Here is a 144,179-nt window from a genome sequence, read left to right as displayed (position 1 = left end):
TTGAAACTGTGATTAAAAATCTTCCAACAAACAAAAGTCCAGGACCAGATGGCTTCACAGGTGAATTCTATCAAACATTTAGAGAAGAGCTAACACCCATCCTTCTCAAACTCTTCCAAAAAATTGCAGAGGAAGGAACACTCCCAAACTCATTCTATGAGGCCACCATCACCCTGATACCAAAACCAGACAAAGACACTACAAAAAAAGAAAATTACAGACCAATATCACTGATGAATATAGATGCAAAAATCCTCAACAAAATACTAGCAAACAGAATCCAACAACACATTAAAAGGATCATACACCACGATCAAGTGGGATTTATCCCAGGGATGCAAGGATTCTTCAATATACGCAAATCAATCAATGTGATACACCATATTAACAAATTGAAGAATAAAAACCATATGATCATCTCAATAGATGCAGAAAAAGCTTTTGACAAAATTCAACACCCATTTCTGATAAAAACTCTCCAGAAAGTGGGCATAGAGGGAACCTACCTCAACATAATAAAGGCCATATATGACAAACCCACAGCAAACATCATTCTCAATGGTGAAAAACTGAAAGCATTTTCTCTAAGATCAGGAACGAGACAAGGATGTCCACTCTCACCACTATTATTCAACATAGTTTTGGAAGTCCTAGCCACGGCAATCAGAGAAGAAAAAGAAATAAAAGGAATACAAATTGGAAAAGAAGAAGTAAAACTGTCACTGTTTGCGGATGACATGATACTATACATAGAGAATCCTAAAACTGCCACCAGAAAACTGCTAGAGCTAATTAATGAATATGGTAAAGTTGCAGGATACAAAATTAATGCACAGAAATCTCTTGCATTCTTATACACTAATGATGAAAAATCTGAAAGAGAAATTATGGAAACACTCCCATTTACCATTGCAACAAAAAGAATAAAATACCTAGGAATAAACCTACCTAGGGAGACAAAAGACCTGTATGCAGAAAACTATAAGACACTGATGAAAGAAATTAAAGATGATACCAACAGATGGAGAGATATACCATGTTCTTGGATTGGAAGAATCAACATTGTGAAAATGAGTATACTACCCAAAGCAATCTACAGATTCAATGCAATCCCTATCAAATTACCAATGGCATTTTTTACGGAGCTAGAACAAATCATCTTAAAATTTGTATGGAGACACAAAAGACCCCGAATAGGCAAAGCAGTCTTGAGGCAAAAAAATGGAGCTGGAGGAATCAGACTCCCTGACTTCAGACTATACTACAAAGCTACAGTAATCAAGACAATATGGTACTGGCACAAAAACAGAAACATAGATCAATGGAACAAGATAGAAAGCCCAGAGATTAACCCACGCACCTATGGTCAACTAATCTATGACAAAGGAGGCAAAGATATACAATGGAGAAAAGACAGTCTCTTCAATAAGTGGTGCTGGGAAAACTGGACAGCTACATGTAAAAGAATGAAATTAGAATACTCCCTAACACCATACACAAAAATAAACTCAAAATGGATTAGAGACCTAAATATAAGACTGGACACTATAAAACTCTTAGAGGAAAACATAGGAAGAACACTCTTTGACATAAATCACAGCAAGATCTTTTTTGATCCACCTCCTAGAGTAATGGAAATAAAAACAAAAATAAACAAATGGGACCTAATGAAACTTCAAAGCTTTTGCACAGCAAAGGAAACCATAAACAAGACGAAAAGACAACCCTCAGAATGGGAGAAAATATTTGCAAATGAATCAACGGACAAAGGATTAATCTCCAAAATATATAAACAGCTCATTCAGCTCAATATCAAAGAAACAAACACCCCAATCCAAAAATGGGCAGAAGACCTAAATAGACATTTCTCCAAAGAAGACATACAGATGGCCACGAAGCACATGAAAAGATGCTCAACATCACTAATTATTAGAGAAATGCAAATCAAAACTGCAATGAGGTATCACCTCACTCCTGTTAGAATGGGCATCATCAGAAAATCTACAAACAACAAATGCTGGAGAGGGTGTGGTGAAAAGGGAACCCTCTTGCACTGTTGGTGGGAATGTAAATTGATACAGCCACTATGGAGAACAATATGGAGGTTCCTTAAAAAACTAAAAATAGAATTACCATATGACCCAGCAATCCCACTACTGGGCATATACCCAGAGAAAACCGTAATTCAAAAAGACACATGCACCCGAATGTTCATTGCAGCACTATTTACAATAGCCAGGTCATGGAAGCAACCTAAATGCCCATCAACAGACGAATGGATAAAGAAGTTGTGGTACATATATACAATGGAATATTACTCAGCCATAAAAAGGAACGAAATTGAGTCATTTGTTGAGACGTGGATGGATCTAGAGACTGTCATACAGAGTGAAGTAAGTCAGAAAGAGAAAAACAAATATCGTATATTAATGCATGTATGCGGAACCTAGAAAAATGGTACAGATGAGCCAGTTTGCAGGGCAGAAGTTGAGACACAGATGTAGAGAATGGACATATGGACACCAAGGGGGGAAAACTGCGGTGGGGTGGGGATGGTGGTGTGCTGAATTGGGCGATTGGGATTGACATGTATACACTGATGTGTATAAAACTGATGCCTAATAAGAACCTGCAGTATAAAAAAACAAACAAAACAACTAATACTAAACTTTCATTGGGTTATTTGTATGGAAACATGTTAATATAAATGTTTCAGACATTACATGAAATTTCTAAAAATCTTATATTTGTATTTGTATGGAAATATGTATGGAAATATGTTGATATAAATGTTTCAGACATTACATGAAATTTCTAAAAATCATATTTGTATTTGTATGGAAATATGTATGGAAATATGTTAATATAAATGTTTCAGACATTACATGAAATTTCTAAAAATCTTATATTTGTACTTGTATGGAAATATGTATGGAAATATGTTAATATAAATGTTTCAGACATTACATGAAAAAAAATAAATAAATAAATAAATGTGAAAGGCAAAAAAAAAAAAAAAAAAAAAAAAAAAAAGATAGAAAGCCCAGAGATAAACCCACGCACCTATGGTCAACTAATCTATGACAAAGGAGGCAAAGATATACAATGGAGAAAAGACAGTCTCTTCAATAAGTGGTGCTGGGAAAACTGGACAGCTACATGTAAAAGAATGAAATTAGAATACTCCCTAACACCATACACAAAAATAAACTCAAAATGGATTCGAGACCTAAATGTAAGACTGGACACTATAAAACTCTTAGAGGAAAACATAGGAAAAACACTCTTTGACATAAATCACAGCAAGATCTTTTTTGATCCACCTCCTAGAGTAATGGAAATAAAAACAAAAATAAACAAATGGGACCTAATGAAACTTCAAAGCTTTTGCACAGCAAAGGAAACCATAAACAAGACGAAAAGACAACCCTCAGAATGGGAGAAAATATTTGCAAACGAATCAACGGACAAAGGATTAATCTCCAAAATATGTAAACAGCTCCTGCAGCTCAATATTAAAAAAACAAACAACCCAATCCAAAAATGGGCAGAAGACCTAAATTGACATTTCTCCGAAGAAGACATACAGATGGTGAAGAAGCACATGAAAAGCTGCTCAACATCACTAATTTTTAGAGAAATGCAAATAAAACTACAATAAGGTATCACCTCACACTGGTTAGAATGGGCATCATCAGAAAATCTACAAACAACAAATGCTGGAGAGGGTGTGGAGAAAAGGGAACCCTCTTGCACTGTTGGTGGGAATGTAAATGGATACAGCCACTATGGAGAACAGTATGGAGGTTCCTTAAAGAACTAAAAATAGAATTACTATATGACCCAGCAATCCCCCTACTGGGCATATACCCAGAGAAAGCCATAATTCAAAAAGACACATGCACCCGAATGTTCATTGCAGCACTATTTACAATAGCCAGGTCATGGAAGCAACCTAAATGCCCATCAACAGACGAATGGATAAAGAAGTTGTGGTACATATATACAATGGAATATTACTCAGCCATAAAAAGGAACGAAATTGAGTCATTTGTTGAGACGTGGATGGATCTAGAGACTGTCATACAGAGTGAAGTAAGTCAGAAAGAGAAAAACAAATATCGTATATTAACGCATGTATGTGGAACCTAGAAAAATGGTACAGATGAGCCGGTTTGCAGGGCAGAAGTTGAGACACAGATGTAGAGAACGGACATATGGACACCAAGGGGGGAAAACTGCGGTGGGGTGGGGATGGTGGTGTCCTGAATTGGGCGATTGGGATTGACATGTAGACACTGATGTGTATAAAATTGATGCCTAATAAGAACCTGCAATATAAAAAAACAAACAAACGAAACAACTAATACTAAACTTTCATTGGGTTATTTGTATGGAAATATGTTAGTATAAATGTTTCAGACATTACATGAAATTTCTAAAAATCTTTTATGTTCTGGTATAATGTTATAAGTCATAATCCTAGTTATTACCTTAAAATGTATATCTCAGATATAACTAATTTTCTTGTCAACTGCATTATTATGAACTTTCATCAAATTTTTAACTGTGGTCATTTTTAAGTCTTTTGTCATTTACAGTCAGTTCTGCTTGTACTCTGATGCTTTTGCAAATATGTTCCTATAAAAGAGTTTCATCTTTAAGAAATTCATGGAAAAGACTCTAACAAGTACAGGTTTCTGGTAACTGACTGTACTGCTGAACTGAATGAATAAGCATTTTCAGAACTCTAATGAAAAACTGATGAACTCATAAAAGTGCTAACAAAAGATCAAGATGAAAAAAAAGTTAATTACATGGGACTGAGTGAACTGATGAGGATGAGTATAATTTTTGTGACTTTCTGTCTGAATTAAAAAAATAAATCCAACAAGGACTCAGAGGCAAAGAATATACAAATCAATTTTCAGTGCAAAGTAAAGGAGCTGTTACAGTGGAGGATTACTGGACTGAATGTCAATATTATGACATAGTATGAGTGTGTTTCATGTTTGGTAATTGCAATCATTGTTGGTTTTGTTGTGGTCATCCATGTACAATGCTTGGTGTCAGTCTATTTATCTCTTGTAAAAATAAAATACAGTGTGTGTGTGTGAAAAAAAATTATGTTACAGTTACAGTTATTTTTAACACTTTGGTCTTCTAACCTTCATACTAGAGTTATATGTGATTGACCTAACAGCATTACATTAGAATATTTTTAATTTAATTATATATTTAACTTTACCAGTGAGTATTTTACCTTCATATGTTTTCCTGTTACTAATTAGCATCCTTTTGTTTCAGCTTGAAGAACTCCTTTAATATTTCTTTTAAGGCAGATCTGGTGATGATTAAACCCTTCAGCTTTTATGTGTCTGGAAAACTTTTAATCTCTCAGTTCTGAAGGACAACTTTGTTGAGTAGAGTATTTTTGGTTGGCAGGATTTTTTTTTCTTTCAACACTTTGACTATATCATCTCACTCTCTTCTGGCCTGCAAGCATTCTTCTGAAAAATTGTCTGATAGTCTTATGTTGGTTCCCTTCTGGGTAACAAGTTCTTTTTCTCTCGCTGCTTTTAAGATCCTCTACTTGTTTTTAACTTTTGACAATTAATATGTGGATTATTCTTATTTTAAGCTCTTTGGACTTCCTGAATCTTCATGTCTGTATCTTTCCCCAGGTTATGGAAGTTTTCAGCAATTATTTCTTTGAATTAGTTTCTCTGTATCTCATCCTTCTGGGAGTCCTATAATGTGTATATTTGTCCATTTGATGATGTTCCATAAGTCTCTTAACATATATTAACTCTTTCATTCTTTTTTTTCTCCTCTGATTGGATGAATTCCATTGCCCTGTCTTCAGGGTCACTGATCTCTGTTCCACTTGATTTAGTCTGCTGTCAAACCCCTCAACTGAATTTTTCAGTTCAGATGTTGTATTGTATACTCTGTGATTACTGATTGGTACTTTTTAATATTTCCTCTTTGTTGAAATTCTCATTCTTTCATACATTGCTCTCCTAACCTCAGTGAGATCTTTATGACTGTTATTTTGAAATCTCTATCAGGTAAATTATTTATTTCTGTTTCATTAAGATCTGTTCTGGACATTTATCTTGTTCTTTGGTTTGGACATTTTCCTCTGTTTCTTCATTTTCCTGGACTCCCTTGGTTTCTGCTCACTAGACAAAATAGCCACCTCTCCCAGTTTTGTCAGAATAGTCTCATGTTGGAAATGAAATGCATCAATCAGCCCAGACCAAGCTCCTAGTTGTCCCTCAAACTTTTGTGAATTAATTCTTTGTTTACTATGCTCTTGTATATTAACAAGTCTTGTGGACACAAGCCCCACCAGCTTTCAAAGCTAGGTGTTTTAGAAGCCTACCTCATTAGTGAATGTCTTAAAAGTTAGGCTATTAGATGTAGGGTCAAAACCCTTTGATCCTAAGTGACAAGCTAGGAGTTTGGGGTTCCCTCCTGAGTGTATGGCACTGTTCCAAGGGTGAAGTTTACGGCAAGACTATGTCTCAGCCTTTCTTTCCCATTTCAGCATGAGTATATTCTCATATGTCCAATGTGTAAGAAGCAGCTAGTTTCTGGATCTCCATCAGAGGAAATTATTCCATCTGTAGCTATATGTTTAGTGCATCCATGGGAGGAGGGGAGCTCAGGACTCTCCTATGTTGCCATCTTGGTCATCACTTGATTGCCAGTTTATTATAAAAGAATATAACTCAAGAATAGCCAGATGGGGGACTTCCCTGGTGGTCCAGTGGTTAAGACTCCACACTTGCACTGTAGGGGGTGAGGGTTCAATACCTGTTCCAGGAACTAAGATCCCACAGGCTATGCAGGTGGAAAAAAAAGAAAAGAATAGCCAGATGGAAGAAATACATAGGCAAGTTATGGGGAAAAGGGTGTGGAACTTCCATGCATTCTCCCCCAAAAGTAGTTTTAAGAGGAAATTTGATAGCAAAAAGACACCTACATTAAGAAAAAAGAAAGATCTCAAATAAACAACCTAACTTGACACCTCAGGAACTAGTAGAAGAAGAAAAAACTAAGCATAAAGTTAGCAGAAGGAAAGAAAAAACAAAGATCATTTCAGAAATAAATGAAATATGGTAAAAATAAAATAGAAAAGATCAATGAAACTAAGAGCTGGTTTTTCAAAACATAAACAAAATTAACAATCCTTTAGCTAAACTAAGAAAAAAAGAGAGAAGACTCAAATACAATTGGAAATGAAAGAGGAGACATTACAGCTGACATTATAGAAGTACAAAGGATCATAAGAGACAGCTATGAACAGTGTAGTCCAACAAATTTGATAACCTAGAAGAAATGGATAAATTCCTAGAAACATAAAACCTACCAAGACTAAATGATGAAGAAATAGAAAATCTGAACAGACCAATAATGAGTAAGGAGGCTGAAACAGTAATCAAAACCTCCCAACAACAGCAAAGAAAAACCCAGGACCACTGGTTTCACTGGTGAATTCCATCAAATATTTCAAGAAAAATTAATGCAACTCCTTCTCAAATTCTTCCCCAAAAATTGAAGAGGAGGGGACATTTCCAAAATCATTTACAAGGCCAGAATTACCCAGATACCAAAGCCAGATAAGAATACTACAACTACAAGCCAATATCCCCGATGAATATAGATGCGATAATTCTCAACAAAATACAAGCAAACCAAGTTCAACAGCTCATAGAAAGGATTATACATCAAAACCAAGTGGAGGGACTTCCCTGGTGGTGCAGTGGTTAAGAATCCGCCTGCCAATTCAGGGGACATGGGTTCGATCCCTGGTCCAGGAAGATCCTACATGCCACAGAGCAACTCAGCCCGTGTGCCACAAATACTGAACCTGCGCTCTAGAGCCCACGAGCCACAACTACTGAGCACATGTGCCACAACTACTGAAGCCCATGTGCCCTAGAGCCCACACACCACAACTACTGAGCCCATGCACCACAACTACTGAAGCCTGTGCACTCTAGGGCCTGTGTGCCACAACTACTGAGTCTGGTTGCTGAAGCTACTGAAGCCTGCATGCCTAGAGCTTGTGCTCCACAACAAGAGAAGCCACCGCAATGAGAAGCCCACGCACCACAATGAAGAGTAGCCCCCACTCACCGCAACTAGAGAAAGCCCGCGCACAGCAACAAAGACCCAATGCAGCCAAAAGTAATAATAATACTACTACTAATAATAAAAAGACCAAGTGGGATTTATCCCTGGGATGCAAGGATCATTCAACATACACAAATCCATAAATGTGATACAGCACATAAATATAATGAAAGATAAACTTTATATGATCATCTCAGTAGATGTAGAAAAAGCATTTGAAAAAATTCAACATCCTTTGATGAGAAAAGCCTTCAATAAATTGTGTATAGAGGAATGTACCTCAACATAATAAAGGCAAAATAAGACAAACCCACAGCTAACATCATACTCAATGGTGAAAGATTGAAACTTTATCTTCCAAGATCAGGACAAAACCAAGGGTGCCCATTCTCTGCACTCCTGTTCAGCATGGTACTGGAAGTTCTAGCCAGAGCAAATAGACAAGAAAAATAAAAAGCATCCAAATCAGAAAAGAAAAAGTAAAATTGTCTCTGTTTGCAGATGATATACTATCAATAAAAAAATCCTAAAAACTACACCAAAAATAAATGATTTCAGTAATGTGAAGGATACGAATCAACATACAAAAATCAGTTGTGTTTCTATACACCAACAACAAACTATTTGAAAAATAAATAAGGAAAAAAATCCCATTTACAATAGCATCAAAAACAATAAAATACTTGGGAATAAATTTAACCAAGGAAGTGAAAGATCAGTATACTGAAAATTATGATATTAACAAAAGAAATTAAAGGACAAACACCAAAAAAAAGGAAAGATATCCCATGTTTGTGGATTGGAAAGATTAATATTGTTAAAATGTCCATACCACCCAAAGCCATCTCTACATTCAAGGCAATTCCTATCAAAATTCTAACGGCATTTTTCACAGAAATAGAAAAACAAACCTAAAATTTGTATGGAACCACAAAAGACCCCAAATAGAGTAAACAAATTTGAAAAAGAAGAACAAAGATGGAGACATCACACATCCTGATTTCAGACAAAGCTAACATAATCAAAACACTATGTTGTGGCATAAGATAAAATAGATAGCTAGTGGGAAGCAGCTGCATAGCACAGGGAGATCAGCTCAGTGCTTTGTGTCCACCTAGAGGGGTGGGATAAGGAGGGTGGGAGGGAGTCGCAAGAGGGAGGAGATATGGGGATATATGTATATGTATAGCTGATTCACTTTGTTATACAGCAGAAACTAACACACCATTGTAAAGCAATTTTACTCCAATAAAGATATTTTTTAAAAAAAGAACACACACATAGCCAATGGAACAGAATGGACAGCCCAGAAGTAAAGCAACACATATACAGTCAACTAATATTTGACAGTTCAACCAAAAATACTCAATGGGGAAAAGATAGTATCTTAAACAAATGAGGAAGGAGAAGCTGGATATTCACAGGGAACAAAAGAAATTAAATCTCTATCTTACACCGCTTACAAAAATTAATTTGAAATGGATTAAAGACTTAAATGTAAGACCTGAAACTATAAAACTCCTAGAAGAAAACATAGGAGTTAAGCTTTTTGACATTGGTCTTATCAATGATTTTTTAAATTAATTTTTACTGGAGTATAGTTGCTTTACAATGTTGTGTTAGTTTCTGCTGTACAGCAAAGTGAATCAGCTATGCATATACATATATCCCTGCTTTTATAGATTTCCTTCCCATTTAGTTCACCACAGAGCATGGAGTAGAGTTCCCTGTGCTATACAGTAAGTTCTAATTAGTTATCTATTTTATACATAGTAGTGTATATATGTCAATCTCAGTCACCCAATTCATCCCACCCCCCCTTTCCCCTTGGTATCCATACATTTGTTCTCTACATCTGAGTCTCTATTTCTGCTTTGCAAATAAGTTCGTCTGTACTATTTTTCTAGATTCCACATATAAGTGATATTATATGATATTTGTTTTTCTCTTTCTAACTTACTTCACTCTGTACGACAATCTCTAGGTCCATCCATGTGTCTCCAGATGGCACAATTTCATTCCTCTTTATGGCTGAGTAGTATTCCATTGTATATATGTACCACGACTTCTTTATCCATTCCTCTGTTTATGGACGTTTAGGTTGCTTCCATATCCTGACTCTTGTAAATAGTGCTGAAGTGAACATTGGGGTGCATGTATATTTTTGAAATATGGTTTTCTCAGAGTACATGCCCAGTAGTGGGATTGATGGGTCATATGGTAGTTCTATTTTTAGTTGTTTAAGGAACCTCCATACTGTTCTCCATAGTGGCTGTATCAATTTACATTCCCACCAACAGTGCAAGAGGGTTCCCTTTTCTCCACACCCTCTCCAGCATTTATTGTTTGTAGATTTTTTGATGATGGCCATTCTGACTGATGTGAGGTGACACCTCATTGTAGTTCTTTTTTTTTAAACATCTTTATTGGAGTATAATTGCTTTACAATGGTGTGTTAGTTTCTGCTGTATAACAAAGTTAATCAGCTAAACATACATGCATCCCCATATCTCCTCCCTCTTGTGTCTAAGACCTGGCACTGCCAAAATAAATATCTTTTAAAAATAAAAATAAAAGCAAAACTAACAAAAACAGAAAACAAAAATCAAAACAGGGACTTCCCTGGTGGCAGAGTGGTTAAGTTCTGCCTGCCAGTGCAGGGCACATGGGTTCGAGCCCTGGTCCGGGAGGATCCCACATGCCGCAGAGCAGCTAGACCCATGCACCACAACTACTGAGCCTGCGCTCTAGAGCCTGCAAATCACAGCTACTGAGCCCACGTGCTTAGAGCCCATGCTCCGCAATGAGGGAAGCCACCACAATGAGAAACCCTTGCACTGCAATGAAGAGTAGCCCTTGCTCACCGCAACTAGAGAAAGCCCTTGCACAGCAACAAAGACCCAACACAGCCAAAATAAATAAATAAATAGATAGATAGATAGATAGATAGATAAATAAATTTTTTTAAAATCAAAACAAAAACAGAAAGCAAACTAAAAAAAAGCAAAGAATACATAAAACAAACACAAAAAAACAGTGGAAAAAAGATAAAAACAAAACAAAAGAAAACAAAAAACAAAGAGAAAAACAAAAAAATGAAACAACAAAAACGTAAAATAAAAATAGAAAGATAAAAAATATATTACACAAATTTTTTTAAATAAATAAATAAATAAAAGAATAACAGCAGAGCAAAACAAAAAAATTTTCCTGGGGTCTCAGCTGTCAGTGCTCTTGCCCCCACAGTGAGGCACCACCAACCCCCACCTCCCCAGGAGTCCCTCCAATACCTCTAGGTAGGTCTCTGGACCCACTGTGGGCACTGTGAGGGCAGTTCAGCCTCTGACCTGCCCCAACTCCTGCATGTACTTGCCCCCAAAGTCCATGGCTGCTAAAGCTAGACTGGTCTCAGTTGTGGGAGCACTCATTGTCTATTCAGATATTCCACAGATGCAGGGTTTACCAAGCTGATCATGGGGATTTAACCCACAGCTTGTGCAGCTGTACAGAGAGATTTCTGTTCCTCTCCCTTGTGCAGCTGTACAGCCCCTGGGGCTCAGCTTTGGTTTTGGTCCCACCTCTATGTGTGGGCCAACCTCAGGCATCTGTTCCAGGTGAGAGGGGGTGAAAGCAACAGCTGACTGGGGCACACTTGCTTGCTCAAGCCAGGGAGGGATAAGGTGGCCACAACTGGGGCACTCGCACTCACTCTGATGGGATCCCCCTCTAGTGCATGCAGCTGCAGAGACCAGCAGGAAGTTGCAACAGTCCGAGGCACTCTGGTGGGCAGTTCCCACAGAAGCAGGGGCTGGTGTGTGGGGAGAGAGTCCACGATGGCAGCCCAGCCCCTTGCGCAGCACTCAACAATGGCACATCGTTTCCAAGGCAGACCACGCTTCCTCCAGGAGGATTCCCAACCACAGAACCCCTCACTCCTGTCCCCTCAGGTTGTCTCCACACACCTGAGCTCCTCATTCCCATCCCTTCAGGCCATCTCCATGCAGCCAACAGCAGTCTTCTCCCTGGGTCCACTCTCCTAACCCCACACTTTAGCACTCAGCCCCCACCAGCACTGGCAGATTCTCGTCTCAGGCTGGGGCACCCAGGGCTGATTCCCTAGGAGACTTTGGTTGGGGCAGCGCTCAGGACCCCGGACCCTGCGTGGGCAGAGGAGGCCTAGGCTTGAGGTGCAGGCCAGCCTGCTCAGATGGGTGCCCCTCCACTGCATGCAGAGTCAGGGGCGGGAGGGTAGGGAACGGCATTGCAATGGTGGCGCCGCCCCTTGTGCACCACTCAACAGTGGTGCCTTGTTTCTATGGTGGCCTGGGCTTCTTCCACAAACATTCCTGGTTGTGGATCTCCTTACTCCCATCCCTTCAGGCTGTCTCTTCACAGCCAACAGCTGTCCCCTCCCTGGGTCCACTCTCCAAACCCCGCTTTCCAGCACCCAGCCCCCCTCCACACCAAGAGACACACAACTCAAGCTGGGGTGCACAGGGCTGTGGCATGGACCGTGTGCAAAGATCTTACCCTGTCCTGCCTTCCACAGACCTGTTGCTGCGTTCCCCTCTGATCTCCCAATCCCCCAAAGGTCCCTCTCTGTCCCAGCTGATTTCTCCACCATAAGGGGGCTTCTCTGAGTGCAGGAAGTTCTCCTCACCTTCATCTCCCTGCCAGCGATGCTGGTCCCTTCCCGTTTCCTCTTTTATTTTTTTTTCCTTCTTTCATCCTACCCAGTTGCTGGGGGGGTTTCTTGTACTTTTAGATGTCCAAGGTCTTCTGCTAGTATTCAGCAGGTGGCCTGTGAGAATTGTTCCATTTGTAGATGTATTCTTGAGGTACTTGTGAGGAGAAGCGAATTCCACGTCCTCCTATTTCACCATCTTGACTCCTAGAGTCAGCAATGATTTTTTAAATATGACACCCAAAGTATAAGCAACAAGAGCAAAATGAAGCAAGTGGGTTACATCAAACTAAAAACCTTCTTCACGCCAAAAAAAAAAAACAAAATGTAAAGGCAACCTATGGAATGGGAAAGAATGTTTGCAAATTATATATCTGATAAGGGTTTAATATCCAAAAATATATAAAGAACACATACAACTCAATAGCAACAAAAACCAACAACCCAATTTAAAAACAGGCAGAGAAAATGAATAGACATTTTTCCAAAAATGATATACATATGACCAAAAGGTACATGAAAGGGTGCTCAACATCACTAATCATCAGTGAAATGCAAATGAAAACCACAACGAGAGGGACTTCCCTGGTGGCACAGTGGTTAAGAATCCACCTGCCAATGCAGGGGACATGGGTTCGAGCCTTGGTTCGGGAAGATCCCACATGCCGCAGAGCAACTAAGCCTGTGCGCCACAACTACTGAGCCTGCACTCTAGAGCCCATGGGCCACAACCACTGAGCCCACATGCCACAACTACTGAAGCCCATGCACCTATAGCCCGTGCTCCACAACAAGAGAAACCACTGCAATGAGAAGCCCATGCACCACAATGAAGAGTAACCCCCACTCACCACAACTAGGGAAAGCCCACGCATAGTAACAAAAACCCTATGCAGCCAAAAATAAATAAATAAAAATAAATAAATTTATTTTAAAAAACACAATGAAATATCACCTCATACCTATTAGAACTGCTATTGTTAAAAAGACAAACGATAACAAGTGTTGGCAAAAATGTGTAGAAAACCAAACCTTTGTGCACTATTGATGGAAATGTAAATTGGTATAATCACTACATATAATAGAATGAAGTTTTCTCAAAAAATTAAAAATAGAACTATCATATGATCCAGCAATCCCACTTTTAGGTCTATGTCCAAAGAAATGACATCACCATCTCAAGAAGATATCTGCATCCCCATGTTCATTGCAGAATTATTCACAATAACCAAGACTGAAACAACCTAAGTGTCCACTGATGTATGAATGGATTTTTTAAATGTGAATTTATATACATATGTGTGTATGTATATATATATAACACTCACAAATAATGGAATATTATTCAGCCATGAAAAAGAAGGAAATCTTACCATTTGCAACAATACGGATGGACCTTGGGGGCATTTATGCTAAGTGAAATAAGTCAGACAGAAAAACACAAATACTTATGATCTCACTTATATGTAGAATCTAAAACAGCCAATGTCGTAGAAACGTAGTAGAATAATGGTTGCCAAGGAATGGAGAGTGGGGGAAATGGAGACATGTTGGACAAAGGATACAAACTTCCAGTTAAGATGATTGAGTTTGGGGGATCTAATGTAGAGCAAGGTGAATATAGTTAATAATACTGTATTGAATACTTGAAAGTTGTGAAGAGAGTAAATATGAAATGTTCTCACCACAACAAAAGGCAATTATGTAACATAATGGAGGTGTTAACTAACCTTATTTGGTAACCATTTTGCAATATATACATGTATCAAATCATCATGTTGTACACCTGAAACTTAGACAATGTTATATGTCAATTATATCTCAAGATAGCTCAGGAAAAAATCAATTGTATTTCTGTGCACTACCAAAGTTCAACTGGAAAATGGAATTTTTAAAATTACCACTTATAGTAGCTCCACAAAAATGAAATATGTAAAAACCTAAAAACATGTACAGGATATGCAGGCTGAAAACTAAAAAATACTGATGAAAAATCAAATAACACCTAAATTAACTGAGAACCATACCATGTTCATGGATTAAAAGACTTGGGTAGGTGCAGGAAATTTTTCAGCTCTCTCCAAATTGACCTAAGGATTAAACATAATTCCAATCAAAACTCCAGTGGATTAGTTGTAGATACAGACAAGCTGATTTTAAACTTTATATGGAAAGGCAAAAGAACTAGAAGAAAAGAATATTAAAAAGAAGAAATTTGGAATAATCACACTAACTTCAAGACTTACTATGAAGCTATAGTAATTACGACAACATGGAATTTGCATTGATAAAGACATAAATCAACATAAGAGTCCAGAAATAGACCCACGTGAATATAGTCACTTGATTTTTTTTTTACAAAGACACAAAGGCATCTTGATGGTGGGAGAATAGTAATTCTTTTAATGGTTTTGAGAAAATTGGGTATCCATATTTTTTAAATGAACCTCAACTTAAACTTCACACCTTATATAAATATTAAGTCAAAATGGATCATAGATCCAAATGTAAAATTACAAAACATTCAGAAGAATACAAAGGAGAAAATCTTCATGGCATTGGCATAGGCAAATAGTAGACATGAAACTAGAGATACAATCCATTAAGATATAATTGATAAATTAGAATTCATTAGAATTTAAAATATTTGCTCTGATATAGTCACTGTTAAAAGAGGAAAACATAAACCACTGAGTGGGAAATAATATTTGCAAATTACATATCCAATGACGACTTGTAGCCAGAACTCACAAAATTCAATGCTAAGAAAATAAGTGACACAATTCCTATGTGGGTGAAAGACATGAGCATACACTTCACAAAAGAGGATTATAGGATGACAGATAAGCAGATGAAAAGATGTTCACCATCATTAGCCATTAGAAAACTAAAAGCTAAAACTATGAGTAACACTACACACCTATTACAATATCTAAAGTAAACAATTATAACAACACCAAGTGCTGGTGAAGATGGAGCAGAACTATAGTTAGCAGAACTATAACTCTCATATCTGCATAGTGGGTGGGCAAAATTATAGAGCCACTCTGAAACACAGTTTGGCAGTTTTGTACAAATATAATTCGTATCACAAAAAAAAAGGATGAAAGGAAACTTTTAGAGGTGATGGGTAAGTTTATTACCTGATCGTAGTGATCATGGGTGTGTGAATATGTCCAAACTCATCAAATTGTATACATTAAATGTGTGCCTTTTTAATATCAATTATAGCTCAATAAACCTGTAAAAAGTTAAACATAAATGTACCATAAGGACCAGCAATCCTAAACCAAGTATTTGCTCCACAAAAATAACAATTTTGTACCAGCAAAAATTTGTACACAAGTGTTTGTAAAAGCTCCATTCACAATCCCCATATATTGGAAACAACCCAAATAGCCTTCAATGAGGGAATGTATAAACAAACTGTGGTATATCCATACAATGGAGTACCACTCCAGAATTAAAAGGAATAAAACACTGATACATAGACCAAAATTAACTAATCTCAAAGCTGAGTGAAAATAAAAGCTGTTCTCAAAAGTCCTATATTCTGTTCTGTGATTCCATTTATATACTGACAGAAAACAGACCAGTGGTTGTAAGGATTTAGGAATAGAGGGGAAATATGAAAACAAAGGGATAACACAGGCAGTTTAAGGGGTAATAGAACTGTTCTGTATTCTGATTGTGCATGTTTTTAACCAATCTATACATTTGAAAATTAATAAAGGAAACCTCAACTAAAATTAAAGTTGGAAATGGCCTGTAGAGGGAACTCTCATGCGTGCATTATCACTGGCCATCCTTTGCATGCACTGACCTTGATTTGCATGCCTAACAGGAAGAAGCATAAGTTGCACTCTCAGACAGAAAGTGCAACTAATTTAGTATCCTGAAGGAAGAATTTTCCTTGCTCAGCAACAGCCCAACCAATAAGGAATGGGTAGGATTAACCAAGATGGAGGAGTAGGAGGACGTGCTCTCACTCCCTCTTGCAAGAGCACCAGAATCACAACTGGCTGCTGGACAATCATTGACAGGAAGACCCTGGACTTCACCAAGGAGGATACCCCACGTCCAAGGACAGAGGAGAAGCCACAGTGAGACGGTAGGAGGGGCGCAATCACAGTAAAATCAAATCCCATAACTGCTGGGTGGGTGACTCACAGACTGGCGAACACTTATACCACAGAAGCCCACCCACTGGAGTGAAGGTTCTGAGCCCCACGTCAGGCTTCCCAACCTGGGGGTCTGGCTATGGGAGGAGGAATGCCTAGAGAATCAGACTTTGAAGCCTAGCGGGAATTGATTGCAGGACTTTGACAGGACTGAGGGAAACAGAGACCCCACTCTTGGAGGGCACACACAAAGTAATGTGCGCATCGGGACCCAGGGGAAGGAGCAGTGACCCTGGGGGAGACTGAACCAGACCTACCTGCTGGTGTTGGGGGGTCTCCTGCAGAGGTGGGTGGTGGCTCTGTTTCACCGTGGGGATAAGGACACTGTCAGTGGAGGTTCTGGGAAGTGCTCCTTGGCGTGAGCCCTCCCAGAGTCTGCCATTAACCCCACCAAAGAGCACGGGTAGGCTCCAGTGCTGGGTTGCCTCAGGCAAAACAACCAACAGGAAGGGAACCCAGCCCCACCCATCAACAGCCAAGTGGATTAAGGTTTTACTGAGCTCTGACCGCCACAGCAACAGTCAGCTCTACCCACCACCAGAGCCTCCCATCAAGCCTCTTAGATAGCCTCAACCACCAGAGGGCAGAGAGCAGAAGCAAGAAAAACTACAATCCTGCACCCTGTGGACCAAAAACCACAGTTACAGAGAGATAGAGAAGATGAAAAGGCAGAGGGCTATGTACCAGATGAAGGAACAAGAAAAAACCCCAGAAAAACAACTAAATGAAGTGGAGATAGGCAACCTTCCAGAAAAAGAATTCAGAATAATAATAGTGAAGATGATCCAGGACCTCGGAATAAGAATGGAGGCAAAGATCGAGAAGATGCAAGAAATGATTAACAAAGACCTAGAAGAATTAAAGAACAAACAAACAGAGATGACCAATACAATAACTGAAATGAAAACTACACTAGAAGGAATCAATAGCAGAATAACTGAGGCAGAAGAACGGATAAGTGACCTGGAAGACAGAATGGTGGAATTCACTGTTGCGGAACAGAATAAAGAAAAAAGAATGAAAAGAAATGAAGACAGCCTAAGAGACCTCTGGGACAACATTAAACGCAACAACATTCGCATTATAGGGGTCCCAGAAGGAGAAGAGAGAGAGAAAGGACCAGAGAAAATATTTGAAGAGATTAGAGTTGAAAACTTCCCTAACATGGGAAAGGAAATAGCCACCCAAGTCCAGGAAGCACAGAGAGTCCCATACAGAATAAACCCAAGGAGAAACACGCCGAGACACATAGTAATCAAAGTGGCAAAAATTAAAGACAAAGAAAAATTATTGAAAGCAGCAAGGGAAAAACGACAAATAACATACAAGGGAACTCCCATAAGATTAACAGCTGATTTCTCAGCAGAAACTCTACAAGCCAGAAGGGAGTGGCATGATATACTTAAAGTGATGAAAGGGAAGAACCTACAACCAAGATTACTCTACCCAGCAAGGATCTCATTTAGATTTGATGGAGAAATCAAAAGCTTTACAGACAAGCAAAAGCTAAGAGAATTCAGCACCACCAAACCAGCTCTACAACAAATGCTAAAGGAACTTCTCTAAGTGGGAAACACAAGAGAAGAAAAGGACCTACAAACACAAACCCAAAACAATTAAGAAAATGGTCATAGGAACATACATATCGATAATTACCTTAAACGTGAATGGATTAAATGTCCCAACCAAAAGACATAGACTGGCTGAATGGATACAAAAACAAGACCCATATATATGCTGTCTACAAGAGACCCACTTTAGACCTAGGGACACATACAGACTGAAAGTGAGGGGATGGAAAAAGATATTCCATGCAAATGGCAATCAAAAGAAAGCTGGAGTAGCTATACTCATATCAGACAAAATAGACTTTAAAATAAAGAATGTTACAAGAGACAAGGAAGGACACTACATAATGATCCAGGGATCAATCCAAGAAGAAGATATAACAATTATAAATATATATGCACCCAACATAGGAGCACCTCAATATATAAGGCAACTGCTAACAGCTATAAAAGAGGAAATCGACAGTAACACAGTAGTAGTGGGGGACTTTAACACCTCACTTACACCAATGGACAGATCATCCAAAATGAAAATAAATAAGGAAACAGAAGCTTTAAATGACACAATAGACCAGATAGATTTAATTGATATATATCGGACATTCCATCCAAAAACAGCAGATTACACGTTCTTCTCAAGTGCTCACGGAACATTCTCCAGGAGAGATCACATCTTGGGTCACAAATCAAGCCTCAGTAAATTTAAGAAAATTGAAATCATATCAAGCATCTTTTCTGACCACAACGCTATGAGATTAGAAATGAATTACAGGGAAAAAACGTAAAAAAGACAAACACATGGAGGCTAAACAATACTTTACTAAATAACCAAGAGATCACTGAAGAAATCAAAGAGGAAATCAAAAAATACCTAGAGACAAATGACAATGAAAACACGACGACCCAAAACCTATGGGATGCAGCAAAAGCAGTTCTAAGAGGGAAGTTTATAGCTATACAAGCCTACCTAAAGAAACAAGAAAAATCTCAAGTAAACAATCTAACCTTACACCTAAAGAAACTAGAGAAAGAAGAACAAACAAAACCCAAAGTTAGCAGAAGGAAAGAAATCATAAAGATCAGAGCAGAAATAAATGAAATAGAAACAAAGAAAACAGTAGCAAAGATCAATAAAACTAAAAGTTGGTTCTTTGAGAAGATAAACAAAATTGATAAGCCATTAGCCAGACTCATCAAGAAAAAGAGGGAGAGGACTCAAATCACTAAAATCAGAAATGAAAAAGGAGAAGTTACAACAGACACCGCAGAAATACAAAGCATCCTAAGAGACTACTACAAGCAACTTTATGCCAATAAAATGGACAACCTGGAAGAAATGGACAAATTCTCAGAAAGGTATAACCTTCCAAGACTGAACCAGGAAGAAACAGAAAATATGAACAGACCAATCACAAGTAATGAAATTGAAACTGTGATTAAAAATCTTCCAACAAACAAAAGTCCAGGACCAGATGGCTTCACAGGTGAATTCTATCAAACATTTAGAGAAGAGCTAACACCTATCCATCTCAAACTCTTCCAAAAAATTGCAGAGGAAGGAACACTCCCAAACTCATTCTATGAGGCCACCATCACCCTGATACCAAAACCAGACAAAGACACTACAAAAAAAGAAAATTACAGACCAATATCACTGATGAATATAGATGTAAAAATCCTCAACAAAATACTAGCAAACAGAATCCAACAACACATTAAAAGGATCATACACCACGATCAAGTGGGATTTATCCCAGGGATGCAAGGATTCTTCAATATACACAAATCAATCAATGTGATACACCATATTAACAAATTGAAGAAGAAAAACCATATGATCATCTCAATAGATGCAGAGAAAGCTTTTGACAAAATTCAACACCCATTTCTGATAAAAACTCTCCAGAAAGCGGGCATAGAGGGAACCTACCTCAACATAATAAAGGCCATATATGACAAACCCACAGCCAACATCATTCTCAATGGTGAAAAACTGAAAGCATTTCCTCTAAGATCAGGAACGAGACAAGGATGTCCACTCTCACCACTATTATTCAACATAGTTCTGGAAGTCCTAGCCACGGCAATCAGAGAAGAAAAAGAAATAAAAGGAATACAAATTGGAAAAGAAGAATTAAAACTGTCTCTGTTTGCGGATGACATGATATTATACATAGAGAATCCTAAAACTGCCACCAGAAAACTGCTAGAGCTAATTAATGAATATGGTAAAGTTGCAGGATACAAAATTAATGCCCAGAAATCTCTTGCATTCCTATACACTAATGATGAAGAATCTGAAAGAGAAATTAAGGAAACACTCCCATTTACCATTGCAACAAAAAGAATACAATACCTAGGAATAAACCTACCTAGGGAGACAAAAGACCTGTATGCAGAAAACTATAAGACACTGATGAAAGAAATTAAAGATGATACCAACAGATGGAGAGATATACCATGTTCTTGGATTGGAAGAATCAACATTGTGAAAATGAGTATACTACCCAAAGCAATAAACAGATTCAATGCAATCCCTATCAAATTACCAATGGCATTTTTTACGGAGCTAGAACAAATCATCTTAAAATTTGTATGGAGACAAAAAAGACCCCGAATAGCCAAAGCAGTCTTGAGGCAAAAAAATGGAGCTGGAGGAATCAGACTCCCTGACTTCAGACTATACTACAAAGCTACAGTCATCAAGACAATATGGTACTGGCACAAAAACAGAAACATAGATCAATGGAACAAGATAGAAAGCCCAGAGATAAACCCACGCACCTATGGTCAACTAATCTATGACAAAGGAGGCAAAGATATACAATGGAGAAAAGACAGTCTCTTCAATAAGTGGTGCTGGGAAAACTGGACAGCTACATGTAAAAGAATGAAATTAGAATACTCCCTAACACCATACACAAAAATAAACTCAAAATGGATTCGAGACCTAAATATAAGACTGGACACTATAAAACTCTTAGAGGAAAACATAGGAAGAACACTCTTTGACATAAATCACAGCAAGATCTTTTTTGATCCACCTCCTAGAGTAATGGAAATAAAAACAAAAATAAACAAGTGGGACCTAATGAGACTTCAAAGCTTTTGCACAGCAAAGGAAACCATAAACAAGACGAAAAGACAACCCTCAGAATGGGAGAAAGTATTTGCAAACGAGTCAACGGACAAAGGATTAATCTCCAAAATATATAAACAGCTCATTCAGCTCAATATTAAAGAAACAAACACCCCAATCCAAAAATGGGCAGAAGACCTAAATAGACATTTCTACAAAGAAGACATACAGACGGCCACGAAGCACATGAAAAGATGCTCAACATCACTAATTATTAGAGAAATGCAAATCAAAACTACAATGAGGTATCACCTCACTCCTGTTAGAATGGGCATCATCAGAAAATCTACAAACAACAAATGCTGGAGAGGGTGTGGAGAAAAGGGAACCCTCTTGCACTGTTGGTAGGAATGTAAATGGATACAGCCACTATGGAGAACAATATGGAGGTTCCTTAAGAAACTAAATATAGAATTACCATATGACCCAGCAATCCCACTACTGGGCATATACCCAGAGAAAACCGTAATTCAAAAAGACACATGCACCCGAATGTTCATTGCAGCACTATTTACAATAGCCAGGTCATGGAAGCAACCTAAATGCCCATCAACAGACGAATGGATAAAGAAGTTGTGGTACATATATACAATGGAATATTACTCAGCCATAAAAAGGAACGAAATTGAGTCATTTGTTGAGACGTGGATGGATCTAGAGACTGTCATACAGAGTGAAGTAAGTCAGAAAGAGAAAAACAAATATCGTATATTAATGCTTGTATGTGGAACCTAGAAAAATGGTACAGATGAGCCAGTTTGCAGGGCAGAAGTTGAGACACAGATGTAGAGAATGGACATATGGACACCAAGGGGGGAAAACTGCGGTGGGGTGGGGATGGTGGTGTGGTGAATTGGGCGATTGGGATTGACATGTAGACACTGATGTGTATAAAATTGATGCCTAATAAGAACCTGCAGTATAAAAAAACAAACAAAACAACTAATACTAAACTTTCGTTGGGTTATTTGTATGGAAATATGTTAATATAAATGTTGCAGACATTAAAAAAAAAAATAAGGAATGGGTGCAGCTCAGCCAATGAGAAACCATCACCACCATGAACTCCTACTTTTCTCCAATGAACTTTTATTTAGAGCTGTCCCTCTCAACTACACCTGCTTCCCTATAAAAGCAGCCTCTTTTCCTTTGTTCTCTGGACATGTCTGTGGTTCGACATAGATTGCATGTCTCAAAGTGCAATTAATTGCTGTTTCCCAAATAAAACCCATTTTGCTGGTAAAATAACTTCTGTTTTATTAGTTTTCCGTTAATACATGTTAAAATTCATATGACAGACAAATCTGAAATCCATGAGGCAGTATGCAAAAAATATATTTTAAGATAAGGTAAGTCTTTAAATATTGTACTTTATTATTTTAGAGCAGTTTTAGGTTCACAGCAAAATTGAGAGGAAGGTACAAAGATTTCACATTCACCTCCTGTCCCCACACATGCATAGCTTCCCCCACTTTCAACATCACTCACCCGAATTGTACATTTGCTATAATTGATGAATCTACATTGACACATTATAATCACCCAAAGTCCAAAGTTTACCTTTGGGTTCACTCTTGGTGTCGTACAATCTATGGGTTTGGGCAAAATTATAATGCCATGTATCTATTATTATAATATCATACAAAGTATTTTTACTTTCCTAAAACTTCTCTTTGTTCCACCTCTTCATTCCTCCCTCCACCCCAACCCCTGGCATACACTGATCTTTTTACTGTCTTCACAGTAAAAATGGAGACAAATGTTGTCTTTTCCAGAATGTCATAAAATTGGAATCATACAATATGTAGCCTTTTCAGATTGGCTTCTTTCACTTAGCAATATGCATTTGTTTCCTCCATGTCCTTTTATGATTTGATAGCTCATTTCTTTTTATCATTGAATAATTTCCCATTGCCTCAATGTACCACAGTTTATTTATCCATTCACTTACGAAAGGACATCTTGGTTGCTTCCAAGTTTGGGTAATTATGAATAAAGCTGTTATAAACATCCATGTCCAGGTTTTTGTGTGGACAAAATTTTCAACTCCTTTTGGGTAAAAACCAAGGAATGTGATTGCTGGATTATATGGTAAGAGTATGTTTAGTTTTGTAAGAAACTGCCAATCTGTCTTCCAAAGTGGCTGTATAGTTTTGCATTTCCACTAGCAATGAATGAGAGTTCCTGTTCCACATCCTCGCCAGGATTTGCTGTTATCAGTGTTCCAGATTTTGGTCATCCTAATAGGTGTGAAGTGGTATCTCACCGTTGTTTTAATTTGCATTTTCCTGATGACATAGAATGTAAAGCATCATTTCACATGCTTATTCACTATCTGTATATCTTCTTTGGTAAAGTATCTGTTAAGGTTTTGGGCCCATTTTTAATCAGGTTGTATGTTTTCTTATAGGCGAGTTTTAAGAATTATTGGTATATTTAGGATAACAGTCCTTTATCAGTGGTGTTTTTGTAAATATTTTCTCTGTTTGTGGCTTGCCTCCTGTTTCTCTTGGCATCTTTCACAGACCAGAAGATTTTAATTTTAATAAAGTCTTGTTTATTATTTCTTTCATAGATCATTCCTTTAGTGTTTTATCTAAAAAGTCATCACCATACCAAGGTCATCTAGGTTTTCTACTAGGTTATGTTCTAAGAGTTTTATGGGTTTACATTATACAATTAGGTCTATGATCCATATTGAGTTGATTTTTTGAACTGTGTAAGGTCTGTGTCTAGATTCATTTTTATGCATGTGGATATCCCGTTTTTCCAGCACCATTTATTGAAGAGACTCTCTTTGTTCTATTTTATTGCATTTTCTCCTTTGTCAAAGATCAGTTGACTATATTTATGCAGGTCTATTTATGGGCTCTCTATTCTGTTCCACTGATCTGTTTGTCAGTTCTTTCCCTAATATCTCACTCTTGATGACTGTAGCTTTATTGTAGTTCTTGAAGTCAGATGATGTCAATCCTATAATTTTGTTCTCTCCTTCAATATGTGTTGGCTATCCTGGGTCTTTTGCCTCTCCATATAAACTTTTTTTTTCTTTGGCCAGCGGCTTGCAGGATCTTAGTTCCCCGACCAGTATTTGAACCCCAAGTCCTAACCACTGGGCCACCAGGGAATTCCCTATAAACTTTTGAATCAGTTTGTCAATATCCATAAAAAAACTTGCTGGGATTTTGATTGGGATTGCATTGAATCTATAGATCAATTTCAGAAGCACTGACATCTTGACAATATTAAATATTCCTACCCATGAACATGGACTCTCTCATCATTTATTTAGTTCTATTTTGATTTCATTAATCAGCATTTTATAATTTTTCTCATATAGATCTTGTACATGTTTTGTTAGATTTATATCTAAATATTTAATTTTGGGGAAGCTAATGTAAATGATATTACGTTTCTAATTTCAAATTCAACTTATTTGTTGCTGTTATGTAGAAAAGAGATTGATTTTTGTACATTAAAATCTTATTCTGCAACCTTACTATAATCAATTATTCATTCCAAGAGTTTTTTGTTGATTCAATTATCTACAAAGACAATCATGTTATCTGAAAAACACAATTTTATTTCTTGCTTCCCAATCTGTATACCTTTTGTTTCCTTTTCTTGTCTTATTGCATTAGCAAGGACTTTCAGAAATGGAATGGTGAGAGAGGAAATCTTTGCCCTGTACCTGATCATAGTGGGAAAGCTTCAAGTTTCTCACCATTAAGTAGGATGTTAGCAATGGATTTTTTCATAGATAGTCCTTATCAAGTTGATAAAGTTCCCCTCTGTTCCTAATTTACTGAGAGTTTATCAGGAATGAGTGTTGGATTTTGTCAAATGTGTTTTCTGCATCTATTGATATGAACATGTGATTTTCTTTTTTAGTTTGTTGATGTGATGGATTTCATTTATCGATTTTCAAATGTTGAACCAGCCTTGCATACCTGGGATAATTTACACTTGGTTGCAGTGTATAATTCTTTTTATACATTGCTGGATTTGATTTGCTAATATTTTATTGAGAATTTTTGCATCTGATAAGCCAATCTTGAAAATAAAAGTTAAGATAATAGGGTTCAAAATGGCAGCATAAAAAGAGCCTGAACTTACCTCCTCCCAAGGATACAATAAATACACAGCTATATAAGGATCACTCCACCTGAAAAGAATGTGAGAATTGACTTGGGATGTGGGGGCGAGCAGTCACAGCACTATCCCACCACCTTGCTGAAGCTAGGGAATGTCTGTGGTTGCAGCACACACACACTCACACACACACACACACAGACACACACACACACACCATTCCCTGGCTGGGGCAGGCGAGTATGACAAGTTGCAGTATTATTCCTCTCCCAGCCTAAAGCCAACTCAACACTTCCCTGCCACCAGGCTGAGTCTTGCAAATATGAGCATTTGCAGCATTCTCCTACACTTGGCCTAAAGCTGACATGCACTCAGACAAGGCACTCTACTGCTGTGTTGCTGAAACCTGCAACTGTATGCAGTCGTTTTCCCACTGCCTTTCTGAAAAAAGGGAACAAGCCCTGCACCATACACTCTCCAGCTTCCTAGCTAAAGTTGTTGGGCATGTACAATTCACAAAAGGGACAGCACTTGATTGCCTGGCCCTGTTGACCAAGAGGGCTGGCATTCCAGAGCTCCATGGGACTGTAACAATCAGAAAGACAGTTCTCAGCAGGCCGCCAACACCAGGGCACTGCACAGACAGCAGACTGAAACACAATCTCAGTCTTCCTGTGAAAAAGGCCTATTTACTTAGCCTGGAACTTCACCCTGAAGTAGAGACTTCAGGTTTCCCACACATCTAGAGGTTAAGGAGGTGCTCCCAGGGTACATAAGCAGTGAGACACCATCCTTGCCCACCCTCTTGGTCTCACTAATGCTCAACAAGGCTCCCCAGAGTGCAGCTTATACACTAGTCAGGAGCCCCAGTTTCTGCAGCTGTTACCCAGAGGACACCTCCAGGTCTCCTGGTCTGGAAGCCAGCAGAGAATACAATTATGGCTCCACTGGACTGTATATATCTGCGTACTTTAAAAGTACTGCATGAGGGTCTGGCTTCCAATCAGACTGACACTTGTGTTAAATGAGATTCCTCCCCTTGGAACACTGAGAGGTCTCAGCACTTCTTCAACATCAGGGGCATATCAAGAATAAATCAGGTGGTATAGACAACTGCAAAGATTTGTGAGACAACCAAGAGCTAGGATGAGGTTGAATGAGAAGGATCATCACCTACACAAGGTCACTCCTTCAAGAATGAGAGAGGTAGCAATATTGCCTAATACATGGAAATAAACATAGAGACCAAAGCAAAGTGAGGAAACAGAAAAATATGTTCAAAATGAAAGAACAAGACAAAACCCTCAGAAATAGACCTTAATGATATAGGAATAAGTAATATAATTTATAAAGAATAAGAATGGGCTTCCCTGGTGGCACAGTGTTGAGAAGCCGCCTGCCAATGCAGAGGACATGGGTTTGAGCCCTGGTCTAGGAAGATCCCACATGCTGTGGAGCAACTAAGCCCATGAGCCACAACTACTGAAGCCTGCGCACCTAGAACCTATGCTCCACAACAAGAGAAGCCACCACAATGAGAAACCCACGCACCACAACGAAGAGTAACCCCTCCTCGTGGCAACTAGGGAAAGCCCGTGCACAGCAACGAAGACCCAACACAGCCAAAAATAAATAAATAATAATAATAATAATAATAAAAGAAGTGGTGGCCCCTTAAAAAAAAAGAATTCAAAGTGATGGTCATAAAGATTCTCATTGAACTTAGAGAAGAATGGATGAACACAGTGAGAACTTCAAAAAAAATTTATAAAATATAAAAAAGAACCAATAAGAGGTGAAAAACACATAACTGAAATGAAAAATACACTAGAGGGAATCAATGGAAGGTTAGATAATACAGAAGAACAGACCAATGATCTGGAAGACAGGGTAGTGGAAATCACCCAATCAGAACAGCAAAAAGAAAACAGAATTCTGTGGAATGAGGATAGTTTAAGGGAACTCTGGGCGACCTCAGGCATACTAACATTTGCATTACAGGGACCTCCAGAAGGAAAAGAAAGAAAGGGGCAGAAAACTTCTTTGAAGAAATGATGGCTGAAAACTTCCCTAACCTGGGGAAAGAAACAGACATCCAAGTATGTAGAGTCCTAAACAAAATGAACCCAAAGAGATCCACACCAAGACACATTATAATTAAAATGTCAAAAGTTAAAAATAAAGAGAATTTTTAAAGCAACAAGTGTAAAACAACTAGTTACATATAAGTGAACCCCCTTAAGATTATCAGTGAATTTTCCAGCAGAAACTTTGCAGGCCAGGAAGAAGTGGCATGATACATTCAAAGTGCTGAAAGGACAAAACTTACACCAAGACTACTCTATCAAGCAAGGTTATCATTCAGAATTGAAGGAGAAATAGTGTGCCAGACAAGCAAAAACTAAAAGAGTTCATCACCACTAAACCAGCCTTACAAGAAATGATAAAGGGACTTCTTTAAGCAGAATAGAAGAGTCCATAAATAGAAATAAGAAAATATGCAAAAGAAAAATCTTCTTGGTAAAAACAAATATATAACAAAACCACTTATGAAGCTAGCATGAAAGGTAAAAAACAAAAGTAGTAATATCAACTAAAAGTACAATAAGTAGTTGAGGGGTACACAAAATAAAAAGATGTAAAATAGGCTGTCAAAAATATTAAAAGGGGGAGTAAGTTAAAATATAGTGCTTTTAGAATGCATTTGAATTTAAGCAACTATCAACTTGAAATAATCTGCTTTATATACAGATTGTTATATATGAACCTCATGGTAATCAAAAACAAAAAACTTATAATAGATACACAAAAAATAAAGAGAAAGGAATCCAAATATAACACAAAAGAAAATCATCAAACCACAAGGGAAGAGAACAAGAGAAATAGAAAAGAACAGAGAAGAACTGCAAAAAAAACAACCAGAAAACAATGAACAAAACGGCAAAAAGTACATACCTCTCAAAAATTAACTTAAATGTAAATGGACTAAATTATCCAACCAAAAGACATGAAGTGACTAAATGGATTAAAAAACAAGACCCATATATATGCTGCCTACAAGAGACTTACTTCAGATGTAAGGACACACACAGATTGAAAGTTAAAGGATGTAAAAAGATCTTCCATGTAAATGGAAACCAAAAGAAAGCTGGAGTAGCTATACTTATATCAGAGAAAATAGACTTTAAAACAAAGACTGCAATAAGATACAAATTAGGTCATTAGATAATGATAAAGGAGTCAATCCAACAGGAGGATACACAGGCATACCTCATTTTATTGCCCTTTGTTTATCGTGCTTTACAGATATTGCATTTTTTACAAATCAAAGATTTGTGACAACCCTGCCTTGTCTGATGATGGTCAGCATTTTTTAGCAAATTTTTTAGCACTTTTTAAAAGATATAATGCTGTTGCACACAGTAGACTACAGTGTAGTGTAAACATGCCATTTATATGCACTGGAAAACCAAAAAATTCATGTGACTCACTTTATTGCAATATTCACTTTATTGAAGTGATCTTGAACCAAGCTCACAGTATTTCCAAGGTATGCCTATAATAATTTTAGATATTTATGCACCTAACATAGGAGCACCTATATACAAAGAAATATTAATAGACCTAAAGGGAGAATAAAAAGCAATACATAATTGTAGAGGGCTTTAATACCCCACTTTTATCAATGGATATATCATCCAGACAGAAAATCAACAAGGAAACATTGACCTTAAATGACAAGATGAATTTAACAAAATATACACAATGTTCCATCCGAAAGAAACAGAATACACATTCTTCTCAAGAGCACATGGAACATTCTCCAGGATACATCATATGTTAGGGCACAAAACAGGTCTTAATAAATTTAAGGGACTTCCCTGGTGGCACAGTGGTTAAGAATCCACCTGCCAATGCAGGGGCACGGGTTTGATCCCTGGTCCAGGAAGATCCCACATGCTGCGGAGAACCTAAGCCCGCATGCTGCAACTACTGAGCCCACACACCACAACTACTGAAGCCCATGCACCTAGAGCCCATGCTGTGCAACAAGAGAAGCCACTGCAATGAGAAGCCTGCACACCGCAACAAAGAGTAGCCCCCTCTCGCCACAACTAGAGAAAGCCCATATGCAGCAATGAAGACCCAACGTAGCCCAAAAAAATAGATAAATAAAAAATAAAATAAAATAAAATAACTTAAAAAATAAAAAAATAAATTTAAGAAAATTGAAATCATATCAAGCATCTTTTTGGACTATAGAAACTAGAAATCAATTAGAAGAAGAAAAGTGGAAAATTCACAAATAAGTGGAGATTAAATATGTTACTGAAAAACCAATAAGTCAAAGAAAAATCAATAGAGAAATAAAAAATGCCTTGAGTCAATGAAAATGGAAATACAACATACCAAAACATATGGGCTACAGCAAAAGGAGTTGCAAGAGGGAAATTCATAGAGATAAATGCCTACATCATAAAACAATAAAAAGCTCAAATAAACAACCTAACTTTATACCTCAAGGAACTAGAAAAAAGAAGAACAAATGAAGCCCAAAGTCAGTAGAAGGAAGGAAATAATAAAGACCAGAGTGGAAATAAATGAAATAGAGACTAAAAGGACAATCGAAAAAAATCAATAAAATTAAGAGCTCGTTCCTTGAAAAGATAAATAAAATTGACAAAACTTTAGCTGCACTCACCAAGATAAAAAGAGCAAGTCTCAAATAAATAAAATCAGAAATTATAGAGAAGATGTTAACAATTGATACCACAGAAATACAAAGGATAATAAGAGACTACTATGAAGAATTATATACCAACAAATTGGGCAACCTATAGGAAACTGATAAATTCCTAGAAACATACAACCTACCAAGACTGATTTAGGAAGAAACAGAAAATTAAATAGACCAACCACTCCCAAAAAATTAAAAGCCCTGGATAAGGTGGCTTCAATGGTGAATTCTACCAAACATTTAAAGAATAAATACCAGTACTTCTCAAACTCTTCTAAAATATAGAAAATGGAGGGAAGCAACACATCTAAATGCATTTTTTGAGACCAACATTACCTTAATCTCAAAATTAGACAAGGACACCAAGAAAAGAAAATTACAGTCCAACATTCCTGAGGGACATAGAATCAAAAATCCTCAACAAAATATTTGCAAACAAAATTCAGCAACACAATAAAAGAATTGTAACCATAATCAAGTGGAATTTTTCCAGAGATTCAATAATGGTTCAACATCCACAAATCAAACAGTATGCCATACCACAGTAAACAAAATGAGTGACAAAAATCATATGATCATCTCAAAAGACAGAAAAGACATTTGACAAATTTCAACATACATTTATGATAAAAACTCTCTCTCAACAAGGTGAGTATAGAGGGAACATATCACAACATAATAAAGGCCATAGAAGACAAGCCCATGGCTAACTTCATGCTCAGTGGGGAAAAACTGAAAGCATTTCCTCTAAGGTCAGAAACAAGACAAAGATGCCCACTCTCTTCACTTTTATTCAACATAATATTGGAAGTCCTAAGCACAGCAGTCAGACAAGGAAAAGAAATAAATGGAATCAATATTGAAAATGAATAAGTAGAATTGTCACTGTTTGCAGATGAAATGATACTACATATGGAAAATCCTAAAGACACCACCTAAAAGGGGTGGGATGAACTGGGAGATCGGGATTGACATATATACTCTAATATGTATAAAATATATAACTAATAAGAACCTGCTGTATAGCACAGGGAACTCTACTCAGTGCTCTGTGGTGACCTAAAGGAGAAAGAAATCCAAAAAAAAAGGAGATATATGTATACCTATAGCTGATTCACTTCACTGTACAGCAGAAACTAACACAACATTGTAAAGCGACTATACCCCAATTTTAAAAAAAAACACCTAAAGTTATTAGAACTAATAAATGAATTCAGTAACGTTGCAGGATACACAATTAATACACAGAAGTCAGTTGCCTTTCTATACAATAATAATGAATTATCAGAAAGAGAAATTAATAAAACAAGCCTATTTACAACTGAATCAAAAAGAATTAAATACCTAGGAATAAAACTAACTAAGAAAGTAAAAGACTCATACTTGGAAAACGAATAGGTATTGATGAAAGAAATTGAAGATGACACAAACAGATGGAAAGATATACCATGTTCATGGATTGGAAGAATTAATATTGTTAGGCAGAACACTCTATGACATAAATCACAGCAAGATCCTTTTTGACCCAGCTCCTAGAGAAATGGAAATAAAAACAAAAATAAACAAATGGGACCTAATGAAACTTAAAAGCTTTTGCACAGCAAAGGAAACCATAAACAAGACAAAAAGACAACCCTCAGAATGGGAGAAAATATTTGCAAATGAAGCAACTGACAAAGGATTAATCTCCAAAATTTACAAGCAGCTCATGCAGCTCAAGCAGCTCAATATCAAAAAAACATACAACCCAATCCAAAAATGGGCAAAAGACCTAAATAGAGATTTCTCCAAAGAAGATATACAGATTGCCGACAAACACATGAAAGAATGCTCAACATCATTAATCATTAGAGAAATGCAAATCAAAACTACAGTGAGATATCATCTCACACCGGTCAGAATGGCCATCATCAAAAAATCTAGAAACAATAAATGCTGGAGAGGGTGTGAAGTAAAGGGAACCCTCTTGCACTGTTGGTGGGAATGTAAATTGATATAGCCACTATGGAGAACAGTATGGAGGTTCCTTACAAAACTAAAAATAGAACTACCATATGACCCAGCAATCCCACTACTGGGCATATACCCTGAGAAAACCATAATTCAAAAAGAGTCATGTACCAAAATGTTCATTGCAGCTCTATTTACAATAGCCAGGACATGGAAGCAACCTAAGTGTCCATCAACAGATGAATGGATAAAGAAGATGTGGCACATATATACAATGGAATATTACTCAGCCATAAGGAGAAATGAAATGGAGGTATTTGTAGTGAGGTGGATGGAGTTAGAGTCTGTCATACAGAGTGAAGTAAGTCGGAAAGAGAAAAACAAATATAGTATGCTAACACATATATATGGAATCTAAGGGGGGGGGAAAAAAGGTCATGAAGAACCTAGTGGCAAGACGGGAATAAAGACACAGACCTACTAGAGGATGGACTTGAGGATATGGGGAGGGGGAGGGGTAAGATGTGACAGGGTGAGAGAGTGTCAAGGACATATATACACTACCAAATGTAAAATAGATAGCTAGTGGGAAGCAGCCGCATAGCACAGGGAGATCAGCTTGGTGCTTTGTGACCTCCTAGAGGGGTGGGATAGGGAGGTTGGGAGGGAGGGAGATGCAAGAGGGAAGAGATATGGGAACATATGTATATGTATAACTGATTCACTTTGTTATAAAGCAGAAACTAACACTCCATGGTAAAGCAATTATACTCCAATAAAGATGTTAAAAAAATAAAAAAAAATTTAAAAACTAGAGTCCTTATAAGTGGAAGGCAGGAGGATTTGAATGAGATAGAGAAGATACTACATTGCTGCTTTGAAGATGGGGGAAGGGGACATGACCTTAGTAATCTAAGCAGCCTTTAGAAGCTGGAAATAGCAAGGAAATGGATTTTCCCCTAGAATCTCTGGAGGGAGTGTGACCCTGCCAACACTTTTATTTTGGCCCAGTGAAAGTCATGGCCAACTGGGATTTATTCACATGATTGAAGGTTTGATTTGACATTAGAAAGCCAATCAATGTAATTCACCATAAAAACAAACTGAAAAAGAAAAACAGTGTGATTATATCAATCAATGTACAAAAACAATTGAGAAAATCCAAAATCCTTTCCTGAAAAAAACAAAAAAACTTTGTATCTCATACTGGTAAAGGGAAATAAAAAAAAATCTACAGCTAACATACTTAATGGTTAAAGACAGAATGCTTACCCCTATGATCAGGAAAAAGCTGGGGATCCCCAAACACACCATTCTTATTCAATGTAGTACTGGGAGTTCCAGCCACCACAATAAGGCAAGAAAAGAAAATAGAGGTATGCATATTAGAAATGAAGAAGTAGCACAGCAAAGGAAACCATAAACAAAATGAAAAGACAACCCACAGGAGAAAATATTTGCAAACTATGCTACTGACAAGTGATTAATTTCCAAAATATACAAACAGCTCATACAGCTTAATATCAAGAAAACAAACTATCCAGTCAAAAAATGGGCAGAAGATCTAAGTAGACAGTTCTCCAAAGAAGACATACAGATGAGCAAAAAGCACATAAAAAGATGCTCAACATCACTAATTATTAGAGAAATGCAAATCAAAACTACAGTGAGGTATCACCTCACACCAGTCAGAATGGCCATCATCAAAAAGTCTACAAACAATAAATGCTGGAGAGGGTGGAGAAAAAGGAACCCTCCTACACTCTTGGCGGGAACGTAAATTGGTACAGCTACTATGGAGAATAGTATGGAAGTTCCTTAAAAGATTAAAAATAGAGTTACCATATGATCCTGCAATCCCAGTCCTGGGCATATATCTGGCGAAAAATCTAACTCAAAAAGATACATGCACCCCTATGTTCATTGTAGCACTATTTACAATAACCAAGACGTGGAAGTAATGTAAATGTGCATCAACAGATGAATGGATAAAGAAGATGTTGTATATATATATATACAATGGAATATTACTCCACCATTAAAAGAATAAAATAGGGACTTCCCTGGTGGCGCAGTGGTTAAGAATCCACCTGCCAATGCAGGGGACACGGGTTCAATACCTGGTCCGGGCAGATCTCACATACCGCGGAGCAACTAAGCCTGTGCGCCACAGCTACTGAGCCTGCGCTCTAGAGCCCGCGTGCCACAACTACTGAAGCCCGTGGGCCTAGAGCCTATGCTCCGCAACAAGAGAAGCCACTGCAATGAGAAGCCCGCACACTGCAACAAAGAGTAGCCCCCGCTCACCAGAACTAGAGAAAGCCCGTGCGCAGCAACGAAGACCCAACGCAGCCAAAAAAATAAATAAATAAATAAATTTTTAAAAAAGAATAAAATAATGCCATTTGCAGCAACATGGATGGACCTAGAGATTACTATATTAAGTGAAGTAAGTCAGTCAGAGTAAGACAAATATCATGTGATATCACTTATCTGTGGAATCTAAAGAAATCATACAAACAAACTTATTTACAAAACAGAAATAGATGTAGAAAACAAACTTATGGTTACCAGAGGGGATAGTGGGGCAGGGGAGATAAATTAGGAGTTTGGGATTAACATATACACAGTACTATATAAAATAGGTAAACAACAAGGACCTACTGTATAGCATAGGGAACTATATTCAATACCTTGTAATAACCTATGATAGAAAAGAGTCTGAAAAAGAATATATATATATATATATATATATGTATGTATAACTGAATCACTTTGCTGTACACCTGAAACTAACACAATATTGTAAATTAACTGTATTTAAATTTTTAAAAAAGAAAACCTTAAAAAAAATCTTGAAGATAGGAACAAATTTAAAAAGAGAACAACAACAAAAAAGTAAAACAATCTTTATTCACAGAGAACATGATTATCTATATAGAAAGTATAATGAAATCTAGAAAAAAGCTACTAGAACTAAGTAGGTTTAGCAAAGTTTCAGGATATAATATCTATATACAGAAACCAATTGTATATGTATATACATTTTTGGCCGTGCCGTGAGGCATGTAGTATCTTAGTTCCCCAACCAGGGATTGAACCCGTGCCCTCTCTGCATTGGGAGCGCACAGTCTTAACCACTGGACTGCCAGGGAAGTCCCACAATTGTATCTTTATATACTAACAGTGAATGACTGGAAATTCACTGCTACAATTGTATTTTTATATACTAGCCGTGAATGACTGGGAATTGAAAATTTTAAAATACCATTTATAATAGCATCCAAAAATATGAAATAAGTGGGGATAAATCTGAAAAAATGTGATAGACCTGTACACTGAAAACTATAAAAAATATTGCTGAGAAAAATTAAAGGCCTAAATAAATGGAGGACTACATCTTGTTCATGAGCCAAAGACTCAATATTGTTAAGAGGTCAATTCTTCCCCCACATTAATCTATAGATTCAATGCAATCCCAACCAAATCCCAGCAGGCTCTTTTGTAGAAATAGACAAGCCGATTCTAAAATTCATGTGGAAATGCAAAAGACCCCCAAAGAGCCAAAACAATCCTGAAAAAGAACAAAATTGAAGGCCTAAGACTATCTGATCTCCCAAATTATTATACAGCTACAGTAATCAAAACAGTGTAATACTGGCATAAAGGTAGACAAATACATCAATGGAACAGAGGGTCCAGAAAAAAACCCACGCATATATAGACAATTGATTTTTGACAAAAGTACAAAAGCAATGCAATGGAGAAAGGATAGCCTTCTCAACACACACTGCTAGAACAATTGGGTAACTACATGCTAAAAAAAAAAAAAAATGAACGTGGTGCCATACCTTGTGCCATATACAAAAATTAACCCCAAATGGCTCACGGACCTAAATGTTAAGCCTAAAACTATAAAACTCATAAAAGGAAACATAGGAGAGAACCTTTGTAATCTTATGTTAGACGAAGATTCCTTAGCTATGACACCAAAAGCATCTTCCATAGAAGAATAAAATAATAAATTAAACTTCATCAAAGGGAAGGGGGGATGGGATGAATTGGGGGCTTGGGATTCACATATATACACTACTATGTATAAAATAGATAACTAATGAGAACCTACTGTATAGCACAGGGAACTCTATTCAATGCTCTGTGGTGACCTAAATGGGAAGGAAATCTTAAAAAGAGTGGATATATGTATACATATAACTGATTCACTTTGCTGTACCTCAGAAACTAACACAACATTTTAAAGCAACTATACGCCAATAAAAAAATTTTTTAAGCTCCAACAAAATTTAAAATGTCTTCTCTTCAAAAGACACTGTTTAGATAAAGAATAGAGTTGAGAAAACTGGATATCCACATGCAAAAGAATGAAGTTGGACCCTTTCCTTATACCATATATAAAAACTCAAAATAGATCAAAGATCTAAATGTAAGAGCTAAAACTACAAAACTCTTAGAAATAAACATAGGCAGAAAGCTTCACGACATTGGATTTGGCAATGATTTTTTGTGTATGACACCAAAAGTACAGCCAACAAAAGAAAAAACTGAACTATATCCAAATTTAAAACTATGCATTGAAGGACACAATCAACAGAATGAAAAGGCAATCCAGGAGGTGGGAGTAAATATTTGCAAATCATATCTGATAAGGAGTTAATATGCAGAATATATAAAGAACTTCTACAACTCAGCAATAAAAAGAAATTTTTTAATGGGTGAAGAAGATATACAGATGACCAATAAGCACAAGATGCTCAACATCACTAATCATTAGGGAAATGCAAATCAAAATCACCTATCACTTCACACCCTTTAGGATGATGAAAGAAAAAGAAGGAAGGGAGGGAAGGAGGGAGGAAAGGAAGGGAAAGAAAGAGAAAGGAAGAAAAGAAAAAGTGTTAGGATGAGGGGAAACTGGAATCCTAGAGCACTGTTGTTGGGAACATAAGATGGTGCAGTCTCTACAGAAAATAGTATGGCAGTTCCTCAAAAAATTAAAAATGAGTTACCATATGATCCAGCAATCCCATTCTTGGGTATATACCCTAAAGAATTAAAAGCAGGGGCTCAAATAGATATTTGTTTACCCATACTTAAAGCAGCATTATTCACAATAGCCAAAAGGTAAAAGCAACTTAAGTGTCCATCAATGGGTAAATGGATAAACAAAATATGGTGTACACTACAATGGAATATTATTTAGCCTTAAAAAGGAAATTCTGCCACATGCTACAACATGTATGAACCTTGAAGACATTATGCTAAGTGAAATAAGCTAGTCACAAAAGGACAAATACTGTATGATTCCACTTATATGAGGTACCAAGAGTAATCAAATTCAGAGGCAGAAAGTAGAATGGTGGTTGTCAGGGGCTGGGGGGAGGATGAATTAGTGTTTAGATGGTAGACTTTCAGTTATGCAAGATGAAAAGAGTTCTGAAGATGGATCGTGGTGATGGTTGCACAAATGTGAATGTATTTAATGCCACTCTATACTTAAAAATGGTTTAGATGGTAAATTTTATATGTATTTTACCACAATATTTTTTAAAATTTTAAATGTTTTAAAAGCTTTTTCAGGGGACTTCCCTAGTAGTCCAGTGGTTAAGACTCTGGGCTTCCACTGCAGGGGTCACGGGTTCAATCCCTGGTTGGGGAGCTAGGATCCCGCATGCTGTGTGGCCATAAATGAAAAGCTTTTTCAGAATGAAAAAAAGACACTTTTTAAAGAATGAAAAGACAAGCCACAGACTGAGGAAAAAATGTTACAAAACATACATATATCTGATAAAGAATTTTTATCCAATTATATGTAGAATTCTCAAAACTCAACAATAAAATGAGCAACCCAATACAAAATGTGCAAGAGAGTTGAACATTTTACCAAAGAAGATATTTGGATGGCACATGAAAATACTCTCAAATCATTAGTCAGTAGAAAAATGCAAATCAAAACTACAATGAGATACCACTATATCCTACTAGATTAGCTAATGTCAAAAAACTGACAATGCCAGCTGCTGGAAAAGGTGTGGAGAATTTTCACACACTGATGGGAATGCCAAATGGTAGAGCTACTTTGAGAAAGTTTAGCAGTTTCTGAGACTGTTAAACATATACTTACCATATATCCTAGCAAACCAACTCTAAGTATTTAAAGAAATGAAAACACAAAAATATCCATGCAAATGTTTACAGCAGGTTTATTTGTAATCACCCAAACCTGGAAACAACCCAATGTCCCTTCAACTGGGGAATGGATAAACTAATGGTGGTACATCCATACAATGGAGTGTAACTCAGATAAGGAACTATTGATAAACCCAATAATGTAGATGAATCTCAAATGTGCTTAGAGAAAGAAGCCAGTCTCCAAAGGCTACATATTGTATAATTCCATCTATATGACATTCTCCAAAAGATAAAACTATAGGGACAAAGAACAAATCAGGGTTGCCAGGAGTTAAGAGGTAGGGAGGTTTTTACTATAAAGTAGCAGGGATGAATTTGATGGAGGAGGGCAGAGGGTAATGGAACTGTTCTTTACCTTGTGTTGGTTACACAACTCTATGCATTTGTCAAAGCTTATAGAACTGTACACCAGAGGTTATCTTATTCTAAGTACACCAGAGGTTATTTTATTCTATGCCTATAGGCATAAAATAAGCCTACATGCTGTATGATTCTTTTTACATGACATTCACATGAAGGCAAAACTATAGGGACAGAAAAAAGATCGGGGGCTCCCGGAATCTGAGGGTGGGGGTAGGGGTTGACTACAAAGAGTTCCAAGAGTTTTGGGGGTGATGTAAACTATACCTTGATAGTGATGGCAGTTCACTACTGTATACATTTGTCCAAACTCACAGAACTTACACTATAAAGGGTGAACTTTATTGTATATAAATTATACTTTAAAAAAAAAAAAAGGCAAGAGGGAAAAGACTCGAAAAATAGCATTGTAAAAAACTTGTGATAGGGCTTCCCTGGTGGCGCAGTGGTTAAGAATCCGACTGCCAATGCAGGGGACACAGGTTCGAGCCCTGGTCCAGGAAGATCCCACGTGCCGCGGAGCAACTAAGCCTGTGCGCTGCAACTACTGAGCCTGCGCTCTAGAGCCCGCGGGCCACAACTACTGAGCTCGCATGCCACAACTACTGAAGCCCGCGCACCTGCAGCCCGTGCTCTGCAACGAGAAGCCACTGAAATGAGAAGCCCACACACCACAACGAAGAGTAGCCCCTGCTCACAGCAACTAGAGAAAGCCCACATGCAGCAACAGACCCAACTCAGCCATAGACAAATAAATAAATAAATTTTTTTTAAAAAAAACTTTATATGCTGTAGAAATCTGGAATCCCAAATTCTTATCCTGACATGACTACTTTAGTTCTTATGTTTGACTTGGGCCAAATTTTGTTCCCATGATGTTTCTTACTCAACGAGATACCTCTTATTCCTAGTAGTTACCAATACCTCTTAGGAGTACTAGAAAATATTTTTAAAGTTAAATTATGAATTGCCATATGGTTATAAAATGGCAGTAGCTGTCCTGGTATGCAATTTTTCATTGTAGCACTATTATCTATCAGGAGACTTTGATAGGATAGTGTGAAGTAAGTTGGACCCCATTAGAGTATTTGGAGTGGAATTTTATCAAGGCCCTATTTTTTAAAGCCAAAAAAAGAGAATGTATTTAAAAGACTTGATAACAGAGGCTGGCACACCGTAGGTGCTTAATGTTAAGGAGGCAGTACAATGCAGAGGAAAGGGCCTGCATAATGTTTTTATCACACCTGGGTTCCAATCCTGGCACCACCACTTAATATGTTGTCTTGGGTACTTCCTGACAACTTTGAGCCTACTTATCTTTCATATGGGGAGACTAACCTCTTACTGGCAAAGCTGTATTGAAGGCTAAAGGAGGTAACAGGTTTCCAGGGTCTGGTACAGTTTGTGCTCAAGCAGTAATTCTCTCCTCTGGCTGCCACAGAATGCAGAAGTGGTCTGCACTTCCCTGCCAACCATCCTGCAACCAAGGGCCTATCAGGCCATCACACGGTTCCAGTCTCAGGATTTGAATAGGGTGACAGCAAGAGAGGCAAGGCTAAGATGTGGCTGTGGATCCATAGACGATGTGGAAGTTTGGGGTGGGGGGCAAAGCCTGCAATCTAACACCCATTCCCTTCAAACATGTCCAGTCTCAGGTAGACTGCTTGGAACTGAGGTCCTATGCATAACCCAAACAACCCCTGGTAAAGTAAGGTACTGTGTTTCTGTTGCCATCATTTACCCTAGTCCCTTTCTGAGGGGCCCTGACACTGCCTGGGACTTTGTCTGATGGAGTATGCTCCCCGAGAAGAGGTGGCTAATATTTTTATGGGGTATAATGTCTTCTAGACAGCAGAAAAGGAGTTTGCTGGTATACCCCTGATATAGCAGCTCTTGAGGATGCAGGCTATGAATAAATGATACCAGAACTCTTTTGAATCATGGAATTCAAATGCTGGTGCTGGGTGAGACATGGTCACACAATGACGGGTCCCAGCCAGAGCGCTTCAGTTCAAGGGATTCCAACTCACAGTCTGCCCAGAAATGCCCCACAGCAGCAACCTACCAAGAGGTACCTTACTTTCCCTTTGTGTGAACAGGCAGTGCTTACCACACCTCAGCACCAGCCAGGTTTGTGTGTTGTCTTCTTTCCTCTATTCTATCCCTAGACCCTTCCAGAGACTCAGAAGGCTCATCACTGTTCCCCCTACTCCTGCTGCCACCCAAGCGAGGATCTGTGGGCTTGGGTGGGAGGAAGATGTGTGACCTGCAGCCCATTGCAGGGATGTCTTGCTGCTGAGCTCTGTTGTGGACTGGTAAAGAAATCATCATCCCCACCACCACCGAGGAAGCCCCAGATCCACAAGCAGCCTAGCCTCCAGTTGCATGTTTAGCTCTCCAAGAGGGTTTTGTGAGGGGTCAGCCCTCCAACCAGCCCAACCTATAAGGTGGGGATAAATTGTTAGCATAAGGGATCTGCTGATAATTTTTTTTTATTTCTCTTAAAAACAGAGTACGGATTAAATAAGGGTATTGGGTTTGTCAGTTTCAGACACTTGGGACTTTTTTTTTCCTGGAGAATGGAGGGAAGGGGGGTTGGGGGAAGGGGCTCTTTTAATATGTAGGTGCTTCAGGGAGAAGCAAACCATTTTATCTGTTATTTCCACTGGAACTGATGCTTGGAGTGGGGGAAGGAGATGAGATCAGTGGATCAGTCACCAGCACTGTCATCAGCGTTGCCAGAGAGGTCAAGGGCGGACATCATGGAATCAGACAGCTTGCTGGCGAGTTTATCTGCAGATGGAGAAAAACAGGCAGTCACTTGGTGGCTGGCTTGCCAACAGGAGGCCTGCAGGAGCTAGCCTACATTTACCTTGGTCTGCACCAAACTTCCAAACTGGCTCCCTAACCGCCCCCTCCCCATCCAACACTAAACAAAACAACTGGTGAGCTACTGGCAGCCACTGCTCAGCCTCACAGGAAGACCCATTTGTCTACCTATGAAATGATCACCCCAAAATAGCTTTTATCTCAGAGTGTCAGACTACTGAGCGTCAAGTATTTTTATCTCTTCCTAGTATCAAAACAGCTGTTTTCTTTTTGTGTGTTGAACTTATTAGCACTCTGCCATGACCCTCAAAGCTCTCACAGCAAAGGGGCAGGATGGCAGTAGGGGCTTTGGGCCTGCATGCTCACCTCCATCCTCCAGCCACACCCTATTGTTCCTCAGGATTCCCCTCAGACATCACCTCCTTCTGGAAGCCTTCTCTGATCACCCCTACCCCACCACGACCTCCAGGCTGGGTTAGGTTCCCTCACTGTGCTTTCTATGTCTTCACAGTGATCACTTTGTGTTTCCAATGTCTGTTTTCTTGTCTCCTCCCCACTCCCCAAAAAGACCAGCAGTTCAAGGGCAATTCATCTCTGTATTCCCAGGACTCAGCGTGGAACCAGGCCAAGAGCGAATGGTTATGAACACAGTCTAGTTCAAAGAACAGGGCTCATGGGATCAGTCAAATCTAGGTTTGGATTTTGGCCCCATCAAATACTTTGAGTGTGTCACTTAATGTCTCTGGGCCCCAGTTTCCTCACTTACCAACTGAGAATAAGACTTTTGCAATGAGTTAGTGAGAATTAGCATAGCATGAAGACCTAAATGGACCAGCCATACAACAGACCACCATTAAAATGAAGGGAGAAGTTCTTTTGTGAATTGATGGGGAAATATCTATAATATATATTGAGTGGAAAAATGATGTGGCAAAACTATATGTTCAGGAGACTAGCCTCTGTCTACAAAAACAGAACAAAGAATATATAGATATTTGCCTGTGTACCTATCTCAGGAATGAGATACAAGAAATTAATTGGTTGCCTCTGGAGGGACGCCTGGAAGACTGGGGGATTGGAAGGAGACATTTTATTGTATATTCTTTTGTAACCTTTGGATTTTGAGTATATCACCTATTGATAAAGTAAACATATATAGCCTGAAAGCTTCTTAACACATAGAAAGCAGGTGATAAATAAATGGTGGGTATTTGATACATGAAACTAGGCCAGTGGTTCTCCAAGTGTGGTCCCCAGAGGAGCAACATCACCACTAACTGGCAACCAGTTAGAAACACAAATTCTCAGCGCCCCGCCACCCACCCACCCAAGGTCCAACTACTTAATTAGAAACTCTGGGGGTGGGTCCCAGAAACCTGTGTTTTAATAAGCCCTCCAGGCAATTCTAATACAAGCTAAAGTTTGAGAACCACTGTGCTAGCAGGTAAGCCTCCTAACCCATCCCTGCCCCCTAACCCTGGCCTGGGGCTAGACACATGGAGATGCTCATTCAGGAGCCCCTAATTAAGGCCTCAGGTGGGTTCTTTTTGGAGTACAGGGGGGTGGTCAGGTGCCCCCACCTGTACGCTTCTGGAGCTTCTTCTTATTCTTCAGGGCAGATGCCAGAGCCTGGCCCTGCTGCAGGGGGTCTGTCTCCATGATCCTCTGTAGCATCGGGCGGCGGTCCACTGGGCAGACATCCACTGAGCTATTGTTCCTGGGGTGAAGGTCCACGTTGCGCTTAGCCCACCCCATCTGATGACGGTTTGGATTGGTGCAATACCCAGTGAGATCTCCAATCTGGGGAAAGAGAGGACAACAGTGAGGTCTGGGCCCCAGAGTACCTACAAAGACTTCTGCAGAGGAGGCAGGGACAGGCTTGCATTAAGAACAGGAACCTTGGAGCCACACAGAACTAATAAGCTTCAAGTCTGGCCCCACCACAGACTAGCAGGTGCTTAGTTATCCCTTCAGCCACAATTTGCTCATCTGTCAAATAAGGGTGGACAGTGGGTAGCTTGCATGGCTTTTACAAGAATAAAATGAAAAAGCAGAATTACTTGTCAATGACAATTGGTATTACAATGATTCTTTGTTCAAGTGACCCTTCAAGGTCTTACTCAATTTAACAAATATGTTCTGACACCTATTTTATGCCTAGCTCTGTATGGGGAAATGTTGGAGAAATGACTCAGATACAGTCCCACCTTCGGGAAGCAACCAGGCTAAAGAGGAAAAAACCCAACCACACCACAAGTTAGAATGTGGTAAGAGGGGGCTTCCCTGGTGGTGCAGTGGTTGAGAGTCTGCCTGCTAATGCAGGGCACACGGGTTCGAGCCCTGGTCTGGGAAGATCCCACATGCCGCGAAGCAACTAGGCCCGTGAGCCACAATTACTGAGTCTGCGTGTCTGGAGCTTGGGCTCCGCAGCAAGAGAGGCCGCGATAGTGAGAGGCCCATGCACTGCAATGAAGAGTGGCCCCCGCTCGCCGCAACTAGAGAAAGCCCTCGCACAGAAACGAAGACCCAACACAGCCATAAATAAATAAATAATAGCCAAAAAAAAAAAAAAAGAATGTGGTAAGTGCCCACCAAAGAAATGCAGCATAAGTGACAGAGGCTGAGGGGATGGTGGTGGTCAACATACTTCTGCTGATGGGAGGGTCATTCCTGACTGAACACTGGAAAAGCAGAGAGCATACCTGGGCACCCAAAAGGGTGTCTATTCGGCTGTAATAGAAGGTACATGTGGTCAGCAAAAGGTAATATTGACAGGAAGCTCACTATATGCCAGGTACCTTTCTAAGCATATACATATATGTGTGTGTTATACATATACATACATACGTATATGTATACATGTACTCACACACATCTGTGTATTAACTCATTTAATCCTTGCAACAATGTCTTTGACAAACAAGGCACGTAAGGTCACACAGTTAGTAAGCAGTAGAATAAATTAGAACCCAAGCAGTCAAGATTCTGTATGTATGACTACCTGCTACACTACAGTGGGTAAAAGGCAAGGCTACCACACTGTACAACTATGGGGTTGCGGGGGTGGGAGGGGGCACCATTTACAATATAGCACACCTAAATGGAGTTGTGCAATGGAGTGGCCCTACTCAGGGCCCTGAACCTGAGCCTGGAATTTGCAGTATGGAGTAGGGAACTACTGCTGGTCCTTGAGGAAAAATGGTATGTTCTGGGGCTTATGGGCTCAGTGAGAAATATCAGGGGATGGCCTTAAACTCACAACTTTAAACTGCTTTTCCTATAAGCACTGGGGGGACTTTCGAAACTATGTGAAGATGGGAATGGCGTGATTCCTACCACTGCCCTAATGCAGGCCTCATCATCTCTTACAGAGCTCAGGCAACAGTTTCCTTCCTGGACTTCTTACCTCCACTCTGGCTCCTTTCTTTCCAACTGGATTTTTACCCCAGCCACTGGAGTGATAGTTCTAATACATAAACTTAACCATGTTGCTTCCCTGCTTAAGAAACCCTTCCAGATATTATATAGCCATCAAAAATGAAGGACAGAGGATTTCCCTGGTGGTCCAGTGTTTGAGAATCCGCCTTCCAATGCAGGGGACGTGGGTTCGATCCCTGGTCAGGGAACTGAGATCTCACATGCCGCGGGGCAACTAAGCCCACGCGCCACAACTACTGAGCCCCCTCATGCCACAACTAGAGAGAAGCCCTTGCGCTGCAACGAAGAGCCCGCATACCGCAGTGAGGATCCCGTGTGCCACAACTAAGGCCCGATGCAGTCAAATAAATAATTTTCTTTTTTAAAAATGAAGGACTGTTCTTTAAGTAATCACGTGGAACAATCTACAAGATGAATTTGTAAGTGAAATAAGCAATGTGCAGAACAATAAAAACAGCATACGACTATTTGAATTGAAATAGATCTGTTGGGACTTCCCTCGTGGCTCAGTGGTTAACAATCCGCCTGCCAATGCAGGGGGCACGGGTTTGAGCCCTGGTCTGGGAAGATCCCACATGCCGCGGAGCAACTAAGCCTGTGTGCCACAACTACTGAGCCTGCGCTCTACAGCCCACAAGCCACAACTACTGAAGCCTGCACACTTAAGAGCCCGAGCTCCACAACAAGAGAAGCCACTACAATGAGAAGCCCATGTACCGCAACGAAGAGTAGCCCCCACTCACCACAACTAGAGAAAGCCCGCGCACAGCAACGAGGACCCAACACAGACATAAATAAATTAATTAATAAATAAAATTTTTTTAAAAAAGCATTGAAATAGATCTGTTATCTGCTTTTATGTATATGTGTGTATAAAGATGGAATAGCTCTGAAAGGACACTCAGGAGTGGGCAGGGTGGCTGGGAGAGAGAAGCAGGAGAGAGATTTACTTTTACTGTATAACCTTTACCTTTTCATATTTTTTTTTTTTTTGGCCACGCCGCACGGCTTGTGGGATCTTAGTTCCCTGACCAGAGATTGAACCCAGGCCCTCAGCAGTGAAAGCGTGGAGTCCTAACCACTGGACCGCCAGGGAATATCCTACCTTTTCAATTTTATACCATGTACCTAGTCAAAAAAATATCTTAAATAAACAAAATGGGAAAAAAATTTAAACCCTTTGCCTCCCCTCCCCCACAAAACATAACCAACTTTCAGTGTTTACCTATTACCCATGGTTTAAAGTCAAACTCAAGGCCTTCAATGATCTGACACCAGATTCATCTTTCCCCGCCTCTACCCTCACTCCAGCCACCTCAGACCACTAGTGATTTCTGCAAAATAACACGCTCTCACCCTTTTGGGTCTTGGCACACACACAGGCTGAGCCCCTGACCACAGGCTGCTGCCCCCCTTGCCCAGAGAATTCCTCAACCTTCAAGACATGGCACAAGCATCAAGGCCCCCTGGAATACTTCCCTGACCCACAAGTAGTATAGGTTAGGGCCCTTAGATCCGTGCTTTCCCAACCTCTGCCCCCAACCCCAGCCTGTGTGTCTTCCATCACAGTGTAGGTATCTGTGGTTGAAACCACTAAACTGTGACCTCTCGAAGGGCAGCGATGGGGGACTGGCAGATGTAGAGGCTGAAAAAGCCTCCAGAGATCATAGCACAGCATATCAACTTGATCCTGTAGGTGCTGGGGAGACATGAAAGGGCAGGTGACCTTTGGGACCTGCCATATGGAACAAATGTCCAGGTGGGAGACAACTGGAAGCTTAGGCTAGGGTTACAGGAATGGTAGGAATAGAAAGAGGCCAAGAGCATCTCTTAAGATTTAGGAGGGAGAAGCCAGACTTGGTGACTGACTGTATATAGGATCCAGGATACTAGTTAGAAGGAAGGAAAAATCAGGGTTGCCCAGGTTTGTAACTTGAACAAGCGGGTGGATAGATGGGGATCCTGTTCTCTAGGCTAGAGCTGGGCTGGGAAAGCTGCTTGAGAGAGCATGCCTCCTCCTTGGACCTGCCATTGGTTGGCAAAGGATGCACCCTGCCTAGCACCCAGGGAGCCCACAGGGTGTGAATGAACAACCCGCATCTCCCCAGTATTATAGGCGGACCTTGTGGGAGCCAGGTGGAAGGGACTGACCATTTCCCAGAGCCCGGGGTAGAGGAGAGTGTTGCCATGAAGAAAGAGAACAGGTACCTTATACACCGTGGTTTTATTTTCCATGGCATCTGCTATTTTCACCATCGGAGAATGGAGCCACTTGATCTCCATTTCGAGCGGGTCCATGTCACCCAACAGCTCATCAGATTCTCCAGTGGCCAAGCCTTTAACACAATAAATACCACAGTCAGGGCCCTGGCTCCTCCCTGCTACTAGCCTCCTGGTCAGGCCTCAGTGGAAAGGATATGTGGACGCTGCCCAGCAGAGTCAGGAGGGAAGGCTCTTTTATTCCTGCTGGGAGGCCACATGACAAAGGATTCAAGATGTGGGTTTTGCAGTAGGGTACTCGCCTGCTGGGAGCTGGTCTTGGAGCCTCAGCTTCCTCATCTGGAAAATGAGAATGCCACAAAGCCCTATAACAAAGGGCTGAATCACAGCAGAGGGTGCCTGAAATGCACTGGCCTGAGACACTGCTCTGTAAATGGCAGCTACTGGGGGCTTCCCTGGTGGTGCAGTGGTTGAGAATCCGCCTGCTAATACAGGGGACACGGGTTCGAGCCCTGGTCTGGGAAGATCCCACATGCCACGGAGCAATTAGGCCCGTGAGCCACAACTACTGAGCCTGCGCGTCTGGAGCCTGTGCTCCGCAACAAGAGAGGCCGCGATAGTGAGAGGCCCGCGCACCGCGATGAAGAGTGACCCCCGCTTTCCACAACTAGAGAGAGCCCTCGCACAGAAACAAAGACCCAACACAGCCATAAATTAATTAATTAATTAATTAATTAATTAATTAATTTTTTAAAAAATGGCAGCTACTGGGATTCCCTCCCCAGGACCGGGCCTCTCTCCCTCTCTCTCTGGTGCCTTGCCTAGAGCTGGCCTCCACTGCAAACCACAAATGTGTCCATTGTCCTGGGCCCACACTACCTTCCCACCTCTTCTAAACTTTGCCCCATCCCCTTCCCTGGGCCTCTAATCCCTAATCACTCTTCAAGATTCAACACTAGGGCAACTAGGAAATTCTCACTATTAACCACTCCCTCTTCTCAATTTCCGGGATCTCAATCTTTTGCCAAAGTACATTCTCACTGCCAGAGCCCCGCTTGCCCTCACACACAGCCACAGTCAAGCATCATCATAAAAATGTGAGCACTAATTCCTCCCAACTACCCACTTGATAGAAAAGCAAAGTTCAGAAAGAGGGCTGACTTGCCTAAAGCCACATGGGGGTAGGTAAGCCTCTTGTCCTCATTTGTAATCCAAGCACACTAAAAGGCCCAGAGAAGGAAAGCTATTGGCCCTCAAGAGAAACAGGGTAACTAGAAGCCAGGCCAGCCAAGGCTTTCTCCACTACCCCAGAGTGTCCACAGACAGGCCCAGAGAGCACCAGGCACCTTTCTTGGGTGGGGTAGAGAAGAAAGGAGCCATCAACCAGAGCTGCAGATGGTAGAGTATCTGAAGAGAACAAACTTCCTACAGGCGTTTCTGAAAGTCATACCTCTGTACCTCAACAAATAACCATCTTAATAACAGCTAATATTTACCAAGCATGTACTATATGCCAGGCACTGTGTTTTTACATAACAAATAAGTCTTCACAACTATCTTATCAGGTGGGTGCTATTGTCCCCATTTTACAGATGACATCATTGGACATGGAGAGCTTAAGAACTTGTACAGCACCACACAACTAACAAAACTCAGATTTTAATCCAGGCAGTCCATTCTTTTAACCACTTAGATACTGAGTTGGGAGAATCTTCAAAACAAGGCAAGAGAGCCAGTTTGAATGCCACGTCTGCCTGTCAATGACCATGCACCATTTAGCAAATATCACCTTTCTGTGTCTCAGATGCCTCACCTGCCAATGCGGATAAAAGTAAAAATCTAGAAATGGACATGCAATGGCTGTGACAAAACCTGGAGCAAAATGAGAGAAGGGGTTTTTGAGAGGAGTATCTCAGTCCACTCCAGGCCTCAAGAGATGGGGAAAGGAACCTCACGCTTTGTAAATACCTCACCATGTTCCAGGTACTTTGCTGATTTTTTTCCTATCTACCAAGAGCCCACAATCAGCTGCCTCCCTACCCCACCCCACCCCCATATTCCCGTGACCCAGATTACAATTCTCCACCTTGTGGGAAAAGACATTAAGGTTAAAGCTAGTTAAACAGATTTCCCCAAGCCAGAGTAGAGCCAGAGCAGGGGATGGTCAAATGTGGGACCTGTAGTCAGGTCTGTGTGGCTCCACTAGGGCAGGACCACGTGCCAGGCAGGCCAACCTACTCGCCCTTACTTACATTCCATGGTGTCCTCATTGGCCTGCTCGGTATCCTCAATGTCGAAGACCTCAGTCATCTCCTTAACAATCTCAGCACTGAGATGGGCAGGCAGAGTGTGGGTGGAGGGTGGGAGTGTATAGAAGCTGATCTTCCCGCTGAATTGGGAGGTGGGAAGAAATTGGTGATCTCATTAAGACAACAAATGACCAATCAAAGAGAGAATGAGTTCTCAGGTCAGAAACAGTGAGGGACAACTAGAAAACCCAGACAGTTGCTTCTGAACAAGAGGTTGAGCTGCTGGATAATCACTGGGCATAAGTTGCCAAGCAGGATGTGACCTGGTGCCTTGGACTTCCTTACCCAAGAAGTTAGGCTGCCCCGCCGCTGCAGTGAACACAGATGATCCCTTTTGTGGAGTCTGACTCCCAGCAGGCTTCACCCTTACGCCTAGCCCCCTCCTCACCTCACCCAGTCAGCCAGGACAGCTTTGGCTGCCTGCTCCTGACTGTATATGCCCCCCTTCTTCTTCTTCCCCAAGCGGTGGGCCACTGCAGTCAGAAAGTGCTCAGTGGTCTGGAACCCAGAGACACCGTAATAGCTGGAAATCTGGTGAAGAGAGGAAGAAGAGAAATCATGAGGAAGAACAAAGGGCCCTTGGAGCAGGGTAGGACATAAGCAAGAGGCCCGCGTACCTCCTCCAGGTTGCAGCGCTGCAGAATGGTCTCCACTGGGGTCACAGGATCCGCCAGCTTCTGCACACGAATGCAGTTGCACAGGATGGTGCCCACCTCCGAGTTGGGTCCTGGGACAATGCCCGGGGCATCCAGCAGCCTGATGAATTTGTCCAGGTAGACCTCCTGCATGAACCTGGGGCGGGAGAGGGGAGATAGGAGGACACAGGATGGTGATAAGCCCAGATGTGCCTGGCATCCTCTAGGCTCCAAGCACCCAGTTGAGAGAAGGGGTGGGACAGATGGCACACAGATGAAGATGGAGAGATGTGGGGTCTGATTCTAGTCTAACCTCCACCACCAGGGACTGAGCTGCAGGACCACAGGCAAGCTTCTGACTCTCTGAGCCTGTTGCTTCACCGAGGAAGTGGAGCTGCTTATTCAGAGCCCAATCTTGCATGGTGTCGGGGAGGCTTCAAGGAGCTAAGTGGGGGAGACACCCAGCTGGGTGCCTGGCCCACAGCCAGGGTGTGCCAGGTAAATGAGGGCTATTAGTGAGACTCCCATGCCCAGGGAAGAATCAAAGGCTAGTCCAAGATAAGGGACAGGGGCTGAAGGCGTGGGAGTTGGGGGAATGGTAGGGTGAAGGATCTGTGAAGTGGGGGAGCAGGCAGGTGCTTACTTGGTGACCCCAGGAACGGCTCCCACACTGCACGCACGGCTGCGCTTCAGGCTATTGATCAGGCTGCTCTTCCCAACATTGGGAAGGCCTACAAAGGAGCAGCAGATGGCTCAGGGCAGGAAGGGTCCTCAGGAACATCTGGGACAGCCTGTGTGTGGGAGGCTCAGGCAGGGGCAGTGTGACCAGGCCATGGGGAAGCCAAAAACAGAGCCTGGCCCCCTGCCTTCCCATCCAAGGCCCTGACCAACCCCCTCCATGGCCTTTCTAACCCTCTCCTCCATATGTGAGCACCCTGGCTAGACGTGTCCCTCTCTCTAGATGTGACACCCACCTCCTACCTACAAACAGCCTGGGAAAGACGCTCAATGCAAGGCCTCTGTGACAAAATCCAGTGGAGGGTGGACACTGGGAAATGTTGTAAGACAGAACCATCCATCCTGGTGTATAATTCACCTGGCAGGGGGTGGGGGGAGCTCATCTCCAGATGTCAGTCTCTGAGCAGCTTTCTGCCTGTGGTGCGTGTTTTTTTGTTTGGGCATCTGTGAGCACCTCTCAGCCTATGGATGTCCTTGTCCATTTCTTCCTCACTGGGTCTCTCATTCCCACCATTCTCTTTCTCTGTGTGCTAGAACTTACACATGTACTGCTCCCTCACAGATGTGCCTGTGTATATATATCCCTCGTGTATAGAAGTCTCTGTATATCTTCTGTCTCTTGGTTGTTCTCATTCTAAATACCGCTGCTTTTCCCATTTCTGTCTTTCCCACTCCATCTTTTTCTCTATCATATCTTTCTTTGTCTGTGTATCTAAGCACCTCTTTCTCTGCTGGTTTGTCTCACTGTATCTCATTCTGGCCATTGTCCTTTCTAATTCTCCCCACCCCACCAATTCTGCCTCTTTGTAATTCCCTCTATGCCAACTCCTCTCAGCTCTTTCTGTACATGTTCCTTCTCTCCATGGGCTTGTCTCTCTACATGTATGTCCTTCCGTACGTGTTCCACTGTGTCTCTTTTTCTCTGTGCCTCCCTAATGCTCTGTCTCTATTTCTCTCTCTATATATATATATATCCGTCTCATCATAGACGTGTATCTGTCTCTGTGACTCTGGGGCGTGACTATGTCTGAGGGTCGAGTGTATCCAGGCACGTGTCTCTCCGTGGCTCTATTTGATTGGGGAGGGGAAGCGGAGTTGGGTGAGTGTATGGGAAGAGCTTGGTCTGCATGTATTTTGCCTCTGGGTCTGTGCATGTCTCCATACATGTGGAACTGTATGTGTGCATAGGTCTGGGGTGCATTCCTCTGTGTCTGCATCTTTGTTCCTGCCTCTTTCTATGTGTATCTCCCTCTGAATCTCTCTCTATCCCTGTGTTTGACTCACTCATTCTTTCCTTGGGTATGCATGTCTGCCTCTCTACTTACATGGGAGGGTCGCTAGCCCTCTTATGTTTCTCTGCAAGTCTCTGTGCACACGTCTTTGTGATCATATCTCCCTCTCTCTGCATGCCTCTGTCATTCACATGTCTTCCCTTTCCACTCCCCACCAATCCCACCATTTGGCTTCCCAAATCTTCTGTGTCTATTCAGGTATGCAAATCTACACCTTTTTCTCAGTGTCCAGCCTCACTTCCTCTCCCTGCGGGTCTATCTCTGCCTCTCTCAATTTCGCTGTTCCCTTCCCACCAGCCTTCCCTCAGTACCCTGGGTTCCAGGTTTGAGCCTCAGCTCTGCCTTGTCTCACCCAGGGCTGAGCCCTACAAGTCCCTTTCCCGCCTCTGAGCCCCAGTGTTCTTATCTATGAAAGGGAGATGTTCACCCCTCCCTCCCACAGCTCTGGTAGAATGAGATGGGGCCAACTCCAAGCCTGGCCCCGCACATTTGGTCCATGGTTCTAACACTCAAACCACGGTGGTGATCCTGAGTATGCCTTCCCACGTCCACCTATCCAAATTACACATCACAAGACCCTTCCTGAACAGCTCCTCTCCTCCCCCCACAAAAGTAACATGAAGTTCCCAGAATCCTTTGTCCCAATGAAGCCCCTGCACAAGGAAGAAGCCTGGGTCCCATGACCTCCCCCAAGGCCTTACCCACAACACCCACACGGATATGGGTGCGTACTTCACCCAGGCGGCAATAGTTCCCCAGAACCCTCATGAGATTTTCAGCTCCAAAGCAGGCTTTGCTTTTCAGCAGTGACTCAGAGGCTTGATCCACTGGCACACTGCAGCGATTCTGGAAAATGAGGGGTATTATAGAAGAGGCATCAGGTGGGAGATGTAGTCTCAGCTCAGATTTCCAACTTTCAGGGCCGCCTCCCTGTGATCACTGAGATCCCCAGCCTGAAGCAGAGGGCTTCTCACACAGGCCCTGAATACCTGCCATTTCCCTGCTTCCACAAGGCCTATTTTTCCACTGTCTTTGCATCTCCAGTCTTCTCTGTCCCTGCCTGTCTCTTGCCTCCCTCAGCAGGGGCAGGATAGCATCCTTGCCTCTAGGCAGGCCAGGTTTAAGTTCAGCTCTGCCTCTCACAGGCGTGTGCCTGGCAAATTCTGATTCCATTCTCTGGGCCTCAGTTAACCTTGCCTACACAATGGGGACGTTTGCCTCCCTGTCTGTGGAGAGAAGAGATAGTGCCTGGTCCACATAAAGTCTACCTTCCCTTGATTCCTCACACAGGACAAGGCCATTTCGGCCTCCGTCTCCTTACTCCTGGTGCTACCTCCTCTGCCTAGAATGCCCTTTCAGCTCTTCTTCTGTCCTTATTTACCCACCACAATACTTCAAAATAGGAACTGACTTAAATATCTATTAATAAGAAACAGATTAAGGAGCTATATCCTTGAAGTGGAACACAAATGAAAGAAAGCTGTTAAAAAAGGATGCTTATCACATTTTTGCCATGAAAAAGGCCAAAAAATTATAAAGGAGATATCGTGTTTCTCCCAGATGAACAAAGATTTAAATGTTTAATGATATCAAATGTTGGCAAGGGTGTAGGGAAAAAAGCCCTCTCACACAGTCATCTATCCCATTAGTGGGAAGATAAATTGGTACAGCCACTGAGGGGTGGGGGTGGAGGAGGTGGGGTGCTGGGGAGCAATTTGTCAGTGACTAGGAAAATGTAAAATGCAAAAAGCCTATGACCCAGCCACTCTACCTCTCAGTGCCCAACCTACACAAACACTTGCCCACTAGCCAAGACTTGTAAGGGTACATGTTGTAGTACCGGTTATAATGATAAAAAAAATTGGAAACTAATTTTATTTAGCATCAAAAAGGTAGAACTCTATAGAAAGATCTTCAAGGAAAAAAAAAAAAACGCAGGATGACATATATGATACCCGCAAACACTATTTTCTCTTTATAAACACATCCACATATAATATAAAGCACAGAAAAACATCTGGAAGGATACACACCAAACTAACAATGGTGGTTACTTCTGGGTATGGATATAAAAGAGATTGGAATTAGAGGTACCAGCGTAAGGATATTCAAGCTTCATCTATACAGTTGGCCCTTGAGCAACACGGGTTTGAACAGCACAGGTCCATTTATACGCAAATTTTTTTCACTAGTAAATACTACAGTACTACATGATTCGCAGTTGGTTGCATCTGCAGATACAGAACTGCAGATATGAAGGGCCAACTATAAGTTATACACGGATTTTCCATTGTGCAGAAGGTGGATGTCCCTAACCCCTGTTTAGTTCAAGGGTCAACTGTAATTGTTTTTATTTTTTCTACTTTATTTTTTTAAATAAATAAGTTTTATACCTGGTGCAAAACTGAAAAAAATATGTCCCCCAGGGGGCTTCCCTGGTGGCGCAATGGTTGAGAATCCGCCTGCCAATGCAGGGGACACGGGTTCGAGCCCTGGTCTGGGAAAATCCCACATGCCGCGGAGCAGCTGGGCCCATGAGCCACAACTACTGAGCCTGCGCGTCTGGAGCTTGTGCTCCGCAACAAGAGAGGCCACGATAGTGAGAGGCCCGCACACTGCGATGAAGAGTGGCCCCCGCTTGCCACAACTAGAGAAAGCCCTCGCACAGAAACGAAGACCCAACACAGCCAAAAAAAATAAATTAATTAATTATTTTTTTAAAAAAAAGTCCCCCAGGACCCAGTTTCTCTCCATCGCAGCAACAAATGTTTCTGTATACTTTAATATCTTACATTGAAAACGCATTTCCATGTTAATGATATAATTAGAAAACAGTGTAGCCCCAGGCTACCCTGAAAGAGGCTAGATGTCCCTGGCCCCAGCTTACCAGGTTTTTGACCTGATGCTGGGTGCTGGCCTTGAAAGCTACGACTGGCAGCTCATTCCGAAGGTATTCCAGCCACTTCTCCACAACCTCCTTGGGGACCAGGTCTGGGGAAAATAGGAACAGAGAGGACTGGAAAGGAGAACATCACCTCGATGGCTCACTCCAAAGATGCAGCCACCCACATCCAAGACTTGGCCCACCTCCTGCCAACAGATATCTCCCTAGCACTGACAGTCCCTGTCCAGTCCCCAGGTTAGAGTTAGAAAGGACAGTCTAGTCTAGGGGACCAGTAGGCCCTCCCTGAGGAGACCTCTGTTTCCTCAAGGAGAATGGGTAACCAGCTGTATGCTCCTAGATGCCTTCCTTCCAGACCAGGGGGCCCAGGGTACCAGAGGCCTCCCAAAGACTATGCTTCCCATCCCCTCCCTGGATCATTCTAGGTTGGGCCAAATGTCAAGAATAACCTTGACAAAAATGGCTACCATTTATGAAGAACTGAACATGTATGTACCAAGCACTTTATCATTAATTCTCCAACAATCCTGTGAGATTGGGAAAATCACAGCCCATTTTACACCTAGAGAAACAGAAGCTCTCAGGTGACATGACTTGTCCAAGATCCCAGAGAAAACAGACAGCAAAACTGGGATAAGATCCAGACCTGAGTGACTCGTGAGCCGATGTGCTCTTCTGCCCCAGTGTCTGGGTTCCAGCTTGGGAGAGAAGAGGAACTCTCCATGGTTGGCCAGTCACAGATAAAGCTCAAAATGGCAAAAACAGGGGACTGAAAGGCAGACAGGCTTTAACTCCACTCCCAACTTCTGCTGTACTGTGTGTGTGGTGTGTGTGTGTTTAGACAAGTGACTTCACCTCTCAAATCCCTGGCTTTAAAAACTCGAACAAGAATTCCTACCTCACACAACTGTTATGGATACCACTGAGTTGCTGGGTGTCAGGGTCTGGTCCAAGCTAGTTTTTCAACAAGGCCTGGCCCCTGCCTTGCCCTACCCAATACTGCCCAACACCCACCAATCTTGTTCAAGATCAGGACCAGCTTCTTGTTGCCTTCTGCCTGCAGGACAGTCTCCTCCATTTGGAAGCAGCGGCAGCCCAATGGGTCCCTGGCATCCAGGACTTCTAGAATCACATCAGAGTATTCCACCACCTGTAGGGCAGGGAATGAGGGATGAAGGCAGGGAAAGAACTGGGTAGCAATCAACAGGCCCATGAAAGAAGAGGTCTCCATCTTAGGAAAAACAGAAGCAGAGAGGAGACAGGACTGGATTGATGCCCTCCCTAAAGGACCTTAAGAAATGCGCCCCCGGGACTTCCCTGGTGGCGCAGTGGTTAAGAATCCGCCTGCCAGTGCAGGGGACACGGGTTCAAGCCCTGGTCCGGGAAGATCCCACATGCCGCAGAGCAACTAAGCCCGAATGCCACAACTACTGAGCCTGCGCTCTAGAGCCCACAAGCCACAACTACTGAGCCCGTGTGCCACAACTACTGAAGCCCGCATGCCTAGAGCCTGTGGTCCGCAATAAGAGAAGCCACCACAATGAGAAGCCCACGCACGAAGAGCAGCCCCCGCTCGCTACAACTAGAGAAAGCCCGTGCACAGCAACAAAGACCCAATGCAGCCAAAAAATAAATAAATGAATAAAAATTTTTTAAAAAAAAGAAATGGGCCTCCATACCTTACGGAACTCCTTGTAATAAGCCTTCCTTGTGGCTTCATCATCCAACTGAGGAAACATATTTAATTCCTCCAAAACTTCCTCCTAAAGGGAAAAAAAGACAATGGTCCAGGGCAGGAAAGAGAGTGAGAGCTGTCTTTGGCAACCATGGGAGGCTGGGAGAGCCATGTGAGTCCCAGACCACCAAAGAGCAGCTTGTATCAGCCAACAAAGCCAGGAACTAGAAGAAGAAAGGATAGACCCACATGGTCCATGTGTGTGCCTATTTGTAAGTGTGTGTTCGAGCACCAGCTAGAGGCCTGGGATTGCACCTGAGTGTATAAGGGAGGAATGTAAGAGGGAGGTATAAGTAAGAAAAACAATCTATGGGGAATGTGGGATGGAGGAAGCAAAATGTGTACTTTATATTAGAAAAGGAACTTTGAGTTGGAAAGTATATATTCTGTGAGATGAGAATATATTCTAGAAAGGCAGTAAGAAGTCCTAGAAAGAAGATGACTCTTCTCTTAACTTTCCCCTCACGTTCTCACTCCTTCTCTCCCCCTGTCCCCTAGTCCAGCGCCTCCCCACTCCCAAACCCCAGTCTTTGGGTTCCAGCTTGGGAGAAAGGACCTAACCAGGGTTGTCCAGTCACAGATAAGGCTCTTCACCTCCCTCTCACCCTCCCTCCATGTCCCTAATGTCTCCCATCCTCTCTGAACTGATTCCCTACTCCCCCTCCAACAATCTCACACCCTTCCTCTTTCCTTTTCACAGATCAATGGCAAAAGATGCTTTTGAGCGAACCCACACCAGTCCTACCCAGGGGCAAAGACTGCTCTCTTACCTTGAGCTCAAACTCCTTCTGGCGTCGCAGGACATCCTGACAATAGCTTTCAATGGTCCTGCGTCGGTGTCTCTCTTGCTCCCGGGCAGCCTGCTGCTTCTCCCGCATGTCCTCAACCTAACAAGTGAATGCACACCAGGGCTGTAGCTGACTAGGTCTGCAGTCTAAGGGAGGGATGGAAGACCAAGAGTAACAGGGAGCAGGTGACAGAGGGAGAAAACAGTGTGACATGGCACAGGTGGGAGGAGCAGGGATACAGGAAGGGAGAAGATATGACAGCAAGAGATAAGGGGTTTGAGAGAAAGAAAAAGACAAAGAGATGAAGAAAGGGAAAGCATGGCAGACACTAATACAAGGAAGGTATGTGAAGCTGAGAGAGAATGTGTTCTAGGCAGCGGGAAGCACTTAAGACCAGAGAGGAAAAGAAAACAAGGTCCTGGGATGCTCCATCATTTACAGAGCAGCAAAAGAGACTGTAGAAAAGAAAGAAGGACATCCAGGAGAGTGAGATGACAGGAAAGCCAAAGTGAGAGTGTTTCAAAAAAAAAATCATGGTCTCAAATGCTGAGAATTTGAATAAGATGAGGGAAGAAAGCTATCCATGAGTCTGATATCAGAGAACATGCTGGTGAGGCTGGCAGGGGTCATTCCAGTGGAGCAATGAGAACATAAACCAGACAGCCATGGACTGGGAGGTGAGCAAATGGAGACACTAAATCAAGTATCAAGGCAACCGCCCTCTCTTCCCCTTTCCACAAACAGCCTCGACAACCCTAACAGTTCTGGCCTTTGCCCTTCAACATTTCTGTGGACCTGGCAGTCAAGCCAGGCCCTCTCTCTCCAAGGGAAAGGGCTTACCCTCTTCTTCTTTAATTCAGCCTCCCGACTGGCATGATCATTGGAGTGAACAAACTGGGGAGCGGAGGCTACTTTGGTGGCTGCTTTCTTCCCATTCTGCTTTGCAGGCTGGTCACCACACAACAGGGAAAAAATGAACAGACCTAATGAACCCATGGAAATTACCCTTCCCAGGGGGTGTTAAAGCTGCTCAGAAGTGTAGTTGTTGGGGGAAAGAGGAGAGAAGCAAACAAAAAGGGCTCTGTCCCCAGAGGTCTGCGCATCTGACTAGAGAGAGACCCTTCTTCCCCTAGCCAGGCAGGGACGAGCAGCCCTTGGAACAACAGTACCAGCATCACCTAGGCACTTGTTAGAAATACCAATTATCAGATGCCAAGACAGACCTACCAAATCAGAAACGCAAGGGTAGAGCCCAGCAATCTGTGTTTTAACCAGCCCTCCAGGTGATTCTGGAGGGCTAAGTTTGAGAACTGCTGCTATGACCCAAGTCCTACTTGTCCACAACTTTCCCAGCAGGACCAGGAGATCCAGGAGCCGGGGCCAAAGACTGTTTGAACCTCCCTCCTCTCCATGAGCAATAGGGACTTGGGAATTAGACAGACTCAAGTCCTAGCTGTGCTACCTTGAACCTAAGAACTTTCTCACTGAGGCTCAGTTTCTTCATCTAAAAAATAGGATGATGACAATCCCTAACCAAGGTAAACCAAGCACAAAGCAGTGTATGGCTTGTGGTGGGAACTTAATAAATACTGCTACTTTTCTGCTGAAGCCACCCAGAGAGGGAGGGAAAGCCAGATCTACTGATTCCAATGCAGTGCTCTGTTTGGAGTCACCCAATATCTACCTGGTTTTGTGGGCCTCTTCTAGGGTGGGCAACCTGTTCCTGACCTTGTCGCCAACAACGGGTATACCTTACCTGAGTGTGGAACCAACTTATCTTCTTGCGGCCTTTGGAACTTTTACCTGGCTTTTTATTTTCTAAAGAAAAAAAAAAAAAAGCCATCATCCACCTACCCAACATTTGTTGAACCTTAATGGAGGTCAGGCCACACTGGGAACCTAAGGAAGCCTCAGATACCATGTCTGTCTAGGCGCACAAGACAGACACGGAGCTGGCAGCAACAGTGTCAGAGGAGGTACTGGATATAAATGTTTGGGGTATTCAGTGCAAACTGAAACAATTCTTAAGGGAATCCTGTGAAGAGAGCAACTTGAATGTGCGCTTCTGACTCCTCTTTCTCTCTCCCAACTTCTAGCTGGGGCAGCTCAACAATTTTGGCACCAGGCTGAGGTGGGGGGCTGGTAGCATGGGAAAGTGGTCTGAGGGTTAGGGTTAGGGTTAGGGACCCTGGTTAGTCCCTGGTTAGGGACTCTGAGGAGTCCCAGCCAGCTAAGCCAGAGTAGATGCCCTCAGCACATGGGGAGAGAACTGTCCCTTCCTGCTAACCCTGCTCATGTCATTGCCTCCAAAGGGAATTGCACTACACAGCTAAACTGAAACCTCCCTTTGATTTAAGGAGGAGAGAGTTCACCTTCTACAATCATGCCTTAACAAAGCCCAGGAACTTAAGGGGCCTCTTCCCACTTCAATGAGGAGTGCCGTCTGTCATCTCCTTCACAGCTGGCCTCTCAGAAAGAAAGGCTTCCCTTAATTCTCACCATTTGCAAGGGGGCTAAAGGAATTCTTACAGGGGGAGGTTCTGGAAGGTCAGGATATATGCTACAAACAAATATAGGAGCAGCTTGAGATTATCAGAGAACAGGCTCCCCAATCACACTAGGTGGTTCACACCAAAGCAGAGTTAATGTAGGAAACAGAGGATTTAAATACTACTGCAGGACTTCCCTGGTGGCACAGTGGTTAAGAATCTGCCTGCCAACGCAGGGGACACGGGTTCGAGCCCTGGTCTGGGAAGATCCTACATGCTGCGGAGCAACTGAGGCCGTGTGCCACAACTACTAAGCCTGTGCCCTAGAGCCCGTGAGCCACAACTACTGAGCCCATGCGCCACAACTACTGAAGCCCGCATGCCTAGAGCCCATGCTCTGCAACAAGAGAAGCCACCGCAATGAGAAGCCCGCGCACCACAACAAAGAGTAGTCCCCACTTGCTGCAACCAGAGAAAAGCCCGTGCGAGGCAACAAAGACCCAACACAGCCAAAAACAATTTTTTTTAAATAAATTAAATAAATAAATAAATACTACTGCAAGTTCTTAAAGAGATTCAAGAAGATACTTCAAATGAACTATGTGAGAAAAAGATTCCCAAAATTTGATATTGAATAAAAATTCAACTGATGTAGTGAAAAACTGAAGAGACATCACTAATAACCAAATTAATGAGCTAGAAGGTCAAGGGCTTGCTTAAAACAGGACAAAAATCCAAAGAAAAGTAAAAACAGGGGCTTCCCTGGTGGCGCAGTGGTTGGGAGTCCTCCTGCCGGTGCGGGGCACTCGGGTTCAGGCCCTGGTCCGGGAGGATCCCACATGGCCCGGAGCGGCTGAGCCCGCGAGCCACAACTGCTGGGCCCGTGCGCCACAACTTAAAAAAAAAAAAGTAAAAACAGAAAAAGGAGAATGGACTCAGGAGAGCTAGTATCTAAATTAAAAGGAGTTCTGGAAAGAGAAAAGATACAAATGGAGAAGCAATTATTTTTTAAAATAATAGATGAAAGTTTCCCAAGTTGAAAACAGGATTGAGGCTTCAGACTAGAAAGGCGCATAGAGCATCAACATTAACAAAAAAGACATATGCCCTGGGCATACACTGATGAAATTTCTGAACTCCAAGGATAAAGAGAAAATCTTGTAAACTTCCAAATAGAAGGCATTCCCAACAAAGGTGAGAGAAGCAGACAGCCTTCTCAAATCCACAATTCTGAACACTTAAGACAGAAGAATAACCATTACAAAGTACTGAGACAAGGGACCGTGTTCCAAGCTAAATTCTTATAACTGATCAATATATCACTCTTACGTGAAGGTAAAAGACAGACGTGCAAAGATTACCACCTGTGTTCCCTTTCTGGTAAAACTACTTGAGGAAGTATACCAGCAAAAATAAGCATAAAATCATGCTAAAGGTCTCACTTTGGAAGAGTAGAGCAAAAATAGTTATTTAACTTTGGTAAAGTGATAGAAAAATTTAGTTATGCTTGATATAAATATGAATGCAATTACCAACATAATTTTAAGTCCTGGTGGAGGATTTTTTTAACTTGTTAAACTTTTTAAAATAAGGGAATAAGAAGAAACAAACAAAAAATATAAAATAAGATGGTAAAAATCAGACCAAACATATTAGTTATCATAATGAATGTGAATGGACCGAATTTCCCCGTAACAAAAAAAAATCAGATCCCAAGTCTCCTTTTCTTCCAAAGTACTCATGTTGCAATGAAAAGAATGTGAGGTTTGGAAGGAACCAGGTCTGGCCATTTTACTCAACAATTTGCATCGGCCTAACTTCCCTGGAAAATGAGGGCCTGCACTGGATACAGGCACACGATGAAAGAAAATACATCACTTAAAGTGGGGAAAAACACCTGCTTCAGAGAGGAGAAGGAGGGGGGAGGAGAAGCGAGGAAGAGGGTAGGGGTGCAGTCACCACTCACAACACTGCAACACCCAGGAGCCGCTGTTACTGTTTTTTAATAGCTTCAGAGAGAAAACAGCTACCATTTTTTAGCCAGCCATACCTAGGTTCCTGTTCTGGCTCAATAACTACCTAGCTATATGACCTTGAAGAATTTCCTTAAATCTCTCTGACCACCAATATCTCCATCCACCAACTCTCATATCAATACTCAAAGGTGGATCTCTCCATTCATCCATCATCTCCCATACTCTCACCCCACTACATCCCTGTATCCCCAGCCTGGCAGTGACTCTGCCCCCATCCTCCATCTACCCCTGCATCCGACTTGCCACTATGCCCTCTGAAACTCCCACTTGGGAGATCAGCACTCCCCTAATTCTTCCATCTTTTCTTGGGAACAATTCCTCAACCTCCTGCCTTAATAGAGACTCAGCTCTCCCCTGAGGACACTGCTTCACCTGCAGGCCTGAAAGGTGGCTATTAGTTTACATGAACATGAATACCTTGGAGCCAGTAGGTACAGGAGGCATCTTGCAGACTCACCACTGCCAAACCAATTTCTCCCTCTTGTTAAAAAAGAGGGGGGAGGGCTTCCCTGGTGGCGCAATGGTTGAGAATCCGCCTGCCAATGCAGGGGACACCGGTTCGAGCCCTGGTCTGGGAAGATCCCACATGCCGCGGAGCAACTAGGCCCGTGAGCCACAACTACTGAGCCTGCGCGTCTGGAGCCTGTGCTCCACAACAAGAGAGGCCGTGACAGTGAGAAGCCCGCACACCGTGATGAAGAGTGGCCCCCGCTTGCCACAACTAGAGAAAGCCCTCGCACAGAAACGAAGACCCAACACAGCCATAAAATAAAAAATAAATTAATTAATTAATTAAAAATAAAATTAAAAAAAAAAGAATCAGAAGAAACATTTAAAAAAAAAAAAGAGGGGGGAGGGGGGGAATCCTGCTTTTTTTGAGACTGCTGCTATGCCTGTCACCTATGAGTCACTTTTCCTCTTTTATTGAAGCACCTAGCTCATAGCTTTACTTTTTTTTTTCTTAATTATTTTTTTTAATTTTTGGCTGCATTGGGTCTTCGTTGCTGTACGTGGGCTTTCTCTAGCAGAGGCTACTCTTCGCTGTGGTGTACAGGCTTCTCATTGCAGTGGCTCCTCTTGTTGCAGAGCATGGGCTCTAGGTGCACGGGCTTCAGTAGTTGCAGCATGTGGGCTCAGCAGTTGGGGCACACGGGCCTTAGAGTGCACAGGCTTCGGTAGTTGTGGCACGGGGGCTCTAGAGTGCAGGCTCAGTAGTTGTGGTGCACGGGCTTAGTTGCTCCGTGGCATGTGGGATCTCCCCGGACCAGGGATTGAACCCATGTCCCCTGCACTGGCAGGCGGATTCTTAACCACTGCGCCACCAGGGAAGTCCATAGCTTTACTTTCAACTGAACTCCTGCCATCATCAACCTGGGCAACTTTGGTGATCACTGGGTCCCTTCCAACGCTCAGGTTTCCCACTTCCTTGACATCCCCATTCCATGTAGCCACCTGCCCACCCATTGCTATGGTGACATCTATGATCATCATCTATAACTGCTTGTACTTCAGAAAGCAATCTCAGACACCTCTCTCAACTATCTTCAAGCACATTTGTTCAACCTCCTAGAGACTTCCAAAACACTGGCGCCACTCGATTCTTTATTCAACGGCCACCCCATTTCCCTCCCTGTGCAGCTTACATTCCAGTCTGTCATTACGATGGATTACATACCTGTGCCACCAGTCATTGATGGTTGTAAATCTTTTAAATGATAAAACATACCCTCCTTTTTAATAGCCATTCAAAAATGTACAACAGTTGAAACTGTATCTGAACACTCTTTCTAGGGCTTCTCAATAACCTTCCCAGATTTAATCATTTTCATTACCATTTGGGTCCAAGGTATCTCTAGCCCAGGGGGTAGGGAGCTGCACCATGAAGCACCTCCCCCATCTTCCACTGCAATCATCCTAGTTAGTCTGATCAAGACTTCAGTTGCAATTTAACAGTGAAAGTCTTTGTTTTGTGTGCACATGTAAAGTTTTTCTATTTAATTTAATGTTCACCATTTTCCCACTAATGCAGATATGTATGATTGTTCTTTAACAGGTAATACAGTCATATGGTTCCAAAGTAAAACCATGTCAGATGTAGAAAACAAACTTATGGTCACCAGTGTGGGAAGGGGGGGAGATAAACTGGGAGATTGGGACTGACATATACACACTACTATATATAAAATAGATAACTAATAACAACCTACCATATAGCATAGAGAACTCTACGCAATACTCTGTAATGGCCTATGTCGGAAAAGCATCTAAAAAAGAGTGGATATATGTATAACTTATTTACTTTGCTGTACACCTGAAACTAACACAACATTGTAAATCAACTATACTCCAATAAGAATTATGAAAAATAAATAAATAAAAATAAAACCATGTATTCTGAGAGGTCTCCCTCCCACACTTGTCCCTAGCCACTGCAGTCCCCTCACCACAAGAAACCACTTCATTAGTTTGTCATGCATCATTCAGTTTCTTTATGCAAATACAAACATATATTCTTATTTCCCTCCATTTTCTCCCAGGGAAGGTAACATACTATGTACTCCTGTCAGCAACTTGCTTTTTTCACTTAACAAATCCTGGAGATCCTTCCATCTAACAGTTTTTCCATATAATAGTCTTTCCATATACTACTTCCTCATTTTTTTAAACTACCAGGGTTCCTTTGTATGCATATACTCTATTTCACCAGGTAATTATTGTGTTTTTCATCACTATTAATAATTCTATTACCAATAAAAATTAATTAAAAAAATAATTCTATTATTATCTTGTATTTGATATTCTTAAATAGAGTATAACTAATTTTGTTCACTTTTCTCGTGTTGCATGATAAAATGATTATTTGCTTTTGGTATTAACATAACCAAAGTCTGATTCTTGATGAAATTTTTATGATTATATAAAGTAAGTGATTTTTTTTTCACCAAGCCCTACATAGGCAGGGCCACAATTCACACAGAATACAAGGCCACTGGGTTGCACAATTCTCATCCAGTCTATCCAGTGTGCTATCCAAATGTTATCATTTTCTGCTTGGGCTATAGCAGGATAAAGGCAGGGAAGCACAGAACCAGACCTGTCCTACTGCCTTTGCCTTCCCTCTTACAAGGAAGAGTCCATGTATCACATTTGTCTTCTCCCTCTAGGCTGTAAGCATCCTGGTGGGAGGTGGGGGGATTGAGTTAGCACTACTAATTGAGACATTCTATTGCCTGGCATACAGTAAGTGCCAAATAGCTATGCCTGGTCATGCTGGGCCCTTGGGACACAAAGATGAACCAGATGTCACTGAGAAGTTAACAGTGCTGTGAAAGAGACAGACCCAATCATAGAGTCAACAGCCCTGGTTCCTGTGGGTACACAGACAAGTGGAAACCAAGGGAGGAGGTTAACAGGAGGGATTCCCAGAGGAAATGATGTATAAGTTGAAATCTGAAAACCAAGCAAGAGTTATCCCGTTAAAGGATGAGAAGGAAAGGGAAAGAGTCCTGAAGGCAGAAAGAACAGCAATTTATCCACACTGTCTGTTTTATAGGTAAGAAAAATCCAAAGCTCAAGACAGGTCAGACAATAATTCAGTGGCAGACAGTGCATGCATCCTCTGAGGGGCTAAACTCCAAAGAGAAATGAAGGCTGAATCTTTAAAGCTAATACTTACAGAGTGCTTATTATGTGCCAGGCACTGTTCTAAGTGTTCTACCTATTTTAATTCATTAAATCCTCACAACAACTCTGTTAGGCAAATACTATTACGTTATTAAGTAGGAACTATTTTTACCCTCCTCTTCCCCCACTAGACTGAAGGTAAGTAACTTGCCCAAGACCACACAAGTAATAAGTGGAAGAGCTGAGATTCAAACTCAGTCTGGCTCCAGAGTCCATGCTCTTAACCACTAGTACTATCTATGATACCAACTTAAAGGTACAACTTATACAGAAAAATGCTAGGCTGTGTTGGGGTTATAGGCAGTATAATATGGTATTTACTGCTATTCACCTGCAGTCTCTTTGTCAAGTCACTTAACCTTGCTGAGCTTCAGTTTCCTTATCTGTAAAATGGGTATGGGGGATAAGGGGAGCTGTACCTCAGAAGGAAGTTGGGAAGACAACAATAATACCATACGTAAAAGACAGACTGAATGATCTGGTTCACACTGGGCAATTTTTAAAAATACTATGAATATTCATTAAAGCTTAGGATTGGGAAGGAGTGGTAAAAGAAACTCACTGTGTCTAAGTTTCATCATGATGACTAGCTTGAAAGCAGGTAGATTCAAATCTGCAGGCTTTTTTTTTCCTGTTGGAATGGGAGAAGAACCAATTTGGAGACAGAGAGAGGAACTACAATGCTATAAGCCCCTTCTGAACCCCCTGAAGGCAAAATAAAATGTTAAAGAACATGATAAGGAAGCCCTAACAATTAGAGGAATCTGAGAGAAGGCGTTATACTGGAGCTGGCGCCTGGTATGGCTGAGTATAGTTAATTATAATAATAATATTACAGGGAAGGTAGTGTCACACTACCCAAAGGAAAATTAGGTCTAAACCTCTCTTCCTGGGTGGAGTCAGTGCCTCAATGCATCAGATAGGATACCCTAGGTAAGGGACTAGCACTAAACCTCTCTAAGTGGAGAGGGGTATGCAAGGACAATCTGTTTCTACATAGGGTATTAACTGCACCTCTTTTCCCCAAATAGAGGGTTCTATGTCTCATTTACCCTGGAAGTGGGAGGGAAAGACATATCCCAGGAGTCTACCCTGGGGAAAAGGGACCTCAGAATAGGGCTTTTTATCTGTATGTCTATGTGGACTAAGGTCAGTGCAAAATCTTGGGGGACGGGGGAAAAATGTGCACCTGTTTGTGTGGCTGGGGTCTGTTCCTTGGTGACAGGGGGGAGGAGGGCAGGATGCCTTTTGTCACTCTACTCCAGGATACAGAGGAACTAGATAAACCGGCACAGTGGCTGTGTGCATCTCCGCTGCATGGGAGAGGAGCACAAGTCTGTACATCTGTAAGTTGTGCAGGGACCGGGGGTGGGGGGGTACTCTGAGTCGCTTTACCCTAGGGAGGGCCATGAGATGGGACTGATATACCGATCTCCACTACAAGGTGACATTAGTGCCATGCTAACAAAGGGGGGAATTATGCAGCTTTGCGTGAATGGGGTCTGCACCTTGCCTGCAGTGGGTTACTCTAGCCCTTTCCATGGGAGATGGGATGGGGCACGATCTGTTTATCTTGTGTACGGGTTGAAGTCAGCAGTGTGTTAATATTGAAGGAAAAGGACCTCTGGTTCTCTGCACGGGGGAGGGGGGAATGCAGCTATACATTCAATGGAACGGCCCTTACAGTAGGTGGTGGTGGGGGGGTTCCTGTGTTTTTTTTTCCTGGATAGGGAGAAAAAGATCTGAGCTCCTCTACCTCGGATAAGGGGGGAGCCCATATGCACGCACTATGGGGTGATCAGTGATGTCACTGCTTCTCAACGTTGGAGGGCACCTCTCTGCTCCCTTGGGGTCTCTCCTTTCCTACAGTTGGTGATTCTAAATCCTTGGAGAAGGGGGGAGAAGAAGGATGATCTGTGTCTACCTAAAAAAGAGAATAAATCTGAGCCCTTCTTCCCCCGGGGCCCCAGGAGAAGCAGTTCTGACTGTCTCTTCGTGGGTTAAGGTCTGCTGTTGTTTGCTGTGGGGCATTTTTGGTGGGTCAAGCCCTTACAAATTCAGTAAGCCAGCGCCTGGGGAGGAGGTGGTGAGATCTGATTTTCCATAATGGGGACTCACTCTAGCCTAGAAGGGGTAAATCTGCATGCTTCTCTGTGGGATGAGACTTGTGCCTCCAAACACTTAGAGAGGGGTGGTCTACCACCTCTGCAGGAGCGGGGGCGGGGCATCGGTCAATTAGTTACACGGGGGCGAGGTAGGGAGGTCTCTAGGTCTTGGCGCTAAGGGAAGGAGGCTCACTCCTCTGTATATTAAAATTTCGGAGCTCCTCTATTCTGGTGGTCGGGCGGGGGTGGGGGTAAATACATCAAAGCCTCTGTCCTAAGGGAAAAGGTGCGCGCCGAGGCGGATCTGTGTGCCTTAGCGCCGGTAGAAATCTGCGCCGTTCAGCCTCGTGAGGGAGATGTGTCTCTTTACGGGTGGGGTCGATGTCGCCACACCTTCGGAGTGTCCACGCCTGTCTACACCGGGAAAATACGGAATGGAACCTCACTACCCTAAAAGGAGGAGGGCACTCGACGCTTCTCCACACAAGTGGGGTCTGTAACTCTCCATACAGTGTGTCCAGGGGTCTACACCTGTCCAGATGAGGTGCGTCCGTGCCCCTCTACCCCGCAAGAATGTGTTTGGGCGCATGTCCACAGGCCGAGCAATCCCTGCCTCTCATCCGGGCCCTTCTACCCTGGAAGGAACCCGACTCTTCACCTCTCTATTCCAGGGCAGAGGGCGCCTCGGGTTTCACCTGAAATAGTTGATCCTTTCCGCGCGGCCGGCTGGGTGAGCGCTCACCACGAAAAAAGAGAGTCGTGTCTTACCTCCACTTCCGGCGGAGATCTGAGAAGAGAAGATGGCAGAACACTATCGGCCCACAGGCTGCGCTCGCGGAGTTAGGGTTTGACTTCCGGATCCCAGCCTCGCTGGGAGCGTACCCGGGGGCGGGGCTTAGGATTGACGGCTCGCGCCCTCCCGTCCCTTCCCCGGGGCCGCGCTGGCCCCGCCTCCCGGCCGCTCCGTAAGGCAAGGAAATAGCAGAGTAAGGCGGGGAGGCGGGGAGGCGGGGAGGCGGGGAGGCGGGGAGGCGGGGAGGCGGGGAGGCAGCAGCGGTTCGTTGGCTGGTGTGGCCATATAACCTACTTGTAAGCCAAGTTCTTGTCTGCGGGCCTCTGCCTGGCCCTAAATATGTGTTCTCGAATCTTAGTGACCAAGTGATCGCCAAGGCCGCATCAGACAAGGGTGGGGTGTCGGTGCCTTTGTCTACAACGGAAGATGGCGACGGGCAGGGTGTGAGAAAATGGCCGCCAGGATCACATGTTTTGCTGAGTATACCCACCTGAAATGACTAGGTTAGCTGCTCCCAGCAACCGTCCCGGCTTGCGGGGTCCCAGAGAAACCCTGAGGGAGCCGCTCAGAGCTCTTTCTGCAGCAGCGCAGATCCACGGCCAGGCCTACCAACCGAACAACTGGAAGCCTCTCCCACCCATTTGCCTTCTTCCCCTCCTCCTCCCTCCCTCCCTCAGGCCCCAGAGCAGCCTCTGCTGGAGGGAATGGATTTACCTCTGGAGTGGGGGCAAGTAAGGGTTTCTTCAGAAGCCATCTCAGGGAGCTCCTGACCTAGCTGGAGAATGAGGTCTCCCCATTAAAAGAGTAATTATTAGTCTGAAAATGTCTTCTTCCTGATAATTTAGTTCCAGCCACTCCTCTTTTCTCTAGCCTAAACTTTGGGGTGAGGCCGAGCCCCGCTACCCCAAGGATATCAACCTCTAGTATATCCAGGCAGAAAATGACTCCCTCTGCCTACTCCTACGTCTTACATACGAAGGACTCACTGCCCCTACATCCATGGAAGGCTTCTAAACTCTTACCCTAGAGAAACACAACTCCTCTGGACCCCAAACCAGCCCTAGCCACCTTCACCTTCCCCCCTGCATTAGCAAATTCTTCCTTTTTCTTTAAGACCTAACTCTTGTCGCTTCTATGAACTTTCCCAGCTGAGTGAGAAACTCAGAGCACCTTGTTGCATTTATCACTTAGTACTGTAATCATTTATGTGGCTGTATCTCCACAGGAGAGTGAACTCCCTGAGACTAGGGGCCATATATCTTCGTGCCCTCAGCAGGACCCAGCACAAGACTGGTACAAGGCACGCTTCAGCAAATGTTTGTTAAATGGGTAAGTTTACAGACCTACACCACAAATCAATGGGAAATGGACATTTTAGTAGATAGCGCTGGGAAATTTGGCTCACCATAATGAGAAAAATAAAACTGGATCCCTATTTTTTTCCACATGAGAGGGTGGAGAATATCTTTGTGACCTAGGACTGTGGAAGGACTTTTTAAACAAACAAAGTCACAAATGCACAAACCATGAGGAAAAAATTTGTGATGAAGTCTTTGATAGGAATGAAAATTGGTATTACTACTTTGGAAAACAATTAAGAAGTAATCAGAATAGTTAAAGATGGCCCTGGGACCCAGCAATTCTGTTAGAGATGTGCATATATATATATATGTTAAGTCCTAGAGAAATTCTTAAATATATGCACAAGGAGGCATGTGCAAGAATATTCATTGCAAAATAAAGATAAAAAGAAAACAATCAAGAAAAGAATATTCATTGCAGAACTGTTAGTAATAGAGAAAAAAATCTGAACAATCTAAAAGTTCACCAAAAGGAGAATAAATAAATAGTGGTATAGCCACACAACAGAATACTATATACAACAGTGAAAAAAATGAACCAGACAGAAGTGGGTATATCAATCCAGATAAATTTCAGAAACATAATGCTGTGATAAAATGCAAGTTGTGGAAGGATACATGATGTGTGAGACCATTTATATAGTTTTTTTTAAACTAGAAAACAATGCACTATGTTGTTTATCAATTACATAGATATGTAAACAATATTTTTTAAACAAGGAATTAAACACCAAATGCAGAATGGTGATTACCGCTGGGGAACAAAATGAGAGAGAAATACACAGGGGACTTTGACTGTTTGTCTGATATTTTATCTCGGTAGTAGGTACATGGGTGTGTGCTATATTATTCTTCATACTTATTTGTACGCCTGAAGTATTTCATATTTTTTTAGAAAGACTATGAGGATCTATAACAAAATTAATGGTGTCTAAATCTAGATAAGTGGTTCTCAAACTTGGGCTGCAGCAGAATCACTTGAGAGAGCTTGTTAAAATACCAGATGCTGGGCCCCACACCCAGAATTGTGTTTTAGTTAAGTCTGTAGTAGAGCCCAGGAATTTGCATTTCTAACAAGTTCCCAGGTGGTGGTGGTGATGATGATGATAATGATGAAGAAGAAGATGATGATGAAGCTGCTGCTGCTGCTAGTCCAGGTACCACATTTTGAGAACTGCTGACAGAGAAAATGAAATTATCAATGAATTTAGTTTTCTTCATCGTGCTTTTCTTTGTTTTCCATGTATTCAATGAGTGAGTGTTACCTTAGGGAGAGGTTTTTGTTGTTTTTTAAATTCTCTTTCATCTCTACTTCCCACTCTCATTTCCTTCATGTAGGCAAGCATTTTAAAGTGTTTTATGCATATCTTTTTGTTTATATGTGTTCTTGCAAAACATGTATTGTTGTTTTACGTGCATGTATTTCCCCAAAATTTTCATTTTTCCATTTTTCAAAATTCAGAACAGTTGAAAAAATAGTACAATGAAAGCCCATATACTCTTAATAGTTTGCCAAATTTGTTCTACTTCTCTTTATATGTATATGTATACATCTTGCAGGCAGTATAACAGCTCACCCCTAAAAACTTCAGCACACATCTACTAGAATAAGGACATTCTCCTGCATAACCACAATACCATTATCACACCTAAGAAAACTTACTAATTCAATAATACCATCAAAGATACCCTATATTCAAATTTTCCAGTTGAGCCCAAAATGTTCTTAGACCTGCTCTGATTTTTTGATCCCAGTATCTAATTAAGGTTTGTGTATTACGTTTGGTTGTTGTAGCACTTTAACCTCTTTTAGTCTAAAATAGTACCCCTAGATTTTGTGTGTGTTTGATATTACACTGATACTTTTCAAGAGTCCAGGCCAGTTTCTTGTAGAATGTCCCACAGAATATCTGTATTCATCTGCTCTTTCCACATGATTAGATTCAGGTTAAATAATTTCAGCAATAAGGGTACATAGAGGATACCGCTTACTTCATATTGTATCTCCTCAGGAGGCACATAACACCAGGTTGTCCCACTGTGGAGAATGTTTTGTGTCTGTGCATTTTTGTTTTATATAAATGGTATCTCAATCTGTTTCTTACTTTTTTCATTCAGCCTTTTGTTTTTAAAGTCTATCCATATTGCTATGTATACATCTAATCCATTGCTTCTAATTGCTCATGCTAACCAGTGTGCCTTCACCACATTTTCCCTGAATATTCCCCCGATAATGGACAGCAAGATTGCCTCCAGCTCCATGACACCACAAGTAATACTGTGATGAACATCCTTGTGCGTGTCTCCTTATTGGCCTGTATGAGAATTTCTTTTGAAACATATACCCAGGAACAGAATGATTGTATCATAAAGTGTGCATATACTTAGTTTGACTAAGAATACTAATACTGCTAAATGGTTCTCTGGGATGGCTACACCAGTCCAGTTTTACCACCAGTGTACAAAGATTCCTGGATCCCTACATCCTCACTGACACTTGACATTTTCCAGCTTTCTAGTTTTTACTGGTCTAATAGGTTTCATAGGTATTACTATATCTTACCTTGCTTTAGTTTACATTTCTCTGATTATTAATTTTTATTTTTGGCCATGTCTCGCGGCTTGTGGGATCTTAGTCCCCCGACCAGGGATTGAACCTGTGCCCTCAGCAGTGAAAGCACAGAGTCCTAACCACCGGACCACCAGGGAATTCCCACTAATTAATTTTTGAGCATCTCTTTAGATGTGTGTCAAACGCCTCTTCTGTAAATTGCCTGCTTGTATAGTTGGGCCATTTTTTCTATTAGGGTTCCTGTCTTTCCTGTTGATTTGCTAGAGTTCCTTATATAGTCTAGCTATTAGTCCCCTGTTGGTTTCAGTCCCCTGAAACCAACAGGATTCTCCCCCTGTTTTAACTTTGCCCATGATAGCCATCTTTGAACAGAAACTGTTAATTTTAATGTAGTCAAATGCATCACATTTTTGCTTTATGGTTTTTGGTTTGGGGGGTTTTACTTAAAAAGTAGTAAAAAAAAAAAAGATATTCTTCTATTTTTTTTCTATTAACTTTATAGTTTTACCTTTCACCTTTAGGTTTTAATCCATTTAGAATCCATGCTCATATGTGGTGATAGGTAAGTATGCAATTTTATTTTTTCCATATAGTGAGCCACATTTCCCACCACCAAATACTAAACAATCCTTCCTTTTTCATTGATTTACCATGCCACCTTTGTCATATATTATGAAACATACACACATAGGTCTGTTTCTGTTCTTGTACTAATACCACCTTGTTTTTAATATTTTGTAACATATCTTAAATCTGATAGGGCAAGTCCCCTCCTCTTTAGTCTTCTTTTGGGTTGTCTTAACTATATCTCTGCATAAATTTTAAAAAGATTTTATCAAGCTCTTCAAAAAACCAACTGTAATTTTGATTAGGATTGCACTGAATTTATAGATTAATTTGGGGGAGTTGACACCATCAAAATATTAACTTGTCCCATCCAAGATCGTGGAATATCTCCTCATTTGTTCAGTTCACCTTCTAACTATCTGTGCTCTTTATTAAGAGTTTAAAGTTTTCTCTTTAGAATTTTTGTGTGTTTTTACTAATTTAATTCCTAGTGGCTTTACAGTTTTTGTTACTATTCTGAATATTTTTATTTTTTGAATAGATAATATACACGCATTTTGAATAGCAAAACTATATAAAAATTATGCTTTGAGAATAGTCACTCATCTTTGTCCATTCTACCCAGTTGCCACCATACACACCGCCCACAGTTACCAGTTTTATTCATTTATTTTTTTATTCTTCATGCAGATACAAACAAGTATAAATGTATATCCTATTCCATCTCCCTCTTTCTTACACAAAAGGTAACATACTATACATACAGTTATACATGTTGCTTTTTTCACGTGATACATCCTGCAGGTCCTTACATATCAGAGCATTAGAAAGTTTCCACTACATAGAAAGTCATGTAGTATGACTTGAAACTGTTGAAAGCTGAGAAAGTGTTACATTATGTGGATGTGTAATAGTTTATTTAATGACTGCAATACCCTTCTGATGGATGTTCAGGGTATTTTCAGCCCTTTGGTATTACAAATGGTGCCATAATGAATAGACATTTCATATGTATGCAGATATTTCTATAGGATAAATTCTAAGAATCACATTTGTAACTTTGGTAGATATTGCCAAAATTTCCCTCTGTAGGTGTACCATTTTGCACTTACCACCCATGTATGAGTTCATGTGTTTCACCACCACCTCACTCAGAAAGTGTATCATTAAAGACTTTCGGATTTTTGACAATGTGATAGGTGAGAAACAGTATCTCACTGTAGTTTTAATTGACATTTCTCTTATGATGAGTGAGGTTGAGCATCTTTTCATATGTTTAAGGGTCATTTTTGTCTTTTCCTGTGAGTTGTCTATTTATATGCTCTGTTTATTTTCTCGATTTCTACAAGCTTGTTATATAATTAAGAGAAATTAGACCTTTGTAAATGATATCAGTTGTCAATATTTTTTTCCCAGTTTGTTGTTCTTTTGACTTTGCTAATGGATTTTTTTTCCAAGCAAATTTTACTTTATTTTTATGTAAACAAATTTATCTATGTTTTCTTTTATGGATTCTAGATTTTGATTTGCACTTTTGTGATAGATTGCATTAATGACCCCAATTTTTTATGTGTCTCCACACCCTTTGGTAGTGCCCTCCCATACTGACTGAGTTTGGCCATATAATTTACTTCAACCAACAGGATAGTAGCAAATTTGATTTAAGCAGAGACCTGAGAAAGCTCTTGCATATTCTGCTTCCTCTCTTGGACCCCTGCCACTGCTATGAGAACATACCCAGGCTAGTCTGCTGGAGGGATGTGAGAGACATATAGAAATGAGCCTGGTCCTCCCAGCCAAGGCATCCTGTAGCAGCCAACCTCCAGCCAAGCCACCAACTTAGTGCAGACACATGAGCTGGCAGAGCTGAGATCAACGGAGGCTGATCCAGCGTGTAGAGCCTCTCAGCTGACCATAGACTCTGTCTAAGTTTGGGTATCTAAATATTCATTTTGGTTTTTTATAGAGAATTATTGTAGCAGTAGTCCCCCATCATTGTTCTTCCTTTTCAGAGATATTCTGGCTGTGCTTGTTTGTTATTTTTCCATTTGATCTTTAATTCAGCTTGTCTAGTTTCAGAAAAAGAAAAAATATGGTATTTTTAATTAGCTTATACTAAATTTATAAATTAATTTTACATCTTTATGATTTTGAGTCTTCCTATTTAAGAAAATGGGGTGCCTTTCTATTTGTTTCTTCATAGTGTTACAGATGTTTTCTCTTGAAGGATTTAGACATTTCTTGTTAAGTTTGTTTCTAGGTGTTTGCTGTAGACTGAATGTTTGTGTCTGCCCGCACCCCCCGAATTTTACGTTGAAACCTAACCCCCAATGTGATAGTGTTTGGAGGTAGAACCTTTGGCAGGTGATTAGATCATGAGATTGGAGCCCTCATGACTGGGATTAGTGCCCTTATAAAAGAGACCCAAGAGAGCTCCCTTGCCACTCCTGCCATGTGAGAACACAGTGAGAAGATGGCTGGCTATGAACCAGGACGTGGGCCCTCCCCAGACATAAAATCTTTGAGTGTCTTGATCTTGGACTTCCCAGCCTCTAGAACTGTGAATAATAAATTTCGGTTGTTTATAAGCCAACCAGTCTGTGGTATTCTGTTATAGCAGACCCAACAGACTAAGACAGTATTTTATCTTTTTTGTTGCTGTGATAAATGGAGCCTTCTCTTCCATATATCTTCTAACTGAATGATTTCTATATATTAATGTTATATACTGCTACCTTGCTGAGTTCTCTTGTTTGTAATAGTTTTCTATTGGTTTGCTTGGGTTTTCTGGCTCTACAGTCTTATCTATAAGTAATGATAGCTTTACCTCTTCCATTCCAATTGTAATTTCTAATTTCTTTTTCTTTTCTAATCACAATGCTTTTACTACCTCCAATATAATGTTAAATTGTAGTGGAGAGAGTAGATACCCTTGTGAGTTTAGCATATAAATGCTGCTAGTGTTTCCTGGTTAAGTGAAGTGCTGGATTGCTGGATTTGGGGATGGATGGATGGATAGATAGATAGATAGGCAGACATAATTATATTAAGGAAGAAGTTCTTATAAAGAATTTTTTGTAAAGGATGGGTATTGAATTTTGTCAAATGGTTCTTTGGCATCTCTGAAAATGATGATATGATTTTTCTCCTTAGATTCAACAATATGTTAGATTGTATTAATGGATTTCCTAATATTGAATGATTTTTGCATTCTTGGAAATAAACTCCACATAGTCATGGATTCTGTTTGCTAATATTTTATTTAGGATTTTGCATCGATATTCATAAGTGAAGATTGGTTTATATCATTTTCTTTTTCTTGTGAAATCTTTGTTAGATCTTGATATCAATGTTATACTCACTTCATAAAAAGAATATGAAGGTGTTCCTTCTTTATCTAGGATCAGGAAAATAAAAATAGCGTTCAAATGATCTGCTTTTCAGTGTTAGCAGACTTCCCCTGTGAAATCATCATGGCCCAGTGCTTTTGGTGGAAAGTAGCTCTTTATAACTTTTTCTATTTCTTCCATGGAAATTGGTCTATATGGACTTTTCTCTTTTAGAGTTTTGGTAAATTAGATTTTCCTAGGATATTTTCCATTTCTTCAAGGTCTTTAAAACGATTTGCATAGAGTTGCATGAGGAAGTCCTTTATAATGTTTAAAATGTCCTCTTACTATGGTTATGTCCAACTTTTCATTTCCTGGTTTGTGTCTTTGTGCTTTCTCCTTTTCTTGATTATTATTTAATGGCTTATATATTTCTTTTTCACAGAATTGGTTAATCTATTTATTTATTAGTTCTGTTACCTGTTTTCTAACTCCTTTATTTGAACTTTTCTCTTTGTTAATTCTTTCCTTCTGTTCCCCTTAAGTTTATTCTGTTTCTCTTTCACTAACTTTCTGAGTTGGGTTCATTTAATTTTTTCCCTTGTTTTTAGTATAAGTATTTTGAGGCAATGAACTTTTCTCTGACTGCTGCTTTATCTGTACCCATAGATTCTGATATGTAATGTTTTCATTATTATTATTGTCTAGAAATTCAGCAATTTTGGTTTGAGTTTGCCCTTTGACCCAAGAATTGTTTGACAGAGAGTTTTTATATATTCAAATGGAAGATCTTTTTTACATTGATTTCTACTTTTATCCAGTTGTGATCAGAAAACATTGTCAGTATTAGTTCTACATTTTGGAATTTATTGAGATTTTCTTCTTGGCCTAATAATTGATTTTGTTGTTTAGGTTTTCTGTATTCTTACTGGGTTTTTGTTGCTGTTGTTGTTCATTTGATCTGTCCTGGAATGAGAAAGGTGAGTTAAATTTCTCCTGTTTTTAGTGTGTTTCAATCTATTATCGATTTCTCCTTGTATCTCTTAATATTTCAGCTTTGTGAAAGTTGCTATGTTATTTGATACAAAAATACTCATAACTTTATATTTTCATTGTGAATTGTGGCCTTTTTTGTCTCAATGCTTTTTTGTAATAAGCTTTTTATTTCAGAATAATTTTAGTTTTATAGAACCCTTCATCTAGTTGCCCCTCATGTTAATAACTTATATGGCTACATCTGTGAAAACTAAGAGATTAGCATTAGTACATTGCTATTAACTAAACTCCTGACTTTATTCAGATTTCACCAGTTTTTCCACTAATATCCTTTTTCTGTTCCAGGCTCCAAACCAGAATCCCACATTGCATTTAGTCATCATATCTCCTCCAACCTGTGGACAGTTCCTTAGTCTTTCCTTTTCATGACATTGACAGTCAATTAATGCCTTTCATTCTGACTTTCTAACTTGGCTGATAATTAAGATTACAACCTCTGCTTTCTTTATTTGCATTTGACTGGTACACCTTTGCCCTTCTTGTATTTTTAACCTCTCTGAATCTATTTGTTTTAGTTGACTCTTGAATACAGTAGTTGGGTTTTGCTCAGGGATCCAATAAAAAATGTTTTTCTTTAAATAGATGAGCTAAGACCATTTATATTTATTGATACAAAAGATGTTTGGTGTTAATATTGTCACATTATTTTAAGTTTCATTTTCTTTTTTAGCTATATTTTTATATATTAAAATCATGTTACTATGTAGTCTATTTTGTTTGATTTTTTTATCAGTTAACACTCAATTTTTTTTTGTTTTATTTTTGGAATTTATAAATTTTATTTATTTTTTTTATACAGCAGGTTCTTATTAGTTATCCATTTTATACATACTACTGTGTATATGTCAATCCCCATCTCCCTATTCATCACAACAACACCACACCCCCGGCACGTTCCCCCCTTGGTGTCCATATGTTTGTTCTCTACATCTGTGTCTCTATTTCTGCCCTGCAAACCGGTTCATCTGTACCATTTTTCTACGTTCCACACATATGTGTTAATATATGATATTTGTTTTTCTCTTTCTGACTTACTTCACTCTGTATGACAGTCTCTAGATCCATCCACGTCTCTACAAATGACCCAATTTCGTTCCTTTTTATGGCTGAGTAATATTCCCTTGTATATATGTACCACATCTTCTTTATCCATTCGTATGTCAGTGGGCATTTAGGTTGCTTCCATGACCTGGCTATTGTAAATAGTGCTGCAATGAACATTGGGGTGCATGTGTCTTTTTGAATTATGGTTTTCTCTGGGTATATGCCTAGTAGTGGGATTTCTGGGTCATATGGTAGTTGTACTTTTAGTTTTTTAAGGAACCTCCATACTGTTCTCCATACTGGCTATATCAATTTACATTCCCACAGCAGTGCAAGAGGGTTCCCTTTTCTCCACACCCTCTCCAGCATTTGTTGTTTGTAGGTTTTCTGATGATGCCCATTCTAACTGGTGTGAGGTGATACCTCATGGTAGTTTTGATTTGCATTTCTCTAATCATTAGTGATGTTGAGCAGCTTTTCATGTGATTCTTGGCCATCTGTATGTGTTCTTTGGAGAAATGTCTATTTAGTTCTTCTGCCCAGTTTTGGATTAGGTTGTTTGTTTTTTTAATATTGAGCTGCATGAGCTGTTTATATATTTTGGAGATTAATCCTTTGTCAGTTGATTCGTTTGCAAATATTTTCTCCCATTCTGAGGGTTGTCTTTTCGTCTTGTTTGTAGTGTCCTTTGCTTAGCAAAAGCTTTTAAGTTTCATAGGTCCCATTTGTTTATTTTTGTTTTTATTTCCATTACTCTAGGAGGTGGATCAAAAAAGATCGTGCTGTGATTTATGTCAAAGAGTGTTCTTCTTATGTTTTCCTCTAACAGTTTTATAGTGTCCAGTCTTACATTTAGGTCTCTAATCCATTTTGAGTTTATTTTTGTGTATTTTTGATGTTAGGGAGTGTTCTAATTTCATTCTTTTACATGTAGCTGTCCAGTTTTCCCAGCACCACTTATTGAAGAGACTGTCTTTTCAACATTGTATATCCTTGCCTCCTTTGTCATAGATTAGTTGACCATAGGTGCATGGGTTTATCTTTGGGCTTTCTATCCTGTTCCATTGATCTATATTTCTGTTTTTGTGCCAGTACCATATTGTCTTGATTACTGTAGCTTTGTAGTATAGTCTGAAGTCAGGGAGTCTGATTCCTCCAGCTCCATTTTTTTCCCTCAAGACTGCTTTGGCTAGGGCTTCCCTGGTGGCGCAGTGGTTAAGAATCCACCTGCCAATGCAGGGGACACAGGTTCAAGCCCTGGTCTGGGAAGATCCCACATGCCGCAGAGCAACTAAGCCCGTGCACCACAACTACCGAGCCTGTGCCCTAGAGCCACGAGCCACAACTACTGAGCCCGCGTGCTGCAACTACTGAAGCCCACGCACCTAGAGCCCGTGCTCCACAACAAGATACACCACCACAATGAGAACCCTGTGCACCGCAAGGAAGAGTAACCCCCACTTGCTGCAACTACAGAAAAGCCCGCGCGCAGCAACAAAGACCCAATGCAGCCAAAAATAAAATAAATAAAATACATAAATTAAAAAAAAAGAAACAGACTGCTTTGGCTATTCGGGATCTTTTGTGTCTCCATACAAATTTTAAGATTTTTTGTTCTAGTTCTGTAAAAACTGCCATTGGTAATTTGATAGGGATTGCATTGAATCTGTAGATTGCTTTGGGTAGTATAGTCATTTTCACAGTATTAATTCTTCCAATCCAAGAACATGGTATATCTCTCCATCTGTTGGTATCATCTTTAATTTCTTTCATCAGTGTCTTATAGTTTTCTGCATACAGGTCTTTTGTCTCCCTAGGTAGGTTTATTCCTAGGTATTTTATTCTTTTTGTTGCAATGGTAAATGGGAGTGTTTCCTTAATTTCTCTTTCAGATTTTTCATCATTAGTGTATAGGAATGCAAAAGATTTCTGTGCATTAATTTTGTATCCTACAACTTTACCAAATTCATTGATTAACTCTAGTAGTTTTCTGGTGGCATCTTTATGATCCTCTATGTATACTATCATGTCATCTGCAAACAGTGACAGTTTTACTTCTTCTTTTCCAATTTGTATTCCTTTTATTTCTTTTTCTTCTCTGATTGCCATGACTAGGACTTCCAAAACTATGTTGAATAATAGTGGTGAGAGTGGACATCCTTGTCTCATTTCTGATCTTAGAGGAAATGCTTTCAGTTTTTCACCATTGAGAATGATGTTTGCTGTGGGTTTGTCATATACGGCCTTTATTATGTTGAGGTAGGTTCCCTCTATGCTCACTTTCTGGAGAGTTTTTACCATAAATGAGTGTTGAATTTTGTCAAAAGCTTTTTCTGCATCTATTGAGATGATCATATGGTTTTTATTCTTCGATTTCTTAATATGGTGTATCACATAGATTGATTTGCACATATTGAAGAATCCTTGCATCCCTGGGATAAATCCCACTTGATCATGGTGTATGATCCTTTTAATGTGTTGTTGGATTCTGTTTGCTAGTATTTTGTGGAGGATTTTTGCATCTATATTCATCAGTGATATTGGTCTGTAATTTTCTTTTTTTGTAGTGTCTTTGTCTGGTTTTGGTATCAGGGTGATGGTGGCCTCGTAGAATGAGTTTGGGAGTGTTCCATCCTCTGCAGTTTTTTTGGAAGAGTTTGAGAAGGAGGGGTGTTAGCTCTTCTCTAAATGTTTGATAGACTTCACCTGTGAAGCCATCTGGTCCTAGACTTTTGTTTGTTGGAAGATTGTTAATCACAGTTTCAATTTCATTACTTGTGATTGGTGTGTTCATATTTTCTATTTCTTCCTGGTTCAGTCTTGGAAGGTTATACCTTTCTAAGAATTTCTCCATTTCTTCCAGGTTGTCCATTTTATTGGCATAGAGTTGCTTGTAGTAGTCTCTTAGGATGCTTTGTATTTCTGCGGTGTCTGTTGTAACTTCTTTTTCATTTCTAATTTTATTGATTTGAGTCCTCCCCCTTTTTTTCTTGATGAGTCTGGCTAATGGTGTATCAGTTTTGTTTATCTTCTCAAAGAACCAGCTTTTAGTTTTATTGATCTTTGCTATTGTTTTCTTTGTTTCTATTTCATTTATTTCTGCTCTGTTCTTTATGATTTCTTTCCTTCTACTAACTTTGGGTTGTGTTTGTTCTTCTTTCTCTAGTTCCTTTAGCTGGAAGGTTAGGTTTTTTATTTGAGATTTTTCTTGTTTCCTGAGGTAGGCTTGTATTGTTATAAACTTCCCTCTTAGAACTGCTTTTGCTGCATCCCATAGGTGTTGGATCGTCATGTTTTCATTGTAATTTGTCTCTAGCTATTTTTTGATTTCCTCTTTGATTTCTTCAGTGATCTCTTGGTTATTTAGTAATGTAGTGTTTAGCCTCCATGTGTTTGTGTTTTTTACGTTTTTTTTTCCCTCTAATTGATTTCTAATCTCATAGCGTTGTGGTCAGAAAAGATGCTTGATATGATTTCAATTTTCTTATATTTACTGTGGCTTGATTTGTGACCCAAGATGTGATCTATCCTGGAGAATGTTCCGTGTGCACTTGAAAAGAAAGTGTAATCTGCTGTTTTTGGATGGAATGTCCGATAAATATCAATTAAATCTATCTGGTCTATTGTGTCATTTAAAGCTTCTGTTTCCTTATTTATTTTCACTTTGGATGATCTGTCCATTGGTGTAAGTGAGGTGTTAAAGTCCCCCACTATTATTGTGTTACTGTCGATTTCCTCTTTTAGAGCTGTTAGCAGTTGCCTTATGTATTGAGGTGCTCCTATGTTGGGTGCATATATATTTATAATTGTTATATCTTCTTCTTGGATTGATCCCTTGATCATTATGTAGTGTCCTTCCTTGTCTCTTGTAACATTCTTTATTTTAAAGTCTATTTTATCTGATATGAGTATAGCTACTCCAGCTTTCTTTTGATTTCCATTTGCATGGAATATCTTTTTCCATCCCCTCACTTTCAGTCTGTATGTGTCCCTAGGTCTAAAGTGGGTCTCTTGTAGACAGCATATATATGGGTCTTGTTTTTGTATCCATTCAGCAAGCCTGTGTCTTTTGGTTGGAGCATTTAATCCATTCTCGTTTAAGGTAATTATCGATATGTATGTTCCTATGACCATTTTCTTAATTGTTTTGGGTTTGTTTTTGTAGGTCCTTTTCTTCTCTTGTGTTTCCCACTTAGAGAAGTTCCTTTAGCATTTGTTGTAGAGCTGGTTTGGTGGTGCTGAATTCTCTTAGCTTTTGCTTGTCTGTAAAGCTTTTGATTTCTCCATCAAATCTAAATGAGATCCTTGCCGGGTAGAGTAATCTTGGTTGTAGGTTCTTCCCTTTCATCACTTTAAGTATATCATGCCACTCCCTTCTGGCTTGTAGAGTTTCTGCTGAGAAATCAGCTGTTAACCTTATGGGAGTTCCCTTGTATGTTATTTGTCACTTTTCCCTTGCTGCTTTCAATAATTTTTCTTTGTCTTTGATTTTTGCCAATTTGATTACTCTGTGTCTTGGCGTGTTTCTCCTTGGGTTTATCCTGTATGGGACTCTCTGTGCTTCCTGGACTTGGGTGGCTCTTTCCTTTCCCGTGTTAGGGAAGTTTTCGACTATAATCCCTTCAAATATTTTCTCGGGTCCTGTCTCTCTCTCTTCTCCTTCTGAGGACCCCTATAATGCGAATGTTGTTGCATTTAATGTTGTCCCAGAGGTCTCTTAGGCTGTCTTCATTTCTTTTCATTCTTTTTTCTTTATTCTGTTCCACAGCAGTGAATTCCACCATTCTGTCTTCCAGGTCACTTATGCATTCTTCTGCCTCAGTTATTCTGCTATTGATTCCTTCTAGTGTATTTTTCATTTCAGTTATTGTATTGTTCATCTCTGTTTGTTCTTTAATTCTTCTAGGTGTTTGTTCTTTAATTCTTCTAGGTCTTTGTTAAACATTTCTTGCATCTTCTCGATCTTTGCCTCTGTTCTTTTTCCGAGTTCCTCGATCATCTTCACTATCATTATTCTGAATTCTTTTTCTGGAAGGTTTCCTACCTCCACTTCATTTAGTTGTTTTTCTGAGGTTTTATCTTGTTCCTTCATCTGGTGCATAGCCCTCTGCCTTTTCATCTTGTCTATCTTTCTGTGAATGTGGTTTTTTTTCTCCTTTCTTTTTAGTTGTCCTGACATTTAGAAAAGTTTATACTTTGGTCTAGTGATTAATTTTAGGTATCTTATTTTTTCTAGTTGTTTATTGCTAATGTATAGAAATGTTATTGATTTTTATAAGTTGATTTTGTACCTGGCAACCTTGCTGAACTCTTCTTAATTCTAATAGTATGTCAGTTGAATCTGTTGGTTTTATCTCTTCTCTTCCAGTCCTTACACGTCTCATTTCTTTTTCTCCCTTTATAGTATTAAACAAGACTTCCAGTTCTATGTTAAACAGTAGTTGGTGAGAGTAAGTATCTAGTCTTGTTCTTAATCTTCAAGGAGATGCATCTTAAGTTTCTCCATTTACTGCAAAATATGCTGTATAATTTTGGTATGTAACCTTCACCAAGTTAAGAAATTTGCCTTCTATTCGTATTTTTTAAAGCGTTTTCATCGTAAGTAGGCATGTAACATACTTTTTCTACATTAATTGAGATACTCATACGATTATTCTCCCTTAGTCTATTCATGTGGTAAATGACATTGATAGATTTTTCTGAGTTTGAATGCATTCTCCTTGCATTCTTGGAATTAACTCCATTTGATTGTGATGTATTTTTAAAATACTGTTGGATTCCATTAGCTAATATTTTATTTAAGATTTATGCATCTATATTCATAAGTGAAATGAGCCTATAATTTTCTTTAATTGTCCTTATCTGTTTTTAAAATCAAGACTTCAGGATTTTACTAGACAAATAAAATGAGCTAGGCAGCTTTCTCTCCTTTTCTATTTTCTGGAATAACTTATATAAGAAGAGAAGTAACTCCTGAGAGTCCCGCACACTATACCTGTAAATCCATCTGGGCCTGGATTTGGGGGGAAGGGATGTCCTTACCTACCATTTCAGTTTCATTAATGCCTAGTGGTCTATTCAAGTTCTCTACTTCCTATGCCATTTTTATCATTTTATATTTTTCTAGGAAAAGAACTTTACCTAGATCTTTCCAATTATTTCTGTATAGTTCCTAGCAGTCAGGTTTCTGGCTTGAGTACTTGGTGGTGCCTTCACAGAGAGGGGGGCCACAAGAGGAGCAGCATGTCTGTCATTTGGGGGCCAGAGGAAGTTTGGCTACCTCTACACTTTCAGCAAATCAATGGCTATATGTGATTCTCTGTTGCTTTGGATATTTGTGATTATGTATGAATGTGCACACTTCTATAAAGGTGTGTTTTTATACATGATGCTCTGGTGTGTTTCTGTTTATATGAAAATGTCAGGCTGAAAAAGAACAATTTTTCTGTGTAGTTATTTTTCTGTATCTGTTTGCATGGGTCCGTGAGCTGTGATGGGGGTATTTCCATGGTTCTCTCAATGTCCCTGTGCACATCAGCATCTCTGCCAGCTGGTAATTCATTCTGTGTGCTTTTCCATGTCTTGGAGTGTCTGCAACTGTGAGGGTTCTTGATTCTATGTGTATCTTTATGTCTCTGCACATGTCTTCATCTCTGAGGGTGGGGGATTATGTATGCATCTCTGTGTTTTACTGTAGAAATATATGCATGCAGTGCACATGCTACGTGGCAAGTTCAGACTCTCCAAGTCTGGAAGAAACATTACAACAGGAAATGCTCTGGATTCCAGCTTCCGGATGGAATTTCACTCAGAAAAATACCCCTTCCTGGTCCTCCCAATAACTGCAGCATTCTTTGTCTTTCTTGAAGAGGCTGAGTTGAGGGGGTTTATGCTAACCTTGACCTCAGAGGCCACGTCTTTCAGGAGGATTTGGCAGAGCCATGAAATTCCACACCCTGCCACTTGCCTCTTGCCAGGCCTACTGCTTCCTCCTAAACCCTTTTATAGCTCCACATTATCTACCAGACCAATTCCAATCTAAATTGTCCAGAGAGGCCAGAAGAAGACACAGGGAGATGAGGAGAAAGAAACAGAATAAGATTTTTATAAAGAAATAGATAAACAAAGATAGATATGGGAACAGGGGGATAGAGAAATGAGAACAAGGAGATAAAGAGACAGAGACCAAGAAATAGGTCCTGAATGGTAGGAACAGATAGTCATAAATGGTGATAAAGAAGCAAAGAAGGTTGGGGACAGAGAGATGTACAGACAGATGGAATGGGCAGGGTAGAAAAAGAGGAACTGACAGAAATGAGGCTGGAATGTAGGGAGAGAGAGAGATGGGGACAGAGACACAGAGATTGGGGTCAGAAAGGCAGTTACATAAAACATGAGGATAGAGACACAGAGATGATAACAGCCAGGTAGATAAAGAGAGTGACTGGGATTAGATAGACAAAGATAGAAATGGAGTTGGTGTTGAGGAGGAGGAGGAAGAGGTTGATGATATAGAAGCTACTATTTTTTTAATTGAAGTATAGTTGATTTACAATGTTTCAGGTGTACAGCAAAGTGATTCAATTATATATATATATGTAAATATATAGGTATATATAGTCTTTTTCATATTCTTTTCCATAATAGGTTATTACAAGATATTGAATACAACTCCCTGTGCTATAGTAGGTCCTTGTTATTTATTTTTAGGAGCTAATATTTTTGAGCATTTGTTATATTTGAGGCATGGTTCTACAAGCTGTACATGTGTTAGTTCATTTAATGCTCTTGGTAACACTGCAGCAGGTACTGTTATCAGCCCTGTTTTACAGATGAGGACACTGAGGCACAGCAAGTCAGCAGCACAACTAGGATTGGAATCCAAACAGTCTAACACCAGAGGCCATACTCTTGACGACTATGTCAGTGACAGAGAGATAGAGACAGACAGGGATCTGGGGACAAGACAGCAAACAGATGAAACACACATAGGGACAGAAAGATGGAAACAAGAGGCAGGCACATGAGGAGAGCCACCCAGCAAGAGAGATGGTAACAGAGGTAGAAAAGGGGTGATAGATGAGGAGAGACTCAAAGAGGGAAACAAGGGCAAGAAGACCAACATAGGGGTATGTGTGTGAGAGAGAAACAAAGAGAATGTAAATGTTAGTTGTGAGGGGGTGTGAGGCTGGGGTGAAGACAGAGACTGGAACAGAAAGGTGAGGATAGAAATAGAGAAAGATAGGTGGGGAACAGAGACAGATGAATGCAGCAACATAAATAGAAAGATGAGAACTGGGAGACAGCCAGAGATAAGATAAATAGGTACAGAGTGATGGAGACAGAGGGGTGGACAGAAAAGAGGCCAAGGAGCCAAAGGAAATTGAAAGAGAAACAGAAAAGACAGAAATTTTGGAACACAAATTCAGAAACAGATGAGGTAGGGTAATATGGTATTATATATGTGAGGATGGAGACACAGACCAAGAGGAGAACCATAAGTTAGACGGGGACAGGATGGAGACAAGGCAACCCCCAACAGAGGCAATGGAGAGAGAGTGAGAGCAAGAGCAAGAAGGGGAGAGATTGAGAGAGAATAGGAGAGATAGGAAAGAGAAACCACCAGAGAAATGTAAACAGAAAGACGAGAGAGCAAAATAAGAGAAATGGGAGACATCTGAAAGGTGGTGACAGTGATGGTGAACTGGGGTGACAATAAAAAATAAAAGAAATAGAGGCACAGTATGAAGTAATTTTGATTCAACAACCACTCACAAGTCTCGGATATATCAGGGCTGGCACTGGGCTGTGTGGTACCCAATCGGCTGTGAGCTCAGGAAGGCAGGGACTGGGCCTTTGTTATGCAATACTGTATCCTCCACCTACAGTATACTCCCAATCATGTGGAGGGCTACCATTTATTAAACGTTAGGTACTGGGGACTGTGCATGCGTTTCATGGATTATGTTATTGAATCCTCACAACTCTGATGTAGTAGGTATTATTATCATCCCCTGTTTACAGATGGGGAAACAGACTTAGAGCAATGAGTAACTTACCCAGGGTCACACAGAGGAGCTAGGAGTGAAGCCCCAGCCTGGACCAATGGTGAGAGTATGTCATGAACCAAGGATTAGGATGAACCCTGTTCTTTCTGTACACCCAAGGTGCAAAAAATCAAATTCCAGTCTGCCTGCCTCCAAGGCCTACATGTCTGACCACCATGCCACACTGCTCCAGTGAAGACTCACTCACAGACTGATGGAAGACTGCTGAACCAAGGTAAGTGTGTCCTGACTCCTTACACTCTGGAGCTCCCTCTATCTAGCGAAGGAGAATGACCTGGCTACCTCAGAGAGAGTGAGAAAAGTCCTGTGAGTGACAGGAATAAAGCCCTGTGGGAGAACCTCGGCCAGGGAAAATCAGAGAATGCTCCCTGGAGGAGAAAGTAGTTCAAAGAGGCCAAAGACAGATTTACAGAGAGGTCAGTGAAGCTTCAGGGTCCCTCATTTGTCTCTTGCAAGGCCCTGCTTAACAATCAGCGAAAAATCAAAGAGTACTGAAGATGTGTATTCTTCACTCTATAAGAAAATTGAAATGCCCTGACATCTTACAGCTCATATATGAAAGAAACTAAACAGGTTTTCCCAAATTTGACAATAGTCCTAAAAATGTACATTATTGTAAAGCTGAAACTTTTCTAAACTATCAATAGTAAAAAATTTCTATCAACCATGCTATTAAGAAAGACTGACTAATATTTCTATTCTCTCTACAGAAAAATGATCTTATCTCATGCTTCAGTGACAAAATAAAAGCCATCAGACATGGGAGAATTGTTCCAGGACCTTCATCTTCCCACCACTGAATCCCTAAACCTCCCAGTATCTGTGTTCATCTTTTGTTTCATTCCTTCCTGTTACAATGAAGGGCCTGAGGACCTCTCCTTCTCTCTGAGGCCCAGTGCCCCAGACCCCAGCCCCTCCTTTCCCTTCCATTATTCCCTTTCTCTTCTGTGTTCCCGTCCGGTCCCTCTCTATGGTCTCTGGGTCTTTCCCAGCAGCAAACAAGCATAGTCTAGTATCTCCCATCTTAGAAAAATCATTCTTTGCCCCTCCTCCTACCATCACCTTAGCTCTCTGGGCTCTGTTCCCATTCACAGCCATGTTTCACAAGGAAATTGCCTACACACCTAGCTCCACTTTAGCAGGATAGGGGGCAGTGTTTTACTCCCTCTGACCTCAGGGAGGGTCCTGTAACAATCTACCCTCCCACCAGCACTCTATCCAATTATTCCTGCTTTTCAAATTTTATTTATTTTTCATGATAATACATTATAAATTTTATAATATACATATCTGTACAGTTTGAATAAATTATAAAACAAATACCTATGTACCTGTACCCATCACCCAGCTTCAAAAACAAATCATTTCTGAATGACAAAACCCGCCATGTAGCCCTCCCCAGTCACATCTCCTTCCCCTCCCTGAGGTAACCAGTGTCATTTTTCATGCCTTGCTTTTTTGTATGGTTTTACAACATATTACTGCATCCATATATTGTATAATTTTGAATGTTCAACTTTATATAAACATATTCTTTCATGACTTTTTTGAATCAGTATTAGGTTTCCTGAGTTTTATCCATGTTGATACATGTAGCTGGAGTTCATTCATTTATTTAATTATAATATTCCATTGTATAAATATGTCTCAATTTATTCATCTTATTTTCTTGTTTCTGTTTCTTGCTGTTTCAAACAGGCTTTGGTGAACACTCTTGTAGTGTCTCCCAGTACACACATGTGAGGATTTCTCTAGGGGAGCGATTCTCAAACTTTCTGGTCTCAGGACTTCCTTTACATTCTTAAAAATCACTGCAGACCCTAAAAAGCTTTGGCGTATGTGGGTTATACCAACTGATACTTGCTGTATTAGAAATTAAAACTGAGAAAGCTTAAATATATTAATTTTAAAATAATAAGCCAGTTACATTTAACAAAAGTAACATTTTTATGAAAAATAACTATATTTTCCAAAACAAAATATAGTGAGAAGAGTGGCATTGTTTTACATTTTTGCAAATCTCTTTACTGTATGGCTTAATAGAAGACAGCTGGATTCTCATATCTGCTTCTGCATTCAATCTGTTGTGATATTACATGTCATGTAGCCTCTGGAAAACTCCACTCTACGTACTTGAGAGAATGAGAGTAAAAGAAGCAAATAACATCTTTCTAGTATTATGGTTTTGGCTCCCCCAACCCCCATCCCTGCCCTCAGGATCCCCAGACCACATTGTGGGAACTACCGCTTTGGGATAGACACCTAAAATTGCTGGACCTAGAGTATGTGCATAGTTCAGCTTTACTAGAAAATGGCCAACATTTTCTAGAGTGGTTGTATCAGTTTACACTCCTACCAATGGTGTATCCATTCACTCTTCATCCATTCTGGTTTTCACCCCACCACTCCTCCAAAACTACTTATATCAAGGTCACTACCAACACCCATATTGCCGTATCCAATGGACCCTTTTCAATCCTCATTTTAGTTGACTTCTCAGCACTCTTTTTTTTTTTTTAAATAATTATTTATTTATTTATTTATTTATTTATTTATTTATTTATTTATTTCTGGCTGTGCTGGGTCCCCGTCTCCGCGCGAGGGCTTTGTCCAGTTGCGGCAAGCGGGGGCCACTCCTCATCGCGGTGCGCGGGCCCCTCACTATTGCGGGCTGTCTTGCTGCGGAGCACAGGCTCCAGACGCGCAGGCTCAGCAGCCGTGGCTCACGGGCCCAGCCGCTCTGCGGCATGTGGGATCCTCCCAGACCAGGGCTCGAACCCGTGTGCCCTGCATCGGCAGGCAGACTCTCAACCACTGCGCCACCAGGGAAGCCCTCAGCACTCTTAAAACATCCCTGACACATCGCTAGTTATGTCCCTATCTCTTTACCTCTTTTCAGTCTCTTTGCCACCTCCTACTCCTTCATCCAACCTCTAAACTTGAAATTTCTCAGAGCTCAGTCATGGATCCTCTTCCTTTCTCTTCTGTCTCAGACTGACTTCTTCTCTCGTGGTTTTTTAATGCTATTTCTATACTGCCAACTCTCATTTATATCTGAAACCAGACCTCTCTGAGATGTACAATATATACCACTATCTGCTTGACTTCTTCATTTGGCTATTTCAAGGGCATGTAAAACTGAACTCTTGATCTTCCCCTGAAAACCTGTTCCTCTTTTCTGTCTTCCTCATCTCGATGAATGACCTGGCCTCACATCACCAGGTCCCTGGGAGGTATCCTTGATTCCTCCCTCTCCCACCCGCAAGCCACCACACCAAGCCCTTTCAATTCTAAATATCTTTCAAATCCACCTCTCTTCATCTCCACCTCTGCCACCTTAGTCCACTCACCGTCATCTCTGATTGCAGTAGACTCCTAATCTTGTCCACCTCCAATCCAATCCACAACAGCCAAAGTAATCTCTTTAAACATTAACTATACCATGTCAATTCCAAGCTTAAAACCTTTCAATGTAGTGTATTTCAGCATTTGGGGGATAGGAAGTATCTACAAAAGAGATACTATTTCATCATGATCATACATGATGCAAACTGAGACATGCTTACCCCTCCTACCTTCTGCAGTTTGACCCACATTTAAAAGCACTGCTTCAGGGCTTCCCTGGTGGCGCAGTGGTTGGGAATCTGCCTGCCAGTGCAGGGGACACGGGTTCGAGCCCTGGTCCGGGAGGATCCCACATGCCGTGGAGTGGCTGGGCCTGCATGCCACAACTACTGAGCCTGTGTGCCATAACTGCTGGGGCTCGCACGCCTGGAGCCCGTGCTCCTCAACAAGAGAAGCCACTGCAGTGAGGAGCCCGTGCTCCTCAACAGGAGAAGCCACTGCAATGAGGAGCCCGTGCACCGCGGCGGAGGGTGGCCCCCGCTCGCCGCAACTACAGAGGGGCCACGCGCAGCAGGGGGGACCCAACGCAGCCAAAAATAAATAAATAGATAATTTTTTTAAAAAAACACTGCTTCAGTACCTTTTTATTGCTCATAGAATAAGATCTATTCTCCTTACCATGGCCTATAAAGCCCAACATAAGCTGGCTTCTGCCTGCCTACCTCCTCAACCTCACATCCCATACCTCTTGCCCTCAGCTTACTGTGCTCCAGCCACACTGGCCTTCCTGCAGTTCCTAAGTATACCCTTTCCCTTTCTTCCCAGGGCCTTCTCACTTGCCGTGGCCTCTGCCTGGGACACTTTTGCCTCCACTCTTCATCGGCTAACTCCCATTCCTTTACTCACCTTAAATATTGGCCTTGCCTGAATCTCAGGCTAAATTGCCCCCACCTGTTATTCTCTTTCCTATCACCCTGTTCCAACTCTTTATAGCCTTATCACAATTTGTAATTTTGTGTGTTTATATGTTGTAATTATGTATTTGTTTACCTCAAGTCCTCTCCAGCACCAGACTGAAATTCTGAGGGCCGAGTTTGTTTTCCATGATCTTGTTCATGTCTGTCTTATTCACCACTGCATAAGTAGTGCCTCATACGGTGCCTGGCCCAAAGTGTGTGCTCAAAAGGCATTCATCAAATGAGCAGAGATCTGAAGAACAAATGAAATGGAACTGGGGAGATGTGGACAGAATTTCTTGCAGATGCAACAGCATATGCAAAGACTCCAAAGCTAGACAGACTAAGGAACAGTCTAATAATTTCAGCTTTGACTCAAGCATGGAGTCTGGAAAGGCTGGTGGCGGTCAAATCATGAAGAGCCCAGCTTAACTTTGCCTGTTGAGGAAGGTAGTTTTCCTTTTGAGCAAGTGGGGGACTCATTGAAGGGTTCTAAACGTGAGAGTGATATGATTTTGGTTTACCTTTTCAAAAGATCATACTGCCTACAGTGAAGAGACTAGATTCCAGGGAATACGACTGAAACAGGGAGGTTGTGACAGTATTCAGGTTAGAAATGGTGCTGGCCTAGATTAGGGTAGTAGCAGCAGAAATAAAAGAGACTACGTAAATAAATTTGGGAGATATTCAGGAGATAAAAAATGACGGGACTTGGTGATTGCATGGGAGTGGAGGAGAAAGAAGAGGGGTATAGCTCAGGTTTCTGCCTTGACTGGGGTCATTCGCTAAGGTAAGGCACAAAGTAGGACAAAAAGGCTGGGAGGAGGATACCTTGAGTTGGAGAGAAGCTGAGGCTTTAGGTGTCTCCAGGGTATTCAGGCAGAGCTATCTGTCTATTAACCCATTGAACGCATAGGTCAGGAGAAGTACCTGGACTTGTATCAATTTGGGAGTCATCAGCAAAGAAATGATAGTTGAAACCATGAGAATGAATGTAATAATCATAGGAAAGAGCAGAGAGAGAGAAGAGAGCTCAGGCCAAAACCTAAAGAGCACCAGCATTTAAGAGTTGGACAAGGAGTCTGGAAAGTAAAAAGGAGTTACCAAGGAAGCAGGAGAAAACTGAGAGTGTGGTGTCATGGAAGTGGTTTAAGGAGGAGGGAGTGGTCACTAGTGCCAAATGCTACCAAGAAGTCAGGTAAGATAACCTCTGAATAGATTCTATTGGATTTAGTGACATGGGCCATGGCAGACCTTGATAAGAGAGCAGTATCAGGCAAATAGTAGAGGCAGATTGGAGTGGGTTGAAAGATAAGTGGGAAGTGGGAAAATTAAGACAGTTAAGTGTAGGCGACTCTTGAGACGTTTATAGAGGGAAGAGAGGGAGGTGGTTGGAGAGGGAGATTTTTTGGTAATTTTTAGATGGAAGAGACCTGAGTATGTTTAAATGCTGTTGGGAAGGAACAAGGGACAGATTCTGTAGGTTTGGTGGCAAGAAGGAAAGAACTTCCTTTTTGATGACTTCTGTTTACTCTGCGAAGTAGGAGGTGGGGTCATCTGCTGAGGGTCAGGGGACAGATGGAGAAGTTGGGGGTTTGAGGAAAAGGGAGGTTAGAAATGGCTGTTGCAGAGCATGAGAGAGAAGGCTGCCCGGGAACGCATAGTAGGGTTGTGGGTCAGCACCAAGGGCCTGGTAGAAGCTGGGGACCATGAGTTTATAGTGGCACAAATCTGTGAGGTTGAATAGTTTGCTCCAGCAGTGTTTAGCTGCCTGGGCACAGGCATGGAAAAGGCGGACAGTTGGACTGATTCAAGGTTGGAATGTTGCCAGGCAGATGCGACAATCCTGGGAACTGAGGCTATTGGCCAAAGAGTGGCGAAGTAAAGAACCATGAGGTCTGGTCTGAGCTGCGTGAAGAGTATCAAAGGCAAGTTCCCTATGAGCCAAGCTCTAGGGAAACTTTGGAACATGTGGAAAGGTTGCTGGAAAAGAGATTGAACGATGAGCAGAGGGAGGCAGAACTGAGATGGAACAGAAAGGCAGATTTGGGGGTTTGAGCCCGTAGACTTGACTGTGCGGGACCAGGGGGAGATGGGGAGGACAGGCTGAGGGGGAATTTTTAAGAAGAAGGAGGGCCTTGAAGGCGGTCGCAGCGAGAATTGAGGCCGGCCGAAGTGAGGAGGCGTGGCCAGGCGCAAATCCCGGGCGAGGGGGCGGGGCCCGGGCAACTGGGTCCCAGCGCCGCTGTGGCTGCGGCTGCCTCAGCGACTGCTCCCGCCTCCCCACCCCCCTTCCCCGGGCTCCTTCCCGCCCGCCGCCGCGGAGACCCAGGCCGAGGCTGGGGAGGACGGCGAAGCCGGGCCCAGGCTGTTCCCCTGCCCCCGCCGCTGGAGCATCGTCAGGAGGCATTGGCTGAGGGGGAAACCCCCAGCCCGAGCGCGCGGCGTACACGCGCGCCCCCCGCCACCGCCATCCTCTCCTCCCTCCCTCCCTCCCCTTCCCTCTCCTCTCCTCCCCTCCGCCCCCCAGCCTCCGCTGCGGCGGGAGGAAGAACCTTTTCCGACCAGCCAGGAGAGCCCAGATCGATTCCCATCTGGGGAGAAAGAAGAGAACACGCACTCGGAACAGACCGGCCGCTCGCCCCGGGGCCACGGAAGTGGTTCGCCGCTCACGAGAGAGCCCGCGCCGAGCGCTACCCCCCGACCCTCACCCAGCCGCTGCCGCATAGACAGCGCTCCCCAGCGGGCCCCCGGCCCCGCCGAGCCCACTCCCCGCGCGGGGCCCGGGCCGGCGATGCCTGGCACCGCAGCGGCGGTGGCCGCGGCTGCTGCTGGTACTGCCACCGCTGCCACGGCTGCTGGCCCGGGCCCGGGCCGGGGGCTCGAGTCTCCGCAGTGGGGCTGAGCCCGCAGCCCCGCCCCCCGAGCCTGAGGCCGCTGCTCCGCCGGGCGCCGGGCCTCCTCCGCCCGCGCCTACGCCCCAGGAGCTGGAGCCAAGCGGGGAGCCTGGGCCCCGCGCCCAGGCCCGGACCATGCACGGCCACCGAGCCCCGGGGGGCGCCGGGCCTTCCGAGCCCGAACACCCAACCGCGAACTCCCCCAGCGCCGCGCCACCGGCCTATGCCGACTCGGACCCTGGAGCCTCGGAGCCTGGACTGCCGGTGCCCAGGGGATCAGGCTCGGCTCTCGGAAGCCTCTTGGATCCCCAGTTTGCCGGACCCTCGGACGCCAGTCTGGGCGTCGCTCCAGGCCCCCGGGTCTTGCCCTGCGGCCCCAGTCCACAGCACCACCGGGCCCTGCGCTTCTCCTACCACCTGGAGGGCTCGCAACCCCGGCCTGGTGAGTGATCGAGAAAGCATGGGAGCCCGAGCCATGGGCCTGGGAGCGGGTTCTTGTTCTCGGGCCCTTTAAGCCCCACCTCTGGGCCGGCCCGCTCACCCCAGCCCTTCGTCTCTTCTCAACCCGCAACCCCTTCCCTCGCTCCTCGGCCTTCGTCTAATTCTTTCAACCCCTGTCCCCCCCCTCTCCCGCCTCCTCTCTGTCCCCTGTGCCCCCTCAACCCTTCCGACCCTCTTCTCTTCCATCTGCTGAGGCTAATGGGAGAGGGAGCACTCTAAGAAAAAGGGGCTGGATTGCAAGGCAGTAAGGGGGGTTTGTTTGGGGGAATGGGAGAAAAGGAGTCTCCCATTTGCCAAGTGCCTACATTGTGCCAGGCACTGGGTGCTTTACATGGGTTTTCATTTCATCTTCAGGAGCCTCCTGTGAAGTAAGTATCATTAGCCCCACTTTGTAGGGGAGGAAACTGAGGCTCAAAGAAATTAAGTAAGTTGCCCAAGGTCACACAGCTAGTATAGAGACAGGATTCCAAACCAGATCTATTTGAGTCCAAAGTCTATGGTCTTTCTGCTTCCCAAACTGAGGCTGGAGACCATGAAAGTAAAGCCAAGCCTTCTGCTTATGTGATTTTCTCCTGTACTGTTCAGCAGCTCTAGAGTATGAGTGGAAAAAAAAAAAAGAGGGATGGTGGATTGATCCAAGGTTGGGGTTTTGCCAGGTGTATGTGGCAGGAGGACAAGGGAAGGAGGGAGTAGAAGGTGCTGATGAGAGAGAAAGGTGGAAGAGGTGGGCCTTGGGGGTCAAGTTGGAGGGAAGGGCTGGAGGGGCTGGTAGGCAGGGAGACAGCAGAAAGGTGGTGATGGGGGGAGGCAGAAGCCAGTTGTAGCAGAGCTGCAGAGGTGCAGGGCTATAAGGTTGTTTGTGAGGCGAAGTCAGGATGCTTGAACTTGGATTTGCAGAGGTGGAGCAGCTCTAGGTCAGGCTGGGGCCACACACCACTGCCTGGAGAGACCTTTGCACTGCACAGAACTGAGTGCCTGAGGAGTCCAGCAGGGCCTCCCCCGTCTGGGGACATCCCATGTGGACCTGAGCCCAGGAGCCATGGAGGAAGAGCAGTATCTTCCACTGGGCAACACTTGAAGTAGCTGTTGAGCCTCTGGGACCTCCCAGGGTCCACATCCCAGGCTTCTCAGGTTTGGGGGGACTGTGGCCCAGCACCAGGTAGCATTAGTAAAGCATAAAAGTATGGGCAACATGTGCCCCTTGCTGCTCTTGTGACCTTGGGCTAGTTGTGGAACCTCTGGGAGTTCTCAGGGGCTCCCTCGGTGTGGGCTGGAGATAACCAGCTGACAACAGGCCTTTAACACCCTGCCCTGCATGTTGCTCCTGCTGACTTTCCAAACTCCCCTTGACAGACACTGTGTGGAGAAGGTTACTCACCCACTTTACTGCAGCACCTTCTTTCAGATCCCAAAACATGCCACAAGCACTCCCACCTCAGGGCTTTTGCATCTGCTTTTCCCTCTGCCTGGCAGCTCTTCCCCCTGCTCTCTACCTGGCTTGTTTCTTATCTTTCAGGTCTCAGCTCAGATGTCACCTCCTCTGAGAGACCTTCCCTGATCACTTTAGGTAGGGGCCCTTGTGGGTCTCCATCGAAATTGCCACTGCACTTCCATCTTTGCACTTAGTACATATGCAGTTATCTTATTCTATGTGTCTACTTATTTATTGCCTGTCTCCCTCAACTAGAATGTGAGCTCCTTGAGGGCAAGGGGATTATATCTGTTTTGTTCACCGTTGTATCCCCAGCAACTAGCATAGTGCCTAGCACACAGTAGGTGCTCAATAAATCCTTGAACAAATGCCTGAACAGATACAAAGGGACCACATAGTAGGCCCTCAGTAACCATTGTCTAAGAGAAGGACAACTGAGCTCCTGCCCTCCAGATACTCTTGGTATGGGAGTCAGTAGCTGGGTAGCATCTAGGCTTCTGATCTCTGGCCTCTGATCAATACACAGCAGTGATTCTTCCCACTCCATCAGTCCTTCCAAATTACAATCAAAATACCCATCCTGAACCACTCCCCTCCTCCCCCCAAAAAGCAGCACAAAGTTCCTACGATCCTTTTTCCCAATGAAGTCCCTGCCTCTCTAATTGATGGGTGTCTTTTTCTTTCTTTCACTTCAAGTTGAGGAGTGGGAATAAGAAGGGTGTCAGGGAAGGACCTGGCCTCCCATCCAACCATTCTTAACTGACTCACTGTGGAACCCCGGGTGAGTGACTTCCCTTCTCTGAGCCTCAATTTCCTCATCTAGAGAATGCCATGAGAAGTCTATGAGATACTGGTTGCAAAGCCTGCAGAATGAAATAAAATTTAAAAAAAAAATAAGAGAAAAACCTTCTGAAGAAGAGGCGGAGGAATTACTCAGGCCCTGGCAAGACAAGCGCTGGGCCATGTGATTCACAGCAGCATGGGGCGTGAGATCCCGCCTCCCCCACTGCCCTTCCAGCCCAGGGGTAGGCACAAGTGACTTGCTTCTCTCTCCACAGGACTTGCCTATAATTGGCCCAAAGAGGGCAGGGTTGGTAGTTGTAGGGTGTGTGTGTGTGTGTGTGTGTGTGTGTGTGTGTGTGTGTGAGTGAGAGAGAGAGAGAGAGAGGGAGAGCGTCAATTAAAGGGTTGAAACATTTTCGTCCACATGTTAAGATTTCCGTGTGCCTCCCCGCTTCCTCCCTCAGACTGCTGAGGCCTTTATAGAATCACCATCCTTAGGGGCAGTGGCCCATCCTGGTGGGGGGGATGGTTTTTAAAATAATATATCTTATCCATGTGAAAGCTTTGAATTGCTTCAAAGTGCTTTCTCTTTTAGTTACCCTGATTCCTAGTGGGGGGTTGGTTGATTGTTTTTATGCCCATTTCCCAGTTTGATAAAACCTAAGGCCTTATTGGGTTACTGAGATAACTAAACTTCTCTGAGATACCAGAGAGGGCTTTGAGAGAGTCAGAAAGGAGTTCCCAGGTGTAGGTTTGCTCATAGAGATTTGGGGGGAGCCCTGCCCTCTTCCTCAGCTTTGGGAATATCTTTCCAGATGCTGATTGGGGGATAGCTTGGGACTTGACCCTAGCTCAGTCAAAGGAGTTGCACCTGGTGTTAAAGCCTTTTCGTGGGTAGTGGAAGGACTCAGCCTGTTGAGGGGGGCAGCATGAGGGGCTGGCTCCTGATTTGGAGCCTGGGCCATCATCTGACACTCTAAGAGTAAGAATTGGAGCTGGAAAGGCCCCTAGTCACCGTCTGGTCCTGGGCTTCCTAAACTGGATGAACATCAGAATCCCCCTTGTTGACTTTGAAAAAATAAATGTGATTCCCAGACTCTACCTCAAAGCTCCAGGATCTTAGGGTTGCAACCCGGGAATCTATTTTGAAAGCTCCTCAGGTGATTCTGATGTATAGCCTAGAGTGGGAACCATCCTTGAGCTGGGACAGTGGAGACTCTGAGAGGGAGTTTAGCTGCGGTCCTACAGTGAGTCAGCATCATTAGGATACCACATCAGCCTCCACTCTGAGGCCCTCTCCCCAGGGCCTTGTGTGGGCCTCCCACCATAACGCCCAACCCTGAAGGGAGGCATGGGATCTAAGCTAAAGGGAGTGAGTCAACCTCTCACCCACATACGCACAAACACTGGCAGCCTCAGTTTACCCTTTATGCCTAGCTCTTATGTATGGCTGCCATTTGGCAGTTTAAGCTGGAAGGCAGTTACAGTTTTGGGACTCTAGGCAGAGGAAACGCTGGCATCAGCAGCACCCAGCACAGGGCCTGGCCCAAAGGAAGGGCTCTAGAGGGGTGCCAGCAAGGTTTGCAGAGCTAGGAGGAACACAGAGAGCAGTTCAGGTAGGAAGTTCAGTGGGAGCAAAGGCACTGAGACATGAGGCATCCTCGGACAGGGGCTGGTATTGGGAGAAGTAGAGAGATAAGGCTGGCGAAGGGACTTTATCCTGAGGGCAAAGGGGAACCTTTGAAGGGGAATGATGTGCTCAGATGTGGGTGTTTGAGAAATCCCCACGGCTGTATGTGGAGAGTGGATGGTAGGGGCACAAGAGTGGGGTCAGAGACCGGCAGGTAGGGGTCGCAGTCATCCCAGCAAGAGGTGATAGTAGCTTGGGTTAGAGTGATGGCAGGTGAGGAAGGTAAGATCTGAGAGATATTTTGGTGCTAACATGGACAGATCTTGGTGGTGGCTTGGACGTAGAGGCCGAGGAAGAAGGAAAAGTCCAGGATGAGTCTGGGTTGTTTTCTGAAACCAACTACGGTGACCTGGTGGATGCTGGTGGGGCCACCTACTTGCAAGAGAAGGAGCAGGTTTGGGGGGAGATACTGATGTACATTTGAAACCTGTTGCATTTGAGAGGCCTGGGGGGACATCCGGGTGGCGAGCGGGGGCTACTCTTCATTGTGGTGCGCGGGCTTCTCGTTGCTCTGGCTTCTCTTGTTGCAGAGCACAGGCTCTAGGGTGCGTGGGCTTCAGTAGTTGTGTCTCGCCAGCTCAGTAGTTGTGGCTCGCAGGCTCTAGAGCGCAGGCTCAGTAGTTGTGGTTCACGGGCTCAGTTGCTCTGCGGCATGTGGGATCTTCCTGGACCAGGGCTCGAACCCGTGTCCCCTGCATTGGCAGGTGGATTCTTAACCACTGCACCACCAGGGAAGCCCCAGTCCCATCCTTGAAGACATAGATAGTGAGGTCAGCAGAGTCACCCAAACTTTGCCTTAGAAATGTCATTTGGGGGTGGGGTGGGGGGAGGAGCAGTTTTTAAAGTATATTTGCATAAAGCTGAGACCCATTTCACATATACCCAGGGTAGTGGCTGCTGCGAAGAACGGAGGGAGTACTCCTGAAAAGCAAATCAAACATTGGTGAAGTAAATTCCTGTGGCTCCCTCCGTGTTTTCCCTGTTGAGGGCATCCTGAGAGGCCATAAAGGGAGGTTGCTCACGGAAAGGAGAAGAGGGGACTCATGACAGGAGGGGGTGGTGGGCTCTGCTGGTGATTTTTGGAGAGCAGCAGTTTGAAATTCCAGGGGAGTGTCTGGGAAAAGACCCAGATTTGGTTTCTAGTCAGCTGGGGCCTCCCAAACAAACACAACAAAGTGTAAAGACTGGGTAGCTGCAAAAAGGACTTCTCCAGACAGGACTAAAAGAATTGAAGTTTCCAGTTGCAGATGGTTGGCACCCCCATTCCTCGGCCCTTTCACGTGCCTCTGCCCCTAGGGGACAGCCTGGCTGGGGCTACTTGCTCCTTCAAGGGTGAGCGGCAGCTACCAGTGCCCCAGACAGATGCCAACCATGGCATTCTGGGGACCAGTTAGCTAAATGCCTTAGGCAGATGTGGAGCTGGCCAGACGCTGGCTGGGTGGGGCTAGGACCTGTCTGGAATGAGGACAGGAAGTGCACTCTGCCGTTGCCCAGCCCGGAAGTGTTAAGTGCCCTCATCTGGAGAAAGCAGACATCCTTGGAGCAGTGAGTCCAGCCTCTCCAGGCTCCAGTACCCAGTTCCTTGGACCTGGAAGGCATCACACCTCCAAAAGGTACCTCAAAACACAGAGGGCTGGAGACAAGGATGAGGGCAATAGCAGAAGGCACCTCTGCACTCCTGACTCTTCCCTTGGTTCACTGTGCCCTCAGGCTTCCCTTCCCACCTCAAGGCCTTCGTTTCCCCATGTGTAACATCAAGGACCTGTTCATCGCATTTGTCTGGCGTATAGTAGGGCATCCATAAGTACTTGGTGAGCAGATAAGGGAGAGTGAAAGAGGGGAGGAAGGAGGACATTTCTTCATTTAACAAATGTTTATTGAGTACCTACTTTGTGCTTGGCCCTGTGTGAATTGCTGGGTGGGCAACAAAAGGCAGGCTCAGTCCCTGTCCTCGTGGAGCTCCTTTCTAGCAGGGAAGACATACATGACAGGTAATTCCAAGCACAGATGCTGAAGGAACAGATGAGGAGGGGGCAGGCAGGGAAAAGAGGACACTTGAGCTGAGATCTGAAGGATAAATAGTCCAGAGGTAAGGAGAAGCAGAAAAGCTGTTCAGGCCCACGAGAATGACATGTGCCAAAGCCCCAGGCAGAGGAGAGCACTTTCGAGGAACAGACAAGAGGCCTTTGTGGCTGCAGGGTGGGGGTGGGGAAGTGTTTTCAAGCTGGGCCTTACTTGTCCCTGTGCTCAGGAGTTTGGAGTTCACCCCGGAGGCAAGGGGAGCCCTTCACCGGGCTACAGAGATTGAAGGGGATTGTGTTTTCATAACCTGGTTGTGGTGTGGAGAATACCTTGTAGAGGGCCCTGAGGATGGGAGGGAAACCAGTTAGGAGGCTGGAGTGGGGAAAATAGTCTATGGATTCCTGCCCTCCTAAGAAGTTGAGTCTGTAGGACTTGGGGTCTGGCTGGACGTGTGAGTTAAGGGAGCAGGGGGAGTCGTGGAGAAAGCCCAGCCTCTGGCTTAGGGAACTGGGTGGCTGGAGGTGCCATTCCTGGGGTGGGGAAACAGGAGGAAGAGCCACTAGGGGCTGGGATAGAGCTGGGTTTTAAGATGCACTGAGTCTGAGGAGCCTGAAAAAGGGGCAGTGCCCAGTAGGCATCAACTGTGTCCATCTGGGCCCCAGACTAAGGACAGGAGGGTGAGGGGCACAGGTGTGTGGCTGAGGCCCAGAGAGGGAACTGAAGGCCTCTTCCCGTTGCTGGAGGCTTTCAGCCCTCTGCAGCACCTCCCCGTGGCCCGTGCAGAGAAGGGGTTAAGTCAGGGAGGGAAGGCGCCTGTAGAAAGCGGGAAAGGCAGGACTGGCAGCGTTGGCCCCAAGGAGCTGAAGCTGGCATAGAAGCCCTTCTGCCTGGGCCTGCTAGGCCCTCGCCACCGCCCACGCCGCTGCCTTCAACTTCACCTTCACCTTCTCTGCCCCCCCCCCTCCAGCTTCTTCCCTGCTCCCCAGGCGGGGCCTCCCAGCCTAATGCGTTCCAGGTGTAGCTGCGGCCCCCTCCCCCACCCCGGGGCACAGGGGAGGGGGCAGGGAAGGTGCTGGGCTCTTTCACTCTGCATCTCTTAGGGGCTCCAAGTCTCCAGATCTCCCCGACAGCTTCTGTCTCTGGAGAATTCCTTCAGGGATCTCAGTTTGGGCCCCATGTCCCTGTCAGGGGCAGGCAGTGGTGAGAGCCCCCCAGACCCAGCTCTGCCACTTTCTAGTTTCATGTGATCCTGAGCGAATCACCTCACCCCTCTGAGCCTCGGTTTTCTCATCTACAAAATGGGGTTAGCATCCCCACCTCCTAGGGTTGTTAGGATTAAATGCCACAGGTAGAGCAGAGCACTCGGCGTGGCACATTGTAGCCATGTTCAACAAGTGGCCCTGGTCTGCTCTTTTTGTCCCCTTTGCCTCTTTGGGCCTGCATCCCTCACTGTCTCTGTCTCCCTTCTGACTCGCCCCCGCCCATTTTTTCCTGTCTCCTTCTCTAGCTGTCCGATTTTCTGGGTCTCTGTAGTTTCCCTGTCTTCTTCCTCCTTGTTTTTGTCCCAGTCTCTCTGGGTCCTTTTCCGTCATGATCTTTCTGTGTTGCCAACTCTCAGTTTTGACCAGGCCTCGGTGGGGGGAGGGGAGTGGGGAGGGGGGATGGGTGGGTGTTGGGGGCTCTGGGGTCACACACAGCAGGGGTCAGAGGGGCCATCCCCTAGCGGCTTTGTCCTCAAGGGGAGGGAAATCACAGCCAGCGTGGCAGCCCCAGCACTGGGTAATTACTGCCCCCAGTGCTCCCAGCTGCAGCTCCACTCCCTTCCCTTCCTGTCCTCTGAAGTCCCCAGCCCCTCCCTGGGGGTGGAGCTACCACCCCCAGCCTTCTCTGGCCTCAGGTCCAGAGATGCTGGGAGGAGGTGGCCAGGCCCTCACAGCAATCAAGCAACTGGAAGAGAGATGGGCTGTCTGTGCTCCCATGTGGCTGTGGTGTGTGTGTGTGTGTGTGTGTGTGTGTGTGTGTGTACGTGCGCATGCGTGCACATGTGCCTGGCTGCCTAGCTGTCTTTGTCCCCATGGGTCTGTTTTGTGTATATCTTAATGTTCTTGTTTCTGTATATCCATGTGTATGTTTGAGTGCATGTCATTATATATCCATGTGTGTCTATGTGTGTCTTTGGGTCTGTATATGTTATGTGTTCCTGTGTTATGACACCTTGGCTCTGTCTAAGCCCCTGGGGCATTTCCAGATGTTTCTGCATGTGGGTCTCTGTATGTAGACTCTGTGTGTGTGTGTGTGTTTCTGTGCCAGTGCCTGCCTCTGCATGGCCCCTATGGGTCTGTATCTTGGTGGTAGTGGTTGGTGGAGAAGGAGGGTGCCTGCCTGTCTTTTGGCTTTTTCTGCCCCTTCCTCCTGTTCTTACAAACCCAAGACTCTGGTCACTGTGCCCTTCAAACACACTCTTCACCTCCCCACCCCTAGTATCCACACCTTTGCTCACTTTTCTTCCCTTGCCTGCAGGACTGTGTCCAGTCTATCTACACCTGAAAAAACACAACCTGGATGGGCGAACTCAAAAACCATTTCCTTTAGAAAGTTCTCTGACCTCCCCCCCGACCGCCCCCAATGTGATTTCTTTCGCAATTCAGCAAACATTGACCGAGGATGTGCTCTGTGACTCTGGACACAGACACACTTGGGATCCAGTCTCAGTTCAACCACTTCTAGCTGTGTATCCTCAGGCAAGTTATTTTGTTTCTCTGTGCCTCAGTTTCCTCATCTGTAAAATGGAGCTAATAGCATACAGGGTTGTTAGGAGGATGCCCTACAGGAAAGCATCAACAAAATGCCTGGTGCAGAGTAGGAGCTCAACAAACAGTTGAATCCTCATACCTTATATCCTCCACAAAAAACTGAACACCTTGAGTTCCAGAGAGTTCTAAAAGTTCTTGCAGTCTCCTGCTTTTTTCACCAGGCATCCTGCACAAGGCAGAAGACCAGACAGAACAAAAGGCAGATTCCAGTTCAGGGAACTGCTGACAAGTATTGCATGAGCCAGCTCCCTGAGGGTGCTCAGGCCCAGAAGAGACTGGGCCCTTCCAGGGGGTAGAGGAGGGACTCCAAAGCTGCTGCCCTAGGGCCAGAGCACATCAGATAGAGCAGGAGGTAAATGGCAGAGGTGGAAGGGACCTTAAGGACCATCTAACTCAGATATTGCAAACTGGTGGCCCACAAGTTTAATTTGACTCACAAGTTTCATTTGGCCTACTCACTGTTTTTAAAATTAGGGGATTTCACATAAAAGCCTGGATTTCTGATTCTCTTGAAATATTGGAAGACCTGAAAATGCAGGGCCCCCATTACTGCAAGGTGACAATTAGATAGAGGGGAGAAGCTGCCATCCCTACTTTAAGTGAGGCATGTGCTCTCCCGTTTACCCCCGTCTTCACCATCCCCTATTGCATTATATTGTCCCATTTTACAAAAAGGTCCTCACTTTACACAAGGGTCCACACTTCACAAAAACGTTCTTCACTTTACAGAGGAGCCTCATTTTACAAAAGAGTTCCTCCGTTTTACAGAACAGTCTTGCATTTTGTCAAAGAGTCCTTCATTTACAGACATCATCCATTTTACAAAAGGGTCTTTATAGAACTCTCCTCACTTTACAGAATGTCCCTCCACTTTGAAGAAAGCGCCTCCATATTGCAGAAACTTCTTCCCTTTGCAGAAGGAGCCTTCTTTTTAACAAAAAGACCTTCATTTTACAGAAAGTTTCTCCAGTTTTCAAGAGGGAACACTCTAGGAAGCTCCTTACTTGCCAGAATGGCTCCCACTTTCCAAAAATGCCTTCACTCTGCAAAAGGTGCCTCCATTTTTCTGCAGAGTCCTTATGTTCACAAGACCAGTCCACTTCAAGGAAGGGATCTTCGGGCTAGCCACAGGGTTCCTATAGACAGCTCCCCCTGCACTTCTCATACTTGACAAAGTTTTGTGTTTAAATTTTCAGAAAGAACATCTGCCAGGCCAAGCAAGTTTGGCTGCAAAGGTGGAGCAGGGCAGCTGGGCTGGACCTCACATTCAAGGGGCAGGTGGGAAGAGGTGGGGCAGCTACTCCACCTTTATCCTCTGCTTTTTTCTCAAGCTAAGGGACTCCCCTCCCCCCCCCCGCCCCCCCACAGAGCTGGCTGCCCAAAGGACACTTTCTTATTTGCTGTTCTTTCTTCTCCACTCCCTCTGCTCCCTTTCCCCACCCCACCCCACCCCCAGGAATTCAACTGTCCCAGGGGCCTACCTCTCAGCCTGGAGGCTGAGGGCTGCTGGGAGAACCATGCACTGGGGGTCAGCAGGCCTGAGTGCTAGGGCTGGCTTCTGCCCTATACTGCCAATAGCATGTCACCAGTTCCTCACAATGAGAAGCACACACATATGCTCCCCATTTTGCAGATGGGGAAATCGGGGTCCAGAGTTGTGAAGCGATTCCCCACGTCACCAGGGAGTTAATGGCTGAGGTCCAGTCTGGGGTCCTATTAGCTGTCTTGAGATTAAGCCAAGGCTAAAGCTGGGAGAAGGGAGAGGGGTTGCTGCTGGCCAGGGAGGGGGAGAGCTGGGAGCTGAAATTCTCGGAAAGAGGTAAGGGTCCAGTTCCAGTGGTAAAGTCATTGTCCTCAAATGCAGCTAGACGGTAGACCTACTCTGCCAGTAAGCCCAGAAGCACATGCTCAGGGCACCTGCCAAGCAGGGGCATGAAGCTACCAGAAACAATTTTTGGAATGAGTTTGCTATTTCACTAACAGTAAGTTGTCATGGGAAAATTCCAAACTCTGTTATACTTCTTGACACTTATTTTATGGTTTTGTTTGCTTTCTATATTTGAACTGAATTTGAATGGGGGATGGGGTACCATTGTCTTTTCTCTGCCATTCCGCCTCTAGTAGGAATCCCACCCTGATCTGAGAAGCTGCCAAGGAGAGTGGCGCTGGATTCTGTGTCCATCTCTGGCTGGGTTTGCACACGTTTCTCAGTGTGTTGATAGCTTTGTGTTGGGTTGCAGCCTGTGGCCTGTGGGTTTATGTATCTGTGTGCGTAGTTTTGTGTCTTTGTGGATGTGCGGTTCTGTTGGCTTTCAAGTTCAAGCCACATTGCTCTGCGGGTGGGGGAGCACTATGCTCTTTCCCTTCTTTGTGTCATGGACTCCTCAAAACCAGGGAGCTGTGATTATTATCCTATTTTCCACACAAGGAAACTGAGGCTCGGATAGATGGAGAGGCTTGCCCAGGGCCACACAGCTAGTAAGTGAGGGTGTTGGGATTTAACTGAGGTCTGTGTTACTCCTGAGCCAGATGTTCCTAGTGAAGGCTTCACAACACCTTAACCCATGCAGTCTGGTCATCGAGTGTGATCATGCCACCCTTCTTTGGAATGGTCAAGTACCACAGGTTTTTAATTATTGACTTTGTTTTTTTAATAAATAAGACCAGATTCAAGGTGATCCCTGAGATAATGTCACTGTCATAAGCATTCAGGTGCCCATTGCAGGGAAATTGGGTAGAGCCCACAGCTTGCCTGGTGCCACCTCGGAGGCCTGGCTCCACCTCATTCACTAGAATCCCTTCTTGACTAGGGCTTCTGGAGTTCACCCCCAAAAAAGTACAGTTAGATTTGAATTTCAGATGTACAACAAAAAAATTTTAGTATAGCATAATACATTTTTAGTATGCATGAGGCATGCTTATACTAAGAAATTATTCATTGCTTATCTGAAAGTCAGACATAACTGAGCATCCTGTATTTTATCTGGCCATGCTGTCCCTGGCCTCTCCCTCCCCTGAGCTTCCCCAGTCCCGACAGGCTGACCCCCTTGCACTTCCTGAGCCACACTTAGCTTTTCCTGAATGAGAGCTTCTTGTCTTTGAGATTGGGAGCTCCCTCAGGGTCAGGATCAAGATTGCCCTTCGGCCTGCTGAGGGGCCTGTCAGAGGGCGCACCCCACACCCACAGCAGAGCCAGGGCCACACCCAGGCATCCTGGGGTGCCCAGGGCGTGTTTCCCATCAGTGACAAGAGACGCCTGAGTATGGCTGTGTGTGCACACCCTGTGCCAAGCGTGTTGCATGTGGACGTGTGAGCAGCTTTGTGGTTCTCACCAGGTCTTTGCGGTTTTCTCTACCCCCCCCCCACCAGACCAGGGATCAAACCCGTGCCCCCTGCATTGGAAGCATTTGGTGGTGTGACTTTCGTGGTGGGGGAGGGGGATGCCCTTTGTGGCCTCTGTTCTAATGCCAGTGGTCAAGGGGGCAGTGCTGGTGGAAGACCTTGTCAGGTGTGTGGGTGTGAGTGTGGATGTGCGTGCATGTGTAAGAGAGAATGTTGTGGATTATCAACCATAAAAAATGGGCTGGAGGACTTCCCTGGTGGTCCAGTGGTTAAGACTCCACACTTCCACTGCCGGGGGCGCAGGTTCCATCCCTGGTCGGGGAACTAAGATCCCACATGCGGAGCAGCTTGGCCAAAAAAATTAAATTAAATGTAAAAAAAATGGACTGGAGAAAATCAGTGCAGGACTTAAGGGGGGTGGGGATGGAATGGGGAAGTGGGAAGGGCTGTGATATCTAGGGGAGGGGAAGGACCTCCCTTCGGAGCTCCCTGAGGGCAGAGATAGGATTTTCAACTACCCCAGCACAGAATCTACCAGGCTCAGAGCAGAGCTCAGAAGTATTGGGGTGACTAAACTAAGCTGAGGGAAGCCAGGGAGTTCAGCAGGGTCTTGAGGGGCCATAGAGAACTAGCTGGGAAGCTTCTATTTTCCCGATGGGCAATGGGGAGTCATGGAACGTTCTTGCGCAGATAAGTGGCATGACCTGAGCTGGAGGTCCATCTAGCCACCCGAAGGGAGCAAGACCTGGGGCCAAGGGGGCCACTAAGGGGAAACGTAGGAGGAAACAGGGAAATGTAGGCAGAGGGACAGGGAGGGGGAGCACTGCAATAGGAGAGAGATGGATCTTGAATCTTCTTCCCTCAGTGGAGCCCTGCCTGGTTCTTGGCCAGGCCTAGGCTCCTGAACTGAAGCCCTGTTGTCATAATCTGTGGGCAGGCTTGGGGGTGTTGCTCTTACTAGCCGCACTAGCTCATGACTTTCGGAAGCACTGACACGCACCTCTGCCCCTCTAGATTCCCCTCTTTCTGAGCTTCCTCTTGGAGAGCAGGGTTAAGAAGTCCAGTCTCAGATCAGTCTGCTACAAGTCTGTCACTGACTTGCTGTGTGACCTCGGGCAAGTCACTGCCCCTCTCGCTGCCTTCATCTCTTCATTAGAAACTGGGCTGACAGTCCCTGCCCCTCTCAACTGGGAATCCAGGGTGTCCCCGAATATTTGAATCCCGTTCTGCATGGCTGCCTGCAAGGAGGCAGAGAGAAAGGAGGGGCAGGCCCATCTGTGCACTCCCAGGTGAGGTGGGTGAGGAGGGAGCAGAGAGTGGGCCAGAGCAAGGCCACAGAGGGTGGCATGGTCACCCTATCCCTGGGACAAGCAGTGGAGAGAGGGAGAGGCCCCAACTAGGGGCCCCACTGCCCTGTACCGACTGGGTGGGAGGGCTTGCCCAGGGAGGCCTGCCTGCTTTGAGGTGTGGAGACAGGGCCAGGTGGGCGCCTCCAGACCCAAGGAGGCAGACAAGGGGCACCTGGGACCCTGGCACCTATGTGTGTAACCCTGAGAGGGGTCTCTGCATGGTGGGGTGCCTCGCTTTGCTCTCTGGATCTCTGGTCCTTTCAGCTGCTCTCTGTGTCTCTCACTTTCTCTAGCCATATTGTCTCTCGAACTATGTCTCTGCATGTGCCGCCCTCCAGGTGATTCATCCCCCTCAACCCCACGCCCAGGGGGAGGGCAGGGCAGGAGCAGGCCAGGATGTGCTGAGCAGGGCAGGGTAAGCAGCCCAGCTGAGCTGAGAGGAGCACCTTCTCCCTCCCAGCCAGGGCCCTGCCTGCTCAAGTGGGAAAGGAAGTAAGGAAACTGCACCCAAAGCCAGGTACAGAGTGGGGGTGGGGGCCTCAGCCTGTGGCCTGGGGCACCTTGTTCCTTCAGGGCTGGGAGGGGACCATGGCCTGAGGCCCCTGGGGCCTTTGCGACTGGATTGTGGCCTGGATGGAGTCAGAGACCCTGGGAAGCTGCTGGAACCCTGTGGGTTGGGCTGCTCCCTTCCCTCCTGGACTGGGAGAGCTAAAATTCCCTGCTGCTCTTTCTGCCTGTGACCCGGTAGGGTATCTTTGTGTTGTAGCTGTATGTTTTTGCAACAGAGGCCGCATGTGAAACCATGACTATTTAGACCAGGAGGCAAGTGTCATGTGGGTGTGTATACCTGAGCCCCTAAGACCCAGGGACTCCATGGACATGTTTGTTTCATGAGTATGACATAGTAAATTATGCCATGTGTCTGTGATTGTGTGTCTGTGTTTCTGGGTACACGGTGGCATGTGACTTTGTGCTGTTTTGCCACTGTGCAAGGTTGTGTCTGACATGGTATAATGACCCTGTGTGGCTATAGTCTTGTCACTGTGTGAACCGTTCGCAGGTGTGTGAACCTGCAACACCATATCCTGGTGTGTATGACACCCTGTGGCCCTGCAGTTGTGAGGTACAGCATAAATGGCACTGTATATCTTTGTGACTCAGTGGAACCATATTTGAAGAGTATATAAGTGGGTATATGATGGTAAGTGGTTGGGTGATTGTTGTATGGGGCTGTGTGTGAAATTGTATATTTGCCACCGTGTGACTTGCATCTTTGTGACTGTGCATGGCCACGTTTGCCGGTGCATGTGATACCGTGAGGCTGTGTGATAACATGTGAAGTTGTGACTGTGGGTCTTTGTGACTATGTGTGACCAGGCTTTCAGAAGCGTGGTGGCACGTGATTGGATGTTTGAATTTGTGTGGCCCCAAAGTTAAGTGAAACAGTGTAAATAACCCCATGTGTCTCTGTGACTGAGTGGGCCCACTTGTGACTGGTCATGTATGAGACTGTGTGACACAGATTAACAGACTCTCTGTGGCTGTGAGAGGCCACGTGAGAGTCTGTGGCACAGCAAAACTGGCACCATATGTGGGTGGGAGCTCTGGGGGCTCTTGGCTGCCACTCACCCTCTCGTCCTCACACCTGTTTGCCTGCATCCTTCCCTACAACAGCTTTTCATGGCTCCCTTCTGCCCACAGGATGGTCACCCAGCTCCTCAGACTGCCATCCAGGGCTTGCCCTCTCTACTCTACTCTTCCCCCTCCCCTTCTTCTCTATCATCTGAGACCCACCACAGCTCCCTGCCCATCGAGGCCACACTCCTTCCCTTAGGACATGCCATCCCTTGGTGGGGGGGTGTCCCTCATACCTCCCAGACTGAATCTTCTCTCCCCAGTGTGACCATCATCTCCCCCAGGCCCAAAGACAAAGGTAGGTAAGGAGTCCACAGTGAAAGAAGAGGGACAGTGCAAAAAGGCCTCCCTTTTCTGAATTTTTTTGCCTGTTTAAAGCTGTTCCTGTGACCTGAACTCTGGCTGCTGGCTGTGTGTTTGTGTGTGTAGGTGTGGAAATAGAGGATAGTACAGATTAGTGAGAAGCTGGCATTTTAAGAAGCAAAACTTTTGTTCATGAAATATAATTTCATCATTTTCAGCTATATAGAACCGTAGAAAAGGAAGTCCAGATATCCTCAGGACCTTAAGAAAAAAGGTGAAGAATGGTTTAGGCTCAGCATCTCACTGTGGCTAAATAAACAAGAGTGCAAGCATGTACACAAACCATAGGCTGCTCGTGCTCACCCCCAGCCTGGTTAAACTGCCTAATAATAATGCCTGCTGACATACAAGAAATCAATGTACTAATCACAAAGAACTCTTGTCTGTTACTGAAAACAGCCAGCCACAACCCTGGGCCTGGCTCCCCGTCTGACGGCTGGGGTGAAGGCTTCCCAGAAAGGCAGTGTGGCCAGGAAAGGGGCTCAGGAAAACCCGATACCACAGGTACCTGCTAAGACATACAACTTCCCAGTCTCCTTTGGGGTAATCAGTTGCTTCACACCCAGTTTCTCCCTTTCTGCAGGGCTGCACCAGGGAAACCGTATCCTGGTTAAAAGTTTGTCCCTTGACCCTGGCCAGAGCCTTGAGCCTCATCCAGAAGGTCCCCAGCGACTTCGCTCAGACCCAGGTCCCCCCACTGAAACCCCCAGCCAGCGTCCTTCACCACTGAAGCGGGCACCGGGCCCAAAGCCACAGGGTAAGTGGGTCCAGAGAGGGGCAGAGGAATGGCCCGTGAGAGGGGACAGAGGAGGGGAAAGGTTGGCCAGTGGGAGAGGAGAGGGCTTGTTAGAAGGACAGGAAGCACTGTGGTCTAGGGGCAAAGGGCTGTGACCTGGGGCTAACATGTGCATACTGGCATCTCACCTCAGGCCTGCTCTGTGCCTACCTCAGGCAAAGGTACAGACTGGGGGTTTGTGGAGGGGCCTGTGGTCTGGCTATGACAGCCAACTCCAAACTCAGCCCATTGGGATCTCCCCTCTTTTTCCCATCCATCTCTCTAGTCCCCCCAAAGCCCAGCTACCTGCAGATGCCCCGGATGCCCCCACCACCTGAGCCCATCCCACCCCCACCATCACGCCCACTGCCTGCAGACCCCCGAGTAGCCAAGGGCCTGGCCTCCAGGGCAGAGGCCAGCCTCAGTTCTGCAGCAGTATCCTCACTGATTGAGAAATTTGAAAGGTGAGTCTGGTCCCCGGGGGACCCTGTGGGGGTAGGGTGGGCCTGGGATAGAAAGGACAGTTGTAAGACAGGCCTCTCAGTCAAGCTCATACCCTGCCTTCATGTGTGTCCACCACCCACCTCAGAGAGCCTGTGATTGTCGCCTCGGATAGGCCAGCCCCTGGCCCCAGCCCAGGTCCCGCAGAGCCAGCCATGTTGCCACAGCCACCCCTGCAGCCACCAGTGCCCCAGCTCCCCGAGGGCGAGGCCTCCCGCTGCCTGTTCCTGCTGGCTCCCGGGCCCCGGGACGGCGAGAAGGTGCCCAATCGGGACAGCGGTATTGACAGCATCAGCTCACCATCCAACAGCGAGGAGACCTGCTTCATCAGTGATGATGGGCCCCCCAGCCACAGCCTCTGCCCCGGGCTCCCTGCCCTGGCCAGTGTCCCTGTTGCTTTGGCTGACCCCCACCGACCCAGCTCCCAGGAGGTTGATAGTGACCTGGAGGAGGAGGATGACGAGGAGGAGGATGAGAAGGACAGAGAAATCCCAGTGCCCCCGATGGAGAGACAAGAGTCTGTGGAGGTACTGACCCAGGTTCACCGAGAGGCAGGACTGTGTGGAGAAATCAGGAGCCTGGCTTTTCCACTTGATTCTTCCCCCAGCTCAGTATTTCTTGAAACAGGGCATTGTTTCCACTTGGAATGTTTGGCTTCCCTGGTCTCCTGGTACTAAATATCAGTAGCAGACCTGTACGCTGTCCCCCCATCACTGTAAATACAAAATGACCATGCACAATTCCAAATGCCCACTAGGAAAATTGTTCTACCCTCATCCAAGAACCACTAGCTGGACCTCAGTTTTTCCATCTTGAAGATGGGCATCATGGTTGGGGATCTTTAAAGTCCTGTTCCAACTGGAAAATCCCCAGATTCAGTAGCTATGTGACATTGGGCAAGTCTCTGCTGCCCCACCACAGCCTCAGTTTCCTTATTTGTAAAATGGAAAGTCTCACATCCAGAGAGAATTCCAGACAGCTGGCCTCCGGAGGGCCACAAGAGCTTAGAGCCCCCTAGGAACCTGAGGCTGTGGGACAAAGGCTCTCGGCAGCAGGAATCCCTTTCTGTGCCCCAGCAGCCTAACACTGCTTCCAAAGGCATCCTTGCACTTAATTAGGTCGCAGCCAGAATACCTGCTCTGCCAGAACCCGGCTCAAATGTGGGGGCCGAGGTCTGGGACTCAGCAAATATGTGTCCAGTGAACAGGCAAGTGGGCCAACAGGCAATGAGTTTTATACATTTTTATACTTTTGGGTTTTCCTTACACCCCAGGTACTCAGCAAGCCTTTGCTGACAGTGAACTGAGTGGGTGAATAAATAACATTTATAGTCTACTTAATCTGTAGTCTAATATGTCTTATATATATTAAATCATTTTGTTGTCTCAATTACAAATGGACTTAGGTCCTATTATTATCTGTATATGTAGATGAAGAGACTTAAATACAGAGCATTTATACAACTTACGCAGGCTAGTAAATGTCAGAGCTAGGATTTGAACCCAGGAAGTCTGACTTTCCAGCCCACACCTTAACCACTACACTATGCTGAGTGAATAGAGGGAGCAGATGGCTGGGAATGAGTGACCGAATGAGGAGTGCACGGCCTCAGAATTGAGGGGTGACCTTTACGAAACACGGGGGAGTTAGGGGTGAAGCTGTGGGGCTTATGGGTTCAGGGGTGGGAGGTAGGGTTATCTCGGGGTGGCATTAGGCTTAGAGTAGCATTTACACTATCTGAGAATTCTGGGGGTTTGGTGAAGATTAGGGTACAGGATGATGGACCACCAGTTGCCTCTTCTCTCTCCAGTTGACTGTGCAGCAGAAGGTGTTCCACATTGCCAATGAGCTCCTGCAAACCGAGAAAGCCTATGTTTCCAGGCTCCACCTCCTGGATCAGGTGAATGGTCCCTCAGGGGTGCCCGGGCACCAGGACCTGGTAGGTGGGTGCCAAGGAGGAAGTGATAGGACCTGAGCCCAACCCTACCATTGAGGCCAGAATCTAGAGTTTGGTAAGGCTCCCCTCTGACCTTGACCCCCATCCTATCCCTGAAGCCAACTCTGATTCATGACCCCAAGCTTGATCTTTGTATCAACCCTCATTCCTAAACCTGGGTAGGTATACCAGCCCTGACTGCAACTCTGACCCAGATCCTGAATTAACCCCTGGCTGTGAACCACACTCTGAACCTCATTCTAACCCTGGACCTATTCCTGACCCCCAAACCCACTAGAATCCCTAAGGGTAGGAATTTTTGTCTGCTTTGTTCACTGCCTGGCACACAGTAGACACTCAAAAATATTTGTTAAATGAATGGATCTAATTCCAAACTTCTCTCTGACCCTGACCCTGATCCTGAGTTCTCATTGTTCCAATGCCTACCTTCAGATCCTAACCTTGACAACCTGAAATCCAACCCCACATTATAAGCCTAACTCCATTCCTTCACTCCTCAGTCTCAAGATCAGTGCTGATCCCAAAACTCCACAGAGCTGCCCACAAACACTGCCCTCACCTGCCAGTTGCCCCTTCCCCAGCCAAGCCCCAGGCCCCACTGGGCTGATCTCTCCTGCCCTGCCCCATAGGTGTTCTGCGCCCGGCTGCTGGAAGAAGCTCGGAACCGCAGTTCCTTCCCGGCTGACGTCGTCCATGGCATCTTCTCTAACATCTGCTCCATCTATTGCTTCCACCAGCAGTTCCTGCTGCCTGAGCTAGAGAAGCGCATGGAGGAATGGTGAGGGGCCCCAGACCTAAGCTGCCGCCTTCCTGTCCACTTGCCTGCCGAGCCCAGGCCAGATGTGTGCACGAGAGTTCGTTCCTGCCTGCCCTCTCCCCTCACCACCTTTCACAGAAAGAATCAGGCCTAAGCTCTGCTTTCTAGGCCCTCCCAATCTATAATGAAAGACAGATCAGGACTCAGAAAATTACAACAGAATTATAGCAAAGCTCTAAAGAGTATGAGGTTAAGAGCCAAATTGGCTGGGGTCAAATTCCAGTTCTGCCTCTTGCTAGCTTTATGATGTTAAGTGAGTTTCTTAAATTACTCTGCTTCAGTTTCCTCAGCTGTGAAATGAGGGTAATAGTAATAGCCTACCTTGTAGGGTTATTTTAAGGATTAAATGAGTTGATACATGTAGAGAGCTTAAAACAGTACCTGGTATGTAATAAGTGCTAAATGAATGTGAGCTATTGTTTTTTTTGTTGTTGTGTTTGTTTGTTTTTGTTTGTTTTTATCAGTGCTATGATAGAGCTGAGAATGGGAGGCTGTGGGAATCCAGATAAAGGGACCAAAACTAGCCTGGGGGTTAAAGAAGGATTCAGGGAGGAGGTGAGATCTGAGCTGAGTCCTGAGATAGAAGGGCAAGGTTCATAGGCAGTCTCCTGGCTTCCAAGCTCTCCTCTTCCAATTCATCCTTTAGCGTCTATACCACCTGCCATAATGGTTTTTCTGAACAACAGTCAGACCATGTCACTTCCTGATTAAATCATCTCCATGCTCCCCACACCCACAGGATAAAGCGTGGCTGTGTGACCACAGACGGCTGGCATGAAGTCACTTCCTACATCTCCCCAACTACTATGACCCCTGAGGGCTGAACCAGGGCTGGTTCTTGTGTCTCCCCCAGCAGACTGTGACCAATGAAGGCTGGGACCAGGTTTGGTCCTCTGTGTCCTCCAGTAGACTGTGACTCCTGAGAAGTGCAACCAGGCCTGGTTACTTTGCCCTCCCCTACCTGACAGTGACCCTCTCAGGGCTCAGCTAAGTGTGACTCATTTGTGTCCCCAGAATCACCCAGCACAAGGCTGGGCACAGAATCAAAAAGCAGTGTATGAAGTGGCCCTTGCAGTAAGGTCAGAGCGGGTATTCCAGGATGTGTCATCCCTTGTGCTCAAGGCAGGGCAGAGTTGGGGTGGGTGGCAGCCCAGGCCGTGGTCTCAGGTCAAACTGAGCCTTTTGGCCTACTTTGTGTATAGTATATAAGCAGCATTTCCAAAGGAGCAGACTGGCTGAGAGGTAGATTTCCAGGACTGAGATAAGACCGGCCTACAGGGTGGGGGCATTGTGGGGGACAAGAATCAGCAGGACCACATCAGCCCCTGGTTCCCCCTAGGGACCGCTACCCACGCATTGGAGACATCCTGCAGAAGCTGGCACCCTTCCTCAAGATGTACGGCGAGTATGTGAAGAACTTTGACCGGGCCGTGGAGCTGGTCAACACCTGGACAGAGCGCTCTACCCAGTTTAAAGTGATCATCCATGAGGTGCAGGTAAGCAGTGAAGCTGGATGGGGCCGACTGGGGTGGACAGGTCTGCAGGGACCCAGTCAGGGGTCTTTGGCCAGACCTGAACCCTCCTGCTTCTGCCTGTCACAGAAGGAGGAAGCCTGTGGCAACCTGACCTTGCAGCACCACATGCTGGAGCCCGTGCAGCGCATCCCCCGTTATGAGCTGCTTCTCAAGGACTATCTGTTAAAGCTGCCCCATGGCTCCCCGGACAGCAAGGATGCCCAAAGTGAGTGCACACAACCGGACCCTGCCCCCCCACCCCAAGACTTAACTCACAGGGTCAGCCTTCCATTGCCACGTAATTGAGATCTCAGAATAGGACCTCCAAACTGAAAGGCCCACCTTGAGGGTCTTGAATGAGACCCCAGGATGAACCTCCAGGTTGAGATCTCTACCTGAGCACCCAGACAGAACATTCAGGAGTCCCCCCAGTCTGAAGTTCCCAACTGGAACTCCAGAGTTTGAGGGGCATACCCAGAAAGATCCCCTAAAGGGAGCCATCTGTTTCCTAGGTTGAGACCCCAAGGCTGACCCCTTGACTTGTCCTCAAACGAAGTTGTCCCAAGTCCAAAATGAAACTGAGTCTAAACCCCCAGGGACTGAGCCACCAGGCTAAGAGCCCAGACTGACCCTCTCAGGCCAAGTCCTCTTTACTGAATCTCCACAGCTGAGCTCCCCAGAAAGAGGCTTGTCTCATCAAGCCCCTGACTTTTCATCCTCCACATTAGAGCTTCACTCCGTATCCACCAGCCACTACCCAGAATGACCCTCCCAAAAGAACCCCCATGTCTGATCAGAACCCCACAGAATCACCTCTCCAGAACTGAGCACCTCAGACTGGACTCCATATTTTCTGCCTCCCAGATTTGGATCTCTAGGCTGAGATACCACCTCCTTAGACAAGTACTCACACATTGAACCACTAGAAAAGTGTTTCATTCTGATTCCTTCAGTATGAGACCCACTCCTCAGGGTCACACCCCAAAGAGTGCTGCCCAGAGTCTCCCCAACTTTCTCTCCCCAGACTGTTACTTCCATTCATTCCTTCATTAATATAACAGCTATTTACTGAGCACCTTGGTGTTCTGTGCATTGTCCTAGGCACAGGGGACATGGAGGTGAACAAGACAGACAAGGTCCTTGATCTCAGGGAGTGTGTATTCTACTCGGGGAGATAGACAGTAGACAAAAGTCATAAATACACTGGAGAACATTAGATAGGTGCTATGTGTGATTCAGAGAATAAGAGGGTAATGTGACAGTGACTGGGGGGTCAACTTTAGATTGGGTGGCCTCTCAGAATAGAGGATATTTGAGTCAAATCTGAATAAGAAGAAGGGAGCCACATGCTGAGTAGGGAGGAGCACGTTCCAGGCAGAGGCAACAGCAGGTGCAGAGTTCCTAAGGGGGGGGGGGTGGGGGAGGGGGTGGCAGCTTGCATATCTCTGGACCAACAAGAGGACCAGTGTGACCTGAGCATGACCAGTGATGGTAGAATGGTGGAAGAAACAGGGCTGGAGACAGGAGCAAGACTTTGAAGGCCAAGATGAGGAGATGGATTTTATTCTGAGTGCAGTGGGTAGCCATGGCAAGGTTTTGATTAGGATCACTTGAGGAGCTAGAAAGGGAGCCGAGAGACCAGTTAGAAGCCTTTTGCAATAATCTAAGTGGGAAAGGTTGGCTTGATGAGAATGGTAGCAGTGGAAGTAGTGAGAAATGGTTGGATTCAGAATATATTATATTTGAAAGTAGCACTGAAAGAACTAGGGTGAATGGGTGTGGGGCTTGGGAGAAAGAGTCAAGAATGACTTGCATGCATATTTTTGGCTGGTGGTGATGGTTCCTGAGATGAGTTTAGGACTTTGATTTGGAGTTAGATGAGCCTGGAATCCCAGAGAGAGAGATTTGGATGTCACTAGCACAGGGATAGTATGCAAAGCCATGAGGCTGGCCATAGTCACCAAGGGACTGAGTGTAAATGGAGAAGAAAAGGGGGCCAAGGACAAAGTTGAGGGAGGTGGAATCAGCAAAGGAGACTTAGAAGGAATAGCCCTAAAGGTAGGAGGAAAACCAAGAAAATGTGGGGTCCTGGAAGCCACAAGGGTCGGGAGCAGACAGTTGTGTCCACTGCTGTGTCCGCTTCCTAAACTGAGCCCCTTCCACCCCACCAGATGGGGCACTTTGCTACCAAGCCTGGACTTCTAGAAAGAGCTAGAACACTAGAAAATTTGATAGCTGAACTCTACAAACAGACCTCCGCAGACTAAGTGCCTTAGTCCTTTCCCCGAATGAGAATCCCCACTGAGGTATCAGGATGAACTATAAAACCTAAACCTCTAGAAAAAGCCTTCCAGACTGACTACCTGGGATGAGCCCCATAGACTGACATCTCCAACCTGAGCCCTTAGGCTGAACCCAGTTTGAGGTCCCAGTTATAGATCCCCCACACTGGTTTTCCCAAACTAACATCCCCAGACTGAGTTTCCAAAATGCTCTCCCCACCCGGGGCGCTGAGAGTGGGTTCCCAGTCACAGCCCTCGGCCTGAGGTCCCAGAGGGAGATTCCCCCAAAAGAGCTTCCCAGTCTCATCTCCTTAGCCACCATTTTATAGACAGGTATTGCCAAACTGAGCACCCTAGATTACCCGCCCCCCCATTTACTGTCGCTCAGACTGAGACTTCTAGCTTGACCCCAAAAGAATGACTCTCCAGATGATGATGATACCTACCTCATAGAATTGTTTTGAGGATAAATGAGATGATCCAGGTGAAGCTATTAGCACAGTACCTGGCACATGGTAAAGACTCAATAAATGTTAGTTGTTTTTATTACTGAATACCCTGACTGATGCCCTCCATACTGAATGCCCCTAAAATCAGCCCCCAGATTGAGTTCACCTAACTTAGGTTCCTGTTTTATACCAATCTCAGCCCTATCTGAGTCCCTAGAATGAACTTCAGAGCTTGAGCTTGGCCAGCTGAGCTCCCCACACTGAGCCCAAAGCTGAACCCCCCAGAAAGAACCTCCCAGTACAGTTTTCTGAGCTGCTCAGAATGAAAATCTCTGAATGAGAGCCAGCCTGAGATGTGCTCACTAAGCTCCCCAGCCCAAGATCTTAAGCTGACCTCCCTATTTTTTTTTACCGCTCAAGACTAAAATCCCCAGGTAGAGCCCCAGAAAGTACCTCCAGGTCTGAGCCCCCACTGAATCCTGGTTCCCCAGACTGACTCCCCCACTTTCTACTTCCCAGACTGAACTCTGGAGCCTGGACCCTAGACTCCCCAAACCAGGCCAGCTGGAACTCCTGGCCTGAGCAGCCTACCCTGAGCCCAAGACTGAACTCAAACCAAGATCCCAGACTGCCAAGCCCAGACCAGGCCCACCAGAGCTTCCAGACCAAGCTCCTACACAAAGCTCCCCAAAGCGCACTCCCTAGCCTGAACCCCCAAATGAAATCCTGGACTGAAATCCCCACACTGAATCCCCAGACAGAGCCTACACACACTGGACCCCTGGAAATGCCAGTCTGTACCTCACACCAATACACTTTGATAGCAAAGCGGTCTGAGCCCAGCGGCCTCCACAGGCCTGAACTTATATGCCCACAGCTTGCCAGAGTCTTCTTCCTGTCCCCTTCCCTGGGCACTGCCTGCCTCCACGACCCAGCATGCCCCTTGCCCTGGGGTGGGGGAGATGCAGAATGTGTGGGAGAAAGGGCAGCTCTGATGTCAGCTCTGCTGCCTCCCAGGCAGATAGCCTAGGGCCGGCACCTCTTCTCTCTGAGTCTCAATTTCCTCATTGGACAAACAGGGCACATAGGGTTGTTGTGACAATTGAATGATGGCATGCAAAGCATCTGTTCAGGAGCCCAGGAGAGGATGGTGGGACCTTGGCCCCATCCTAGGGAGCTCCTAGTCTGCTGAGGGATGCAGATATATAAATACACAATGAATACGTAGTATGACTGGTGGGACAGAGGGGAGCAAAGGGGAAGGTGGAAACCCAGACAGTATCCTAATCCAGCCTGGGAACTCAGGGCAGGCTTATCGGAGGAAGTGAGCTGAATTCAGAAGACTGAGTTGGCCAGGTGAAGGAAGACAGGACATGTTTAGAGAGGTACAAGTGGAGAAAGCTGGAGAGGTCAACAGAAGCCAGATCACCAAGGGCCTTGAATGCCAGGCTAAAGGACTGGGTCTTTACCCTGCAGGCAGAGGGAAACCACTGACAGATTTGAACAGAGGAGTGACAGCAAGCTGTGTGTGAGAATGCTCCCTCTGGCAGCTAGGATGGAAAAGGGCTGGGAGCTTGGAGACTGGCACCTGAAAGGCCTGAACTGGGTTAGGGGCCACAGATCTTGAGCACCAAGACTTGGTCATGGAGGTCATTTTCCATGGTCATTTTCCTTGGTCATTTTCCCCTAGGAAAATAACACTTGGTTTGCCAACCATGTGGACCCTCTTCAGAAGCACCTGTGCTCCTCCATTACAGGCATATTTTCTGAGTGGGAAAATACAGCACCGTGCAGACAAGAGAGGGGTGCAGTGCAGCTGGGCCTCAAGCATGGGCAAGATTTGTTAGTGTGTGGAGATGCATAGGGACTTATTTCGTTTTTTTTCTGATACCTGGTCACAATAGGAAATATGGAAATACAGGAAAGCTGAAAGAGGCAGGGAAGAAAATCACCTATGATACGAGACTCCAGAGAATAAGCGTGAGGAACATTTTGACATATTTTCTTCCTGGTGTTTTTTATACACGTATATTTGTGAAATTGAGATCATTCGGTATATAGAAGTTTGTATCCTTTCCTTTTCTTAAAATATCCTGAGCATTTCACAGATTATGAAAAACCCTACAAAAGCATCATTTGCAAAGGTTGTTTAGTATTGCATTATATGAATGCACATTTATTTAACTGGGTTGTTTCTGGTTTGACACTGTTGTAAACACCACTGCAATGAAAGTATATTTGTACATAAAACGTGTATTTTCTTAGTATAGATTCCTATAATCAGAATTATTGAGACAAAGAATAGGAGCATCTCTTTGCTTCTTTATCTGACTTTTTTCTGATTATAAAAGTAATACGTGTTCTCTGTCAAAAATATGGAAAAAGAAGACAATAAAAATCACCCATAGTCCCATCATCCAGAGACAACTTGTTAAACATGGGTATATTTCCTTCCAGTTACATGTGTAACTATTATTGTTGTTTTTTAAATGGTAATAATAATCTTAAGCTTGCGTTTTATTGGCTGCCAGCTATTTCATGTCCTATGATTCTGCTATTGTGGCATTAATTGAGTCAGTTTCTGATTTTAAGTGATGTTGCTATGGACATCTTTGAGGCTGGCACTTTCTGGAATGGGAAGGGTGTGGTCAGGCCAGGAGGAGGTATTCAGGGAGCAGAGAAGCTCCCAAGAGCCTTTTCTCTGCTAGTCCCCCCATCTGACCTCCCACTCTGCCCACAGAGTCTCTGGAGCTGATAGCCACAGCAGCAGAGCACTCTAATGCTGCCATCCGCAAAATGGTGAGTGGTCCTTCTAACCCCTGCCCTTCCTTGGCCAAGCCACCTATCTCGATGTCCGTTCTGGGGTGGGGGGCTTGCGACTTGTGGACATATGAGGGGAGGCCAGCACCCCAAACCCTGCCTTTTATTCACTATCTCCTGCCAGGAGCGAATGCACAAGCTGCTGAAGGTATATGAGCTGCTAGGGGGTGAGGAAGACATTGTCAGCCCCACTAAAGAGCTCATAAAAGAAGGCCACATCCTTAAGCTGTCAGCAAAGAACGGGACCACTCAAGACAGATACCTCATACTAGTAAGTGCCACGGGTAGGGATGCATGCCCCCCACCCCCGCCCGCCACATTGACCTGGTACCCACTCAAGGCTATACTTCCTGCTCTCCATTCTTTCCTCTACTAACTCATTGTATTTTCAGTACCTTTACTGGGAGTTTTTTTCTCTCTACTTTACAGATAATGTAACTAAGACTTAGAGAGAAGTGACTTGCCCAAGGCCTCCCAACTAGGAAGGGACTCCCATGCCTAGGCTCTTTCCTTGCAACCTTTGTGCCCAGTCCAGACTGTGTTTTCTCCACCTCAAGGACTCCACCTTGAGTCCCTAGCAGTAAAGCTTCGGGAGTAATAACGGAAGGGAGCTGGGCCACACCCCTTGTGGGTCCTCCACACATACATCTGAAACCTTTTCCTTCCTAGTTCAACGACCGCCTCCTTTACTGTGTGCCCAGGCTGCGGCTCCTTGGCCAGAAGTTTAGCGTGCGGGCACGCATCGATGTAGATGGCATGGAGGTGAGCACCAGGAGGTGGGAAATGGGGACCTGGAGTGGGGCCTTGGTGCTGGGAGGAACAAAGACGTTCTGACTTTGACCCCAAGTGTGTGCATATGTGCAGAGGGCGAGGGCCCTGTAGGGCTCAGTAGGCCTCACCAAGCCCCTTTCTCTCTCCATTCAGCTAAAGGAAAGCTCCAACCTCAATCTGCCTCGGACCTTCCTGGTGTCAGGAAAGCAGCGCTCCCTGGAGCTCCAGGCCAGGTACTTGCCCTTGCCTGTATCTTCCCTCCAGCCCCCTCTTCCCTTCAGATATGCTGAGGCACTCTAGGCCTAGTGCCAGGGCAGAGGCTACCTCCCTAGAGGAGAGATTGTTCCAGAGAAAGGGTGGGTACCTTTCCCCAAAGATGCTTGCTCTTCTGATGGGTTTTGTTAGAGGAGAGGGAAGAATGAGATAGTAAACCAAACATAAATAACAACAGCACAAATAGTTTATTGTAGATTCAGAGATTTAAGAGAAATAACAACCAAATGCAATGCTTGGTCCATGATAGGAGTCTGGTTTGAGAAAAACAGCCCTAAAAGACATTTGCAAGGCAATAGGGAAAATCCTAACTGTGAACTGGGCATCAGCTATCAGGGCATTATTGCTAACTTTCTCAGGTGTGATAATGGTATAGGAGGATATAGGAGAATGGCCTTGTTTTTTTTTGTTTTTTTCAAAATTATTTATTTATTTATTGGCTGTGTTGGGTCTTCGCTTCTGTGCTAGGGCTTCCTCTAGTTGTGGCAAACGGGGGCCACTCCTCATTGCGGTGCGCGGGCCTCTCACTATCGCGGCCTCTCTTGTTGCGGAGCACAGGCTCCAGACGCGCAGGCTCAGTAACTGTGGCTCACGGGCCCAGTTGCTCCGCGACACGTGGGATCTTCCCAGACCAGGGCTCGAACCCGTGTCCCCTGCATTGGCAGGCAGATTCTCAACCACTGCGCCACCAGGGAAGCCCATGGCCTTGTTTTTTGGTGATGCGTGCTGATGATTTAGTATCATGATACCTGTAACTTATTTTTAAATGATTTATCAACCAAAAAATATATACATATACACACATATTATATCTACATATATAAATATATATTAATATATACATATATGAAATAAATATAGCAAAATATTTTTAAAATTTGTATCTAGATAGTGGGTATATATTTAATGTACTTGTGTTATCCTATCTACTTTTCTGTATGCTTGAAACTTTTCATAATAAAAAAATTTTACATAATAACAAATTTTAAAATAATGTCTAGCTATTTAACAAAGGGGCCTTCATATCCATTCTCTACTTGAATGATTATAATAATAGTTCACATTTAATGAAGACTTGCTCTTATGCCAGGCACAGTTTTTGTTTTGTTTTAATTTTTTTTATTTATTTATTTATGTCTGTGTTGGGTCTTCGTTGCAGTGCACGGGCTTCTCATTGCTGTGGCTTCTCTTGTTGCAGAGCATGGGCTCTAGGTGCACGGGCTTCAGTAGTTGTGGCACACAGGCTCTAGAGAGCAGGCTCAGTAGTTGTGGCGCACGGGCTTAGTTGCTCCACGGCATATGGGATCTTCCCGGACCAGGGCTCGAACCCGTGTCCTCTGCATTGGCTGGCGGATTCTTAACCACTGCGCCACCAGGGAAGTCCCGGCCAGGCACAGTTTTAAGTTAATTTTAACTTAAACAATTTAAGTTTAAATTGACTAGTCAAATTCTTAAAACAACCCTTGAAGTAGCCACTGTTACCATCAACCTCACTTTACAGATGAGGAAACTGAGGCACAGAAGAGTTACGCACCTTGCCCAAGATCCCACAGCTAAAAAGCAGCAGAGCAGGAATTGGAGCTCATGCTGCCTTCTGAGGGCCCAGGTGATAGGGTATCGAGGCCATGGTCAGGGCCAGTGAGTGGATGCACATGGGTAGATGATCTGCTTCTGACAGGCTGCAAGGAATTAAGAAATGAGTCAGAACCCTCATTGCTGGAACTGTGTGGAGGTAGGAGACAGAGATGAATGTGGGCTAGAGGGTGTCCTCCTGGAAGATGAGAGAAGGGAGTTAGGTTTGATGCTGAGAGACTGAGAGAGCATCTCAGAGGCCTGTGGCCAGGAAAGTGAGAACAAAGGCGACAACAGGCACTTCCAGGGGAGGGCAGGTGTGGGGCCCAGTCAGGCCTCAGCAGAGCCTAAGTGATAAGCCACGTGACTGGGATGAGTCGTCTGCTGGGAGGCTGGGAAGGAGGGGGCTGCAGAGGGATGCTGGGCCCAGAAGGGTGCACCGAACAGTGTAGGGTTTCCTCCTAGTGGCAGAGGGAAGGCATGGAGCATTTGCTTTGCAGTTGCTTTTACTGCCCTTTCAAAAGTTGTTTTTAATGAAAAATTTCAAATATCCAGAAAAGTAGAAATACAACAAATACCCATATGCCCACCATTTAGACAACTGATTCTCAACTTTGGTGACATAGGAATCAGCTGAGGAGCTTTTAAAAAATACTGATGTCTGGGACCCACCCCTGGAGACTTTGGTTTAATTTGTCTGGGGTATAGCCTGAACATGGGGAGTTTTAAAAGCTCCCCAGATGATTTTAATGTGTGCACCAAGGTTTAGAACCACTGACTTAGGAATCAGTATATATTTTTGCCTTCCGTCCCCAACTCTCTGGTCTGCCCTGCAGTCTCCAAGGCCTCCACCCTGGTGCAGGCCCATCAACTGCTCACTAGGAGTAGGACCAGCTTCTTGGCTGACTCCTGCCTGGCCTCTTCTAATTTTTAGTTGCTCCGTGGCATGTGGGAGCCTGCCTTCTTTTTTTAAATCCAAACAAATTTAATAAGTACCATATCTAATGACTTTACCAAGATCACCAGATATATGGTTGATATAAAAATTAATTGTATTTCTACATACTAGGACCAATTAGAAAATAAAATTAGAAAAATAATGTTCTTTACAATCATATCAAAAGGATCAAATACCTAGAAACAAATTTAATGAAATAGTTTCAAGACCTCTACCCTGAAAGCCATAAAATTTTGCTGAGAGATATTTAAGAGGAACTAAATAAATGAGAGATTTATCATTTCATGTACTGAAATATTCAATATTGATAGGACTACGATGATCTCAAATTGGTCTACAGATTCAGTTCCAATCAAAATCTCAGTAGATTTTTTTTGTGTAAAAGTTGACATACTGATTCTAAATATATATGGAAATGCAACGAACCTAGCACAGCCAGACCAATCTTGATGACAAAGTCTGAAGATTTACATTACCAGATTTCAAGACTTAGCAAAAAACTACTAAAAAGTGTTTTATGGCAGAAGGATATAAACTAGACAGACTGAACAGAATAGAGTCCAAAAATAGATGCATACATATATGGGCACTTTAAGACAAAAGCAGTAAATACAGTTCATGAGGGAAATTATGTAGAGAAATTAGATATCTCTATGGAACAATATGAAGCAGCCATATAAACTTTGATGGATAATAACATACTATTTAAAGCTTAAACAAAAAGCAACTCACACTGATTGAGCACCTAGTGTATCAAGGATTGTGCTGGGCACTTTACAGATCACCTCAGTTACTGCCTAGAACAACCCAGACTGATAATTATCATATCCATTTTACAGGTGAAGAAAAACAAACTGCCCTCCTTTCTCAAACTTGACATTCCAGCAAAAATAGGGAATTATTTATGGTTTCCCGTATGTTCCATACTCTCACTCACACACTTCACTCTTACCCCTGTACTTGAGGGCTAGCACCTCTTTGAGGAAACCTTCTTTAGCAGCCCCCACCCAAACTCTAGGATGGGACAGGTCTCCTGGGCTCCTCAGCCCCATTTTCCTTCTGTCACAGCACTGATCCCCCTGTTTTGTCCCTGTCTCCCCCTCTAGACCGTGAGCTCCTTCCTTGATGGTAGGGTCCTCTCTGAGGCCCAAGTTCCTAGCACAGGGTCTGGAGAGTATTAATAACTGTTGAATAAATAAACTCAGATAGGTTATATGACTTGCCTAAGGTCACATAAGTGATAAGTGAAGGAGCAGAGGGTCAAACTCAGGTCTTTCCAACTCCAAAACACCTGCTCTTTACCACTACAATTGCTTTTGGTTGGCCTGCCTAACCCAACATCTTTCTTTCCCCCTGCCCCCACCACCTTCCCTACCCAAGGACTGAGGAGGAGAAGAAAGACTGGGTCCAGGTAACATCCAAGAAGGCTTTGTGGTAGGGGGCTGGAAGAGTATTAACAGGTCTTCAAGGGGGTGGTGGGCTCTCCCCTAAAATTCACATCTGGCCAGAATGGGCCTGGACACCTGCCTTCCAATAAACTTTACCATCCCCATTTTACAGATAAGCAAACTGAGGTCCAGAGGTTAAGCAGAAACTAACCAATTCTTCCTTTAGAAAGCTGGCTCCTCTGAGGGTGTAACCCCAGTGAGTTAAGCCCTGTAAAACCTTAATCCCAGATAGTAATAGCCAGGAAGGCCTTCTGTGGTTTTTCAGCCCCTGATCCCCCTCCCCCACTTCACAAGTATAAGAACTGAGACCTGGATTCGGGAAGGGGCTTGCCCAAGGTCATACACCTAGCAAGGGGTAGAGCTGGGCCTAGAACCCAACTTTTCTGACTCCAAGCTAGGTTATAGGAAGGTGAGGTAAGGGTGGAAATGGGTGGGTTTTGAGGTGTTCTGACCTCTTTTTTCTTACACCTCCTCCCAGGCCATCAACTCTACCCTCCTGAAGCATGAACAGACGCTGGAGACCTTCAAACTGTTGAACTCCACAAACAGGGAAGATGAAGACACACCCCCCAACTCTCCAGTAAGAGTCCCCACCCCCTCCTCCTGCACCGGGACCCCCTCCGGGCCTCCAGGTGCCCACCTTACCTTGTGATGCTCCTCTCCCCTTCCCAGAGGGTAAAGACCAGAGAGGCAGTGCATGACCTCAGAAGCACAGTCTTCTTTTGGTAGGGCCACAGAGAAATCATTGGGCAAACAATGCTCAGAAAGTAGATGTGACTGGTCATCAGTTGCACAGTGAGGTAGAGCAGAGCCAGGACTCAAAGGCAGGTCTTCTGAATGTATCTGCTGCCTCCCAGTGATGATCCAAGCCTTGGGGCAGGGGCAGGGGCAAGGGCTGGATGGACTGGACTGGGGAGTAGCTGTCGCTGACCTGAGACCTGGCCCTCTCTCCAGAATGTGGATCTTGGGAAGCGGGCACCTACGCCCATCCGGGAAAAGGAAGTCACCATGTGCATGCGCTGCCAGGAGCCCTTCAATTCCATCACCAAACGCAGGCACCACTGCAAGGCCTGCGGGCATGTGAGTGTTGGGAGGCAGGGGCAGAGCTAGGGAGGGGACAGGCTGGCAGCCCAAAGGCCCACTTCTAAATGGGCACTCTCTAAGTGGGGGGAGGCTGTGAGTCTGCTGTGGGAGTTGGTACATTGAAGGGGAAGGCCTGCTGGAATCAGGCTGTTCTTACCCACTTGCCACCCAGGTGGTTTGTGGGAAGTGCTCCGAGTTCCGGGCCCGCCTTGTCTATGACAACAACCGCTCCAACCGTGTGTGCACTGACTGCTATGTGGCCTTGCATGGGGTGCCCGGGAGCAGCCCAGCCTGCAGCCAGCATACACCCCAGCGCCGGAGGTCCATCCTGGAGGTAAGAGCCAAGCCCCCCAACTAACCCACCCACACTGACCACATGGACCCCAGCCACCCACGCAGTGGTGGCTGAGGCCTGGGCACCTCTGAAATCGTAGTACCGTGTGTATCCACTGAACAAGTGACCCAGGCTTGGAGTGAGTCAAATGAGTATGAGTGAATGAAAGAGTAATTTTTATTTAAGTGCTTTATTCTTCACAGTAACTTACCTATCAATGCTATTCCTATTCCTGTTTTACAAATGAGGAAACTGAGGCCCTGGGAGGTTATTTGCCCATGTTACACAGTGAGTGACAGCTTTCTTATTACAAAGTAGGATATACGCACTGAAGAAAGTTAGACAATATAAACAAAAACAAAAACAACGTACTCCTTTGACCCAGAGATTACCACCATTAACGCTTATGCTTCCTATCTTTCTAGATGCATGCACATACACACACTTTTGCTTTTGTTTTTTAAATTGAGGTATTTATTTTATTTAACGCTTAAAGAAAGCTAATCTGTGCCAGGCACTCTTCTAAGCGCTTTGCATGTATTAATTCATTTAATCCTTACAACAGCCCTATATGCTCTCCTTCCAAGTCAATATATTTCCATCTAGGGCTGGGATTCTGGGACTGACTGCCTTACCCACCCACCCAACCCCTTAACCACAACGCTAGGTTGCTTCTCGCTGAGTGCAGGGAATGCATGTGATGAAAGATGAAAAAAAAGATGAAGTGTAAATGCATAAATGACTTGAGGAATAAATGGACTGATGGAAGAATGCCTGACTGGCATTTAGGTGCCCCCACTGAGAGCTACACACCCCTCCCACCAACTCTTAGAGGCAGCAGCCATGGCCCAAATCCGGCAGACAAGCCTGGCTTTGAATCTCAACTCTGACTCACTGAGTGACAACGGGCAAATCACTCCCGCCACCTGAGCTTCAGCATCCTCCTCTGAGACATGGAAATAGCAATCCCTATACTGAGGGGGTGTTGAAGCCAAGAGGAGCCAGGCTAGACCTCCTATCAACATTGATGCCCCCCATGTCTCTGGCCACAGAAACAGGCCTCAGTGGCTGCGGAGAACAGCGTCATCTGCAGCTTCCTGCACTACATGGAGAAGGGCGGGAAAGGCTGGCACAAGGCATGGTTTGTGGTCCCTGAGAACGAACCCTTGGTGCTGTACATCTACGGAGCCCCTCAGGTGTGCATCCTACTCCTTTGGGTCCTTTCAGCCACCTGGCAAAACCAGGCTGCCCTCCTTTCACCTGAGTCCTTCACCTCTCCTTGACCTTGGAGGATAGGGTGAACCTAAGGAGAAATCAGAAGCCCCCACCCTTGTGAGACAAAGACTGGCTAGAGACAAGGAGTGACTGTGGGTCAACTTATGTAGAGAAAAGTCGGTGACTTGTGGGGGGGCTAGCTTCTTGGAGGAAGCTGTAGTGGAGACAAGGCACTGCTTAATCCAATTTGGAGTGGGGAAGATGCAGATGGGGGGCAACAGCCCAAAGGCCGGAAAACATTATATGCTAAAGAGACTAGCCCACCTGGTTTGGGGTGTGGAAGGAAAGAGGTATTTGAACCAGCCTGCATTCTAGCCCCAGTTCAGACATTTTCCTGTTGCTCAGTGAAGTCACGTAAGGTTCTTGAGCAGGGGAAGAAAAAGAGGGGTTTAGCAGATACAAAACCAGTGAGAAGCCCAACCCCTAGGTGACCCCTGGCTTTGTCCCTGTTCCCCAGGATGTGAAAGCCCAGCGCAGCCTGCCCCTCATTGGCTTTGAGGTGGGGCCTCCTGAGGCTGGGGAACGGCCTGACAGACGGCATGTCTTCAAGATCACCCAGAGCCACCTGAGCTGGTACTTCAGCCCTGAGACAGAGGAGCTGCAGCGGCGCTGGATGGCTGTGCTCGGCCGGGCAGGCCGTGGGGACACGTTCTGCCCAGGGCCCACACTGTCTGAGGACAGAGAGATGGAGGAGGCACCAGTGGCAGCTTCAGGAGCCACGGCGGAACCCTCCGAAGCCCCCCAGACCCGAGACAAGACCTAGAGGGTTTGTGGGTAACTGGGGCCCCCTGCCCCACACTCTAGCTGCCCATGTCCAATTGAGGGCCCCAGCCCGCTCTCTCCCAGCTCAGTCAATACTTGAACTCCCATCATGGGCACTTTCAATCCTGAATGCTGGGTCTTGGGTTTTTTAATTCATCTTTTCACAAAACCTGGGCTTTTAAAAAAAATATTCCTACAGTGATGTTAATTTTTTTTAAACCCTGTCCTCCAGGGAGGGTGGGAGCTGTTGCTAGACCTGCCTGAATTAGGCCATTTCCCCCAACCCCTCAATACCCTACAGATCCTGCCTCCACCCAATTCCCCACAAAGCACCAGAGGCAGGAGATCTGGATTCAAGTGCCAGCTCTGCCACTGACCCCATGGTCCTGGCCCACCCCTGCCCCCTCAACCAGTGTCTTCACATGTATGATGCTACATGGGGTGGTGACCTCCTGCCTCTCCCACGGCTTACAGCTTCTACCTGGCCCCAGGCTACCCAGTATTTTATCGTCCAGACCCATGGCAGGGCCACCGGGCAGGACAGGGGAACAGGGGGGGAGGACAATGAATACTCTTTGTTTTGTTTTTTAAAGAAAAATACAGTTTATTTCAGGCTTACGGAAACATTCAGAGCGCTGCTGTGCTCCATTCGTCCATCTGTTTGTTTGTCCAAAGTACCAGGCTGCTGGGGTGGGCCCAGAAACTGCTCCCTTGCTGAGCTCTGAAGCTCAGCTCCCAGAAGGCTGATTCCAAGACTACTCACAGGTCAAGCCACAAATTAAACAATAAGGTATTATTTATTGAGGTCTTAAGCCTCATCCCTGGACTTCAATGGGATGAGGAGTTTGAAAAGAGGTTGAAGGAGACAGAAAACAAAGCCCAGGTCCCCCGAGCTCACTGCCTAGACAAGGTCTTAGACATCCTGAAGGAACCCAGGGCTAGAAACTGGGCTGCAGGAAGGAAGCGTTCCTGGGAGGTTCCAATTTCTGGGCAGGGGCATAGAGCTGCTCTGTGTGGGGGCGGGGGGAAGCGAGGGAGAGGTACCACAGCTACTTCCATTCACATCATCAACTAACCTCTCTTCCATGAGCAAGCTCATCTCAACATTCCTTACCCAGCGGGAATACTGGTTCTCCTGTTGGTCCTCTCCCTTCACACATCCACCTGCCTACTACCAGCCAGCGTTTAGCTTTTCCTCTAGTCACTCCCATACCCACTCATCCCTCCCTCTTCACGCTGACTGCACCCAAGTGGCACTTTGCTGGGAAACCAGGCCTCATCACTCAGACCACCCCAAGACCAAAGACCCTTGGGCTCTTCTTCCCCTGGAAGGAGCTGGACAGGGGAATGGGAGAGGGTGGAGATGGGGTAACCAGTCCAGAGGTCCATGACCCTCCAAAAAACCCCTACAAATAAGCCCCAAACAACTAGCAAACAAGGACCCAGACTATTTCCAGCCCCACTCATTTCTTTCTCCGGACAACGGTCCAGCCATCCTCCACTATATCCTCTTCCTTAATAGTCTGGGAGTCTGGACCAGGCTGGGGGCAGACCCCATCTGTAGCTGCCCCATCAGCTGCGACCTGGAGGAGAAATACAAGAGAGAGCTAAATACAACACCTCCCAACTGTGGCCAGTGGAGACCCAGGCTCTCCCAGCTTTGCCAGGACTGGCTGTGTGACCTTAGGAAAGTTTCCTGCCCTCTCTGGATAATACAACCACCACCACCATCACCACCACCCCCATCACTTCCCTGTGAAACTAGGTGATCTTCCAGAAGATTGAAAATATCTGCATCTCCACACCCAAGAGGCACCCCCTTCACCTCCATCTCCTCCACGCTGTTTGCATCATCATCCTCATCAGTCTCTCTGGCTGTCGTCAGTGCGGTGGCTCTGACCTTGCACTTTCTTTGGGTGATGAGAGAGGCCATCTCCTTCAGAGCAGCCCTATCACCCCTCTCGAAGTGGTGGAACATGGTCTGTAGCTGCTGGCTCACCTACCAAGAAAACATTCAACCAGCTTGGATTTTCTAGAGAACCTACAATACAACCAGCCCGTGTTTGCAGCAAGAGTGGGAAGGGGTCTGGAATTTTCCAGAAGAGAATGGGGCTCTTTCCTCCCCAAGGAGTTCACTAATGAAGCAATCACATATGAAGGGCTCAGTAAGGGTCTGAAGCATTGAAGGAGGGCCTCCTAGCAGGGAAGGCACTAGAACTGGGTTTGAAAGATGGAAGATGTAAAAAGGGAAGGCAATCCCAGCGGGGGCAGTAATGTTAACCAGAGCAGGGGTGGAAATGTACCTGGCCTGATGTGCCCTTGAGATGGGGGTGACGAACAGACCTAGCTGAGAATGACGTATAGAAAGAAATAAAAGAGGCAAGATTTGAAAAGCCTGGGAAGACTAGACTCAGGCAATAGGGAGTCATAGAAAGTTCTTGCACAGGACTCAAGAAAAGAATGGTTACAGCCAAAAGTATTGGTCTAAAACAGACAGCTAGGGAGAAGAAAGGCTGCAGGCAGGGAGACAGCAGTTGTATCCACGATATGCTCACCTGGGGCAGACTCCCATCCTCCACAACCGTATCAAACTCGTTTGTCATTAGCTCCCCGAGGAAGTCCTCCACCTCATCTAGCTCCAAGTCAGCTGAGTAGGAAAGGATAGGGTCCTCTCATCAAAGACCAGCCAACTTCATCACCCCTGCCCACTACTCTTCAATACCTACTTAGTGGATCCACATCTGGTTGGTGGGTAAAGGTTCAGTGAGCCTTTTATTTGCTAAAGTGCTCTACTTTCCAGGTTTTAACATGATTTTTAAAAAGAAAAAAACCAAACACTAAATAAAATACCTAATTTCCAATCTCCTGCATTCTACTAAGCCCTCTATTCCTGCAGCATTCCATCCACACTCGACCTCTTTCATCTGGCCTATTTTAACCGGCCTCCTCTCTGTGTGACCTTGAGCATGTGACTTACTCATCTCCAAGCCTCAGTTTTCTCATCTGCAAAGTGATGTTAATAGTAACCTCCTTGAAGGTCTGTTATGAGAAGTCACCCAAACAATGCCTAGCACAGGGGAGACCCATAATCCATGTTCACTTCCATCACTCAAGGGCTGAAGTTTTTGAAATGTAGACTCTTTCCAACTGTGGTTCCACCGACACAGGAGGCCACAGACCAACGGCATAGGGAAGAAGAAATGGATATAAGTACTTGCCACGATGAAATCATCACAGCCTTGACCTAACATCCTATTGTGTTACTTTGGCTAAGACTCTTGGCTCCACTTACCTTATAGGCCCATGCTCTACTTTTTCTGAGTTAGAGAATAACTCAAGAAAGTCTTCCACAAAGCTCCTTGCTCTCTTCTCTCTGGGAGAGCTCATTCACCCCCTTGGCTTTCCCTAACACTCTAATATCCCCCAAATCTGTCTCCAACCCAGACTACTCTCCACCTGTTTCACAGGTGCCTCAGACCCTCCATATCCAAAGCCAGATTCATCACCTTACCGTGCAAACCTACTTCTCATTCCCCAGCGTTCTTCTATTCCATGAAAGGCACCTAAGCCACCCAGCGACTCAAACCTGAAACCTGTCTCCCTTCCCCTCCCCCTCTACAGCCAAACAATTTCCTTAGGACCACCCCTTCTTTCCCATGACTATTGCCACTGCCCTAGTTCAGGCCTCATCATTTTCTAGACAGAAACAGCTTTCTCATCAGTCTTTCCCTCTCCAGTCCATGCTCCACACTGACTACTTTCTAGCCAGAAAACCCCATCGTTTTAGACCCTGCTCATGAATTTTTAATCACCTACTGCAGTGTTTCATGTTCTGCTTCTGAGAAATAACTGTCCTGCTGGGTTTTAAGGGAAGCTGTTCATAGAAAACTAATGGGAACCAAAGGTAAACAGGTTTCTTTTTGGTGATTAACCTTATCCAAGCCTTTAATATGTTAATGATTACTGTGACTCTTAAGTAAGAACTGAAAAAAAGAGCTTTTCTTATATAATTTGACTGGAGCAGCTTTTTCTTCGCTGAACATCTAACAGAACTAGTCTTCCAAAGCATGCATTTTGGCAAACACTAGCTTAAAGGACAAAAATCAAAGGCCTTCCATGTCTCACCCCTTTCCAGGGTCCCCTCCAACCCCCAATCTCCACCACTCCTCCCTTCCACACACCCACAAGCACACACACACCGTTACTCTAACACTGAGCTCCCCGCCACTTTCCAAATATAACGCATAATCTCCTCATACCACAGGACTTATTTTTGAGTGCTGCTCTCTGCCTCCTCCAGCTAGTTAACTCCTTCTCATCCCTTAAGATTCAGCCCAATCACCACCACCCCCTAACGATCTCCAAAAGACGCCTCCTTCCCAGTCTCACATTACCCAAGCACCAAGCTCCTCTTTATTAGAACACCTATCACCCTATGTGTAAACGCCTATTTACTTATCTCGATCCCTCACTAGATGGTAAACTTCCTTGAGAGAAAAGACACTGCCTAATGTCATCTCCAAGACTAAAAAACTATATGAAAAATTTTGTAAAAATCATATTTCGCAAAAGACTCCCTGCAGGGCCCCTTATTCTTATACGACCCTCAAGACACACCAAAGATGTAGATCTCTGCTGTCCAAATAGTCAAATGTGGTTACTGAGCACTTAAAGTGTGGCTAGGCCAAAAAAATGAGATGTGCTAAAACTGAAAAACACCCACCAGATTTTGAAAACGTAATGCTAAAAAAAAATGTAAAACATCTCATTAATAGTGTTTTATACTGACTACATGTTGAAGTATTTTGGATATGTTGAGTTGAATAATATTAATTTCATCTGCTTTTTACTTTATTAAAGTGGCTGCTGAAAAATTTTAAATTACGTGATGCGACTAGCATTGTATTTCTATTGGACTGCACTGGTGGATACTTTTATATCCATTTTACAAATTATGAAACTGAGTCTCAGGGGAGTAAACCGACTTGTCCAGCCTGATATCCTGAGTCAATGGCACGGCCCGTAAGGCATTCGAACTCAGGATTCTGACTCCAAAGCCTGCATTCATTCCACCTCGCCCTCAGGTACCAACCGACAATTGCGCAAGAGGAAGTGCGGACTCACTAGGATCGGCCTCTTCCTTCCCATGCCCCCACAGAGACACATCCTAGCGCCTCACATTCACTCACCATTGCGGAAGAAGTACTCCTCCACTGCACCCCCCAGCCACTCAGCCTTCTCCTGGCTGTGCACACCCCCGAAGCCGTTCTCCACAGCGATCTGCGAACACAGGCCCAAGCCCACCACGTCAGCCCGGGAACCGGCCTACAGGGGCGCAGGAGGCCGCTGCTTACACCGCCCAACCAAGCCTCGGGCGGCTCGCCGGGCCAACTCCTGTTCTGCCCCGGTCTTTAACCTTTGTCCCAGCCGCGGCCCCGCTCACCTGCAAGGCGGGCCAGGCCTCCAGCGCGGCGCGGACAGCAACCCCGAAGAGCGCTCGCGAATCTTCAGCAGCGCCCGCCATCATCCGGCCGCGGAGCACGTGACATCAAGGCGGGCCAATACCTGCGCAGCACCGCCCAGGCAGAAGGAGTCGGAAGCCGAGCCTGAGAACGCAGATTCGCCTTTCCGCAGGCCTGGCAGCAAGACTAGAGCAATAGAAAAGTCTGTCGAGCAATCGATGACACCACCGCCGTCACTCACATGTAATAATTAAATCTAAGGAAGCCAGGAGGGGAGGGCGGCTGAGGCCATGAGTTCCGGACCCATGGGTACTGCGCGGAAAAGATGTGAGGAACTTATTAAAGATGCACATTTCAGGCCCTAGGACAGAAGAAGCAACCTCACGTAGCATTGCCTAAAAATCTGCATTTAATAATGCATCCTAACATCTATAGAACACTCCACCCAATAACAGCAGAATACACATTTTTCTGAAGTGCACGTGGAGCATTTTCCAGGACAGACCATATGTTAAGTCTAAAGCAGGCCTCAATAGATTTAAAAGGATTGAAATCATACAAAGTACGTTCTCTGACCACAATGGAATGAAATTAGAAGTCAATAACGGAAAGACATTTGTGAAATTCACAAATATGTGGATATTAACACACTTCTAAATAACAAATGGGTCAAAGAAAAAAATCACAAGAGAAATAAGAAAACATCTTGAAATGACTTGAAAGCTAAAGCACAGAACACCAAAATTTATGAGTTGCAGCCAAAGCAATGCTTAAATGGAATTTTATAGCTGTAAACGTCCCTATTAAAAAAGAAGAAAGATCTCAAATGAATAACCTGACCTTCCACCTTAGGAAACTAGAAAAAGAAGAACAGAGTAATCCCAAAGCAAGCAGAAGGAAGGAAATAATAAAAATTGGAGAGGAAATAAATGTAACAGAAAATAGAAAAACAACAGAGAAAATCAGTAAAACCAAAAATCAGTCTTTTTAAGAAAGATCAACAAAATTGACAAACTTTTTGCTAGATTAACTAAGTAAAAAATAGAGAAGATTCAAATTACTGAAATCAGGAATGAAAGAGGTGACATCACTACCAACTAGTCAAAAAAGCCCATATATTGCATGGTATCATTTATATGAAATGTACAGAACAAGTAAATCTATGGAGACAGAAAATAGGTTAATGGTTGCCTAAGGATAGAGGAAGGGGGAAAATGTGGCCTGACTCCTAATGAGTATAGGGTTTCTTTTAGGGGCAATGAAAATGTTCTAAAATTAGATGTGGTGACATCTGCTGTTAGGGCCTGAGTTGTGTCCTGCCCCCAACCCCCATTCATACGTTGAAACCCTAACCCCCAGAATGTGGTTGTATTTGGAGGCAGAGCCTTTAAAGAGGTAATTAAGGTAAAATGAGGCCATGTGGGTGCACCCTAGTCCAATATGATTGGTGTCCCTATAAGAAGAGGAGATTAGGCCCAGTGGTTAGGACTCCGTGCTTCCACTGCAGAGGACACAGGGGGTTCAATCCCTGGTCAGGGAACTAAGATCCCACAAGATGCATGGCATGGCCAAAAAAAAAGAGGAGAGTAGGACAGAGAAACCAGACGCATCCACAGAGAGATGACCATGTGAACACACATCTGCAAGACGAGGAAAAAGGCCTCAGAAGAAACCAAACCTGCCAACACCTTGATCTCAAACTTCTAGCTTCTAGAGCTTTGAGAAAATAAAGTTCTGTTGTTAAAGCCACCAGTCTGTAGTATTTTGTTATGACAGCCCTAGCAAACTAATATAGTTGCACAACTCTGAAAATATACTAAAAACCATTTAATTGTTCATTTTAAATGGGTGAAGTTTATGGTATATAAATAATATCTCAATAAAGCTGTTTTTAGAAAAGTATTATAGGTGATTCCCTCTCACAGCAAAGGTTGCAAACTTTGGACAAGTCCATGTTAACAAACAGTACTGATACTTCTGTGTCTGGCCCTGTGCTTAGTGCTGCTGGGTCATGGGGTTTGGTCAGATGCTCAAGGAGCTTACAGTCTGGCATGCAAGATTTTCCAAGGACCATAGAATATGATCAGTGCTCAGGGTGAGTGCAGATTTTTGAAAGCCCTGAGGCAGCTAGAATTTTGCAAGCTGTTTTTAAGAAAAACAGTACAAATAGGAATGAAAGTGAGTATTGCTTTAGATTATAAAAGAAATTTTAAAATTTACAAATTCCAATTTAAAAAAACTGACAAATGCCACAAACATCCTCAAAACTAGAGAAATAAAATATTTTTATTAATTGCCTGACTAATCTCTCTACTAATTTTTCCTTTTTTTTTTTGGCTGCAAACACTTTGATGTCCTCCTGTAAGTAAATGACAATTATTTTATAATAACATTTTCAAGAGAGAATAAAAAGAATTCAATTGAATTCAGTTCCATTCGGTTGATCAAAATTATTTTGTTATTGGTAGTTTAGAAAAATGTCAACTTCACAGCTTGTTATTAGTAACACAAAATTTAAGACTGTTGTTAAATTTGGGAAAACTTCTATTTAGTTTCTTTTACATGTGAGCTGTAAAATTTCATGATATTTTGACTGTTCTTGTGCAGTGACAAATCTTAAGTACTTCTCAAATTGACAGTGCTCAACAACCAGGGACTTGGAAATGGTCTGTGTAAGTGTGAGGTGCGGAGGCTTAAACTTTATTAGTTCTATGAGAAATCCATCTCTGTGCAATGCTAGAGGAAAAAGGACCACAGGAGCCCATGGGAGTCCAGCATAGGGTGTTCCTGATCCAGCCTTGGGGATAATGGCAAGCCTCTGAGAGATAATGCCTCAGACTTAAAGTTTGACAGGAATTTTGCCAGGTGATGGGGAGTTTGTGTAGATGAGGGTGAGGGTGTGTTTCTAAAGAAAGAAAGAGCCTTTCACGCTGAGGAAACAATCTATACAAAGAAACAGAAGCAGGGAACAACATGGTGTGTGATGATAATCATGAGCATTCCCAGACTGATCATCTCAGGAGGCATAAACTCCTACGGGGCTCTAGAGACTCATTCCTGCAGACTCAGCAATTTAAATTGAGTTCAAAGAAGCCCAGACGAAGAAACTGAGATTAAGCATTTGCACGTGAGTTCCCAGGGCCTCAAAGTTACGTACGTGGAGAGAGTAGGTAAGATTCCGGTTACCAGTTGCAGCGTGTGAGTCTTGAGTTTTCCCACACCACCAAGCGATTCTTCAATATCAGCTGGGTGTCCTAAAATTCAACTCAGTTCTGATACTATCTACCTGGAGATAGTGTCAGATTCCACAGGTTAAGGGCTCAGTCACACAAGACTGCCCCCACCACAGACGCCAATCACCAAGTCCAGGTTGTCACCTGTGCTTCTGACCCACAGGCCCAATGGTCAGAGTTCCAACGCCCCCCCTCTCACTAGAGTGGCTCACAGAGCTCAAAGAAACATTTTACTTACTAGATTATCAGTTTATTATAAAAGGATATAACTCAGGAACAGCCAGATGGAAGAGATTCATAGGACAAGCTATGTGGGAAGGGTCAAGGAGCTTCCAAGCTCTCTGAGCACGCCACTCTCCTGGCATCTCTGCGTGTTCATCAACTCTGAAGCTCTCAGAACCTGTTCTTTTGGGGTTTTATGGAGGCTTCGGTACAGAGGCACGATTGATTAGATTATTGGTCATTGGTGATTGAACTCAAACTCCAACACCTCTCCCCTCCTAGAGGTGGAGGGGAGGGACTGAAAGTGCCAACCCTCTAATCCTGTGGTTGGTGCCACAGACAACCAGCCCCCATCCTTAGTTACCTAGGGGCTTTCCAAACGTCTCTTCATTAATGTAACAAAAGACACTTTTTATCACTCTCAGAGGAAATTCCAAAGGTTGTAGGAGCTCTGTGTCAGGAATGGGTTGAAGACCCAATTTGTATTTCTTATTATAAATCACAATATCACAGTAGACCTGCTGGAAATTCCCACACAGGGAGCCCAATTCTGGACTCCAACAAACCAAGGCCGCTGAATGAACCCTGAGATTTCATCTTGAGACTGAAGTGCAAAGCTGAGTGTACTAAGATTTCACCTTTTCTGTGCCTTGAACCCATCTAGCAGTCTGGTGAAGACAATATACCTCTTGCCAGAATAATGTTTTTAAGTGCATAAACTAAAATATAGAATTACAAAGGAAACCAATTATATTAAAATAGCAAAATAATATAAAAATTAATTGTAATATACATTTTTTTTTTGGCCATGCCGTGCATCTTGTGGGATCCTAGTTCCCCAACTAGGGATCAAACCCAGGACCTGGCATTGAAAGCACTGAGTCCTAACCACTGGACTGCCAGGGAATTCCCAGTATACATATTTCTTTATTAATGCATTAAATACCATGATCTACTAATGAAACAGGAGGGAAGAGGGAAGGGCACAACCTTTAAAAGAATGACAGCAGTTGAGGACATAACATAAACTGGTTAGAACCAATTAGGTCCAAGATGGCAGAATATTCGACTTCCAGTAGACCTTGAGCCTCATTATACACTCATTGTAATGCAGTGCCATGACAGTTCTGAGGCCAACCATAAAAGGCCAAAAAGTGGGTGGTGGCCCAATTCCTGGAAATCTGTGCCCCCTTCCCCCCAAAATAGTTAGAATAATCCTCCTGCTCATTAGCCTATGAAATTACCCAGCCCATAAGAACTAACCACGCGGGGGACTTCCCCGGTGGTCCAGTGGGTAAGATTCCGTGCTCCCAGTGCAGGGGGCCTGGGTTTGATCCCTGGTCAGGGAACTAGATCCCGCACGCATGCTGCAACTAAGAGCCCGCATTCTGCAGCGAAGATCCCACGTGCCTCAACTAAGACCTGGGGCAGCCAAAATAAAATAAATAAATACATAAATAGATAAATATTACAAAAAAAAAAAACAACTAACCACTCCATATTTCAGGGCCTCTCGCCTTCTGAGATGGCCTACACTCTGTCTGTGGAGTGTGGTTCTCCCAAGGCCATTCCCCCTTTTGAGACAGACTGCATTCTGTCTATGGAATGTGTACCTCTCTAAATAAATCTACTTCTTACCTATCACTTTGTCTCTCACTGAATTCTTTCTGCAATGAGACATTAAGAACCTGAGCTTCAGTAAGTCCTGAGACCAGGTGTGTGATCTCAATTAAAAAACTGTAGGTTTTGTCTGGGTTCGAGTCCTGGCACGAGGGTTCAAGTCCCAACCTGAGTTGCACAGTTTCACTAACAGGTTAAATGACTACTGTGATTTCAAATTAATGATGAATGTAAACAATACTTTAAGAGATCTGCTATGAGAAATATCTGTGTATTGGTGACAAAGTCATATGTACTGCTAATACTACTGTGGTTGGTTGCCTACTTTCATTATTGAAAGAAATGTCAAGTTTCAGTGGAGGTTGGTGAAAATAAGATGTATTTTTCTAGCATTCAAATACACAGACACTCCAAATTCTATGCATGACACTTAATAAATCCATGAATCCCAGGTTAAATACTCCTAGACCCTACTCTAGAGGGAACATTTCAGGCTAGCTTAGGCCTTCAGATGAAGATGATCAGATTGATGTGTCGAAGACTGAACTCCCCAAACCTAAACCAAAATTCAATCCCCAGCATGAGACCTCAGGCAGAGCTCCAAGATTGAAATGCAGGTTGAACTGCCAAACTGAACTGCAGAGGGTGCTTCCAGATGAAACTTTTCAGACTAGGACCCCTCTCAGGATTGCAAGACAGAGCCCACCAGACAGAAATCCCCATGTAAGGTCATCACATTGAGATACCCTAGGCATGACTCCTCAGGCTAAAATACCCCAGACTGAGCCCCCAGTATCTGAGCCTCCCGAAGTTGGCCAGACCCGCCACCCAGACGGAGCCTTGAGCCTAGCACTCACTTGGTGAGAGACTCAGTCATATCTTAGACCAAAAATCAGGCTCCCATATTGAATTCTCAGATGTCTCAAGAGTGAACCGTCAACATTTAAACCCTCAAAGTCAGGTTCCCCATAATGAACCTCTAGGCAGAGCCACAGGACTAAGACCTCAAGCTTAACTCCTTGAAGGAGAATGGGGGTGGTATCTTGGAAGTGAGACCAAACTGAGTTCCCAGAAGGACCCCTCACACACTGAGGCCACAGATATGCCCCCACTGAAAATACAGACTGAGCCCACGTTCTGAAACAGATTCCCTCAGACTGAAAACCTAATGTCTGAGGTCCCAAATAACACACCCAGAATGAGCCCTAGAGGGAATCCCCAGAGGGAACAACCAGTATGCATCCCATGGTAGCCATGAGAATGCATCTCATAGACTTTAAACTTCAGGATGCATAATTGATCAAGAGCCCCAGCTGCTGTGTTCTGAATTCCCCTCATTTGTGCAGAGACCATACTTCCCACGAGCTACTCCCAGCCAATGACTGAGTGTGGCAGGGATACTTGGGTGACTTTGGTTCAAGGAATCCCACACAGTCTTGCCAAACCTCCCTTGCACTGCACAGCAGTCTAGGACACTTTCACTCAACCTTCCCTCTTTCTCTCCTTAGTCTGGGTCAGATTGCATTATGTTCCAATGGCTCTCCCAGCCTTCCATGGCACCCACCCCATTTTCTCTCATTGGCATTTCCCCTGATAAAATTGTTGCTCACTTTTGTGACACTAATCCCATCTTAGTGTCTGCTTCTCAGAACTAACACAAGCTCCCAGGCATGAGACTGTGAGGTTAATTGCTCCAGACTGAGCTGCCAATGTCTGAGACCACAACTCCCATTTTCAGAATAAGTCTACAGATTGAGATCAGAAGCCAGCATGCTCCCAGATGAGCTTCCAAGGTCTCAGCCTCAAACTAATAACCCAGTCTGAGTCCTCAGGTTTGTATGGAAGAGGGAGCAACCCAGGTGGACCCCAAAGGCTGCCAGATGGAACTCCCACTCTGAAAACTTTAGGCTTATGTTCACAGAATTAGCTGCCAAGACTGAGCGCCCAGTCTAAGTGCCCCAGAATGAGCTCCTCTTAACTGACCCCCCGAGAAAGCTCCCACACAGCCCCCAGACTGAGCTACCACTGTCTGAGCTTTCAAGACATATGCCAAAAAATGAATCCTCAGACAAGTGACCAGAGAGGGGGTCCTAACAATCCGGACTGAGGACCCTACCCTGAATCTGAAAAGTGATGACTGAAGGCTAATCCCCAAAACTGAGCTGGTTTCCTTAGCTTTAACCTCCAACCTCTGGGCCCACAAAACAAACCCAAAGCCCAGAATGAAGCATCAGACTGGTGATACAGAAGCTCAGACAGACCCTGGACTGAGTCCCCAGGTAGAACCCCAAGAATCAGACTCCTAGACTGAACTCTTTTTTTTCTTTTTTTTTTTGTCCTCACAGCGCGGCATGCAAGATCTTAGTTCCCCAACCGGGGATCAAACCCGCGCCCTCTGCAGTGGAAGTATGGAATCTTAACCACTGGACCACCAGGGAAGACCCTGAACTCTCATATTGAAATACTAGAATGACCCCCAGTCTGAGCACCCCCAGACTAAGCCCCTTATAAAATGAAAACCAAGAATGGGATTCTATAGACTGAATCTACCATATTGTCTACAGACTCAGAAATTGAACTGAAGCCTTTAGAGTAAGTTTCTAGACTAAGGTCCCCCAACTGTGATCATGAAACTGATTCCCCAGAATGAACTTCCAATCTCTTAGACTCTAAATTCATACCTCCAGAATTAGTACCCAAAACTGTATCCACAGAACCAGGGGCTCAGACTGAAAAACCCAGGTTGAGACACCTGTGTAGCAAGACTGCTAGCTTAACACTCCAATTTACATTCTCCCTTTCCTCCTTTGGAACAGAATCCATGTTTTTAGCTGAGTGGGCTAAAGTCCAGCTAAAAGACTACATT

General features: G+C 44.0%; 3 protein-coding genes and 1 long non-coding RNA gene across 12 annotated transcripts; 2 read left to right on the top strand and 2 right to left on the bottom strand.

Moving 5' to 3' along the window:
- Positions 1-41,543: 41,543 nt before the first annotated feature.
- Positions 41,544-69,133, bottom strand: GNL3L (G protein nucleolar 3 like). 5 transcript variants are annotated; one of them, XM_059911775.1, is made up of 16 exons: positions 69,036-69,133; positions 66,725-66,793; positions 59,710-59,771; positions 58,794-58,901; positions 57,936-58,052; positions 57,110-57,193; positions 56,445-56,580; positions 55,416-55,519; positions 53,230-53,374; positions 51,142-51,229; positions 50,481-50,655; positions 50,252-50,394; positions 49,807-49,943; positions 47,543-47,670; positions 43,477-43,696; positions 41,544-41,860 (listed from the first exon to the last, which is right to left on the bottom strand). In XM_059911775.1, exons 2-16 carry the CDS (start codon positions 66,741-66,743, stop codon positions 41,778-41,780), a joined length of 1,749 nt encoding a protein of 582 aa, XP_059767758.1. In that variant the 5' UTR covers positions 66,744-66,793; positions 69,036-69,133; the 3' UTR covers positions 41,544-41,777. The 5 variants fall into 5 exon arrangements, with proteins under 5 accessions (XP_059767758.1, XP_059767759.1, XP_059767760.1 ...); XM_059911776.1 differs by having other exon boundaries at positions 68,963-69,045; XM_059911777.1 differs by lacking the exon at positions 69,036-69,133 and adding an exon at positions 64,686-64,742 and having other exon boundaries at positions 66,725-66,776.
- A 165-nt stretch (positions 69,134-69,298) lies between these two features.
- On the top strand, positions 69,299-89,698 carry LOC132357938 (uncharacterized). 4 transcript variants are annotated; one of them, XR_009500362.1, is made up of 7 exons: positions 69,299-69,563; positions 70,286-70,389; positions 73,515-73,555; positions 77,802-77,869; positions 84,394-84,439; positions 88,157-88,271; positions 88,768-89,698. It is a non-coding gene; the product is annotated as an uncharacterized LOC132357938 (long non-coding RNA). The 4 variants fall into 4 exon arrangements; XR_009500360.1 differs by lacking the exon at positions 84,394-84,439 and adding an exon at positions 71,500-71,578; XR_009500359.1 differs by lacking the exon at positions 84,394-84,439.
- Positions 89,699-95,281: 5,583 nt separating this feature from the next.
- Positions 95,282-131,400, top strand: FGD1 (FYVE, RhoGEF and PH domain containing 1). Of its 2 annotated transcripts, XM_059911985.1 has the most exons (18): positions 95,282-95,697; positions 111,769-111,942; positions 112,247-112,424; positions 112,550-112,988; positions 114,272-114,361; positions 115,048-115,196; positions 116,575-116,731; positions 116,837-116,975; positions 122,221-122,279; positions 122,425-122,571; positions 122,970-123,062; positions 123,225-123,304; positions 127,255-127,285; positions 127,801-127,902; positions 128,277-128,402; positions 128,578-128,739; positions 129,792-129,935; positions 130,472-131,400. In XM_059911985.1, the coding sequence occupies exons 1-18, from the start codon at positions 95,391-95,393 to the stop codon at positions 130,775-130,777; spliced, it is 2,883 nt and encodes a 960-aa protein (XP_059767968.1). In that variant the 5' UTR covers positions 95,282-95,390; the 3' UTR covers positions 130,778-131,400. The 2 variants fall into 2 exon arrangements, with proteins under 2 accessions (XP_059767968.1, XP_059767969.1); XM_059911986.1 differs by lacking the exons at positions 129,792-129,935; positions 130,472-131,400 and adding an exon at positions 129,572-129,781.
- Positions 131,351-136,317, bottom strand: TSR2 (TSR2 ribosome maturation factor). The gene is made up of 5 exons (XM_059911987.1): positions 136,220-136,317; positions 135,966-136,056; positions 133,332-133,423; positions 132,602-132,775; positions 131,351-132,359 (listed from the first exon to the last, which is right to left on the bottom strand). Exons 1-5 carry the CDS (start codon positions 136,301-136,303, stop codon positions 132,240-132,242), a joined length of 561 nt encoding a protein of 186 aa, XP_059767970.1. The 5' UTR covers positions 136,304-136,317; the 3' UTR covers positions 131,351-132,239.
- Between the last annotated feature and the right edge of the window lie 7,862 nt (positions 136,318-144,179).

This window comes from Balaenoptera ricei, chromosome X (genome assembly GCF_028023285.1).
Source record: "Balaenoptera ricei isolate mBalRic1 chromosome X, mBalRic1.hap2, whole genome shotgun sequence".
Taxonomy (NCBI): Eukaryota; Metazoa; Chordata; class Mammalia; order Artiodactyla; family Balaenopteridae; genus Balaenoptera; species Balaenoptera ricei.
This window is presented reverse-complemented; position numbering and strand designations above follow the sequence as displayed.

Bases quoted from the DNA above. Each gene is read 5' to 3' on its own strand.
- GNL3L (XM_059911775.1), bottom strand. The intron at 51,230-53,229 runs GTAAGGCCTTGG...GCTCCTTTGTAG, and splicing joins TATCCGTGTGGGTGTTGTGG to GCCTTCCCAATGTTGGGAAG. The intron at 41,861-43,476 runs GTGGGGGCACCT...CTCCATCTGCAG, and splicing joins GAAGCTCCAGAAGCGTACAG to ATAAACTCGCCAGCAAGCTG.
- FGD1 (XM_059911985.1), top strand. From the start codon at position 95,391: ATGCACGGCCACCGAGCCCCGGGGGGCGCCGGGCCTTCCGAGCCCGAA. The intron at 122,572-122,969 runs GTAAGTGCCACG...TTTCCTTCCTAG, and splicing joins AAGACAGATACCTCATACTA to TTCAACGACCGCCTCCTTTA. The intron at 123,063-123,224 runs GTGAGCACCAGG...CTCTCCATTCAG, and splicing joins TCGATGTAGATGGCATGGAG to CTAAAGGAAAGCTCCAACCT.
- TSR2 (XM_059911987.1), bottom strand. From the start codon at position 136,303: ATGATGGCGGGCGCTGCTGAAGATTCGCGAGCGCTCTTCGGGGTTGCT. The intron at 132,776-133,331 runs GTGAGCATATCG...TTTTCTTGGTAG, and splicing joins AGGATGGGAGTCTGCCCCAG to GTGAGCCAGCAGCTACAGAC. The intron at 132,360-132,601 runs GTGAAGGGGGTG...TTTCTCCTCCAG, and splicing joins ACAGCGTGGAGGAGATGGAG to GTCGCAGCTGATGGGGCAGC.